This window comes from Suncus etruscus, chromosome 6 (genome assembly GCF_024139225.1).
Source record: "Suncus etruscus isolate mSunEtr1 chromosome 6, mSunEtr1.pri.cur, whole genome shotgun sequence".
NCBI lineage: Eukaryota > Metazoa > Chordata > Mammalia > Eulipotyphla > Soricidae > Suncus > Suncus etruscus.
Genome location: NC_064853.1, coordinates 37,365,809 through 37,509,987, shown reverse-complemented (window position 1 = coordinate 37,509,987; position 144,179 = coordinate 37,365,809). Strand labels below are relative to the sequence as shown.

General features: G+C 42.3%; 4 protein-coding genes and 1 non-coding gene across 5 annotated transcripts; 3 read left to right on the top strand and 2 right to left on the bottom strand.

The window, feature by feature from the left end:
* Positions 1-7,287: 7,287 nt before the first annotated feature.
* On the top strand, positions 7,288-7,878 carry LOC126011354 (D-dopachrome decarboxylase-like). Its single transcript, XM_049775121.1, has one exon. The coding sequence runs from the start codon at positions 7,317-7,319 to the stop codon at positions 7,671-7,673; it is 357 nt and encodes a 118-aa protein (XP_049631078.1). The 5' UTR covers positions 7,288-7,316; the 3' UTR covers positions 7,674-7,878.
* A 21,578-nt stretch (positions 7,879-29,456) lies between these two features.
* RLF (RLF zinc finger) lies at positions 29,457-113,720 on the top strand. Its single transcript, XM_049774611.1, has 8 exons — positions 29,457-29,696; positions 67,517-67,671; positions 70,169-70,250; positions 75,292-75,424; positions 84,287-84,489; positions 94,792-94,928; positions 101,249-101,390; positions 108,630-113,720. The coding sequence occupies exons 1-8, from the start codon at positions 29,457-29,459 to the stop codon at positions 113,256-113,258; spliced, it is 5,721 nt and encodes a 1,906-aa protein (XP_049630568.1). The 3' UTR covers positions 113,259-113,720.
* On the bottom strand, positions 48,515-48,621 carry LOC126012975 (U6 spliceosomal RNA). The gene has a single exon (XR_007497315.1). It is a non-coding gene; the product is annotated as a U6 spliceosomal RNA (small nuclear RNA).
* A 15,912-nt stretch (positions 113,721-129,632) lies between the features above and the next one.
* Positions 129,633-134,944, top strand: TMCO2 (transmembrane and coiled-coil domains 2). Its single transcript, XM_049775075.1, has 2 exons — positions 129,633-129,869; positions 134,539-134,944. The coding sequence occupies exons 1-2, from the start codon at positions 129,633-129,635 to the stop codon at positions 134,857-134,859; spliced, it is 558 nt and encodes a 185-aa protein (XP_049631032.1). The 3' UTR covers positions 134,860-134,944.
* An 8,140-nt stretch (positions 134,945-143,084) lies between these two features.
* On the bottom strand, positions 143,085-143,420 carry LOC126011378 (NADH dehydrogenase [ubiquinone] 1 beta subcomplex subunit 1). Its single transcript, XM_049775143.1, has one exon. The coding sequence runs from the start codon at positions 143,340-143,342 to the stop codon at positions 143,169-143,171; it is 174 nt and encodes a 57-aa protein (XP_049631100.1). The 5' UTR covers positions 143,343-143,420; the 3' UTR covers positions 143,085-143,168.
* Between the last annotated feature and the right edge of the window lie 759 nt (positions 143,421-144,179).

Genomic DNA, 144,179 nt, shown 5'->3' with positions numbered 1-144,179 from the left:
CTCTTCTTCCCTGTCATTTTCATTTCTGCAATCTAGGGCCAAGGAGTTGGCCACCTTTCCATTTCCATTTCCTTGGTATTTTATATATCACATTGGGTCGAAGGACGCTGACACTACTGGTGAGATAAGAGATGGAACACTGTGAGCTTGAAACTCTATTGTTAACAGCTTTGTAAATTATGGTGCCTGATTAAATAAGGTAATATTTTTGTTTGTTTGGGTTTTGAGGTCATAACTAGCTATACTCAGTACTTACCCTTGGCTCTGTGCTCAGGGATCACCCCTGGTGGCTTTGTGCGCCGAAGATCAAACCTAGATGAGCCGCAAGCAAGACAAGCACCTTACCCACTGTACTATCTCTCTGAACCCTCAAGAATATTTTTTTAAAGGACCAATCTTGGGGCTAGGGGAAGTTCAAATCTTAGTCACTATCAACAGTTAATCAACAGCAGCTTTAGGATTCAATGCAGTCTGTCTGGCTTAGAATTTCCCTTTATTGGATGACTTTCTTGACCATTTATTAGAGTAAAGGGCATAAAAGACAAAAAAACAAATACATGTATAGAAAGCCAGCATTCAATCTATGAAGTGAACTAAAGAGAATAAACAGTATGAAGAGGAAATATTCTTTGGGTAGAGTCTAAGTTAATGCAGAGTGCAGATTGAAAGGAGTTTGCTGATGATAGATGATAAATTCTCTGCATTATAATCTGTTCAATGGTTTGTTTATTCAGCAAAATTAGTACACAAAAATATGGCCTTGATTAAATATCACTTTACCTGGAAAAATTAGCATCAAGAGAAACATAAAAATAACTTTGTAATTCTCAAAGTAAAGTTAGTCTTTTAAAAGATGTTCTGCTCATTCAGATGAATGGAGCCCTTCATAGGAACACCCAGCAAATTTACTAATCTTTGAATTTATATCAGAATAGACACTCAAGGTCCAGCCTAGGAGTAAAAAAAAACTTTGAGATGTTAAAAGTTTGTCCTTAGTGGAACCGGAGAGATAGCATGGAGATAGATAGAAGGATGGTGGTTAGAGTCCCAGCATCCCATGTGGTCCCCCAAACCTTCCAAGAGCGATTTCTGAGCACAGAGCCAGAAGTGATCCCTGAGCGCTGCTGGTATAACCCCAAAACACCAAGAACAACAACAACAACAACAAAAAGTTTGTCCTTAGATACCAGAGAAGCCTCTGGTTCAACTCCCTCTGTCTTTTAATTGGAGTTTATCCAGATTTGTAACTCACATAAAGGCTTGTGAATTATTCGTTGTGAAGAAATTTATAGATCAAACAGTATGTACTGATAATGATAAATCTTTTTGTTAACAAAAAAGTACAATTTTTTTAACCTTGCAGGAAAGCAGATGTCGGCGGTCTCTCACACTTAAAATTCATGTTTAAATACATGCCATTCAATAAACACAATTATGATTCACCACAACAACTGAGTATGTCTGTGTCTTTCACCATACCCTGAACCCACTCTCCTAGGGACCCAGAAACTCCCCGAAGTGTCCGGACAAAAAGGCCATCAGAGCCGGAGCAGTGGCACTAGTGGTAAGGCGTTTGCCTTGCAAGTGCTAGCCTAGGACGGAACAAGGTTCCATCCCCTGTCATCCCATATGGTCCCCCCAAGCCAGGAGCGATTTCTAAGCACAAAGCCAGGAGTAACCCCTGAGCATCAACGGGAGTGGCCCAACACCCACCACCAATTGGGTCTGGATAGATGGCACAGAGGTAGGGCATTTGCCTTGCATGCAGAAGAATGGTGGTCTGAATCCCGGCATCCCATATGGTCCCCTGAGCCTGCCAGGAGCGATTTCTGAGCATGGAGCCAGGAGTAACCCCTGAGTGCTGCCGGGTGTGACCCAAAAACCAAAAAAAAAAAAAATAGAGGCCATCAGAGTTCATCCATGTTTGGTGAATGCAAGGCAAATGACCTACTGCTGTGCTATCACTCCGGCCCCTTAGGTCAGGGGTTTGATCCATGGCCGTACATGGTCCCCAGTGTAGGACAATGTCCACCACCATCACAAGCAGGTGTGACCACAAAACAAAACCATGCACAAAAATAAAATCAGGAACCCTATAGACAGTAAGTGGGTGGTGATATTTCTGGGGCTAGCAAGTAATTGTCTGCTCTTAGAAATAGCAGGTGAGGAATGGTTGTACTTAAAGCCAGGCCAAAAATTTCTATTCTGTTTGAAGCCAGAAAAAAATTTACATTTTTTAAGCAATGGATGTAAATTTAGGAAGAATAATTAGGATGTGAATGGGTTGACATAGAGACAAAGACATTTAATGAAACTCTCTTGCAATGGCCCAAGCAAGAAAACACCTCCAACTTCCAGAGAGGACTTGCCTAGCGATGGTGGTTACAATAAAAGAATCCCCTTTTCATTAAATCCAACCAACATTCAATCCTCAGTAAGTAAGAGCAAAGAATTTCCAGGGAGAATTTTTGGCAGAAGAGAGAAGACTGAAACAGTTTCTGTGGGGTTTTTTAGTTTTTGCTTCCTTTGGGTGTTCTTGCCTTTGGGCCCCCTTAACTTTCATCAAAATAGGGAAGTAGAGCTTTCTAGCAAGATACACTTAGCTCCTGTGAGTTCAAGAGAGAGGTTCTGGAAGAGACAATGGCAATCATGCAAGGTGGGGTGGAGATACCCCATGGGAGAATCTGAAGACTTAACACTACTCCCTCTGAGGAAATAGGGCAGGTGTAAGATTGGTAAAGGAAAATGTCCTGAAGATTAATGGATAGAACTAGAATATAGCCTGATTTGGAGGGAAAAAGAAAGTTAATAGAATATAATTATCAGAGATGCCTGGATGTTGGGATGAACGTGATTTAAAACCTTCCTGTTCCCTTTACACTATTCTGTCCTCCCTAAGCAACCATCAGAGGCTAATTTTGTTTCCCAAGTTGACTCTTCTATAGGGATACCATTATATTTCTTAGGGCGAATTAGTAAATTGGGCTCTTGTGACTTAATCATCTCAGTGAAAGGATAGAATAAAGTTCCTAAACTTGCAAATCAGAAATTCTAGCCTAATCAGGTGCTTTAATGAAGCACATTCTGGGTCTGGTCTCTAATCTTTTTCACTCACAAGATCACCTTGAAAATAGATTGTTTTCGAGTCATTCTGTATGGGGCTTACAGTAAGGGACATTGACTTTATTTTCTGAAGCTCATCCTCATATTAATTGTGTTTCTGGTGGTTCAGTAAAGTGAGGAGCAAGGGAAGCAGCATTGAGAAAAAGGGTTTCCACCTCTCTGCTCAACCAACCTTAACCCCCCCACTCAGGGATGTAACTTGACTTTATTGAATAAACGTATTTAGATGTGAAAGGAGAGAAAGAGAGGAAATACAGGTTCAAGAAGGAACATGGGCTTCTCCAGAGAAGAAAAAAAGCAAGCAGACATAGCAAGCAAGAGAAACCTGTTTAAAAAAAAAAATACATAAGCTGCTAGAGCAATAGCACATGGCTGACACTGGACATCAAACCCCGATATCCTATATGGTCCCCCGAGCCTGCCAGGAACAATTTCTGAGTGTAAAGCCAGGAGTAACCCCTGAGCTCCACCGGGTGTGCCACAAAAACAAAACAAAACAAACAAACAAAAGAGCATAAGCCTTGGGGCCGGAGAAATAGCATGGGAGTAAGGCATTTGCTTTTCATACAGAAGGATGGTGGTTCGAATCTCGGCATCCCATATGGTCCCCTGTGCCTGCCAGGGGCTATTTCTGAGCATAGAGCCAGGAGTAACCCCTGAGCAGTGCTGAGTGTGACCCAAACCCCTCCAAATTTCCCCCAAAAAAAACAAGAACATAAGCCTTAAAGAGCAAGCCCAGCATAGCTTTAGAGATGTTTTAAATAATCTCTTCAAATGTTTTTTTTTCCTGGAGTTCTCTGCATATATAGAAATTAATCTGGGTGTTGTCACAGGAAAGGCCTTTTTTCACTGTTGATGGCCTTCTCATAATCACATACCTCATACTGTTGATAGTTTTTTCATAACCTCATAAATTTATCCCTCACTTTTCATTTCTGAATAGAGCTTTCACTGGGTGGGGCCTTGAAGAATTTCTGCATCTAGGTGGTGCCTCAGTTTCACTTCTCCAAAGAGCTCTGGATTTGCATATCAAAAGAACATGGTCTTTTGTCTTGTTTTTGTTTTTCTATTTTGGGGTTACTCCTGGCTCTGCACTCAGAAGTTACTCCTGGCAGGCTCAGGGATGGAACTCGGGTCTGTCCCAGGTAGGCCACATACAAGCAAACACCCTACCTCTGTGCTAGTGCCCCGGTCATGAGGAATGTGATCTTAATGCTTTTGGATTACTTCTGGACTAAGCTATCTCTTCTAAAATTTTATTATTTCAGGCTGGAGAGATAGCACAGCGGTAGGGCTTTTGCCGTGCATGCAAAAGGACCGTGGTTCGAATCCTGGCATCCCATATTGTCCCCTGAGCCTGCCGGGGGGCAATTCCTGAGTGTAGAGCCAGGAGTAGTCCCGACCTCTGCCTGGTGTGACCCAAAAAACAAAAATAATTTTTTTTTTATTATTTCCCAAAAATGCATTACCAGGGCCTGCTCCTGCCAGGGCATACCTACGCTTTTAGGGGGGCTCAGCCCACCAGATGTATCCTCAGATTTTCCTGGTGGGTAGAACTAATTTAACCCCCATGGAGTTCCTCAAAAGGCCCGCTGTGGATGCCTTTTTCCCCTGCGTGGATGGTTGAGGAATTTCCAAAGAGACGCCTGGCATTACATTTTCAGCCGTATTTGACTGTCTCTCCTTTGTATATATCAGGCAAAATAATAGCCTCTATCAAATAATTTGGCTCAGAAATTCCAGCACCAAAGTTTATTTGAGAACCCCTTTTTCTGGATATAGTCAGCCCTAAAAGCAAAGACAATTTTTCTCTTTGCAACTGCAGTTTCTGGTAATCAAGGGCATAACCAGAATGCAGATCTTGACTATTGACTCTCCTTTAGAAATAGGGAAGCTCATTCTTGGGGATTTGGTTCCACCCTTCACTTAACATCTAAAACTATAGAGCCCAACCTAGAAAGATCAAGTTTCTAGATATTTCCTACTTCCTCCTAATTTTGATTTTGCATTTAAAGTAAGCTTGCAAGGAGTTACCTTGAGTTGTAACCTTCTCTCTTGTAACTTAGATTTTTTTTTTTTTACTTTTTTTGGGGCCACACCTGTTTGATGCTCAGGGGTTACTCCAAGCGCTCAGAAATTGCCCCTGGCTTGAGGGGACCATATGGGACGCCGGGGGATGGAACCGAGGTCCTTCCTTGGCTAGCACTTGCAAGGCAGACACCTTACCTCTAGCGCCACCTCTCCAGCCCCGTAACTTAGAATTTTTACAGTCACACCCATAGCTTAGGTATTGTTATTGTTGAACTAGGCTTTGCAATTACAATTATTCTTCACCTGTGGCTAATTTTACCCAGATAAATTCCCCTGCTCAAAAACGTGTTGACCCCACATTCTTTGTATGGTTTCATTTATTTCATATTTCATATATTACCTCTTTTCCTCTTGTGAAAGGACTATGACCCACGAGAATTGCTGAGACGCAAGACGCCTACAGCATGCTCCATATCTGCCTGCAGTAATTAGTTTCTTCCTAACCTATTCTGGATACTTTAGGACACATCACAATCAGAGCTACACGTTACATTAGTACCCAAATTCTATAGCTTCCTTCCTCTTGAAGTAAAAAGGTGCTTCTATCCGGCCAGAGAGATAACACAGCTGCTTTGCCTTGCAAGCAGCTGACCCAGAACCTAAGGTGGTTGGTTCGAATCCCCGTGTCCCATATGGTCCCCTGTGCCTGCCAGGAGCTAATTCTTAGCAGATAGCCAGGAGTAACCCCTGAGCATCACCGGTGTGACCCAAAAACCAAAAACCGAAGGAAAAAAAAAAAGGTGCCTCTAGTTCTGAGACTTTTCTTTTCAGGGGAGGGGGAAGGAAGGGCACATTGAGCAGTGCTTAGGGTTTACTCCTGACTCTATGTACAAGAATCATTCCTGGTGGGCTCTAGGGTCCATAATTCATGCTGGGGATTGAATCTGGGTCAGCTGCATGTAAGGTAAATGGCCTTCTCATTACCTTTCTGGCCTTGAGTCTTTTCTTGCACCTTTTCTTGCCTTCCCAAGGATCTTCTCTTACAGTTCCTCTGTGTGTGTGTGTGTGTGTGTGTGTGTGTGTGTGTGTGTGTGTGTGTGTGTGTGTGTGTGTGTTGGAGGATGCTTGGCCACAGCCAGTGTAATTCAGAAGCTAGTCTTTTTATTTTTTATTTATTTATTTTTGATTTTTGGGTCACACCTGGTAGCTTTCAGAGGTTACTCATGATTCTATGCTCAGCAATCACTCTTACCAGGCTCAGGGGACCATATGGGATGCTGGGATTCCAACCACCGACCTTCTGCATGCAAGGCAAATACCTTACCTCCATGCTATCTCTCTGACCCCAGAAGCTAGTCTTATCTCTTAGGAGTGACCTTAGCTTTTTTTTTTTTTTTGTGGTTTTTGGGTCACACCCGGCAGCGCTCAGGGGTTATTCCTGGCTCCATGTTCAGAAATTGCTCCTGGCAGGCACGGGGGACCATATGGGACACCGGGATTCGAACTGATGACCTCCTGCATGAAAGGCAAACACCTTACCTCCATGCTATCTCTCCGGGCCCTGACCTTAGCTTTTAGTGCTTAGGAGTGACCCCTAGATGTACTCAGGAATCTTATGTGGGGTGCCTGGGATTCAAACCAGGGTCTCAACCTCTTCCTGTGATATCTCTCCAGCCCCCTTCTGTGTTCTGCATCATAAAGTTTCTTGTTTTCCTGTAACATTTACATATGCATACAAAGAAAATTTCCATATATTTAGAATATTTTTCCAGGAGTCCAGAGTGATAACACAGTAGCCTTGCATGCCTACCTGGGACTGACCCAGGATTCAGTCCCCAGTGTCCCATATCCATATGGTCCCCAGAGCCTGCCAAGAGTGTTTTTTGAGTACAGAGCCAGGAGCACCCACCGCCATGGCTCCAACTCCCACACCCACCCCCAAATTATTTTTTCCCAAAATCTCACTTCCACTCAGCATAGCTCTGTTGTTAGGGCCTTCTTTAACAAATAAAGTTCTCAAAGGGTGAACTAAACCTTCCTCCTTCTATTCCCCCTCACTTTGCAATATTTCTTCTCCCCAAACAGGTTTACATTAAAATGTCCCTTGTCGATTCTTGGGCTGCAGCAGCTTCGCGCCAGCTCCCTGCACACAACAACTCAAGATGCCATTTGTAGAGCTGGACACGAACTTGCCCGCCGACCGTGTGCCCACGGGCCTGGAGAAGCAGCTCTGCACGGCCACCGCCTCCATCCTGGGCAAACCCGCGGAACGGGTGAACGTGACGGTGCGGCCGGGCCTAGCTATGGCGGTGAACGGCACGTCGGACCCCTGTGCTCAGCTGCTCGTGTCCTCCATCGATGTGGTAGGCACTGCGGAGGAGAATCGCAACCACAGCGCGCGTTTCTTTGAGGTTCTCACCAAGGAACTGAATCTGGGCCAGGAATGGATAATCATTCGCTTTTATCCGGTGGAGCCTTGGCAGATTGGCAAGATGGGGACCGTGATGACTTTTTTATGATTGGCACAGAAATGATTCGAGGGCATCTGTGAGTGAGCCACCCCTTCCTGAGAGGTTTGCTGGCAGAGTAAGGATGTGGTGGATACCAGCTTCTGACACCCCTTGATGCAGACATGTCTGGGCCCCACAGTCCCCTTATTCTGGTACACATACAAAATAAAGGAGTGTTTGACTTTCAAACAAAATAAAATAAAATAAAATAAAATGTCCCTTGTCAAAATGATAAATAATTCGAGGCTGGGGGCTGGAGAGATAGCACAGCAGTAGGGTGTTTGCCTTGCATGCTGCCGACCCAGGACAGACTAGAGTTCAATCCCGGCATTTCATATGGTCCCCTGAGCCTGTCAGGAGCGATTTCTGAGTGCGGAGTCAGGAGAAACCCCTGAGCACTACTGGGTGTGACCCAAAAACCTAAAAATAATAATAATGATAATGATAATTTGAGGCTGGAGCAATTGTACAAAGAGGAGGGCATTTGCCTTACAAATGATCAACTTGGGTTAGATTCCCAGCATCCCATAGAGTTCCCTAAGCCTGCCAGGAGTAATTTCTGAGTTCAGAGCCAGGAGTAACCACTGGACACCAATGAGTGTGGCTCCAAACAAAAAATATCAAAAATTACCACCTTCCCCACATAAAATAAATAAAGAATAAGAAGAAAGAGACCGGGCCGGTGTGGTGATGCTAGAGGTAAGGTGCCTGCCTTGCCTGCGCTAGCCTAGGACGGACCGCGGTTAGATCCCATATGGTCCCCCAAGGCAGGAGCGACTTCTGAGCACATAGCCAGGAGTAACCCCTGAGCGTCAACGGGTGTGCCCCCCCCCAAAAAAAAAGAAAGGGACCTGATAGTATAGAGGGTAAGGCACTTTCCTTGCATGTTGGAATCATTGGTTTGATTCCCCCCCATAACACATAATTTTTGGGTTTCTATTTTGTTTGTTTGTTTGTTTGTTTTGTTTTTTGGGTTACACCCGGCAGCGCTCAGGGGTTACTCCTGGCTCCACTACTAATCACTCCGGGGACCGTATGGGATGCCGGGAATCGAACCAATGACCTTCTGCATGAAAGGCAAACACCTTACCTCCATGCTATCTCTCCGGCCTCATAATTTTTATACACTACTAAGACACAAAAACTTTTTTTTGTGTGATCCTTAAGACAAAAACTACTTGGGGGCCTGGAGAGATAGCACAGCAGTGTTTGCCTTGCAAGCAGCCGATCCAGGACCAAAGGTGGTTGGTTCGAATCCCGATGTCCCATATGGTCCCCCGTGCCTGCCAGGAGCTATTTCTCAGCAGATAGCCAGGAGTAACCCCTGAGCATCTCCGGGTGTGGCCCAAAAACAAAAACAAAAAACAAAACAAAACAAAACAAAACAAAAAACTACTTGGTTGGACCAGGGATGTTGGACCAGGTCAGTGGTGGATACTTGCTTTGTGTGTGTGAGATCCTGACTTTAATCACTAGCACTGTCTCTTGAGCAACACCAGAAGTCAGCACCACCAGATAACACCCGAGCAAAGAGTTCAGAATCAGGAGTAGCTACTCAGCAGCACCAGGTATGGACCAAACCTCATTCTTTATAAAGAAATTACTCCTGGCAGTAAAACAAAGCAAAGCAAAACAAAACAGTGAGATCACATAATCACTCTCTGACCAAACTTAACCCACATAACTATTAACAGTTTACACAACTTAAACCCCAACTCAGAGCTGGGAATAACCCCTAAGCACTATGCCAGGTATAGACACACCTCCCTCATCCACCCCCCAAAAAAAAACAACTTTCTCAGCTCTCTTTCTTTAGGAACTCTCACTTTTGGTTTGTTTTCTATTTCCTTACTGACTCCTTTGTTTGTTTTTTGTTTATTTGGCTTTTAAGTCATACTAGGCAGTGTTCAGGGATTACTCCTGGCTCTACGCTCAGAAATCGCTCCTGGCAGGCTCAGAGGACCACATGGGATGCCGGGATTTGAACCACCGTCCTTCTGCATGCAAGGCAAACTCCCTACCTCCATGTTATTTCTCCGGCCCCTCTTCCTCTTTTCAAAATGTTTGCTGGCTGGCTTCTACTTCTCTAATACTGATATTAGACGTGACACATGTCATGTTGAAACAATGCTAGACTTCCTTATTTTTTTCTATTTGACTTCATAAACTTTGTAAAATGAGTTGGCTCATCATCCCAACATAATTCACAGGTAGGTATTATTAAATGGAATGCAATTGTATATTACTGTTTTTTTTTTGTTTGTTTGTTTGCTTTTTTGACCACATCCTATGCTCAAGGTTTACTCTTTTTTTTTTTTTTTTTTTGTATTTTTGGGTCACACCTGGCAGTGCACAAGGTTTACTCCTGGCTCTACGCTCAGAACTCACCCCCAGCAGGCTTGGGGGACTATATGGAATGCCGGGATTCGAACCACCATCCTTCTGCATGCAAGGCAAACACCTTACCGCTGTGCTATCTCTCCTGCCCCAGGGTTTACTCTTTCTGACTCTGTGCTCAGGGATCACTCCTGGTGGTGCTCAGAGATGCCAAAGATTGAACCCAGGTTGGCTGTTGCTTATGTCATTCTCACAGAATAGTACTTTGCTGGAGCTGAATACAAGCTGCCTAGGCCATTTCTTAACCAGCTCATTATTTTAAAATTTCTGATATCTAGCCTGCTTTACTCATTTAAATCACTTGCCTGAGAAATAGAGAAATATAAGTTTGTGATCCCTAATTTTTTTTATTTTTATTTTATTATTATTAATATATTTCTTTTGGTTTTTGGGTCACACCTGGCAGTGCTCAGGGGTCACTCCTGGCTCCATGCTCAGAAATCGCTCCTGGCGGGGCTGGAGAGATAGTACAGAGGTATTTGCCTTGCAATCAGCCGACCCAGGACCTAAGGTGTTTGGTTCGAATCCCGGTGTCCCATATGGTCCCTCGTGCCTGCCAGGAGCTATTTCTGAGCAGACAGCCAGGAGTAACCCCTGAGCACCGCCGGGTGTGGCCCAAAAACCAAAGAAACAAACAAAAAAAAAGAAATCACTCCTGGCAGGCTCGAGGGACCATGTGGGATACCGGGATTCGAACCACCGACCTTCTGCATGCAAGGCAAGCGCCCTACCTCCATACTATCTTTCCGGCCGTTTCTTTCTTTTTTTTGGGGGGTGATCCCTAATTTATACATCCTCCAGGTAATCTCATCCAATTGCATTTAAATACTATAAACCTCAAATTTTTTTTATTTTGGTTTTTGGGTCACATCCAGCACTGCTCAGGGGTTCCTCCTGGCTCTACGCTCAGAAATCGCTCCTGGCAGGCTCGGGGGACCATATGGGATGCCAGGATTCAAACCACCATCCTTCTGCATGCAAGGCAAACGCCCTACCTCCATGCTATCTCTCCAGTCCCAAACCTCAAAAAATTTTTAACAGATATTGACTTTCCAATATAGATAGTGACTTTCCAACACTCAACTACAGTGCCAAACTGTAACGATCCACCCATAAGCATACAAGTTTCCCTATTTTCAAAGAAGTTAACTTATAACAAGATAAAACACACAAATTAGTGATAATAGAAAGCCAATTAATGTGAAACAATGAAAAGAGAGCAAGAAGATAGACTATTTTTATATAGGTCATGAGGGAATGCCTTTCTGAAGGTGATACTTGAACTGGGGTGAAATTATAGAAGAAAAGATTCCTCAGGGAGCAGGAACCTTAGCTGCTAATATTATGGAGATTATTTGACTTGTTTAAGAATACCAAGGCAAATGTTGCTGAAACTCAGGGAGAAATAGGGGTGGGAAGTGCATTTGAAGAGCCAGAAGACCACTATATCAAGGACTTGGTAAATTCTGAATCAGATGATGGGAAGTCACTGGAAATGTTGTTTGTTTTAACTGGAAATTTTGATCAGGGAGAGCCATTTTACCTGGATTGTGTTTTAAAAGGTTTAATTTTATTGTTTTCATTGTTTTTTATGTTTTCATTGTTTTATTGTTTATTGTGTGGAAAATTGACTTGAGGAGGGGAAATAAAAAAATATAATTGTCTAGGCTGGGGATATAACAATAGTACAGCACTTGCCTTGTATGTGTGAAGCCCTAGGTTCCATCCTCAGCACCACAAAACAAACAAGTAAGATACAAATAGAAATAATTAGCCCACTGAAAAGGCTATTACTGAAGTGTAAGTGAGAGGTGTTAGTTGAGTCTAAGGTGATATAGTGTAGACCAGTGGTCCTCAAACTATGGCCCGAGGGCCACATATTGTATTTGTATCTGTTTTGTTTCTTCATTGCAAAATAAGAATAAGAATTCGTTCATAAGTTTTGTTTTTACTATAGTCAGGCCCTCCAATGGTCTGAGGGACAGTGAACTGGCCCCCTGTTTAAAAAGTTTGAGGACCCCTGGTGTAGACTATTCTTCAAATTATTCTATGTTATTAGTTCTGTGCTTGTCGTCCCACCTGGATCTTCCAGGTGGGGGCGATTGAGTGAGAAATAAAAGAGCTTGTGGGGGAGGCTATTGAGGCTTTTTTGCCAGAGCTGATGGCTGGGTTGGATGGCTGATTGAGCTGTCGTCAGACTGTCAAGAAACTCTTTGCCAAACGTTTGGTCCCCTAACTTCTTTTTCTGAAGTGAATTATTTGTGGTGGATATGTTGTCGGGGTCTCCTCCAGGAGGAGGACGGAAGAATGAGGTTTAATCTTTCTCTCTGGGAGTTACTTTTGGACTCGCAGACCACAAGCAAGGGGTTCAACCTCCCCCCACAGTATAGGACCAGAGGCTGTGAGAAAAGGTCAAATTTGAGATTCTAGTTTCACTTAGAGATAGGAGTTAAAGAAATAATAGAAGGGCGGGAGAGATAGCACAGTGGTGTTTGCCTTGCAAGCAGCCGATCCAGGACCTAATGTGGTTGGTTCAAATCCCGGCGTCCCATAAGGTCCCCCGTGCCTGCCAGGAGCTATTTCTGAGCAGATAGCCAGGAGTAACCTCTGAGCACCACCGGGTGTGCCCCCCCCAAAAAAAAAGCAAACAAACAAAAGAAATAATAGAATTGAGCATAACTCCAATGGGTTAAACAACTGAGTCAGGAAATTGTAATTTATGAAGAACATTGTAGTTTTGGATAAGTTTTTATGTGAGATGACTACTCAATATTCAATGGAAAGAAGAGAGTGGATTTTAGGGTAGTGAGGACCATTAATTTTATTTGTAGGACCTGAAAACTTGAGTACAAATGGAGGCCCGAGACTATCTGTGACACCACTTGTAAGTTATAACCAACTGAACAACACACTGCTCCATAAAACATACTCTAGCCTTCAGCCTTATAAATACACCTTTATTTTAATTTTTATATTCTTCTCATTTTTTGTTTATTTTTAGACCACACCTAGTGGTGTTTAGGAGTTAATCCTGTCTCTGCTCAGGTAACTACATGAGATGCTGAGAGCCAAACCAACTTGGCAGCATGCAAGACAAGCATCCTATCCACTGTACTATCTCTCTGTACCTCTGCTATAACATCTTCCTAAATTAAAATTCTGGGGACCAGGGAGTACAGGGGTAAAGGGGCTTTACCAAATTGAAACTCTTGTTCTTATTAAACACTAACTTATCATCCCCCACACAGACACTTACAACCAACACTCTACTTTCAATGATTTTGACTATTTTTGGCTCTTCTGTTCTATTATGGTTTTAATTTTATGACTATGACAATTCATCTTTGCCCAGCTCCTAGAATGAGTTACTCAGAGGGCCTGCATCTACTTTCCTACTTCCGGATCTAAATATTTTATTGTACTCCCTCCCATTAGGCTTTGCATACAATTCATTTGCAAGTCTAATCACACGTGTCTCGAAGTGGGTGGTACTGATAAACTAGGAGCTGCAGACTAATCTTTTAGAGAAGATGAACAATGATGAACTTCTGTGCACAATTAATTAAGGATGAACTCTATTATCAGAAGGCACTAGCCTGACTGTGATGGGTCCCAGGAGTGGAGTGAGACATGGGGGCCATGACAGGATCTAGTTCCATAGCCAGGCCTCACTAGCTTCATGCTTCTTAGCTAGATATCTAGTCCTTTCATTTTTATTTATTTATTTTTATTTTATTTTTACTCTTTATTTTGGAGGGGGCGCCACACCATGATGATGCTCAGGGGTTACTCCTGGCTATGCGCTCAGAAATTGCTCCTGACTCAGGGACCATATGAGATGCTGGGGATCGAACCCAGGTTCGTCCTAGGTCAGCCACCTGCAAAGCAAATGCCCTACCACTGTGCTATTGCTCCAGCCCCATATTTTCACTTTTTTATCACTTTATCTTTTTTTATTACTTTATCTAAAGCAATATAGTCTACACCACATTTCACCAATGCACTTTTCCTGCCACCAATGCCCCAGTTTCCATCCACCCATCCACCTACCAACTGCCTCTGAGGCAAGGCAGGCATTTATTTTTAATTTATTTTTATAAATTACTCCTGGCTCTACCCTCAGAAACCACTCCTGACAGGCTTGGGGGACCATATCTGGAAAGCTGTGATTCGAACCACTGTCCTGCATGCAAGGCAAACGCCCTACCTCCATGCTATCTCTCTGACCCCAGGGCAGGCACATTTTATCTGTCTCTCTGTCTCTGTCTCTGTCTCTCTCTCCCCCATCCTGAAATTGCTCCTGGCAGGCTCAGGGGACCATATGAGATGACAACAATGAGAAAAAAAGAGAGAGAGAGAGATGCCAGTGATCTAACACATGTTGGTCGCATGCAAGGCAAAAGCTCTACCTGCTGCACTATTGCTCCAATCCCTCTCTCTCCTTTTTGACATTGTGCTTTGCACTATTGTTAATGAAGAGGTACCATTCATATCACTTTATTCCCTTTTCTTTTCTTTTTTTTTATTTTTTTATTTTTTTGGTTTTTCGGACCACAGCCGTTTGATGCTCACGGGTTACTCCTGGCTAAGCACTCAGAAATTGCCCTGGTCTTGGGGGGACCATATGGCACGCCGGGGGATCGAACCATGGTCCTTCCTTGGCTAGCACTTGCAAAGCAGACACCTTACCTCTAGCGCCACCTCGCCAGCCCCACTTTATTCCCTTTTCATATCAGTTCTTGTCCAGAGCTATCAGTTCCAACTATCATCATAGTAGACTCTTTTCTACCCTAACTGCAATCACCACTCTTTGTGGCAAGCTTCCTATGATGGACTGGTTCTGCTGGCCCCTATCTCTATTATCTGGATATTATTCCCATACTGTCTTTTATTTTTTTTTGGGGGGGGGAAGGGTTTACACTGGGTGACACTCAGGGGCTACTCCGGGCTATGCACTCAAAAATTGCCCCTGGCTTGGGGGACCATATGGGATGCCGGGATTGAACTGCGGTCCATCCTAAGCTAATTGGGCAAGGCAGACTCCTTACACTTGCCCCACCATTCCGGCCCTGTCTTTTATTCTTTTTTTTGGGGGGGGTGGTCACACCCAGCAGCACTCAGGATTTACTCCTGGCTCTATGCTCAGAAATCGCTCCTGGCAGCCTCAGAGGACCATTGGGATTCCGGGATTTGAACCATCATCCTTCTGCTTGCAAGGCAAACGCCTTACCTCCATGCTATCTCTCCGACCCCGGGCCCATCTTTTATTCGTATATTCCACAAAATGAGTGAGATTATTCTATGTCTATTCCTCTCTTTCTGACTCATTTCAGTCAGCATAATAATCCCCATATATATCCATCCAGCAAATTTCAAGTCTACGGCCATACCATCCTGATCATGCCTGATATCATCTAATCCTTTCTTTCAACTGGCTCAAAGTGTCCATCACTATGCTTGACTTGTTTGTTTAGTAGCAACAGTCCTTGTTTAAAAAGACACAGGTTCTTCTCTGCTGTGCAATTAGAAGGTTCAGGACCTGGGGCCGGGCGGAGGCGCTAGAGGTAAGGTGCCTGCCTTGCCTGCGCTAGCCTTGGACGGACCGCGATTCGATCCCCCAGTGTCCCATATGGTCCCCCAAGCCAGGAGCGACTTCTGAGCGCATAGCCAGGAGTAACCCCTGAGCGTCACTGGGTGTGGCCCAAAAACAAAACAAACAAAAAAAGCATGATCAGGACCTGTCGTTTTTTTTTTGTTTTTTTTTTTTTTTGCCACACCCGTTGACACTCAGGGGTTTCTCCTGGCCTCCTGGCTATGTGCTCAGAAATCGCTCCTGATTTGGGGGACCATATGGGACACCGGGGATCAGCCACGTGCAAGACAAGTGCCCTACTGCTTCCGCTACCGCTCTGGTCCCACCTGTCAGTTTTCAACAACTGTGACTAAGAAGTTAATTTGGTCTGTAAAGTGTCCATGGTATTTGAATGTCCATGGTATTTTAGGCCTTCATCTACCTGGTAGCCAGCTGAGTGCCCACTCCCATTGCAATATCTTCCAGACCAATCCCAGTGGTGCATGTTGAGGTGAAATAATGTATTCATGGGGCCAGAGCAATGGCGCAGCGGTAGGGTGTTTGCCTTGCATGCGGCTGACCCAGGATGGACCGACAACGGTTCGATATGGCGTCCCATATGGTCCCCTCAAGCCAGGAGCGATTTCTGAGCGCATAGCCAGGAGTAACTCCTGTGCGTCACCGGGTATGTCCCCCCCAAATAAATGTATTGATCTGGACTGCTTGCAGAAATGATCAGACCACAATCAGAAGTCAAAGTACCTCCTCAGTTGGGTCCTACTATACAGGTTGCATTCTCAGTTACACCATGCTTTACAGAGTTAAGGGTCAAACATAAACCAAGCTTTAATTATTAACCGGATCTTTACTTACTGATAACATATTGCAGATTTCCAACACCCGTTACCTGCTTGGCTGGCACCACCACACCTGCACAACCAGAATTGACTTTTACAGTCTCTGGCAGTCCACTGTGAAGTTATGCCAGCTCAGTGAGCCATAAAGCAGAGTCCCAGAGGTGTCTCAGAACCTCCCTTTCCCCCAAAATTATTATTGTTGTCACTTTATGCAGCAAGTGGATCATATATCTCATCTAAATATGAGCACTGATGCCTTTTCAGCAAATTCATACATGCCTTGGGGTTGGAGACTTTACATCGACCTGCTGTGCCCCATGCTCTTCCTCATGAACTAGGCTGCTACAGTAAATCAAGTCTGCTAGAATACACGTGTTCTAAAGTTTTTTTTTTTCAGCCACACCCGTTTGATGCTCAGAAATTGCCCCTGGCTTGGGGGGGGACCATATGGGATGCCGGGGAATCGAACCTCGGTCCTTCCTTGGCTAGCGCCACCTCGCCGGCCCCACATGTTCTAAAATTTTACTGAAAGACAAGTTGCTGAAAAACTGCCTCCTGTGTTCTTTCCTCTTTACACCACATCATTACAGCAATGGGTTAAGTTTACTTCTGTCAAACATTATCAGTCATTTTGCAGACACACAGTAAGAAAAATATAGATTTCTTTTATATATAACTTTAGTTGAACTTAAATGGCTTCTCTGGGGCTCAAGGGTAAAAGGTCTGAGTAGGATGGATCTTCCTAGGAATATCTCTTCTCATCATAGTCCCCCAAACTACAGGCTTCAGGGCAGTTTGTTTTAGCTTTTCCTGGCTTTATAATTCCTAGTTTGTTGCTTATTTTGTTTTGTTTTGTTTTTGTTTTTGGGATATACCCAGTGACTCTAAGAGGTTACTCCTAGCTCTGCACTCAGAAGTCACTCCTGGCAGGCTAAGGGGACTAGATAGGATGCTGAGAATTGAACCCGGATCTGTCCCTGGTTGACTGTGTGCAAGGCAAATGGCCTACCCCTGTGCTATCACTCCAGCCCCTTATTTTTTCCTTTTGGTCAGAGCCATTTCTATGACTATCTTATTTACCAGTTATTTTTCTTTTTTTTTGTTTTTGTTTTTGTTTTTGGGCCACACCCGGCGTTGCTCAGGGGTGACTCCTGGCTATCCGCTCAGAAATAGCTCCTGGCAGGGACACCGGGATTTGAACCAACCACCTTTGGTCCTGGATCGGCTGCTTGCAAGGCAAACGCTGCTGTGCTATCTCTCCGGGCCCACCAGTTATTTTTCTTATCAGCCTATAGACCTCCCATGTCGAAACCAGGGTAGTATGGTGTAATGTCCATCCAAGACCCTTGGCAGGATCCACCTTTTGGGATATTAAAATTAAAGCCAATCTTAGGGCTGCTGGAGCTGTGGCGCAAGCAGTTGGGTGTTTGCCTTGCATGCAGCTAACCTAGGTCAGACCTCGCTTCAATCCCCCTGCCATCCCATATGGTCCCCTAAGCCATTTTGAGCAATTTCTGAGCACATAGCCAGGAGTAACCCCTGAACATCACCAGGTGTGACCCCCCCAAAAAAAAGCAAAAAAAAAAAAGTTATTGTGATGAATGCCCATGTCCTTTTACCAGGATCCACCTGTAACGCTAGCATCATTAGAAAGGCAAACATTGTCTGTCTTTCTGTGTCTATGCAAACAAGACAAGCAAATAACATGAAAAAGGCATAAAAGAGAGAAAAGCAAATATTTCACTGGCAGGTACAGTTTGGTTAATGATCTCTTTGTCTCTCCAAGATTTCCCAACCTGAAATTCCCAGTATTGTCACTGGGCCACATGTAAGATTCAAAGGAGACACACAATGTATATTGGGAATCTTTTTGTTGTTGTTGTTGTTTTGGGTCACATCCGGCACACCCACTTCCATGCTATATCTCTGGCACAGCATATTGGGAATCTTAAAATCAACACAATTGATTAGTAATACCCCTAATCACATCTATGCAGATCAACACCATTGTCAATTTTGCAGTCTCCCCTGAATTGTGGGGAATTAATCTGCAAATAAGTTCACAGATAACAAAAAGCTTCTTTTATACACAGACTAACTGGCTTCAGGATGAACAGGTATGTCATTTTAACTGAATATGAAGCAAGTCCTCTGAGCCTCCTGACACTTTCCTCTAGGGTTCCTCTGTCATCTTAGCACATATGTGGTAAATCTAGGACATTTGACCTCTTTTTGCTTTTGTTTTTATTTTCTGGCTTTTTTATTTGTTAGTTTTGGTTTTTAGGCCACACCTGGCAGCACTCAGGAGTTACTCCTGGCTCTGAGCTCAGAAATCACTCCTGGCTTGGGGGACAATATGGGATGCCAGGGATCGAATCCAGGTCTTAAACTCTTGGGTCCAGATTAACAGGGTTTTCCTCCCTAGATTTTCCCAATCAAATTACTACAAGGTGAATAATGTTCATTTCTGCACTGACCAGGCACAAGACCTAGACAGGTGGGTAGCCCTCTCCGCCTCATTTCTTGAGCAACAGGATGCTACAAAATAAGGCACCAATATTCTAGTCTTGAGAAAGTTCTCTCTAGATACCCTTATTTCTAGCTGAGTCTCATGGGACATTGGGTACTGTCACTGGCTCACAGGTCTGACTCCTGGCCTGAGTTCAATCTCCAGAGGAATATGAGTGGGTGGTAGGAGTAATAGGTTTGACTATATTTCCCTCAGCCCAAGCTTCAGGGAGTTTGTTTTGGAATTTGCCTGAGTTTTATTGCCCCCAGGGCATTGTGATTATTGTGTTGGGGAGGGACAAATGTCAGGGTGGAAATTTATGAGAGCTTCTAAATTCCCTAGGATGTCTCAGAGCAGTAGCAATGTTGCATAGTCAGGGAAGTAGATAAACTTGTCTTTCATTTGCTATCCTAGCATTTGCTGAGATGATGGGTTTTTGGGAGCCCAGCAAAGGCCTTCATTGGGCTCTACCTCATATTTCAGCCCTCCTCTTAGGGACCCATTCCTCTCCTGGAGGATTGCCAGATGGTCCAGCCTTCAGGTGTGTGAAAGTCTGACACTATTCATCCAATCTGTGGTGGCATGGTCAGCAGGTGATCATTTATGAGTCTCTGTAAGGGGATCTTATCCAGATGCTGGTACTGTCTTTCAGACTGCCCTGGTGGTTCTGATGTCAGTTGTCCCATCTGGTGGCTATCCAACATTAAATGTCAGTCACTCAAGTTTACAAAAGATTCCTAACTTTCCTTGAGTCTTAATCCTTATTGAAACCTTCTGAAAGCTCTTTTAACATAACAACCAGTACATTTTTTTTACATAGCATCTAGAATTTTCAGAAAGTTCTTTAACATAACATCTAAGAGGTTTTACCCATTTCTCAGTTTTTCCCAAGTAGCAGTGTCAGAAATCACTCCTGGGGACCAGAGAGAGAGCACAGAGGTAGGGTGTTTGCCTTGTATGCGGCCAACCCAGGATGTACCCAGGTTCAATTCCCAGCATTCTATATGGTCCCCCTAGCCACCACGAGCAATTTTTGAGTACAGAGCCAGGAGTAACCCCTGAGTGCTGCTGGATGTGACCCAACAAAACAAAGCAAGCAAACAAACAAGCAAAAACCCAAGAACAACCAGTGTTGGTATAGACGTGGGAAGAAAGGGAGTCTTACTCACTCACTGCTGGTGGTAATGTGGACTGGTCCAATCTTTTTGGAAAACAAAATTCATATCCTCAAAAAACTAGAAATTGAGCTTTCATCTGATCTAAAAATACCACTTCTAAGGATATACCCTATGAACTCAAAAACACAATACAAAAAAAATCCCTCTGCATTCCTATGTTAACTGAAGAATTACTATGTTCATTCCCCAGAACAGATGAATGGATAAAGAAACAGTGGCGGGGCCGGGCGGTGGCGCTGGAGGTAAGGTGCCTGCCTTGCCTGCGCTAGCCTAGGACGGACCGCGGTTCGATCCCCCGGCGTCCCATATGGTCCCCCAAGAAGCCAGGAGCAACTTCTGAGCGCATAGCCAGGAGTAACCCCTGAGCGTCACAGGGTGTGGCCCAAAAACCAAAAAAAAAAAAAAAAAAAAAAAAGAAACAGTGGCACAACTATATAGCTGTTAGAAAAAAGTGAAGTCATGAAATTTGATTATACATGGATGAATAATGGGAATATTATGCTGAGCAAAATGAGTTAGGAAAAGAGGGATAGACATAGAATGATCACACTCACTTATGGGATATAAAAAAATTAAGATAGTATGGTAATGCTATTCAGAGACAATAGAGATGAGGGTCAGGAGAACCAGTCCATGCTAGGAAGCTTGTCACAAATAGCAGGGTAGTGCAGTCAGGGCAGAGAAGGGACCACTACGACAATGGTAGCTGGAAAGGATTACTCTGAACAAGAATTGGGTGCTGAAAGAAGATTAAATGATATGCATGATACCACTTTTGTAACAATATTGCATACCACAGTATCTAAAAGGAAAAAAAGAAAGGAAGAGAGAGACAGAGAAAGAAGAAAAATGTCTGCCCCAGAGGCAGGGTGAGAGGGAAACTGGGGACATTGGTGGCAGGTACTAGTGAAGGGTGTTGTACACTGTATGACTGAAACTCAATCATGAACAGCTTCTTTTGGAGGAGGATTTTTGGATCACATCTGACTGTGCTCAGGGATTACTCCTGGCTTTGCACTCAGAAATTGTTCCTGTCAGGCTTCGGGACCCTATGGGATGCTGGGAATAAAGCCGGGGGTCCATTTGGGGTTGTCTGTGTGCAAGGCAAATGCCCTACCACTGTGCTATCCCTTCGGTCCCCCATGGACAACTTCGAAACTGTTAAAAATAAAACCATTTGGGTCGGGCGGTGGCGCTAAAGGTAAGGTGTCTGCCTTGCCAGCACTAGCCTAGGAGGGACCGCGGTTCGATCCCCCGGTGTCCCATATGGTCCCCCAATCCAGGAGCGACTTCTGAGCGCATAGCCAGGAGTAACCCCTGAGCGTCAAATGGGTGTGGCCCAAAAACCAAAAAATAAAAAAAAATAAAAAAAATAAAACCATTTGTGAGCCGGAGAAATATTATGGAGGTAGGGTGTTTGTCTTGCATGCAGAAGAATGGTGGTTCGAATCCTGGCATCCCATATGGTCCCCCGTGCCTGCCAAGAGTGATTTCTGCACATAGAGCCAGGTGTAACTCCTGAAAGCTGCTGGGTGTGAACCAAAAACCAAACCAAACCAAAACAATTGTATAATAAACAACCTTTTAACCATGATGTTTAGGGGCCGGGCGGTGGCGCTAAAGGTAAGGTGCCTGCCTTGCCTGCGCTAGCCTTGGACGGACCGAGGTTCGATCCCCCGGTGTCCCATATGGTCCCCCAAGCCAGGAGCAACTTCTGAGCACATAGCCAGGAGTAACCCCTGAGCGTTACTGGGTGTGGCCCAACCCCCCCCCCAAAAACAAACAAACAAAAAACATGATGTTTAAAGTAATTAATTAAAAAAAAGAGTGTTCATTCATGGAACCAGAGTCTATTTCTGTCTCTGTCTCTCTCTCTGTCTCACTCTCTCTCTGTCTCTGTCTCTGTCTCTCTCTCTCTCTCTCTCTCTCTCTCACACACACACACACACACACACACACACACACACCACCACCACCACCACCACCACCACCACCACCACACATCAGAGATTAGACTTCCACTCCCAGTTACACAGTCTCCTGGGGGGAAATAACTGACACTGAGTTTAAGCAATAGATTCCTATGACAAAAGATCTTTCTTCAAGATCATGAAAAATAAGATCAAGGAGACCTGAGGGATATTCAGGCCCTCCTCTTGTCCATCCTATGGGTTCTATTCTATGATGAGATATTGGGGCATCCCTACTTTATGCAGAAGTCCAGGCTTTAAGCTGGTCCATCTGTATCTGTAAGTTTGGGCTACAAGATCAGTATCGGGACAGTGTGGAGTCACCTCCTCAGTACCTCCTCATGTGCCTGTCTGTCGTCTTTGCCATCCTATATATCTCCAAACCGGTGGCAGAAGGGCTTGGTCAGTTTCCTGGCCAGGGAACAAAAACTGTTACAAAAATCTGACAGAGAATCAGATGCAGGCACTTGGGAGTTTAGAGGAAGAATCATTTTATTTTTGCATAGGGGTGGACTCGACTTGGCTAATGCCCAAATGGGTCGAGTTCTGAAATCAGTTCATATAATGTTTATAAAGGCTAGATACAGAATAACAGATTCTTTGGAAGCAATTTTTTCATCTAGCACACACAATGACTGCGAATCTACACAATACTTGGTAAATCAATGATTAATACATTTTTTTAAGTTCTATATAGACATTTACTAATTTTTTCTGTTCAGTTTCTGCTCAAGCAACTCAGTTGGTCTGAGTACTCTGCTCTGCTCTATATGATTTATAGTTCATTTGTCCAGCTTCTAGGATGGGGTCACTCAGAAGTCCTGCCTTTGCTTTCCCATTTCTGTTTCTAAACTTTCCCACAAAAATCCAGAATTTGTCTCTTTGTCACTCACTTTTCTTTTCTTTTTTTTTCTATTTTTTGTTTGTTTGTTTGTTTTTGGACCACACCTGGTGACGCTCAGGGGTTACTCCTGGCTACGTGCTCAGAAATCGCTCCTGACTTGGACTATATGGAACGCTGAGGGATTGAACCATGGTCCATCCTAGATTAGCATGTGCAAGGCAGATTGCCTTACACCCTTTGGCACCGCTCCGACCCTTCCTTTTATTTTTAAAATAAAATAGTTTATTTATTTTATATTTAAACAGTTGCTCATAATACAACTTAATGTTCCAAACCGATCCCCTACCAGTGTGACCATCCCTCCACCAATGTCTCTAGTTTTGAAGTAAAATAGTTTTATTTCGAGAAGAGTGAGGAGAGAGATAGGGGAGAAGGGGAGGAAGAAGAGAGAAAGGAGAGGAGAGAAGCGAGAGAGGAGTGAGAGAGAAGAGAGGGAGAGAAGAGAGAGAGAACTTGTACTTCTACAAAGAAGAAAAAGTCTGAATTTTCCTTTTAAAGGCTGAATATTATTCCATTGTAAGTAGATGTCGCCTCTTGTTAATCCATTCATTGGGAAATGGGCACTTGGGATGGTGGTTCTCTATCTGTGGACTTTTTTTTTTTTGGTTTTGGGGCCACACCTAGTGATGCTCAGGGGTTACTCCTGGTTCTGCACTCACAAATTGCTCTTGGCCGGCGAGGTGGCACTAGAGGTAAGGTGTCTGCCTTGCAAGCGCTAGCCAAGGAAGGACCATGGTTCGATCCCCCAGCGTCCCATATGGTCTTCCCAAGCCAGGGGCAATTTCTGAGCCCTTAGCCAGGAGTAACCCCTGAGCATCAAACGGGTGTGACCCGAAAAACCAAAAAAAAAAAAAAAAAAAAAGATATTGCTCCTGGCTTGGAGAACCATTTGGGACACCGAGGGATCAAACTCTGGTCCATCCTAGGTCAGTCACGTGCAAGGCAAATTGCCTTGCCTCCATATATTTTTAGGGGAAATTCAGCCCACCAGATGTATCCTTAGATTTTCCTGGTGGGGTAAACCGAAATATCCCCCATGGGATTCCTCAAAAGGCCCGCTGTGGACACCTTTTTCCCCTGCGTGGATGGTTGAGGAATTTCATTAGAGATGCTTGGCATTGCCTTTTTAGTTATTTGACTATCTCTCCTTTATAAATCTTAATGGAAAAATGTGGTCTCTATTAAATAATTGGCTAAAGAAATTCCAGCACCAAAGATTACAATAAAACCCCTTTTTGGACCTTATAAGTTTTTTCTTTCTTGCAGCTGAAGTTCTGGGGCAAATTGAAGTTAAATTGATAAAAACTGTTTGTTTCGTTACAATAATTAATATCTTTAACACCTGTGACTGGCTTACCCTTATAAACACCTTTGTCTCGAGAATAAAGTCGTCAGCACTCTTGCTAGTAGATGCGTTGACCCCACATACTCTGTGTGTGTGGTTATTATTATTTCAATATTATCCTGTTCATCCGCCCGTGCTCCCACTTTTCTTCTAGTAAGGACTTCACCCCCACTAGAGCTGCTGAGACGCAGGACGCCTGCAGCAGCAAATGCCCTACCACTTCTCCACTGATCGGGCCTCTCATCTGTGAAATATTAAAAACAAAACAACAACCCCATACAAGAGAATACCGAAAGACAATAGAAACATTAGGTAGGAAGTACAGTTAAGACAGAGAAGAGGGGCCAGAGTGATAGCACAGCAGTGGGGCATTTGCCTGGCACGAGGCCAACACCGGATGAACCCGGGTTCGACCCCAACATCTCATATAGTTCCCCAAACCTGCCAGGAGTAATTTCTGAGCACAGAGCCAGGAGTAACCCCTGAGCACCCCTGGGGTGTGACTCCCCCCCCCCCAAAAAAAAGACAAAGAAGAGACAAATGATGATAATAGTTGAAAATGATCACTTGAGACAAGAACTGGGAGTTGAAAAGAGGCAAAGTGATTTGATATATATGGTACCCTTTCATTAAGAGTATTGCAAGGGGCCGGAGAGATAGCATGAAGATAAGGTGTTTGCCTTTCACGCAGAAGGACGGTGGTTCGAATCCGGCATCCCATATGATCCCCTGTGCTTGCCAGGGGTGATTTCTGAGCATAGAGCCAGGAATAACCCTGAGCGCTGCCAGGTGTGACCCAAAAACAAACAAACAAACAAAAAAAAAGTATTGCAAAAACACAGTACCTAAAAGGAAAAGAGAAAGAGAAGGTGGAGGGATGAAAAGTGTCTGCTATAGAGGCAGGTTAAGTGTGGGAGTGGGGATTGGGAGGATAATCGGACTGGGTGTGGCCCAAAAGCAAGCAAACAAACATACAAAGAAAAAAAAAAAAAAAGGGCCCGGAGAGATAGCACAGCGGCGTTTGCCTTGCAAGCAGCCGATCCAGGACCAAAAGTGGTTGGTTCGAATCCCAGTGTCCCATATGGTCCCCCCGTGCCTGCCAGGAGCTATTTCTGAGCAGAGAGCCAGGAGTAACCCCTGAGCACCGCTGTGTGTGACCCAAATACTAAAAAAAAAAAAAAAAAAAAGAGGCCAAAAGAGTGGGACATAAATTAGAAGATGATTTGGTGAAGTCAATGAAAGATACTTTTTAGTCCTAAGAGGGGACTTAAATGGTTCTGTATCCCTAGTCTTGCCTTCCCCAAAATGCCACAATTGATTATCCAAGTCTATCTCTATGTGAAATCTCTATTTGGATGTCTCAACTTCACCTGTCCCAAACAGAATTCTGAACTCTTCCTTTGTCTTTCCCCAAGCTCCTCTTCCCTAGTCTTCACTTTTTCTAAGAGTTATTGCTAATCACAACTAAAAGCCTTGTGGCCATTCCAGGTTCTTTTCTTTCCATCACTTCTCTCAACGAACTTATAAGTCTACAATCTTACTTCCAAAATACATCCTTGGTCTCTTCACTTTCATCATGTGCATTGCTCAATAGCTTCTCTGTTTTCATTCATCTCTCCCATTAAAGGCAACAGTAGTGTAGATCAGATGATGTCATATCACTTAATGCTTCCCTAGGGTTATCTGTCACATTTTCTACCCTTGCTGTGCTGTGTGCCTTGGACTACAAGGTCCTGTCTATTCAGGTATAACGTTAACGCCCTACCACTGTGCTATCACTCCCGTCCCATTTTCTCCTTTTCTAACCTCATCTCAGTCACTTTTCTCTCCTGGATCCTATCAAAGTTACACTTTCTTTTTTTTGGGGGGGGAGGGGTTTGGGCCACACCCAGCGGTGCTCAGGGGTTACTCCTGGCTGGCTACTCAGAAATGGCTCCTGGCAGGCACGGGGGACCATATGGGACACCGGGATTCGAACCAACCACCTTTGGTCCTGGATCGGCTGCTTCCAAGGCAAACGCCGTTGTGCTATCTCTCCGGGCCCTCAAAGTTACACTTTCATTTTTGAAATCTATTCATGTTGTAAAGCCCCCACCTCCAAATGCACAGAATATTACAAACTTGTGCCCACTACCTAAATCTAATTAACACATTTTGAGTCAATTTCTTCACTGAAATGGTAACTGTCGGTTCGCCTTTGAATGTCCCTAGAAAAGTGTCTGTCATTAAGCACCTGTTACGACTATTTTCTCAGATTAAAGAAACAAACAGAATGCATGTAATGAATAACAGTCACATTTTCCTTGGATTCTCTTTCCCCAGGAAAAAGCTATTATAATATATATATGAGCTTGTTTTTGGGCCACACCTGGTGATGCTCAGGGGTCACTCCTGGCTGCTATGTGCTCAGAAATCGCCCCTGGCTTGGGGGACCATATGGGACGCTGGGGGATAGAACCGCGGTCCATCCTAGGTTAGCGCGTGCAAGGTAAACACTCTACTACCTGCGTAATCACTCCGGCCCCCTACTCAGGTATTTCTTTTTCTTTTTCTTCCTTTTTTTTTTTTTTTTTTTGGACACATCTGGCTCTGTGTTTTGAGGGTTTAGTCCTGCCTTCTGTTCAGGATTTACTCCTGGTGCTTGGGGGATCATATTAGGTACTCTGGACCCAGCTAAGTTGGTTATATGCAAAGCAAACACCCTGCCAGCTGCACTACTGTCTCTTTCACATGTTTTTTTTTTTTTTTTTTTGGTTTTATTTTATTTTATTTTGGTTTTTGGGTCACACCCGGCAGCGCTCAGGGGCTATTCCTGGCTCTATGCTCAGAAATCGCTCCTGGCAGGCGCAGGGGACCATATGGGATGCCAGGATTCGAACCACCTGCCTTCTGCATCTAAGGCAAATGCCTTACTACTGTGCTATCTCTCCGGCCCCTGTTTGTTTTTGATAGCAATAGAAACAATCTTTTTTTTTTTTTTTGGAGGGGGTCACACCCGGCAGTGCTCAGGGGTTACTCCTGGCTTTATGCTCAGAAATCGCTCCTGGCAGGCACAGGGGACCATATGGGATGCCAGGATTCGAACCACGAACCTTCTGCATGAAAGGCAAACGCCTTACCTCCATGCTATCTCTCCAGCCCCAGAAACAATCTTTTTATATATTTTATTAACTCCACTATTATAGTTTACCTGTTACTGCTATTTTTGTTTGGGGGCCACATTTGGTGGCACTCAGTAGTCATTCCTGCCTCTGCACTCATGAATCACTCCTGGCAAGCTTGGGGAGGGATGCTTGATAATGGATGCTGAGGATCAAACCCTGTAAAATCATCCCAGGTACCATATTTCTGACCCCAGTTGAACGAGTCTGAAGCAGGGTCATGCCTGAAATAATCTAAACCAGGGTGAGAGTGAAACATATGTAGTCTGGCAACAATCTTCTATCTTGTATGGAGAGCAAATGCCTGCCCAAACTGTCATTATTTTATGGAATACAGAGACTACTCCCAGGAGAGGGAGTAAGAACAAAGTAAAGGCAGATAACTCAGGCTATCCTGAGCCTGTCTCACCCAGGTTTGCATATAAGACAATCTTTGTTTTGGGTGAAACCAAGTTGTAAACAGATATAAAGAAACCAGGGATGATCTTTGTTTTGGGACAAAACCAAACCCAACCCAGGTCTGCTATGTGTTTTGGCCTCTGTTTACCTTTTTTCTTTTTACTTACAATTTTGGAAATCTTTCTGAATAATCAATCTTTAATAATTGTATATATTCATAATATGAATATAATCTTGTCTGTGTATCATCTTTTTTTAAAACTTATTACAGAATTCAAAATCTTAATACCATCCAATCTAACAATATTTTTCCTGTGGTTTGTACTTTAAAGATCTTAAGAAATTCTTTATTATTAAAAAGAAAGAAATTCTTCTTTATCTTAAAGCAATTTATATTTCCTGGGGAAAAACATTTTTATTTTTGTGGGGGGAGGGAAGAGGAGGGTTCCCAAGAGTATTTTGGTGTCCTGGGAAGCACTCACTCTATGGGGGTTCAATTCTAGGGTTCAGAATGCGCTACTTCTGGGGCCCTGGGACGACAGGGACCATCAGAGCCACCTGAGTGATGTACCAGGCACTTCCAGAGCTACATCCACCGGTTCTCTAGGGGCCACGTCTGTGGTGGAAGGAAGGAGGGGACATCAAACCGCTGGTGTGTCCAGATCATGGAGCTATTGCCCACTCCCTACCTGAAAAATGGTTCTAAAGTTCTCCATAGAAATAAAGTTTATTTACTATTTATTGATTGATCGATTGGTTTTGGGGCCACACCTGGCTCTGCACTCAGAAATCACCCCTGGCAGGCTGTGGGGGGGACGACCATATGGGATGCTGGGGGAATTGAACCGGTCTTTATAACTAGATTACATCTACAGGTAGGTCGGGCTTCTTTTTATTTATTTGTCTATTTTTTAATAGTTGGCATAATTTTATTTATTACAAAAATATCTCATCTTTTTTTATATCTTTTTTTTAATGTGTACCACATAAAAGATACCCATATCGTTTGCCAGAATTCAGATCATGAATGACTGATAGCATCTTTTTGTTGTTTATCTATTTAGATTTTTGGGCCACAAGCTCAGGGGTTCCTCCTGGCTGGCTCTGCGCTCAGAGATCGCTCCTGGTTTGGGGGGCCTGAGGATCGAACCGCGGTCCGTCCTGAGATAGCTCAGGCAAGGTAGACGCCTTACCGCTGGCGCCACCGCTCCGACCTCCAGGTCGGGCTAGTTGAGCCTACTAACCCTTCCAACGTCTCTCCAAGGGCCTAAGAAAAGCAGGGGGAGGGGAGAATCCGGCTGGCGCCGGCCGTTGCCAAGCCGTTGCTAGGGCGGCTGACGCAGCGCCCACCGAAAGGGGCGTGGCCTCGCCTTTTGCAGTGACGCAATCCGGCGGGCGCCGGCGTCGCCCGCGAGTGCGTCATCACGCGCGGGCGTCCGGGGGCGGGGCCAGGCCGGATCACGTGGCTCGGTTGCCTACGCGCTGCTGGGCCGTGGGAAGATGGCGGACGGAAAGGGAGAAGCCGCCGGGGCCGGGGCCGGGGCTGAGGCTGCGGCTTCGGCGGGCGCCGGAGCCGGAGACGCAGCGGAGACCGAGTCGAGGGCCCGGGGTCATCGCCCCGCGTCTCCGGGGCCGGGGGCTTCGGGGCTTCGGCCGTGCCTGTGGCAGCTGGAGACGGAGCTGAGGGAGCAGGAGGTGTCGGAGGGCTCGTCCCTCAGCTACTGCCGGAGCTTCTGCCAGGTGAGCGGGGCCGGGCGAGGCCTGCGGGGCCGGGAGGCTGGGCCAGAGGCCGCCCCGCTCTGCTGCCGCAGCTGTGGCTGGACGGGCAGGCGCCACCCGGGTGTCTCGCCGCGCCCCCGGAGCCGGGAAGGCCCAGCTCGGGCCACTCGACTGCCGGAGCACTTTGCGCTGAGCCCCACGGAGTCCCCAGGACGCCCTGGCTCCTGCGAGGGCCTTCCTCTGCTCTTGTGTCCCCTGTCCTGGCCCCTGGAGGCATCGACGGCTCATTTCTGTCCGCAGATGAGTGCAGATCCTTCCCCACCCCCCCAGCTGGAATTACCCAGGTTTTGGGGGTATTCGTATTGGGACTTATTTGTCCCCCACCCCAAGTCTGGTGTGGCCCCTGTCTTGTGTTGGTCCCTGGAGGGATTGGTGGCTGATTTTTGTTCTCAGATGAGTGCAGATTTCCCCCCTACCCCCCAAGCTGGAATTACCCAGGTTTTGGGGGGTATTTGTATTGGGACTTATTTGCCCCCCACCCCCAGGTCTTGTGTGGCCCCTGTCTTGTGTTGGCCCCTGGAGGCATTGATGGCTGATTTCTGTCCGCAGATGAGTGCAGATCCTCCCACACACCCCAAACTGGAATTACCCAGGTTTTGGGGGGTATTCGTATTGGGACTTATTTGCCCACCCACCCCCAGTTAACGTCTTCTGGGCCCCTTATCTAGGTATGACAGTTGGCTTTGGAAGGCGTCAAGAGCTTTCTGATAGGGATTGTTTTGTTTTGTTTATTAATTTGTTGCCTCCTTGCCCCCCCCCCCCCCCCCCCCCCCCGTTGATGTCTAAGCTGTGCTTGATCCTCTGATGTGTTCGTTTGTGGATGATGAAGCCCGGGAGCCTTGCAGTGGTCGTCCTCCTGGGGTGTGGAGTGTGGGTCTCGGCGACACTTGTTTCTGGGCCAGAGTTGGGGCCACCCCGACGACTGCAGATGTAATTGGTAGGGTTAGTTTCGTCTCCACCGTGAGCGCCCCTCGAAATCTCGACATGTTTCCGAGCCCTTGATGAATACAGTTATTTGCCATTATCAAGACTTTTTCGTTATTCGTGTTGTGTCAGATTTAGGGCCAACTCCCGGGCTCACCTGGTGTGTCGTTTGTGAACGCAGAATAATCGCAGTTGGTTGGTATTTGCGCTCTTAATGGGCAGTGATCGAGCGGAAATAATGGAGTTGTTTCAGAAATATATTTTGGGGGGGGGACAGTTTGCTCTGTGGCAGATTGAAAAATGAACTTGCTTGATTGTTTTCTGCCCTCACCCTCCGAGAGCTCGAAGTACCTCAAGTCTTTGATGGAATTCTGCACTTGTAATCTGTTCCATACTGTGTATCATTTTGGTTTTCATGTTGAGAACCTGTAGCATATTCCCGCCTATGAACTAAGGGCTCGTTGTTCTTTGCTTCTTAATAATAAGGGGCTGCAGCAATAAGTACGGCGTGTTGTGCGCTTGCTGTGTACCCAGCCAACCTGGGCTCTACACCTGATCCCTACTATCCCAGTTGAACACCAGCAAAAATAATCCCCTAAGCTCAGAGCTAAGCTAGGTAGGAGTAACCCCTGAACATCTCCGGGAGTGTTTCTCTCCCAGAAAAGGATTCTTCCGAAAGACATTTTGTTCTGCAAACTTGCACTGACTTAACAGAATGGGGCTGGGCATTTTACGAGTGTGAACGATAAGTGATTATGCCAGCACTCAGCCCTTGAGTTCACAGTTGGAAAGAGGGGCAGAATCAACAGTACTTCCAATGCAATTTGGTTGGTTGGTTTTGTTTTGGGTCACACCTTGCGGCACTCGGGTTTCTCCTGTCTCTGCGCTCAGAAATCGCTCCTGGCAGGCTGAGGGGTTCATATGGGATGCCGGGAATCGAACCTGGGTCCATTCCCCGGGTCCACTCAGGGTCGGCCGCTTGCAAGGCAAATGCCCTCCAGCTGTTCTATCCTTCTATCCTATCTGCCCTCCCAATGCAATTTGATAATGATGGAAAAGGTGTTGTCAGGATAGCAGTGAGGGGAGAGCTCTCTTGGGACATCCTAATGAGAATGACTGTTAACTAGTCATAAAAGGTTAGCAATAGGTTTTAATGTGGGCTTAAAAGATGTAACTATACAGAGGTCACTTTAATGAGTGATCAGGGAAAGGCTCTGTGACTGAAATTTTGTGTGACTCTAGTGAATGTCTTGATTAGGGTTTAGGAGTGAGCATTTCCATTTCAAAAATTTAATATGTGAAGGGACACAATGCTTGAGAGATGGCCTTCCAAACCTGAGTTACTTTCCAAGAAAGATGACATGAATAAGTAACTAAAAGTGAAGCTTTTATATTTTGAGCCATATCTAGTATGTTACTTGGATGTCACTCCTAGGATTTGTGTGCAGTGTGTACTCGTTCCTCTCCCAAGGGTGCCATATTTATATTTTGATTTATATTTAGTTCACGTAGCTCTGATTTTATTTTAACTGAATCTTGGTAACACGTGGAGATGTGAGGGCACAGAATTACTGTAAAATGGAAGTACTTTTGTAGTTTTCTTTTCTGTGAATATTACTTTTTTTTTTTTTTTTGGTTTTTGGGTCACGCCCAGCGGTGCTCAGGGGTTACTCCTGGCTATCTGCTCAGAAATAGCTCCTGGCAGGCACAAGGGACCATATGGGATGCCGGGATTCGAACCAACCACCTTAGATCCTGGGTTGGCTGCTTGCAAGGCAAATGCAGCTGTGCTATCTCTCCGGCCTCAAATATTACTTTTTTTTTTTTTTTTTTGGTTTTTGGGCCACACCCGTTTGACGCTCAAGGGTTACTCCTGGCTATGTGCTCAGAAATCGCCCCTGGCTTGTGGGGACCATATGGGACGCCGGGGGATTGAACCGTGGTCCGTTCCTTGGTAGCGCTTACAAGGCAGACACCACCTTCCCGGCCCCAAATATTACTTTTTTGACTAAAAGTACCCAACATGTTTTTTTTGACTACTGAAATATGGTGTTTCAGTGGTATGTTGTAATAGAGGCACATTGGTTTAGGACTTAGTCTGGTCCTAATTGTGCTGCTACAGTTTATTACATAATAATCTTGGTCAAACTATGACTATATTTTGTTTACTGACCTTTGTCTCCTTGTAAAGCTTTATGCAAACAGTTTAACAAAACATTTCTATACAGTTCTTAATAGCATTTGTCTCTAATTTGTATCACATTATTTTCTAGAAGACTAGATGAAATCAACTTAGTGTGTTCCTGCTCACCAGATATAGGGAAAAAATTAAATTCATAAAGAAATAGGAAAATTTTTACCATTCAAATTTATTTGAATAGTTCTTGGTTTTCATTCGAAAGTCACAGAATAAAAATTTTTTTTGGTTTTTTTTTTTTGGGCCACACCCGGTGGTGCTCAGGGGTTTCTCCTGGCTGTCTGCTCAGAAATAGCTCCTGGCAGGCATGGGGGACCATATGGGACACCGGGATTCGAACCAGCCACCTTTGGTCCTGGATTGGCTGCTTGCAAGGCAAACACCGCTGTGCTATCTCTCCGGGCCCCACAGAATGAAATTTATTAATCCATTTAGGGAATGGAAATCTGACCATATAGTACTTTGTACTGGAGATGGCTTTCTTCCTTCAAGGAGCACATTAAGGGTAAGGTAATATAGCATTACAGGGGCCTGTCCTGCATTCTTTGGGATGCATAATTTCTGCAGAAGTATTTTTATCAGGTAGTTAGTTTAGATTTGCTCTAGAAATTCTGACTTTACCAAGTAGATCATATTGCCTAGGCTAAGATTATGGTCTCTATCTTTTTTTGTTTTGTTTTGTTTTTTGGGTCACACCCGGCAGCGCTCAGGGGTTATACTGCTGGCTCTATGCTCAGAAATTGCTCCTGGCAGGCTTGGGGGACCATATGGGATGCTAGGATTCAAACCACGGTCCTTCTGCGTCTAAGGCAAATACCCTACCGCTGTGCTATCTCTCCGGCCCCTGGTCTCTATCTTTTGTAGCACTAACTGGCTCTAATTTTGGGTTTGTACCAAGTTAATAAAGTAATATATGAAAGGATGAGGATTTTTGTCTCATTCTGAACATGTTTTCAATTTACAGAAGTTTGAAACGGCTGGAAATGCTGGAAAGTTTGAAACACTATTTACACAGCGGTAGGGCGTTTTCCTTGCATTCGGCCGACCCAGAAAGGACCCGGTTCAATTCCCAGCATCCCATGTGGTCCTCCAGCCTGCCAGCATTGATTTCTGAGTGCAGAGCTAGGAGTAACACATGAACCCTGCTGGGTGTGGCCCAAAAACCAGTCAATAAATAAATTTTAAAATAAAAAAAAAAGTTAGAAAACAATGTCAGAAGTAGTAGTTACTAAGATGATCATCCTTAGATCAAGTTGTAGTCTGTGAAAATTTGTCTTATGGCGTATGGTGGTTATTTTATTTTATTTTTTTTGGTTTTTGGGCCACACCCGGCGGTGCTCAGGGGTTACTCCTGGCACCATGCTCAGAAATCACTCCTGGCAGGCACGGGGGACCATATGGGACACCGGGATTCGAACCAACCACCTTTGGTCCTGGATCGGCTGCTTGCAAGGCAAACGTGGTGGTTATTTTTTCTTCCTTTCTGTTGGTTCATTTTATGAAAAAATTGTTTAGACAGTGTGATAAGATTACTCCATAAAAGCTCCAGAACAGTCTCTTTTTCTTTTGTAGAAAGTTTGATGTTAATAAACAAACAACAAAAAATAAACAAACAAAAAAAAAGAAAGTTTGATGTTATCCTTTCAAGGTTTTTGCTGTTTTGGGAACCAAGATTTTTTAAGTTTATGATTAATGGCTCTATTTTTTTTTAGTTTTATTTTTATTTAAACACTATGTTTACAAGGTTGTTCATACTACAGGTTTTTTTCCCCCCCACAGATAAAGTTGTTCATGATTGAGTTACAGTAATACAGTGTACAACAAACTTTGTGTACATTTCTCTGTCACTGATGTCAACAGTTTCCCTCTCAACCTCCCTGATGAATGGCACTATTTCTAGCACATATTTTGAAGGACTTTAGATTTCATTAACAAACTTAAAATGGTCAATGACTTTATTTTGAGAATACCAGGCAAAGTAATTTTAAGGGTGAACCTTGTTTATTTGAGATACTTTTAGGTTCTAGGTTAATAATGACCCTAGATTTTTTTTTTTTTTTGCCTTTTTTTTTTTTAGTTGTTTTTTGGGCCATACCCTCTGATGCTCAAGGATTACTTCTAGCTATGCACTCAGAAATTCCTCCTGGCAGGTAAGGCATTTGCCTTGCATGCAGAAGGTAGGTGGTTCGAATCCCGGCATCCCATATGGTCCCCTGAGCCTTCCAGGAGTGATTTCTGAGTATAGAGCCAGGAGTAACCCCTGAGCGCTCCCAGGTGAGACCCAAAATTCAGAAAAAGAAAAAAAGAAAAGAAATCCCTCCTGGCTCTGGGGACCATATGGGACGGCTGGGATCAAACCAAGGTCTGTCCCAGATTGGCTGCATGCAAGGCAAACCGCCCTACCACTCTGCTATCGCTCTGGCCTCAACCCTAGATTTTTAGTGGCTAAAATGAGTTTTGTGAGATTGGAGTGATAGTACAGCTGGTAAGCACTTTGCTTGCATGTGTCTGAACTGGGTTCAATCCATGGCACCCCATATTAATCCCCAAATACTTCCTGGAATGATTTTTGAGCACAGCTAGGAATAAGCTCTGAGCATCACAAAGCAGCCCAAAAAGTAAAAAAAAAATTTTTTTTGCATATATTTCAAGTTTGTTTGTTTATTTTGGTTTTTGGGCCACACCCAGCAGTGCTCAGGGGTTACTCCTGGCTATCTGCTCAGGAATAGCTCCTGACAGGCACGAGGGACCATATGGGACACTGGGCTTGGAACCAACCACCTTAGGTCCTGGGTTGGCTGCCTGCAAGGCAAACACCGCTGTGCTATCTCTCTAGCCCCAATCAGGCTTATATTTTAAAGTGTGTCAGATAGGGCATAACTGCTTGAATTGGTTGTGTGATCTTGAACATGTCCTTTTCTTTCCCTTTCCCTTTCCCTTTCCCTTTCCCTTTCCCTTTCCCTTTCCCTTTCCCTTTCCCTTTCCCTTTTCCCTTTTCCCATTTCCCTTTTCCCTTTTCCCTTCCCTTCCCTTCCCTTCCCTTCCCTTCCCTTCCCTTCCCTTCCCTTCCCTTCCCTTCCCCTTCCCCTTCCCCTTCCCCTTCCCCTTCCCTCCCTTCCCCTTCCCTCCCTTCCCTCCCCTCCCCTCCCCTCCCCTCACACCCGGCAGCGCTCAAGGGTTACTTCTGGCAGTTACTTTTGGGGACCATATGGGATGTTGGGATTCGAACCACAGTCCTTCTGCATTCTGCCTTACCGCTGTGCTATCTCTCGAGCCCTTCCCTTCCCTCCCCTCCCCTCCCCTCCCCTTTTCGGGCCACATCCGTTGAAGCTCAGGTTTACTCCTGGCCATGTGCTCAGAAATCGCTCCTGACTCGGGGGCCATCTGGGATGCTGGGGGAATCGAAAAATGGTTTGTCCTAGGTTAGCGCATGCAAGGCAGACTCCCTACCACTTGCGCTACTGCTCCAGCCCTGAACATGTTATTTTCTTAACTTTTTCATTTACAAATGGAGTAACAACAGTATTTTTTGTCCTATGTAAATATATTATATATGGGCTTAAAATAGTACAACAGTAAACAACAATAATGCCCCCTGGGTAGCAGATTTCCTAGTCTTGGCATAAAGTCTCCACAATGGGGAGAGTTGGGGCAGTTTTTTTCCTTAGCCAGTTTCATAATCCCAGTTTTCTCTTATTCAAGGATACTGGTGATCATGGTACAATGTGAAATTTGCCTTTGACTTTTCACTTCATTATTACTTTGAGAATGGTCATCATAGTTTTAATTTGTTTCGTCAAGATCCATAACACTCTCAAATCAAGGCTTTCAATAAATACTAAGCACCTGACTGATCTTTATAATGATACACTTGTTTTAACAAGATTTCGTAAAGTATCTTAAGTCTTTCCCTCTTGTGTTTTTTTCTTTCCCTTCGCTTATTTCCTGCATGGCAAATTTGCCTTCCTTAGGGCAAATGCTACCTTCTTTGTGACACTTTCTCTGATTTCATTAGATAGAGCTCCTTTTGGTTCTTTGTGTTCTATTGACACTTTGTACCATATCATAATTCTAACTTTCACTATCTTAGTTCTGCTTCATAATGTTCTTTTGCTGTAACCTCTTGGTTTCTGATTATTGATCTTATCTAAATCTAATTTGATGCTCTTTTTTAATGCTCTATTTTATTAATTTTATTATTAATTTTTGCACTGTCAGACTATGAACTCAGAGTCTGACAAATACAAAAAGCAAGTGCTTCACCAACAAGCCGTATTTCCAAACCTAGTGTTCTTTTTTGAATCATAGATATGATCTACATTTCATTCTTTCACATTCTTCAATGATATCTGGCCCCAAAGACAAGATAAAATTGATATCATTGGCCTGCTTTTTTCCAGCTCCCTCTCCAGTCTCTTTTTGTTTGTTTGTTTGTTTGGTTGGTTGGTTGGTTTTTGGGCCACACCCAGCGGTGCTCAGGGGTTACTCCTGGCTGTCTGCTCAGAAATAGCTCCTGGCAGGCACGGGGGACCATATGGGACACCGGGATTCGAACCAACCACCTTTGGCCCTGAATTGGCTGCTTGCAAGGCAAACGCCGCTGTGCTATCTCTCCAGGCCCCTCCAGTCTCTTTTTGAGGATGAGGCTGAGGGGTTGCCACCTTCGTTAGTGGTCATTTCTTCTCTTTGTGCCTGATTAAGTCCCTTTTCCTTATCTGCCTGTTTATTTAGCCTTTAGATCTTTCAATTAGGACTCTCCACTAGCATCTTGTACATAAATTGGTGCCTGAATATTTGTTTCCATTTTTGTCTCAAATTGTTTAAAAACAGTACGTTTATTCTTTTTTGTATGTTTGGTGCCTAGCAATAGTCCAATGCTTAGCTCAGAAAACTAATTTGTCATAAAACAAATGGCATTGGAAGTCCTTGATGTTGTACCCAAGATAAGGGACATGTGGTAGATCTAATATGTTAAACGGCACTCTTTTTTTTTTTTTTTGTTTATTTTTGGACCACACCTGGTGACACTCAGGGATTACTCCTGGCTATGTGTCAGAAATCACTCCTTGCTTGGGGGACCATATGGGACATCGGGGGATTGAACCATAGCCTGTCTTAGGTTAGCCGTGCAAGGCAAACCTTAACTTGCGCCACCACTCTGGTCCTAAACAGCACTTTATTTTTTTAAAAACAGCACTTTAATTTAATTTAATTTTAGTAGTACCAAGGGTTACTCTTGGCTCCTGGCTCAGAAATCGCTCCTGGTTGGCATAGGGGACCATATGGGATGCCGGGATTTGAACCACCATCTGTCCTGGATCTGCTGTGTGCAAGGCAAATTCCCTTTTGCTATCTCTCCGGCCCTAAATAGCACTTTAAAAGTATGACCGTTTTGTATTCTGGAGACTGGTGCTTAGATTTATTTTCTGGCATTAGATGGTTCCCTGAGCATCACCTGGAGTGACCTCTGAAGCACCACCACATGTTGCTCTAAAACCAAAAAATGAAAGATGGAAATTACTGTAAAATAGTACATTTTGTTCATTCTTAGAGACATTACTTAGCAATTTAGCCTACATTCTTCTAATTGTACATTTATGTGTGTGTTGAGGGGTAGTATTAATGGAGAGAAAAGAATGTTCTCAAATTTTTGTATTGAAGAAGAGTGTTTGGAGATGCTGAGGTAATGAAGTATCTTCCAAAATCTTTGTGTGTGTGTGTGTGTGTGTGTGTGTGTGTGTGTGCGTGTGTGTGTGTGCGCCGAGGTAATGAAGGTACTTCTTCCAAAATCTTTGGGTGTGTGTGCGTGTCGAGCTAATGAAGATACTTCTTCCAAAATCTCTGTGTGTGTGTATGTATATTTGTGTGTGTGTTTGTGTGTGTGTGTGTGTGTGTGTGAGTGATACTCAGCAATTCAGCAATTCTCTTGGTGGTGTTCGGGGAACTCGGGATGCTGGGGATAGAAGTCAGGCCCTATTTGTGCAAGGCACAGGCTCAACAGGTCTCCCTGTACCTCTAACTTCTTGAGATTTGTGACCTTGAAGGTGTTTTGTGTGTGTGTGTGGTATGTATATGTACATGTTGGTATGTGTCTGTGTCTAGCCTTGGTTCCCTCACCAGAGAGCTGGGATAAGGTGTCCACCCTCACCTCTTTTTGGATCACTAATTCGGAGGGATTAGTGGTAACAGGACTACTTGGGATAGGGGAGTGGTGAAAATAGAGGTGAAATAATGAAAGTGTTCTGGAACCAGATGGTAGTAGTGGTACAACATTGCCAACCTAGGAATGTTACCGATGGGCACGTTTATGTTTTGTGTATTTTCTTTTTTTATATATTTTATTTAAACACCTTGATTACATACATGATTGTGTTTGGGTTTCAGTCATGTAAAGAACACCACCCATCACCAGTGCAACATTCCCATCACCCATGTCCCAAATCTCCCTCCTCCCCACCCGACCCCCGCCTGTACTCTAGACAGGCTTTCCATTTCCCTCATACATTCTCATTATTAGGACAGTTCAAAATGTAGTTATTTCTCTAACTAAACTCATCACTCTTTGTGGTGAGCTTCCTGAGGTGAGCTGGAACTTCCAGCTCTTTTCTCTTTTGTGTCTGAAAATTATTATTGCAAGAATGTCTTTCATTTTTCTTAAAACCCATAGATGAGTGAGACCATTCTGCATTTTTCTCTCTCTCTGACTTATTCCACTCAGCAAAATAGATTCCGTGTACATCCATGTATAGGAAAATTTCATGACTTCATCTCTCCTGACAGCTGCATAATATTTCATTGTGTATATGTACCACAGTTTCTTTAGCCATTCGTCTGTTGAAGAATATGTTGGTTGTTTCCAGAGTCTTGCTATGGTAAATAGTGCTGCAATGAATATAGGTGTAAGGAAGGGGTTTTTGTATTGTATTTTTGTGTTCCTAGGGTATATTCCTAGGAGTGGTATAGCTGGATCATATGGGAGCTCGATTTCCAGTTTTTGGAGGAATCTCCATATCGCTTTCCATAAAGGTTGAACTAGACGGCATTCTCACCAGCAGTGGATAAGAGTTCCTTTCTCTTGGTGATGGGAATGTTGCACTGGTGATGGGTGGTGTTCTTTACATGACTGAAACTCAAACACAATCATATATGTAATTAAGGTGTTTAAATAAATTAAAAAAAAAAAAGAGTTCCTTTCTCTCCACATCCCCGCCAGCACTGTTTATTCTCATTCTTTGTGATGTGTGCCATTCTCTGTGGTGTGAGGTGGTATCTCATCATTGTTTTGATTTGCATCTCCCTGATGATTAGTGATGTGGAGCATTTTTTCATGTGTCTTTTGGCCATTTGTATTTCTTCTTTGTCAAAGTGTCTGTTCATTTCTTCTCCCCATTTTTTGATGGAATTAGATGTTTTTTTCTTGTAAAGTTCTGTCAGTGCCTTGTATATTTTGGAGATTAGCCCCTTATCTGATGGGTATTGGGTGAATAGTTTCTCCCACTCAGTGGGTGGCTCTTGTATCCTGTGCACTATTTCCTTTGAGGTGCAGAAGCTTCTCATCTTAATATATTCCCATCTGTTAATCTCTGCTTTCACTTGCTTGGAGAGTGCAGTTTCCTCCTTGAAGATGCCTGTAGTCTCAATGTCCTGGAGTGTTTTGCCTATGTGTTGTTCTATATATTTTATGGTTTTGGGTCTGATATTGAGGTCTTTAATCCATTTGGATTTTACCTTCGTACATGATGTTAGCTGGGGGTCTAAGTTCAATTTTTTGCAAGTGGCTATCCAGTTGTGCCAACACCACTTGTTGAAGAGGCTTTCCCTGCTCCATTTAGGATTTTCTGCTCCTTTATCAAAAACTAGGTGATTGTATGTCTGGGGAACATTTTATGAGTATTCAAGTCTATTCCACTGATCTGAGGTCCTGTCCTTATTCCAATACCATGCTGTTTTGATAACTATTGCTTTGTAGTAAAGTTTAAAGTTGGGGAAAGTAATTCCTCCCATATTCTTTTTCCCAATGATTGTTTTAGCTATTCTCGGGTGTTTATTGTTCCAAACGAATTTCAAAAGTGCCTGATCCACTTCTTTGAAGAATGTCATGGGTATCTTTAGAGGGATCGCATTAAATCTGTATAATGCTTTGGGGAGTATTGCCATTTTGATGATGTTAATTCTGCCAATCCATGAGCAGGGTATGTGTTTCCATTTCCGCGTGTCCTCTCTTATTTCTTGGAGCAGAGTTTTATAGTTTTTGTTTTTTTTTTGTATAGGTCCTTCACAGTTCTAGTCAAGTTGATTCCAAGATATTTGAGTTTGTGTGGCACTATGGTGAATGGGGTTGTTTTCTTAATGTCTATTTCTTCCTTATTACTATTGGTGTATAGAAAGGCCATTGATTTTTGTGTGTTAATTTTGTAGCCTGCTACCTTGCTATGTGAGTCTATTGTTTCAAGAAGCTTTTTGGTAGAGTCTTTAGGGTTTTCTAAGTAGAGTATCATGTCATCTGCAAACAGTGAGAGCTTGACTTCTTCCTTTCCTGTCTGGATTCCCTTGATATCTTTTTCTTGCCTAATCGCTATAGCGAGTACTTCCAGTGCTATGTTGAATAGGAGTTGTGAGAGAGGACAGCCTTGTCTTGTGCCAGAATTTAGAGGGAAGGCTTTCAGTTTATCTCCATTGAGGATAATATTTGCCACTGGCTTGTGGTAGATGGCCTTAACTATATTGAGAAAGGTTCCTTCCATTCCCATCTTGCTGAGAGTTTTGATCAAGAATGGGTGTTGGACCTTATCAAATGCTTTCTCTGCATCTATTGATATGATCATGTGGTTTTTATTTTTCTTGTTGTTGATGTTGTGTATTATGTTGATTTACGGATGTTAAACCATCCTTGCATTCTGGGATGAAACCTACTTGATCATAGTGGATGATCTTCTTAATGAGGTATTGAATCCTATTTGCCAGGATTTTGTTGAGGATCTTTGCATCTGCATTCATCAGCGACATTGGTCTGTAATTTTCTTTTTTCATAGCATCTCTGTCTGATTTAGGTATCAAGGTGATGTTGGCTTCATAAAAGCTATTTGGAAGTGTTTCTGTTTGTTCAATTTCATGAAAGAGTCTTGCCAGGATTGGTAGTAGTTCCTCTTGGAAAGTTTGAAAGAATTCATTGGTGAATCCATCTGGGCCTGGGCTTTTGTTTGTGGGCAGACCTTTGGTTACCGTTTTAATTTCATCAATGGTGATGGGGGTGTTTAGATATGCTACATCCTCTTCCTTCAACTGTGGAAGATTATAAGAGTCTAAGAATTTATCCATTTCTTCTAGGTTCTCATTTTTAGTGGTGTAGAGTTTCTCAAAGTAGTTTCTGATTACCCTTTGAATCTCTGTCATATCAGTAGTGATCTCTCCTTTTTCATTCCTAATACGAGTTATCAAGTTTCTCTCTCTCTTTCTTTGTTAGTTTTGCCAGTGGTCTATCAATCTTGTTTATTTTTTCAAAGAACCAACTTCTATCGGATTGTTTTTTGGGTCTCCACTTCGTTGATTTCTGCTCTCAGCTTTGTTATTTCCTTCTGTCTCCCTATTTTTGGGTCCTTTTGTTGAGCACTTTCTAGTTCTATTAGCTGTGTCATTAAGCTACTCAGGTAAGCTCCTTTTTCCTTCCTGATGTGTGCTTGCAAAGCTATAAATTTTCCTCTCAGTACTGCTTTTGCTGTGTCCCATAAGTTCTGATAGTTTGTGTCTTTATTGTCATTTGTTTCCAGGAACCTTTTGATTTCTCCTTGATTTCATCTCGGACCCACTGGTTATTCAGTGAGGCTGTTTAACTTCCAGGTGTTAGTTTTTCTTCTGAGTCCCTTTGGAATTCACAAATAATTTCAGAGCCTTGTGGTCAGCGAAGGTAGTCTGCAAAATTTCTATCCGCTTGATATTATGGAGGTATGTTTTATGTGGCAGCATGTAGTCTATCCTGGAGAATGTCCCATGTACATTGGAGAAGGATGTGTATCTAGGTTTCTGGGGATGGAGTGTCCTATATATATATAGGCCATTTCTCTACTCAGGTGTATTATATTCTTGTTGGGTTTCAGTCTGGTTGACCTATCCAGTGTTGACAAAGCCATGTTGAGGTCCCCCACAATTATTGTGTTGTTATTGATATTATTTTTCAGATTTGTCAACAGTTGTATTAAATATTTTGCTGGCCCCTCATTCGGTGCATATATGTTTAGGAGAGTTATTTCTTCCTGCTCTGCATACCCCTTGATTAATATAAAATGTCCATCTTTGTCCCTTACAACCTTCCTGAGTATAAAGTTTGCATTATCTGATATTAGTATGGTCACTCCAGCTTTTTTATGGGTGTTGTTTGCTTGGATAATTTTTCTCCAGCCTTTTATTTTGAGTCTATGTTTGTTCTGACTATTTAGTTGCGTTTCTTGTAGGCAGCAGAAGGTTGGATTGAGTTTTTTGATCCATTTAGCCACTCTGTGTCTCTTTTTTTTTTTTTTTTTTTTGGTTTTTGGGCCACACCCGGTGACGCTCAGGGGTTACTCCTGGCTATGCGCTCAGAAGTCGCTCCTGGCTTGGGGGAACATATGGGACGCCGGGGGATCGAACCGCGGTCCGTCTCCTAGGCTAGCGCAGGTAAGGCAGGCACCTTACCTCGAGCGCCACTGCCCGGCCCCCACTCTGTGTCTCTTAACTGGTGCATTTAGTCCATTGATGTTGAGAGAAAGAATTGTCCTGGGATTTAATGCCATCTTTATATTGAAATTTGGTGTGTCTTTTGGTTAGTCTTGTCTTAAATTAGGTCTTTCAGTTTTTCTCTTAAGACTGGTTTTGTGTCTGTAAAGTTTCTGAGCTGTTTTTTTGTCTGTGAAACCATGGATTCTTCCGTCAAACCGGAAAGTGAGTTTTGCTGGGTACAGTATTCTGGGTGAAGCATTCATTTCATTCAGTCTTGTCACAGTATCCCACCACTGTTTTCTGGCATTGAGTGTTTCTGGTGACAGGTCTGCTGTAAATCTCAAGGATGCGGGCCCGGAGAGATAGCACAGCGGTGTTTGCCTTGCAAGCAGCTGATCCAGGACCAAAGGTGGTTGGTTCGAATCCCGGTGTCCCATATGGTCCCCCGTGTCTGCCAGGAGCTATTTCTGAGCAGACAGCCAGGAGTAACCCCTGAGCATCTCCGGGTGTGGCCCAAAAACAAAAAAAAAAATCTCAAGGATGCTTGCTTGAACGTAATTTCCCCTTTTGATCTTGCTGTTTTCAGAATTCTGTCTCTATCTGTGGGATTCGTCATTGTGACTAGGATGTGTCTTGGGGTAGTTTTTCTGGGGTCTCTTTTGGTTGGTACTCTTCAAGCATGCAGGATTTGATCACATATATTCTTTAGCTCTGGAAGTTTCTCTTTAATGATGTTCTTTTTTTTTTTTTTTTTTTGGTTTTTGGGTCACACCGGCGGTGCTCAGGGGTTACTCCTGGCTGTCTGCTCAGAAATAGCTCCTGGCAGGCACGGGGGACCATATGGGACACCAGGATTTGAACCAACCACCTTTGGTCCTGGATCGGCTGCTTGCAAGGCAAACTCTGCTGTGCTATCTATCCAGGCCCTTTAATGATGTTTTTGACCGTTGATTCGTCCTGGAAATTTTCTTCCTGGGTTTCTGGGACTCCAATGATTCTTAAGTTGTTTCTGTTGATCTTATCATAGACTTCTATTTTCATCTGTTCCCATTCTTTGACTAATTTTTCCATTGTCTGTTCATTTGCTTTAAGTTTTTTTTTCCAATCTCTCCTGCTGTATGGAATTGTTATGTATCTCATCTTCCACAGCACCAAGTCTATTCTCAGCTTCTGATACCCTGTCCCAGAGCTTATCCATTTTGTCATTCACTTCGTTTACTGAGTTTTTCAGGCCTGTTAGTTGGCATGTTATTTCAGTTTGGAGTTTTGTGATTTCTGTCTTCATATTTTCTTGGTTCTTATTAGTGTTCTGTTCAACTCGATCCATGGTTTCTTTGAGTTCGTTGAGCATCTTCCATATTGCTAAAGTCCTTATCTGAGAGGTTGATTAATTGGTTGGTCATTATCTGGTCATCAGAATTGTCCCCTTCATTCTCTATGTCTGATGCTGGCCTGCGTTGTTTCCCCATTGTCACACTTGTATTGTGGGTTTTTCTACTGTTGTGGTGGTATTCATTGGCTAAATGATGCAGGCAGCACACTCCTCTGGTTCCACCCTTTCTGAATGGGTTGACTTGCCTCCAAGGTAGGGGAGTCCTCCGTGGATGAAGCCTCACACAGGATCAAACCTTAGGCCCAAGCATGCAGCAGAGAAGACAGTCTGGAAAGAAATGCTGGGCTTCAGTGATCCAGCAGAATTCTTAATGTGATCTTTTCTTCTTGTTGCGATGGTGTTCTTTTCTTAGAAAGAGCGCACGGCCGCTTACTCCCAAGAGGTTCATGCAACAGAATAGTAGACAGACACACACAGGCAGCACTCACAATTTTTCACAGTCGGGCCCCACTGGGCAGGAGTAGTTTCGTGGATTTTCCCAGCCTGACGGCACAAACAGGGGACCTGCAAAGCATAGCCGGTTTTCACGTTATGGAGCAGTTCCTTGGCGTTCCGCCCTAGAATTGGCCTCTGGGAGAGCGAGTTTTCTGGAGCCTCTTTTCGGCCCACTCCCAAGAGGTTCACGCAACAAGATAGTAGACAGACACACACAGGCAGCACTCGAAGGTGTTTTTTTTTAAGGAACTAAGACTCTTGAGCTTTGCTTCCCTGTTTATCTTTTTTGTTTTTGTTTTTGGTTTTGGTTTTTGGGTCACATCTGGCAGTGCTCAGGGGTTCCTCCTGACTCTATGCTCAGAAATTGCCCCTGGCAGGCTCTGGGGACCATATGGGATGCAGGGATTCGAACCACAAACCTTCTGCCTGCAAGGCAAATGCCTTACCTCCATGCTATCTCTCCGGCCCCCCTTTTTATCTTAAAAGGATTTTTTTGGGGGGGTTTGGGCCACACCCAGTAACGCTCAGGGGTTACTCCTGGCTATGTGCTCAGAAGTTGCTCCTGGCTTGGGGGACCATATGGGACACCGGGGGATTGAACCACGGTCCGTCCAAGGCTAGCGCAGGCAAGGCAGCACCTTACCTTCAGCGCCACCGCCCGGCCCCTTAAAAGGATTTTTAATACTCTTGCTTTTCTTTCTATGCATCTTGAGAGAGATCTAAATAGAAACTAGTTTTCTTTTTCTTAAAAATGATTTTCAAATTATTACTGTTTACTTTTTAACTAGGGGCCCTATCCAACAGTGCCCAAAGGCCTTATGGTGCTAAGAAATTGAACTTGGTCTCATGCATACAGAGCATTTCCTAGCATTTGAGCCACATCCCTGTCCCTTTATTTTAATGTTTTCTAAAGCATTTTATGTTCCCCATAATTGCTTATAAGACTGCCCTCAAGATTTGCTTAGCCAGATTTGTTTATGTTTGATACAGTACTGAAAAACCTGGGCATAGAAAGGGTTTGAGCAAGATGGCTGAAAAAATAGATTCCTGGAATTTAGAGAGTTGACATAAAACTAGTGTAAACACTGTATCAAAAAATTAAAGTGATTTTTGGGGGGGACTACCAATCTGTTTCTTTTCGTGTCTTTATTGTTCTTTGGAGGTGGGGGTTCTTCTATCTTTATTGTGCTGACAGGCAGTGTATAGTGATTTTACTCCCAAGGTGATAAGCCGGAGTGTCATAGCGTAAGCACAATAAGGCCCTATTATTATGGACACTTAAATATTACTGATATGATAGAGGGTTTGGCCTAGTTCGAAAAGTGTATTTTTATTATATTTGTATAAAATTGCTGTATATATTTGGTGGTGGTGCGGTGGGGACCTTGGGGAGCACAGAGTGACATTATGTGACATTATGTGATGTTCGGGATCAAACATGTGCAAGGCAAGCAGCACCATAACACTATATTGCTACTATATTAGCACTATATTGCAATATTATACTATTGCTCTAGCTCCCAAATAGAGATATATTTCTTCATGGTCTTATTTAATTTTTTTCTCACAAATGTATATATGTATGTGCGTGTACATTTAAAAATACGAGGCATCTTTAGGGGAACTAAATTTATACGCACATCTATACATATATGTATGCATCTGATTGTATAACATATTTCCCCCTTCCCTTCCTTCTCTTTATGCTGTTGCAGTGATCAGGTTGCACATGAGCTTGACGTGGTATTTGCAGTACTCTGGGGTTTGGAGGTCTCCCCTTAAGGTTTTGGTGCCTTTGTACTAAGCCACAGTGCTTGTGAGGAACCACACACTTTAGTTAAGATGATGGTGCAAAGTGTGACCATAGTGCCCATCAGGGTGCTTTCCTTGTGGCAGTGCTGGTGTATCTTTTTAGTAGTGGGGCTCACTGGGGTCACTGTCTTTATGTATGTATGAATGTATGCATGTATGTATGTTTGTTTGGTTGGTTTTGGCCCACACCCGGCGGCACACAGGTTACTTCTGGCTCTGCGCTCAGAAATCGCTCCTGGCAGCAGGCTTGGGGGAATCTTATGGAATGCCAGGAATTGAACCTGGGTCTGTTCTGGGTTGGCAACATGCACAGCAAATGCCTACCGCTGTGCTATCACCCCAGCCCAGGGTCACTGTCTTTTATTGTTAGGCTCATATATATCTGAATGTGGTGTGACTGGGAAATCACAGAAAGCTGAGCTGCCAGGATTGAAATCCCTTGTAGCACTGTGACTCAAACTCATGCCTCCTGCTTGTAAGGAGGTGCTTTACTTACTGAGTTTTCTGGCCTTTGTACTTGTGGAAGGGCAATAGTGATGTCAGACCATATTGTGCCAGAACTTAAATTTAGGATTTCTGCATGTGCTGGAGACATTTTGTTTGTTTTTGTTTTTTTGGGCCACAACTGGTGACACTTAGGGGTTTCTCCTGGCTATGTGCTCAGAAATTCCTCCTGGCTCAGGGGACCATATGGGATGCTGGGGATTGAACCACGGTCCATCCTAGGTTAGCGCATGCAAGGCAAACGCCCTACACTTTGTATTTCTCCAACTCAATAATTTCTTTCTTTCTTTCTTTCTTTCTTTCTTTCTTTCTTTCTTTCTTTCTTTCTTTTTGGGTCACACCCGTTTGATGCTCAGGGGTTACTTCTGGCTAAGCGCTTCAGAAATTGCCCCTGGCTTGGGGGGACCATATGGGACACCGGGATTCAAACCAACCACCTTTGGTCCTGGATCGGCTGCTTGCAAAGCAAACGCAGTTGTGCTATCTCTCCGGGCCCTCTTTTTTTTTTTTTTTTTAACTTCTTTTGTCCTCTCCTTTGAGACACTGGTTTGCAATATTGTTACTGAGGAAGTATCATGCTTATCACTTTATCTTCTTTCACCACCCAATTCTTGTCTAGAGTTATTTCCAAATATCATTGGAACTATTTAGTTGTTTCTTTTCTGCCCTTATTGCATTCCTCAGCTGTTTGTGTACTATATGTGTGCTATATTGTGCACTATTTGTGCAATGTGCTATATAACTGCATTCCTACCATTGATCTTCCTGGCCTTCGACTCTATTGTTTCTGATATTTTTTAGCATACTACGTTATTTTTTTTTTTTAATATGGAACGCTTCACGAATTTGTGTGTCATCCTTGCACAGGGGCCATGCTAATCTTCTCTGTATTGTTCCAATTTTAGTATATGTGCTGCCGAAGTGAGCACTATGTTATTTTTTTTATCCAACAAATGAGTGAGATTATTCTTTCCCTTTTTCTCTTACTCATTTCACTCAACATAATACTCTCGTTATTTATCCGAGTATAAGGCAATTTTTTCTTGTGGTTTTGGGTCACACCCGGCAGTGCTCAGGGGTTATTCCTGGCTCCATGCTCAGAAATTGCTCCTGGCAGGCACAGGGGACCATTTGGGGCGCCGGGATTCGAACTGATGACCTTCTGCATGAAAGGCAAACGCCTTACATCCATGCTATCTCTCCAGCCCAATTTCTTTTTTTTTTAAATAAAAAGAAAAAGGGTTAAAAAATACAGTAATAGGGGCCAGGCGGTGGCGCAAGAGGTAAGGTGCCTGCCTTGCCTGCGCTAGCCTTGGACGGACCGCGGTTCGACGGTTCGATCCCCCGGTGTCCCATATGGTCCCCCAAGCCAGGAGCAACTTTTGAGCGCATAGCCAGGAGTAACCCCTGAGCGTCAACGGGTGTGGCCCAAAAACCAAAAAAAAAAAAAAATACAGTAATAATGGGTGAGAGGGGCAATTGTTGTTTGCAGGAATTACTCTTGAATGAGGAGGGAACCATATGGGATGCCAGGCATCGAACCCATATCAGCAGTCTGCTAGGCAAGCATCCTACCCACTGTGTTATTTCTTTGGCCCGAGTGTTTACTTTAAATATTGGTGGATATTGGTACACAAAATGTTAAATAGGGATATCCTACACTATTCCCACTGTTAGCATGGACATTTTTATTTCACTGTATTCTTTGGAGGGTAGGGGAATAGTTGGGCCCAGCCTGGTGGTACTCTGGGGACCATATTTAGTGATGGGAGATCAACTGGGGTTGGCCGTGTGTATGTAGGGCAAGTACCTTACCTGTATGCTATCTTTCACTATATTCTTGCTAAAAACCTGCCGTAATCCCCGCCCTACATGCATGGTGGCTGAATGTGGCAATAAACCCTGGTGTTACTAATTTTTTTTCAGTATTTGCCACTGTGATAGTAAAAAATCATTACATAAGTAGACTAATTTGCATTTTACCTTCATTTGTTTATTTTCTGTTTTAGAATTTTTTCCTCTGAGACTATTTTTTTTGTATTTGCTATGTTTTAAAATGTTAGTTTAAAACTCATTAAAATTGATTTCTATTTAGTATGGACTTTGATCTTAACATCCATGCTGCTTTGAAACTCAAAAAGCAGAACATACCGAACTGTTGGGATATTATGATACAATTTAGTGTTTGAGTATGACTGAGAAACTTGTAAGTATACTCTTTTCCCACAAACATTAATCTTTTATAGAGGAATGCTGCCAGATTCTGGGATGTCTATTCACAGCTGAGTAACTGTAAAGATCTTAGTACTTCTCAGTAGCTAATATTTTTATTAGATGGGTATGTGAACGTGGGCCAAATCTGTTTGCCAGCTGAGTTTCAAATTACTGCTTAAATGAGATGATCTTTAAAGTTTGATTCTCCTAGAATTATGATTCTTCTTTTTTTCTTTGGTTTTTGGGTCATACCCCTGCAGCACTCAGGGGTTACTCCTGGCTCTATGCTCAGAAATTGCTCTTGGCAGGCTCAGGGGACCATATGGGATGCCGGGATTTGAACCACCAACCTTCTGCATGCAAGGCAAATGCATTACCTCCGTGCTATCTCTCCGGCCCAATTGGTTTGTTCTTAGGTAATAGAACTATAAGTAAAACAATTGCCAATTCTACATTATTGCATTATATAATAATTTCATAACTATTAAATGATTTTGAGTAAACAACAATATAAATGGTTGTGAATAAGCAACATTTTTCTTTTTTGGGGGGTACTATTTTTATAAAGAAATAAAATATGGGGGCCCGGAGAGATAGCACAGCGGGTGTTTGCCTTGCAAGCAGCCAATCCAGGACCAAAGGTGTTTGGTTCGAATCCCGGTGTCCCATATGGTCCCCCGTGCCTGCCAGGAGCTATTTCTGAGCAGACAGCCAGGAGTAAACCCTGAGCACCGCCGGGTGTGGCCCAAAAACCAAAAAAAAAAAAAAAAAAAGTAAACCCTGAGCACTTCTGGGTGTGGCCAAAAAAAAACAAAAAGAATTTTTTGGGGCCGGGCGGTGGCGCTGGAGGTAAGGTGCCTGCCTTGCCTGCGCTAGCCTAGGACGGACCGCGGTTCGATCCCCCGGCATCCCATATGGTCCCCCAAGAAGCCAGGAGCAACTTCTGAGCGCATAGCCAGGAGTAACCCCTGAGCGTCACAGGGTGTGGCCCAAAAACAAAAACAAAAACAAACAAAAAAAAGAAATAAAATATATTTTCATGGTACTCTTAAAATATCCACTTCATTGATATTGATTTGTCAGATTAAAAATTGGAAGCAAGTATATGATTAAAATGAAAGGACAGTAATGCCATGGATTTCTCTTGCACTATATGAGAGTTTTCATAGGATATTTCTAATTTTGGAAATGCAAAAAAAAAAGAAGAAGCAAAAAAAAAAAAAACCAAAAAAAAACATTGGATCTTCTGAAGCCAGAAAACTGTTGAGCCCAATAGATTTTTACAAGAACTAGGAAACTTTGTTTCATGTATATGCATAAAAGACAGGGATCAGGGCCCAGAGAGATAGCACAGCAGCGTTTGCCTTTCAAGCAGCCGATCCAGGACCAAAGGTGGTTGGTTCGAATCCCGGTGTCCCATATAGTCCCCTGTGCCTGCCAGGAGCTATTTCTGAGCGGACAGCTAGGAGTAACCCCTGAGCACCGCTGGGTGTGGTCCAAAAAAAAAAACAAAAAACAAACAAAAAGACAGGGATCAAATTGTAACTTTTTGATTATAGAGGTGGAAGTAACATGAAACAAGGTGTACTCTTTCAGTGTTATTACTACCAGTTTCATAGTGTCAGGATTATTTGTGAAGTTTACTTTGAATTTCAGTACTCTCCTCTCCTCTCCTCCTTTTTTTTTTTTTTTTTTTTTTTTTGGTTTTAGGGTCACATCCTGCAGGGTTCAGGGATTTTTCCTGGTTCCATGTTCAGAAATCGCTCCTGGCTGGCTCGGGGGACCATATGAGATGCTGGGATTCGAACCTATGTCTAACCTGAGTGGGCCACTTGCAAGGCAAACGCCCTACCGCTGTGCTATCTTCTCTTGTCCCAAGATTTTAGTGTTTTTTTTTTGGGGGGGGGCACACCCTGTGACGCTCAGGGGTTACTCCTGGCTATGCACTCAGAAGTTGCTCCTGGCTTGGGGGACTCTATGGGATGCCAGTGGATCAGACCTTCCGTCCTAGGCTAGCGCTGGCAGAAATTGCTCCTGGCTTTGTGTGTGTGTGTGTGTGTGTGTGTGTGTGTGTGTGTGTGTGTGTGTGTGTGTGTGTGTGTGTGTGTGTGTGTGTGTGTGTGTGTGTGACCATATGGGACACAGGGATCAAACCACAGTCTGTCCTAGGCTAGCGCTTGCAAGGCAGATGTCTTACCTCTAGCGCCACCTCTCTGGACCCATGTGTTTTATTGTTATTATTTTATTGTTTTATTGTTATTTTAAGAAATCACCCTAAATCTAAGACCACAAAACTTTTCTCATTATCTTTTGGATATTTTATTGCTTTGCATTTCATGTTTAAATCTGATTCATTTGGAATTTTATATATTGTGTGAGGAAGGATGAGTTTTTATTTTTGCTTTTTTTGGGGACCACAAATTTTGTTTGTAATTTAGGGTTCTTGAGATGTTTTATCAAATGTTTTTGTTTGTTTTGGGGTCACTCCTGGTAGTGCTCTGGGGTTACTCTAGAATCATACCTGGTGGGCTTGGGAGACCATATGGAATGCCAGGATTGAATCCTGGTCAGCTACATGCAAGGCAAGTGCCTTACCCATTGTGTTATCACTCCCACCCCTTTATCAATTTTGGTTTGTATTTTTCTACTTCTGCAAAATTAGGGTGATCGAAATTTTGATAAGGATTGTATTTTGATTCCATAGATGGCTTGGTGTAGTACAGACATTTCATCAATGTCTCCTAATTGATACAAATGTCTATATCATGGTTTTCCATTTGTGTTTCTTCTTTAGTAAAATTTTATAGTTTCAGTATGAAAGATTTTTGTTTCACTCATTGTTTATACCTAACTATATATATTGGGTCACACTGGCTGTGCTCAAGGGTTACTGCTGGCTCTGCCCTCAGAAGTCACTCCTGGCAGGCTCAGGGGACCATATGGGTAGGGGGCCTGGATTCGAACTGGGGTCTGTTCTGTGTTGGCCGCATGCAAGGCAAACACCTTACCGCTGTTCTCTGCCCCCTAACAATATTTTTAATTTATATATATGTGTTTGGTATTTTATCTTTTTAGTTTTTGGGCCACACCCGGCATGCTCAGGGGTTACTCCTGGCTCTATGCTCAGAAATCGCCCCTGGCAGGCATGGGGGACCATATGGGATACCGGGATTCGAACCACTATCCTTCTGCATGGAAGGCAAACGCCTTACCTCCTTGCTATCTCGCCGGCCCAGGCATTTGCCTTTCATGCAGAAGGGCAGTGGTTTGAATCCCGGTATCCCATATGGTCCCCTGTGCCTGCCAGAGGTGATTTCTGAGCATGGAGTAACCCCTGAGCCATGCTGGGTGTGACCCAAAAACCAAAAAAAAATTTTTTTTTGAACTCCCATACAACTCAGCAATTCCAAATCTTGGCATATACAGCAAGACCAAAAATATATTCTGTGAAGACATTTGCTCTTCTTTGTTTATTGCTGCACCATTCACAATAGTCAAGGACTGGAACAGTGCAAGTGTTCAAGAACAGATGACCAGATAAAGAAACTAGGGCATTCATACATGGCAGAATACTACTTGGTTATTAAAAAAGAACATGAGATGTGGTTTGATGTATGTGGATAGAACTGAAGAGTGAAATGAGTCAGGAGAAAAAAACATACAGAATGTGCTCATGTGTGGGATATAAAGAAACTTAGTGAAGGAACAGTAAATGGCCCAAGGCAACAGAAAATGAGAATTGCCTATAGAACTGAACTTTCTATGGCGGGGCTGGGGGGCCCAAGGGACATCGAGGTGTGGTAGAGGGGATAATGGTGGAGGGCAGTGATTACTTTGGTCAAGGATGTGATGGAACATCATATGTATGAAATCCTCTTGTTAATACTGTAAATTACAATGTTTAAATTTAAAAAGAAAATATGGTGGGGCGGAGAGATAATACAGAGATAGGGCATTTATTTGTCTTGCATACAGAAGGACAATGGTTCGAATCCCGGCATCCCATATGTTCCCCGAGCCTGCCGGGGGTGATTTCTGAGCATAGAACTGGGAGTAGCCCCTGAATGCTGCTGGGTGTGACCCAAAAACCAAAAAAAGAAAAGAAAAAAAAAAGAAAATTTGGGGAAGGCTGGAGAGATAGTACAGTGAGCAGGGCACTTGTCTTGCATGCAGGTGGCCCAGGTTCGATTCCTGGAATCCTATATGATTCCCAGAGCACTGGGTGATTACTGCATGCAGGTGGCCCAGGTTCGACTCCTGGAATCCTATATGATTCCCTGAGCACTGGGTGATTACTGTATGCAGAGCTGTGTGTAGCCTCCGAGCATCACTGAGTGTGAACTCTTCCACAAAAATTGTCACAGATACATGGAAAAAATAGTGAGAATGATATTGTCAGTGGTATGTGTAATAAAGCAAAGGTAGAAATCATAATGTCCAGAAAGACATTTGTGAGTAAGTTAAGGCACAGATGCGAGACTATGCAGCTATACAATACTGCTAGAACTGGGAAATAGCCAAAGTGCTTAGTATGTGTCAGACCAAGAAATAGCCCTGGTACCACATAATCTCTGGTGCCAGCAGGTGTGGCCCTAGTGGTACTAAAGCACTGAATCATTTGTGTTCTGCCGAAGTGACTGAGTTCCCTAGCACTACAGGTATAGCTCCTATTAAAAAGAAACACTGATGTTGAAGAAAACATTTTTTTTGGGGGAGGGTTTGGGGTCACACCCGGCTCTCAGAGGTTACTCCAGTCTGTGTTCTCAGAAATCACTCCTGGAAGGCTTGGGGACCATTTGGGATGCCGGGATTTGAACCGGGGTCCGTCCTGTGTTGGCCGCGTGCAAGGCAAATGCCTTATCATTGTGCTACAGCTCTGGCCCCTGAAGAAAACATTTTTAAAATTAAGTCACCATGAAATAGAGTTAAAAAGTTGCTCATCGGGGCCGGAGAGAAAGCATGGAGGTAAGGCATTTGCCTTTCATGCAGAAGCTCATCGGTTCGAATCCTGGCATCCCATATGGTCCCCCGTGCCTGCCAGGAGTAACCCCTGAGCACTGCCGGGTGTGACCCAAAAACCGCAAAAAAAAAAAAAAAAACAAAAACCAAAAAACGAAAAACAAAAAGTTGCTCATCGTTGAGGTTTGATCATACAATGTTCCAACGCTCACCCCTTCACTGTTCATTTCCTGTCACCAATTTCTCTAGTTACCATTACATCCCACTCTACATTTGTTGCTTTGGGACCACTTAGTGGTGCTTAGGGATCTTTGCTCAGGGATGACTGGTGGTGCACATCTGCTGTGTGAGGATCAGACTGGGGTCAGCTGTGCTCTGTGCTGTGTGTGTGTGTCTGTGTGTCTGTGTGTGTCTGTGTGTGTGTCTGTGTGTCTGTGTGTGTGTCTGTGTGTGAGATTTGCTGAATGAAATTTACTTAGGAAAGGTGAAAGGAGAGAAAGCAATACATATTCAAGAGAAAGCACAAGCTTCTCCAGAGTTGGGGAGAAAAATAACAGAATGGCTTTTGGGAGAAGGTTATATATAGGTTCACTATATCTCCAGCTTTTTCTTTTTTTTTTTTTTTTTTTTTTGGTTTTTGGGTCACACCTGGCAGTGCTCAGGGGTTATTCCTGGCTCCAGGCTCAGAAATTGCTCCTGGCAGGCACAGGGGACCATATGGGGCGCCGGGATTCGAACCGATGACCTCCTGCATGAAAGGCAAACGCCTTACCTCCATGCTATCTCTCCGGCCCTATCTCCAGCTTTTTCAAAGAAAATTTCACCCAACAATGTATAAAGTGATCCCATTAAAATTATTCTAGTTAGGGGCTGGAGAGAGAGCATGGAGGTTGGGCGCTTGCCTTGCATGCAGAGGACAGTAGTTCGAATCTTGGCTTTAGGCATTAAAACTCCCCATAGTTGATATTATATGTTGTCTATTTGTGGGTGATGGTAGTATATACATTTTGAAGTTTTTCTCTCTCTCTTTTTTTTTTTTGTCCTCTGTGAAAAGTCAGCTGTCACAGTTGATATGGGGATGCACTCAGGAGCTTTTGGTAGGTTGAGTTTATTTTCTCTTCACCATCATAAGCCACACAGGATGACATTGGCTCTGTAGATATTAGCTTATTTCTGTAGATTGTGTACTAGATGCTGCCAAGGGATTCCTGGGTATTTCCTTTGATAATAGCTGTCTTTATTGGGTCTTAGGCTTTCACCAGATAATTCTTTGCTTTATGTCCACCACTCCACATCTTGTGGGGGATTATTCTTTTGTAGCTTTGTGAGCCTTGAAATACTGGGTTGTTGTAGAATCTCTCTCTTCTCTCTCCTTCCTCCTCCCCCCTTTCTCCCCTTCTATCCCCCTCTCCCTCTCATCTGCTTCCCCTTTCCCTCCCTCCATTGCTCCTTCCTCAGTGGTGCTATGGCTACTTTCATCACATTCAGTGGTGGTGGTGGGCTACAGGGCTACACTCACTGCTGCTCAGTGAACATGTAATGCTCAAGATCAAACTACCTACATGTTAGGGCTGCACCTTAACCTTCTCTACTATCACTCTAGATCACCTTTCCCCCAAACACACTGCACTATTACTTAGGGGTTACACATCTGCTTGACTGTGGCACTCACATATTTTTACTTTTGATGTTCTCCAGGACTCACATCTGATTATAGTGCTTGTATACTTAGCAGTGGTGCTATTCAAAATGTTCAAATCTTTTTTTTTTTAATATTCAAATCTTTAATTATGGTGAGTACTTTTAGTCTTGGGTCTTTGCATTTTTAGTCATGAGAGTTTTGTCCTTTTCTGTGGTGCTGGGACAGGGCTGCTAGAATCACACTATGAATATGGTACACTGGGGATTTGAATTCAAGACCATGATGTGCGCGCAGGTGCTCTAAGCTATTGTAGGATTCCTCCAGCCCTACTTGTTCTGTTTGACGAGAACATTCTAACAGTTCTGCACAGCCACCCACTGCAGGTGTGGGTGTGGTGTCTACTTCTTAAACAGTAACTGATAATGCTTTAAAAAAAAAAAGCAACAGACTTAAATAATATTAAAAGGAAACTGCTAAGAATTACAGTTAAATTCCATGACAAAATATTTATTGTAAAATAATGTTGGTAGACCGAAACGAAGGACTGAATTCAGTGAACTTTAATCAGAACTGAGTGAATTGGTAGCTATATTTCTGTGTTTTGGTTTTTTTTTTTTGTTGTTTGTTTGTTTGTTTGTTTTTTTGTTTTTTTTTGGCTTTTGGTTTTGGACCACACTCGGTGACGCTAAAGGGTTACTTCTGGCTATGCACTCAGAAATCACTCGTGGCTTGGGGGACCATATGGGACACCGAGGATCGAACCGCAATAGGTCTGTCCTAGGTTAGCTCAGATGCCTTACCATTTGCGCCATCGCTCCGGCACTCAATTTCCGGGTTTATTTTTCTTTGTTGTTGTTCAGTTTTGTACCATACATGAAAATGCTTAGGTTTACTCCTGGAGGTCTTGGCAGACTGTGTTGTTAGCTCCAAAGTCAAGATCCGACGCACAGACCTGGGAGATGGAAGTAATGCAAAAACAAGGGAGTTTATTAGATACCAGTATGCTGGGGCCACACCTCTCCCAGGTGGGCTGCTGGGGCTTCAAGCTAGGGGTAGAACTATAGGTTTTTATTACATGTTTTGTCAGCCAGGTTTAAACTGGTTGTCTGAAGTAGCAGAGGAGGGGCTCAGGTGCCCGCAACCTTGATGTACAGTCACCTTTTTCTAACATATTTTTAATTAATTTATTTGGGGGGCACTCCTGGTGATGCTCCAGAAATGAAAATTGGCATGTTGGAGGATTATATGGGATGCTGGGGATCAAACTTAGGTTGGCCACCTGCATGCAAACACCCACATGCATGCTGTACTATTACTCTGGTCCCAATACCAGTATTTTAAAGTATAGCATGCCAATTAAGTGTACTATGTTCCACAGGAGCAATGATATTTAGCATATGATCTCACATATGAAAGTGGCTTAACACAAATTTTAGTGGGTTAAATGGAAATCAGATGTAAACATTTAGGAAGGGATGCCAGGACTGGAGAGAAAAGGCATTTGCCTTTCCTATGTTGACCTGGGTTTGATCCCAGCACCACGTGTAACCGGTTCCTGGAACCCTTCCAGGAGAGGTCCCTGAGCACTGCAGTGTGTGTTCTCAGAACAAGAAGAACAAAAAGAAGGAGGTCAAATGATGACCCTCTTGTTGCAAGATATTAAAAACAATGGTCTTGGGCCTGGAGTGGGTACATGGGTAGTGCACTTGCTGCTGATCTGGGTTTGATCCTTGGCATACCGTATGTTCCCTCAAGCACTGCAACCCTGAGCATCTTCAAGTGTGGTCCCTCCCCCTAAAAAAACAACAACAACAAATAAGATAAAATAAAAATCATGTTCTTAGGCTGGGTCAGCAGATAGAAGTGCACACACAAAATAGATTTATGCATTCTGAAAAGACATAAAGCAAAGTAATTAAGTGTGAGATTTGGAATCAGATGATCCTACTTCAGATCCTTGGGTCAGACCTATTGTCTCTCAAAGATATTTAATAGATTTATTCACAAAATTAATTTCAAAAGTATCTGCAACAGGTCTAAGCATTTAGCTTAGAACTTGAGCTAAGTTATACATTTGCTCAATTTTTGGTGCTATAAAAATAAATTTAGTTAGGGCCCAAGTGGTGGCACAGCGGTAGGACTTTTGCCTTGCATATGCTAACCTAAAACCACTGCTTCTCAATTATTTTCTCTCATGACCCCTAGGAAGAAGAAAACACTTTTTGCGCCCCCCCCCACGAGACTGTAAATAGTATCTTTATTAAAAAAAACTTTAACCTGCAAAACAAAAATACATAAAGTAATTTGAGCTGATTTTTTAATGAGTTGTTGTCTGGATTAATGGCTACAATGATCATGTTTTGCAATGCATAGCTATTCGAAGTGGGGTTTGAAGCAGGACACAGCAACTCAGCTCCAGAGATACACAGAGACATAAACATGGGGCTTAGCTTGTTATGATAGTGTTTGCCGAGGTCAAATGCACCCCTCTTTACTGAGCGTCGTGCCCCCCCCCTTCCGAGAGGGCGAGCCCCACTACTTGAGAACCACTGCCTAAGTAAGATGGACCGTGATTCAATTCCCTGGCATCTTATACGGTTCCCTAAGCCAAGAGTGATTTCTGAGTGCATAGCCAGGAGTAACCCCTAAGCATCATCGGGTGTGGCCCAAAAACAAACCAACCAAAAACCATTTAGTTAAATTAAAAAAAAAAAAAAGAACCTATTGAGTAATTTTTGGCAAATTCTATCTATTTTTCATTGATGAGATTTTTTTTTTTTTTTTTGGTTTTTGGGTCACACCAGGCAGTGCTCAGAAATAGCTCCTGGCAGGTGCAGGGGACCATATGGGACACCGGGATTCGAACCAACCACCTTTGGTCCTAGATCGGCTGCTTGCAAGGCAAACACCTCTGTGCTATCTCTCCGGGCCCATGATGAGATTTTTTATTGAAGTAACCTTGACTTACATTATATAGGCATGTATGCTAAATGTGTTCACCACTAAAAGTTTAATTCCTTTTAGAAAGATAATCAGAAGGACTGGAGTACGTGTTTTGCATGTGGGAATCTCAGGGGTTTTTTTGGATGGGGGTAGGAGGAGGCTTGATTGGACTTATGCTTAAAGGATTTGGGACAACTACTGGTGACACTTGATCAGTGAACTGGGGGATTCAGTGCTAGGACCCAAGGATGTGATGTTGACTCAGCCCTGCTTTTATCCCTAGATTATCTCCCAGCTTCTACATTCTTCCCTTTGTCCCTTTCCTCTACTAATTTTCTCTCCTCGAATAAAAATAAAGTTCTTTCAGATGTAGTTAACTCCTAACCTGAAACAGTACTTCTCTTTGGTAAACAGAGGAGAATTTGGTCTTACAGTCTAAAAATTTACTGTAATTGTGGTTTTATGGTCTAAAAATTTTAGTTTTCTTTAAGTCATTTTCTTATTTGATTTTTTTTGTTTGTTTGTTTTTGGATCACACTGGCAGGCTCGGGAGACCATATGGGATGCCGGGATTCGAACCAATGACCTTCTGCATGAAAGGCAAATGCCTTACCTCCATGCTATCTCTTCGGCCTCCTCTTATTTGATTTTTTAAAACATACCACATATGAATAGAATCACACAGTGTGTGTTTGTTTCACCTGATGTAATTCACTAAGCATAACATCCATTCATATTGTTGCGAATGGCAGGAGGCTTATTTTATAGTTGAGTAGTAATCTGTTGTTATAGCCTACATATTCTATATCCATAGGCTATTATTAGTTCTCTATGAACATGTGCATATATTATTTAATCAAATTAGAGTTTTTTTTTTTTAATGTTTCTTGGGTAAGTACCTAGACTTGGAATAACTGGATCATATGGAATTTTTATTTTTAATATTTGGAGTTTCCTTATTTTTGCCGTGGGCTGATGATAAATCACTGAATGTAAGGTTAAGCTAGATGAGCTGTTAGTGGCATATAAAGCTTATAAAAAAAAAAGACTATTTTGGTCTTTTGGACCACACTAGTGGTGCTCGGGTTATTCCTGACTGTGCTCAGAAATTACTCCTGGGATGCCGGGCTGTAACCCCAGGTTGACTGTGTGCAAGGCAAGTGCCCTACCCACTGTACTATTGCCCCAAGCCATAAACTATAATTTTTATCTTAAACCTACTTGAGGTTTTTTGTTTTATTTTTATTTTGCGGTCATACCCAGCAGTAGGTCTCAGAGGACCCTCTGTGGGTCTATGCCCAAGGCAGGGACCCTGCTGTTCCTGTGCACCCCCCACACTTGAGGTTTAGATTGGAATGCTTCCTTTCACATAAATGATCTCTCCTTGATAGTTTTATAGTATAATCGGGATACTACTATGTTGGTATAATAATATACAAAGTTGGGGGATATTAACATTGAGATGTAAATTATTGTAGCAATTCAGATAAGGAGTGTTGGGGCCTTGGTCTAGGTCATTGCCCAGAAATAAAGCAAGGGGCTGAAGACAGATTTTTGTTGTTTTTTTTTTTTTTTTCCTTATTAGGAAATCAGTAATCAATTTTTTTTTTTTTTTTTTTTTGCCTTTTGGGTCACACCCGGTAGTGCTCAGGGGGTTACTCCTGGCTGTTCAGAAATCGCTCCTGGCAGGCTCGGGAGACCTTACCTCCATGCTATCTCTCCGGACCTGGTTGCTTTTAAGTCACTGAGCCATCTCCTAGGCCTTTTCTTGCTTTCAGGATCTCCTGACTTTGAACTTGTTGCTTTGTGCTTATCAAACATATTAAAGCTACTTGACCTTCCTCCAGCTTCTTTTCTTTGTGTGTGTGTGGTTTTTGGGTCACACCCGGTCACACCCGGCAGTTCTCAGGGGTTATTCCTGGCTCCAGGCTCAGAAATTGCTCCTGGCAGGCTCGGGGGGACCATATGGGATGCCAGGATTCGAACTGATGACCTCCTGCTATCTCTCTGGCCCCTCAGCTTCTTTTCAATAGGGATCACTAATAGCAGGACTTTCCTGATCTCCATAGTGCACTTGGAGGTACTGTGCTTGACCTCATTACCTGGTATATGCCAGGTAAAGGCTTCTGCCACTGAGTCATCCTCTGGGCCAAAGATAATTTCTGGTGTGTGTGTGTGTGTGTGTGTGTGTGTGTGTGTGTGTGTGTGTGTGTGTGTGTGTGGTCTTACTCCTGGTGTGTGTGTGTGTGTGTGTGTGTGTGTGTGTGTGTGTGTGTGTGTGTGTGAGGTCTTACTCCTGGGGTGTGTGTGTGTGTGTTTCAGGTCTTACTCCTGGCATCCTCTGGGCCAAAGATAATTTCTGGTGTGTGTGTGTGTGTGTGTGTGTGTGTGTGTGTGTGTGTGTGTGTGTGTGTCTCAGGTCTTACTCCTGGTGTGTGTGTGTGTGTGTGTGTGTGTGTGAGGTCTTACTCCTGGGGTGTGTGTGTGTGTGTGTGTGTGTGTGTGTTTCAGGTCTTACTCCTGGCTCTGCTCAGTAGTGTGTGTGGTGTGTGTGTGTGTGTGTGTGTGTGTGTGTGTGTGTGTGTGTGAGGTCTTACTCCTGGGGTGTGTGTGTGTGTGTGTGTGTTTCAGGTCTTACTCCTGGCATCCTCTGGGCCAAAGATAATTTCTGGTGTGTGTGTGTGTGTGTGTGTCTCAGGTCTTACTCCTGGGGTGTGTGTGTGTGTGTGTGTGTGTGTCTCAGGTCTTACTCCTGGGGTGTGTGTGTGTGTGTGTGTGTGTGTGTGTGTGAGGTCTTACTCCTGGTGTGTGTGTGTGTGTGTGTGTGTGTGAGAGAGGTCTTACTCCTGGGGTGTGTGTGTGTGTGTGTGTGTGTGTGTGTGTGTTTCAGGTCTTACTCCTGGCTCTGCTCAGTAGACCTTTTGTTTTGTTTTGTTTTGTTTTGTTTTGTTTTGTTTTGGTTTTGGTTTTTGGGCCACACCTGGCGGTACTCAGGGGTTACCATATGAGACACCAGGATTCAGGATTCGAACCAACCACCTTTGGTCCTGGATCGTCTGCTTGCAAGGCAAACGCCGCTGTGCTATCTCTCCGGGCCCTCAGTAGACCAAACTGGTTGGCTGCACACAAGACAAGCGCCTTAATCTCTGTTCTATTTTTCTTGCCTCAAAGAACTTTTTGTAATTATTTGGTATCATGATTTTAAACATTGTCTTTTAACTCTGGCTCCTGAAAAGGAGTCAGATGGGATATAGGAGATACAACATATTTGTGGGGGAAGATATTTAGTCATGTGGAGTTTGAGATTTGAATAGGACATCCTGTTTTCTATCCAGGTGGAAGAAATGTCTAATAAGCGGTGGAAGAATACAACAAGAATGAGAGCACCCCAGTAAGCCTGTTAAAATAGTCAAAGACTTCACCCTACTCCCCAAAATTAAAAGACAAATATGCTTTTTCTCAGTGTACATAGAATATTTGCTTCAGTAGACTGCACGCTGAAACACAAGTTATGAAAATACAAGTCTTACCCAGTGTCTTTTTTTCAGATCAAAAGGTTATTAAGGAGAAAAAAGGTTATCAAGGTAGAAGTTTATCATAAAAAGAAAGATGGGGAAAACAAGTGATAGCACAGCGGTAGGGCATTTGCCTTGCACGCAGCTGATCCAGGATTCGACTGATCCAGGATCAACCTGGGTTCGATCCCAGCATCCCATATCGTTCCCCAAGCTAGGAGCGATTTCTGATTGTAGAGCCAGGAATAACTCCTTATTTTGGCCCAAAAACCAAAAACCAAAAAAAAAAAAAAAATCAAATAGAAACTAAAGAACATGCTATTGTGGCTGAATAGAAGAAAATATTATCATGGCCTATATCTGCCAGAGCACTAGTGTCAAAGATAGATGAAGCACTTACAAAACTCTACAACTATCTTTTCAAAACAGTGTGAAATTGAGCAATACTTTCACAGAGACAGACAACATATGAAATGTGTTCATCATCACTGACCATTGGGGAAATGCAAACCAAAGAAATGTGCTATCACCCGTAAGAATGGCCTATATCAGTAATCCTGGAAACAATCTGGGTTGGTAGGAATACTGTGAAATGGAACAACCTTCATTTTATTGTTGGGAATACATCTGGTTTAGCTTCAATAGAAAACAATGTTGAGACTTGTAAAAAAATTAAAAATATAAGTTTCTTATGATTTAGCTGTTCCACTTCCTGGCATCTCTCCCAAGAACACAAGAACATTAATTTGAAAAGATAGGTTATTGTTCATTGCTGTGTTGTTACTTTACAATAAATAACCAAGATATGGAAACATTCTAGATGCTTAACAATAGATTAATACTACTTAACTAAAAGAAAAGGAAATAATCCTACTTTTTACTTTAATTTGAATGGAGCTAGAGGGTATCATGTTAAATGAAATAAATCAGGAAGGAAGAAGAATGCAGGATATTCTCACTTATGTATATATAATGAGACAAAGTAAGGGAATAGGTTGTACCCTGTGAAAATCAATACTGTAAAATACTGAAAATCAACAGCTGAGGCTACCAAGGGCGAGGGATAAGGGAATTAGGGATAGGGTGGGATAGGACATACATATGAATAGAAACAGTGGGTGATGGTGGTGGATTTTGAGCATATTGTTGGGCATGGATCCCTCAGAGGGGCCTTGAGCATGCAAAGTATATACTACATATATGGGGTCATTTATATATGAATGATCTTTCTATCTGAGCTGGTTCTTTAAAGAACATGAATAGTATCCATCCCAGTACCCAACATAGTATTACTACATGGTGCAAATCTTATGAAGAAAGGAGGAAAATATAGCCATTAATTGAATTTAAGAATGTCAGTAAACTTGAGAATCGTTAGAAAATAATTTATTTCCTTTACTCTTTCAGTTTTGTTGTTTAGAAATGTAAATTTCTATATTTGGTATTTTTTGTTTTTTGCCCTTTTTTTTTTTGGGCCGTTTGATGCTCAGGGGTTACTCCTGGCTAAGGGCTCAGAAATTGCCCCTGGCTTGGGGGGACCATATGGGACGCCGGGGGATCGAACCATGGTCCTTCCTTGACTAGCACTTGGAAGGCAGATACCTTACCTCTAGTGCCACCTCACTGGCCCCAGAAATGTAAATTTTTTTTTTTTGGTTTTTGGGCCACACCCGGTAATGCTCAGGGGTTACTCCTGGCTATGCGCTCAGAAGTTGCTCCTGGCTTGGGGGACCATATGGGACACTGGGGGATCGAACCGCGGTCCGTCCAAGGCTAGCGCTGGCAAGGCAGGCACCTTACCTTTAGCGCCACCGCCCGGCCCCTGAAATGTAAATTTCTAAAGAAAGATGAGACCACTGTTGTTCTCTTCTGGTTTGATAGAATTTTATTTATTTGACATACTTAAAATGACATTATCGTTCGTTTGTTTTGTTTTTGGGTCACACCCGGCAGTGCTCAGGGGTTACTCCTGGCTCTATGCTGAGAAATCGCTCCTGGTAGGCTTGGGGGATCATATGGGTTGCTGGAATTCGAACCACTGTCCTTCTGCATGCAAGGCAAATGCCCGACCTCTATGCTATCTCTCTGGCCCCCTTAAAATGACATTTGGATGTCTTATTCATTTAACTAAATCTTTTTAGCATTAGTGTTTTTAGTATTAGTATTAGTTCTAGGGCCACACCAGCTGGTGTTCAGTGTTAACTCCTGGCTCTGCCCTCAGGAATTACTCCTGGTGGGCTTGAGGATCAAACTTGGATCAATCACAACCAAGGCAAGTTCCATACTGCAGTACTATCTCTCCAGCCCCTAAAGCTTGCCATTTCAAAGCTCTGAAGGCTTTTAAGATAAGTAGATGTAACTTAACAGCTGAACACTTTTCTTCCCCCATAACTTTTGGGGTTCAATCTCCAGCACTGCAAAAAAAGGCATTATGGTTCAGTGGTAAAGCTTTTGTCTTCCAGTGTTTATTCCCCAAGAACAACAAAACACTGATCTTACTATTATTCCAGTGTTATTTCAGATGCCCAGATCATGTTTATAATTAAAAAAACATAGTAATTTAATTGAAGCAACACATGAGAGGAAAAAGATTAAGGGCCAATTTAACACAAATGCTTCGATATATATGAATTTGAAATTACTTAACTTGTGGGAGACATTTGGAATATCTGATAGTAGATCAATGCGACAGAATCATTCTAGGCAGAAAAGACCCTCATCACCTGCATGTACTCTGGTATTCTCTTTATGTCAAACAACGGGTTTGGTTAATTTTGCATAATGGTTTTAACTATGAAGTTGTGCTGACTTGTTCTAAAAACTCCTTGAGGCTAGGCCCCATGTCTTTTACCCCACTATCTTGCTCTATGTAGAGGTCTATCAGTAAATATTTGTCAGGTGCATGAAGTGGTGAATGTGTTGTCTACCTTTTAGTGAGATTTGAGAATGTCCAAAAGAGTGTTAGATCTGTTAAGACTGATAAAATGTAGCATATGACTTTCAGGGGTGTAAAATCTGGTACTAAATATAATGTGTAAACCTTTCTGAATTTTATATGAACCAATAACAGACCAGTAAGTAGAATTTTGTTCTCATATAAATGTTAATGAAATGTGGATGATCGTACAGAGCATGTAAATAATATTGTTTGGTGTTTTGGGGGTCATAACCAATGGTGGTCAGGGTTTATTCCTGGCTCTGCACACAGGGATCACTCCTGGCAGGCCCAGGGGGCCATATGGGGTTCTGGGGATTGAACCTAGATTGGCCACATGCAAGGCAAACACCTTATCTGCTGTGCTATTCTCTAGCCCAGGAGTCTCAAACTCTCGGCCTGCAGCTGCAAACATTTTGTGACCCTGCCCTAGAGGAATCTTTTTTTGTTATGTTTTGTTTTAGTTGTTTGAGACCCCTGTTGTAAACTAAACATGATCAGTTTTGTGTGTGCAGAGAAATGTAGGTGAAGTTGGATCCCAGGCAAGTAGAGAAGTTATAGATTCAAAAGCCATCCACAAGTCACTTGAGGGGAATAACTCTCAACAATCCTTTATTTAGGTGGAGAAGGGATATTTATAATGTCTCAGCTGCTCAGGTTAGGAGGAAAATAGGAAAGGGAGAAAAACAGGATAAGTGCTCTGTTTAACGGAAAAGTAGAACATGAGCTCTTTTGGGGAGAATAACATGATGTATGTTTTGTCTAGGGAGAAAAACAGGATGGATGTATGCTCTTTTAGCTCTGAGTGTTTAGCTACAGGGAAAGAATTTTATGGAGCTATATATGTGTGAGCCATATTTAGAAATAAGTCTCCAGTAGGAGTGGGATTATAGTCTTGTTCTTGGACACCCAGTGCTTGGTACATGGTTTGGGGCTCAAGTGAGAACAAATATGGGCATTTATAAGTCTACTCTTAGATTTATTGTCTTGTCAAAAAGAGCATTATTATCTCTATAACTCAACAAGACATTACATGATAAAAATACAGTTCTCTAAACCAGAATCTTAACTGGAGCCTTATGGTCCCTGTTGACCCCCAGGATATTCCAAGGGGGTATCAGGTGAAAATTGTACAATGGGGGGGGGGGGCAGCACAATGGGAGGACCAAAGAGTAGAATGGAGGGTCATGGGAAAGAAACAAGGTTGAAAGGGGTCATGGGAGAGAAAAGCTATGAAAAATATTTCTCTAAACTTGAGTTCTTCAGCCTTTTTACACCTGTTGGCTCATGGCTCTGTTCTAAACAAACCAGAATCAAAGATAATGAGGGACTACAGAAATCTGGTAAGGTGCTTGACTTGCACATGGCAGATCTAGGTTTGATCCCCGGCATCACATTTGGACCCTTGAGCTTGACAGAACTGATCCCTGAGCATAGAGCCCTACAGGAGTAAGCCCTGAACACACTTGGGTTTGACCCAAAATCAAAAACCCAAAGGCTAATAATAAAATGGGTATGCACTGTTAGAAATAAAGGAGAAGGGCAATACATTTGAGAAGAAAGATGTGTTCATATCATTTTTAAAATTATTAAATAATTAAAACTTAATTTTTTAGACCCTATTACAGTATGCAAGCAACAAGAATGCATCGGAACATATTGTTTATCTTCTGGAGGTATATAGACTTGCCATCCAAAGCTTTGCCAGCGCACGGCCATTTTTAACTACTGAATGTGAAGATGTCCTCTTGGTACTTGGCAGATTAGTACTGTAAGTAAGAATTAAAATTTAGTGCTTTTGATTATAATGTTTGTCTGATTTTTATTTATTATGGCATTATATTATTTAGTGCTTTATTAGACTTATACCTTTGAATGAAATTTTTTGGGGAGGGGGTCACACCTGGCAGTGCTCAGTGGCTTCTCCTGGCTCTATGCTCAGAAATCGCTCCTGGCAGACTCAGGGAACCATATGGGATGCCGGGATTCGAAACACCGTCCTTCTGCATGAAAGGCAAATGCCTCACCTCCATCTATCTCTCCGGCCCCTGAATGAATTTTTTCATTGCTCTTAGATTTCATACTCAGATTTCCAGGAGACAAAGTATAAATGAAGCTACACCCAAGCAATTAATAATACTTAATTGCCTTTAGAGTCTCTTTACCTACACAGGCTAAGATTGCAAGAATGATCTATTTTCTTTCTGTCCTTCGGTAAAGATTAGTTCAAGTGATAGAGTATCTAGAAATTTTGGTAGTCATATATACTATGAGGAACACTGTATATATTTTTTAGGAAAATGGAAACCCTGCAATTTAGTTACATTATTCATAGTTATAAATGATTTGATTAACAGAAAATATCAAAATACACTGTAAAAGTCATGATAATGTAATTTTTGTTTGTTTTTTGGGGCTCACACCCGACAGTGCTCAGGGATTACTCCTGGCTCTACGCTTAGAAATCGCTCCTGGCAGGCTCAGGGGATCATATGGGATGCCGAGATTCAAACCACTGTCCTTCTGCATCTAAGGCAAACGCCTTACCGCTGTGCGATCTGTGCTATCTCTACGGGCCCGATAATGTAACTTTTAAAAAAAATTTTGATACCTTATTCACAAACTTTTTTTTATTCACAAACTTTTACTGTAATCTTCATCTACAAATGAAACAAAATAGCTAGTTTTTCTCTGTTCTCAACTGTTTTCCAAAGTCCCAAACCTCTTATACCATACCTTTATGAAATATAAACATTCCTGGTTTTGGGGCCGGAGAGATAGCATGGAGGTAAGGCATTTGCCTTGCATGCAGAAGGTCGGTGGTTCGAATCCTGGCATCCCATGTGGTCCCCTGAGCCTGCCAGGAGCAATTTCTGAGCATAGAGCCAGGAGTAACCTCTGAGCGCTGTCAGGTGTGACCCAAAAAAACCAAAACCAAAACCAAACCAAACAAAACAAAACACAAAGAAACATTCCTGGTTTTTTTTCTTCCTACCAAAACCCACTTTTTACATTAACTGTGATAATCCTTAGAAGTGATTAATATTCTGTGAGAATTTAGGACAGGTTGGTTAGTCAAATTAATGTTTATTTAAATTGTTATGCATTATCTTTATAAAAATTTATCTAGATAATGGGCCGGAGATATAGCACAGCAGTAGGGCATTTGCCTTGTACGCAGCCAATTCAGGACAGATGGTGGTTCGAATCCCGGCATCCTATATGGTCCCCTGAGCCTGCCAGGAGCAACTTCTTTGTTTGCTTTTTGTTTTTTTGGTCAGACCTGGCAGCACTCAAGGGTTACTCCTGGCTCTATGCTCAGAAATTGCTCCTGGCAGACTCAGGGGACCATAATGGGATGCCGGGATTTGAACCACAGATCTTCTGCATGAAAGGCAAACACCTTACCTCCATGCTATCTCTCCGGCCCCATTTTTTGTTTTGTTTGTTTGTTTGTTTTTGTTTGTTTTGTTGTTTTGGTCACACCCGGCAGCGCTCAGGGGATACTCCTGGCTCTACGCTTAGAAATTGCTCCTGGCAGGCTCGGGGGACCATATGGGTTGCCGGGATTCGAACCACCAACCTTCTGCATGCAAGGCAAACGCCTTACCTCCATGCTATCTCTCCGGCTCCAAGGAACGATTTCTGAGCGAAGAGCCAGGAGTAACCCCTGAGCACTGCCAGGTGATGGTTTTTCCATTCTATTTCCTCTGCAAGTGATAAGAACCTATAGAGATGGCCATTATATATTTATCACTTTATCTAACAAACTGACAAAGATCAAAACTCCTCTGTCTTCTGGAGTAGTCAGAATATTTACTATAGAGTTTGCCTTCCTATGCCCTAATAAATGAAACTGGGAGATGATTGTTAAAACCCTCATATTCTTACTAAATATGATATGTTAAAACAATTTGAATATATATATCTTTTTTTTTAAGTTAAATAACCAATGTAAGTAAAATTGAAGAAAAATAAGAAGAATGAAATGTAAATGCAAATAGGGGGCAGAGTGGTGGCACAAGCGCACTAGTCTTGGACTGACTGCAATTTGATCCCTGGGTATCTTATATTGTCCCCCAAGCCAGGAGCTATTTTTGAGCGTACAGCCAGGAGTAACCCCTGAACGTCACCGGATGTGTCTGAAAAAAAAAAAAAAAGTAAATGTAAATAATCTAAATAAATGTAAAATATGTGTTCAGTGTTTCATGTTGTACTTTATGATTAAAATCTACATTAATTACTGACTTACATTATATGTTTTGTAGGAGTTGTTTTGAATTACTGCTCTCGGTGTCTGAAAGTGAACTGCCACGTGAAGTCTGGGTACATTTCCTTCAGTCTCTGCAGGTATGTTGATATGGGCTCAGAAGAGCTCATTAAATTATTGTATTTGCTGGCGTATAAGACGACCCTCTAATTTTGCAGTTAAAACATAGGTTTAGGCCTATATTCGCTGTATCAGACAGAACGTTCCTGTGCTACAACTGTATGTACCACAGTGAGCCAATCACAACAAGCAAAGGTTCAAAGGTTCTACTGTAATAGACTTCCTCTCTGACTCTGGCCAATCTGAGCAGGCTTTTGACAGTGTAGATTCGGTACAGAACATTATCTAATTTGCATGCATAAAAAGCCTGCTTGGATTGGCTGCGTTAGCGAGGCTGTCCAAGCAGCCTTGCAGTGATTGGTGCAGGATCGAGTTGGAAAATTCGTTTTGTGGCAGTATTCAGATAATTTTCGTTTAGCAGCATATTGAAACATTTTTCGGGATATACTCGGCGTATAAGACGACCCCAATTTTTGGTTGACTTTTTTTTTGTTTCAAAAGTCGTCTTATATGCCGGAAAATACGATACTTTTAAGAAAAGAGGAGACCTCCAAAAGAGGGATAAGTGTTAAATATTGGGTTTTCTTTTCCACTCTCTCCCCCTTTTTAAAGCTGTTACATAACCTAGAAGTCAAAGCTTTGACTATTTTAATTATTTAAATTTTTTTATTATTTTTTTATTCTTATTATTCCCCCCTTCTTATTATTTAAAGGCATTTTTAGTAGAGTACAGCGAAAGTAGTTTAGGACGATGGGTGTTAGGATAGTTTATATTATACTAGTAATTTCTATATTATATCTAGTATATATATATTATGCTATAATATTATATCTAGCAATTTCCTTCAGGATTTTTATCAAGCTTAAATAACCATGTTAGTCATAATAAATTCTATCTATTAATTTTACATACTAGATAAGTAATTTGATATGCAGATAAGTTTATCAACTTTTTAAGTAAGTAACTGAACAAATCAGAAAGTAGCAAATTGGGAAGGGAAGTGAGGGTTGTAGGAAGAGCAAACATCGCAGTGATAGGAAGTAAATTTGCCTGTTACTACTAGAATAAGCAAAGTTATTTAACAAAAAGAGAAGGGGACAGGGAGATAGCTCAAAGGGGCTGGAATGAATGTTTGGCATGCACAGGGGCCTTGGTTTGATGCCTAACACTGTATGACCTCCCAGGCACTGTCTGGTGTAGCACTGGTAATCCCTAGTACTGGTACTACTGGGAGGTCCAGTAAGTAGTAGCTATTATTTATTATCATTAACTATATTCCTAATACTGCTCTATATTACATTTTATGTTTTGTGTTTCCTTTTACCTCTGGCTTATGGATCTCACATGGCCGTGCTTAGTTTACTTCAGGCTCTGAGTTTGGGGGACCAAATATGGTATTGGGGATGGAACCCAGGTCTATTGCCTGCAAGGCAAGCACCCTACCCACCTTGTGCTAGTATTTTTACACATTTCAAAATGGTTAGCTTTAAGCTATTTCTCTTTTTTTTTTTTGGTTTTTGGGCCACACCCGTTTGACGCTCAGGGGTTACTCCTGGCTATGTGCTCAGAAATCGCCCCTGGCTTGGGGGGACCATATGGGACGCCGGGGGATCGAACCGCGGTCCGTTCCTTGGCTAGCGCTTGTAAGGCAGACACCTTACCTCTAGCGCCACCTTCCCAGCCCCTAAGCTATTTCTCAAGCCCCTTTACTTAAAGATCAAATTGAAACATTTAATTTAAATATTAAATGTTTACTTATAAACACCTGGGTCCAGAGAAACAATAAAGCGATTAAGGTCCTTGACTGACTCAAGGTTGATTCCCCAGCGCATGTGTAGTTTTCTGAGTACTGCCACAAGAAACCTAACTAAACTAGTTGGAAATGGCCCAAACATCTATGTTTTAAAATTATTTTTTAAAATATCACCATGGAGTACTTTGTTTGTTTTTGTTTTTTGTTTGTTTGTTTGTTTGGTCTTTGGATCACACCTGCTGGCCCTCAGGAGTTACTCCTGGGGCTCTGCACTCAGAAATCACTCCTGGCAGGCATGGGGCACCTTATGGGATGCCAAGATTCAAACCACCATTCGTCCTGGATTGGCTGCATGCAAGGCAAACGTCCTACTGCTGTGCTTCTCTCCACTTTCAGCATGTTTTTAACTTCGTTTGGGGACCACACCTAGTGCTATTCAGGGTTTAACTCTAGCTTTGCACTCAGGGTTCACTCCTAGCAGTGCTTAGGAGATCATATGCAGTGCTAGAGATCAAACCTGGGTCTGCTATATGCAAGTCAAGCATCTTAATTAAATCTCTCTCCAAATATTACTTTCTTTTAAATTAACTTAGCTATCATGAACATTCTGTTGATAATAAGATCACAAACATATTTTTTAGTACATATTATAATTTGATCTTTAACAAATGAAAAATTGAAGACCATGGGTCAAACCCAGCAGCAGTCACTCCGGGCGGGCTCTGTGCTCAGAAATCGCACCTGGCAGGCTCAGGGGACCATATGGGGTGCTGGAAATCAAACTTAGGTCTGTCCCAAGTTGGTCGTGTGCAAGGCAAACACTCTGCCATTGTGCTATCTCTCCAGCTCCAGAAGACTATTATTAACCCAGACAATTACCTTTTAAATTGTTCTGTATTGTGTTGATGGCATTCTTCTAATTTGTATTGGTAGAGCTCTTCTAGTTGTTGCTAATGTGGTAACCAAACAAAAAGTTTTGAACTTTTCATAGATTGTCTATTTCACTCCAAAGCAAACACCTTATGACTTTTTTTTTTTTTTTTTTTTAGTTTTTGGGTCACACCCAGCGGTGCTCAGGGGTTACTCCTGGCTGCTCAGAAATAGCTCCTGGCAGGCACGGGGGACCATATGGGACACTGGGATTCGAACCAACCACCTTTGGTCCTGGATCGGCTGCTTGCAAGGCAAACGCCGCTGTGCTATCTCTCCGGGCCCTTTTTTTAAACCTTTTTAAAGAGAAAGATGTCTGAAAGAATCAGGAACTTGATTGTGATAGAGGGCTTAGCTTGCATATGTGAGGTCTTAGATTTGATTCTACGTACCACATGGTCCCTTGAGACCATGCCAGGCTTATGCCTCAAATATATCTGGGTGTGGTTCACAAAGAAAAAGCCTGAAGGAAGATAAGTCAAGACGTAAAATAAAATTGCAATAATTAGGGGCCGGGCGGTGGCGCTAAAGGTAAGGTGCCTGCCTTGCTTGCGCTAGCCTTGGACGGACCGCGGTTCGATCCCCAGGTGTCCCATATGGTCCCCCAAGCCAGGAGCAACTTCTGAGCACATAGCCAGGAGTAACCCCTGAGCGTTACCGGGTGTGGCCCAAAAACCAAAAAAAAAGAAAAAAAATTGCAATAATTAGTTAATATTGCCATTAATGAGGCCTTGAAATTGATTCCCAGCACTGATAATACGTTTTTTTTTTTTTTTGGCCACATCCGTTTGATGCTCAGGGGTTACTCCTGGCTAAGTGCTCAGAAATTGCCCCTGGCTTGTGGGGACCGTATGGGACGCCAGGGGATAGAAGTGAGGTTCCTTGGCTAGCGCTTGCAAGGCAGACACCTTACCTCTAGCGCCACCTCGCCGGCCCCGAGAATACATTTATATTTGTTTGCTTTGGGGACATTTTGTTTGTTGGGTTTGGGGCAATACTTGTCAAAGCTCTGATATTATTCATGGCTCTGAGCTCAGGAATAACTCTTGGGGTTTGGGTACCAAATGGGATGCCAGGGACTGAACCTCGACAGGACTTGTGCAAGGCAAATGCCCTTCCCCCTATATTACTGATTCAACCTCTCAACTTTTTTTATTAATGACCATTTTGCTGTAAAAATTAAGGGGAGAAAGTGATGTGGAGGGCCCGGAGAGATAGCACAGCGGCGTTTGCCTTGCAAGCAGCCAATCCAGGACCAAAGGTGGTTGGTTTGAATCCCGGTGTCCCATATGGTCCCCTGTGCCTGCCAGGAGCTATTTCTGAGCAGACAGCCAGGAGTAACCCCTGAGCACCACCGGGTGTGGACCAAAAAACCAAAAAAAAAAAAAAAAAAGAAAAAAGAAAAAAAAAAAGAAAAAAGAAAGTGATGTGGAATTCCCCCCCCCCCCTTGTTCTTTTGGGCCACACCCAGTGGTGGTCAGGGTTTATTCCTGGCTCTGTACTCAGGAATTAGTCCTGGAAGAACAGGGGAACCATTTGGGATGCTGTGGATCAAACCTGTCTTACCCTTGTACTATTGCTCCTGTTCAATAAATACACTTTTAAAAGTATCCTTTGGTGAGTGGAAATTCTCTAGTTTGAGAAACACAAATAACACTTATGGAATTTTGTAAAGCATCTGAGAATAGGATGATAAATTCAGATATACCAAACAAGGTTAAAAGCTGGGGCAGGGGCCGGGAAGGTGGCGCTAGAGGTAAGGTGTCTGCCTTGCAAGCGCTAGCATAGGATGGACTGCGGTTTGATCCCCTGGTGTCCCATATGGTCGCCCCAAGCCAGGGGCGATTTCTGAGCGCATAGATAGAAGTAGTAACCCCTGAGCATCAAATGGGTGTGGCCCAAAAACCAAAAAAAAAAAAAAAAAAAAAAGCTGGGGCCATGGGGCTGGAGAGATGGCATGAAGATAGGGCGCGTTTGCTTGCACGCAGAAGGATGGTGGTTCAAATCCCGGCATTCCATTTGGTCCCCCGAGCTTGCCAGGAGCGATTTCTCAGCTTAGAGCTAGGAATAACCCCTGAGCGCTGCCGGGTGTGACTCAAAAACCAAAACCAAAAACAAACAAAAAAACCTGGGGCCAGAGGGCTGGAGAGATAGCACAGCGGAGGCCAAAGCAGTGGCTGACCCAGGATGTACCTGGGTTCGATGCTTGACGACCCATATGGTCCCCCCAAGCCAGAAGCAATTTCTGAGTGCATAGCCAGCGTTAACCCGAGTGTCACCGGGTGTGCCCCCCCCCCAAAAAAAAAGAAGTAAAGGTAAAAACTACATTTTATATTACTTACAATTCTGTTTTCTGGACTTGGCTGTTTTGCTTTAGGAATCACATGATGCATTATTGGAATTTGGAAATAATAACCTACAAATTTTAGTTCATGTTACCAAAGAAGGGGTATGGAAAAATCCAGTTCTTCTTAAAATTCTGTCTCAACAACCAGTAGAAACAGAAGAAGGTAAGCCTTTACATTACTATTTAGAAGGAGTGATTTCATTTCCTTTTGTTGAAATTTCTTTTTAAGAATCCTATATTATTATGAATGAAAATGAGTGTTTAACTTATTATGTACCTGCTGTTTGGGATTTTCTGTATAATATAAAGATAGGCCTTAATGATAATTTGCTTTTTCTCTAGGTCCCTTCCTCTGATAATCTTACTGTTATTTAGTTACAGTTACTAGTAGGAAGGTAGGAGATAATAAAAAAGCTAATAAATACCAAAGAGATTGATATTTAGAGGCTAGAGAGATACAGGGGGTATGCCACTTGCTTTGTACATGGCCAACTCCATTTCAATTCCTGGCACTACATGAAATTCCTTGAATACTACTAGGTGTGATCCCTAAGCACTGAGCCCAGAGTAAGTCTTGAAAACATCTAGGTTCAACCCAATCCCCCTAATACCCATGCAGATTCCTCCCCAAAACAAGGTCAATATTTTTTGTTTGAGGTTCTCTATATATAGCATCTCATATAGGTAGAAGCTAAAATAATATTTTCATTAATAAAAATTGGTAAGGGACAGCCAAATACTACCAAAAAAAATTTTAGGATTAGAATTCCAGTCCAGATAAGGTTAGTCAAAGGTGAAAAACACAAGGTTCACTACAGGCAAATCTAAACCCAAGAGGAAAAAGAGAAAATGCATTAATAACTCCCATCTAACTTCCTCAGGTGTATTAATCAAATAAATCACCCCACCCATCAGTTATATTTGCATAGAAATAAATGGAAAGAAGTATTTTACCTAACATACAATAGAATCCTAGCTCTTAACAAAGATTAATCAGTTGCCTCATCTATAAACTGATCTCATTGTTTTCTGTTCAGTAACAGAATTAGAAGCTTGAGAGGATACTTGATTTTTAACCTCCAAGAATCTCTTGAGTGCGTTTTCTTGTCAGGGTTTTGGGATGGAGGTTGTGATGGGAGTGTGCCTCCCCAGCTGTGTTCAGGACCCGGGATTTCTTTTTTTTTTTTTGGTTTTTGGGCCACACCCAGTAACGCTCAGGGGTTACTCCTGGCTATGTGCTCAGAAGTTGCTCCTGGCTTGGGGGACCATATGGGACACCGGGGGATCGAACCGCGGTCCGTCCAAGGTCCGTCCAAGGTTAGCGCAGGCAAGGCAGGCACCTTACCTTTAGCGCCACCGCCCGGCCCCAGGACCCGGGATTTCTGAATGAATGTTAGACACTACTCTTGCCTAAGAAATATGCTGGTATGTCCAGCAGTGCTAGGAGCCACCAGAACCACATCTTGTGCTGCCAGGGACCATCAGAACTATAATGGATGTGCCAGAGAGGTTGAATTCTTGAACTAAGTGGCAGGCACTCAGGTGCACCACCCTTGAAGCCATGAAATTGATTGGGGAGGGGGATTTGGGCCAGACCCAGTGTCACTCAGAGGTTACTCCTTACTCTGTGCTCAGAAGTCACTCCTGGCAGGCTTTGGGGACCTTATAGGATGCTGGGGGATCAAACCTAGGTCCATCCTGAGTTGCTCAAGGCATACATCCTACCACTCTGGCCTTTTTTACAATACAAAATAAGTGTAAGGTTTCCTATTCTTTTACCCTCCTAACCACTCCCCCCTACTTCACATACCTCAGTTTATTATTGAAGTTTACAGAAAAGTACCAGTAGTTAACACTTCTGCCCGAACTGATCAGTAGAAAGATAAAGGTTTTCAAACCTTTTCAGAGATTTGAAGGAAGAGGTCTATCCCTGACTCATAGCTCCCTCCTCTAAATTAAGCCCAGCTATTAGATCCATCTCTTGTTTTTGGTTGGTTTGGTTTGGCCTTGCTGTGAATGGAGCAGGTATGAGGCATGTACTCTATCTTTGAGTCACAACTTTGGCTTCATATAGTTTTTGTTGTTCCCCCACCTCCACCCCAGTTCATTCTTTGTATTTTCTTTTCTTTCTTTGGGGGGGGGGGGTCACACCCGGCAGCGCTCAGAGGCTACTCCTGGCTCTACACTCAGAAATCACCCCCAGCAGGCCTGGGGAACCATATGGGATGACGGGATCCATCTGCGTGCAAGGCAAACGCCTTACCACTGTGCTATCTCTCCGGCCCCACTCTTTGCTTTTTTTTTTTTTTTTTTTTTTTGCTTTTTGGGTCACACCCGGCGGTGCTCAGGGGTGACTCCTGGCTGTCTGCTCAGAAATAGCTCCTGGCAGGCACGGGGGACCATATGGGACATCGAGATTCGAACCAACCACCTTTGGTCCTAGATCGGCTGCTTGCAAGGCAAACGCCGCTGTGCTATCTCTCCGGGCCCACTCTGCATTTTTTATACTCCCTCTCTCTGAAGTCATTTTTTTTTATAATTTTTATTGTGACCAAAGTGCATTACAAATCTTTCACTGCATCATTTATGGTACATAGTGACAATGAATGAGGGGCATTCCCACCACCAGTGCTGTCCTCCCTCCATCCCTGTCCCAGCATGTATCCCATATCTCCTTCCTTTACCCCCCAGAATGCTAGTGCAACTGGTCTCCATTTTACAGCTTGTTGTAGATTGAGCATCCATTCCACTGTCATTGGAGATAAAAAGGATAAGAAAAAAGGGAGAAAAAAATTTGGTAACAACTACCAATAAAAGAAGAGAGAAAAAAGAAAGAAAAATGGAAGGAAAAAAGGAAAAAAATTGCACTCGGCAAATAAAAATAAAAATAGGGGCTAGCGAGGTGGCGCTAGAGGTAAGGTGTCAGCTTTACAAGCTCTAGACAAGGAAGGACCGCGGTTCAATCCCCCAGGGTCCCATATGGTCCCCCCAAGCCAGGAGCAATTTCTGAGCCCTTAGCCAGGTATAATCCCTGAGCATCAAGCGGTGTGGCCCCCAAAAAAACCAAAATAAAATAAAATTAAATTAAAAAATAAAGAAAAATAAATCACCAAATAAGAACCACAAGAGTCAAAAAGAAAGAGAGAAGTGGAAGAAAAAAAGAGAAGGAAAATAAAGTAAAAAACTAACAAATCAAAACAAAACAAGAAAAAGAAGAGGTGCTGGAGTGGTAGGGTTTGGCGGTCCCCCCACATTTTTTTTTGCATAGGCACAGTAAGCATTGGGGAAGAAAGGGAATTCCCGTGACCTAAGAGATTCAGGGTTTCTCCATCCTCGAAGCATATATGAAGTCATTTTTGTTAACTGTCCTGTGCCAGATAATTAATTCAGTAAAAACAAAACAAAGCAAAATTATTTTTTGCAGTGCCAAGGCAAAACTCAGGGCATCTCACATTCAAGTCAAGGACTCTGCTACATCCCTGACTAAAAATTAATTTTTAAAAATGATCTTTAGGGCTGGAATGATAGGATGGAGGAAGGGCATTTGCCTTGCATGCAGAAGGATGTTGGTTCAAATCCCGGTATCCCATATGGTCCCTCAAGCCTGCCAGAAGTAACCCCTGAGCACTGCTGGATGTGACCCAAAAACCAAAAACCAAAAAAAAAAAAAAAAAGGATCTTTAACAGGAGCAATAGCACAGTGAGTAGGCATTTGCCTTGCATGCAGCTGACCCAGTTTGATTCCCAAGTGTACTGGGAGTGATATCTGAACGAAGGGCCTGGAATAACCCCTGAGCACCACCGGGTGTGGCCCTAAAGCAAAAAAAAAAAAAAATTATGATTTAGCCTGATTGGTAATCCCAAAATTTGAGACCTTAACCTTTGAGCACAATAATTCTTCATTACTGAAAAGAGAAGTATGGTAAAAGAATAAAATGCAACAGGGATTTAAAAGGGAATAGAATATAATGCCTCTTCTAGAATTTCTGAAAATGCTTACAAATTATAGGACAAATTAACAGCATTATCTGATATTAGGCAGAATAGGGCGGCAGATTTAAGAAGAATTAGATTTCCCTTTGTGGGGGGCTGGTTGGGCCACACCTCATGGTGTTCAAGGGCTTCTCAGCTCTGCTTCGTTCACGCCCAGCAGTTTTCATGGGACCATATGCTTCTAGAAATTGAACCTGGGCTTCCCATGCAAGGTAATGCTCAGCCCTTTGAATTGTATCCTGCTCTAAGTGGATCTCTCTCTCTCTCTCTCTCTCTCTCTCTCCCCCCTCTCTCTCTCTCTCTCCCCCCCCCCTCTCTCTCTCCCTTCTCTCTCCCCTCTCTCTCCTCTCTCCCCTCTCTCTCCTCCTCTCTCTCTCTTTGGTTATTTGGGTCACACTCTAGCGCTCAGGGGTTACTCCTGGCTGTATGCTCAGAAATTGCTCCTGGAAGGGTCGGGTGACCATATGGGATGCCAGAATTCTAACCACTGTTCTTCTGCATGCAAGGCAAATGCCCTACCTCCATGCTATCTCTCTGACCCCCCCCAGTTAATTTCTTTAGGCAAGGAGTTTGCCAACAAGGATGATGTCAAACTTACCTTCATATGATATTGTTACTGAAGGTAGAAGATTATCAGTATTAGTTATTAGGATTAATAAAAAAAAGTCCAAATGAAAGTGATCTGCTTTTTGTTAATATATCTTTTTTTTTTTTTTTTTTGGGCCGGGCGGTGGCGCTGGAGGTAAGGTGCCTGCCTTGCCTGCGCTAGCCTAGGACGGACTGCGGTTCGATCCCCCGGCGTCCCATATGGTCCCCCAAAAAGCCAGGAGCAACTTCTGAGCGCATAGCCAGGAGTAACCCCTGAGCATCACAGGGTGTGGCCCAAAAACCAAAAAATAAAAAAAATAAAATATATATATATCTTTTTTTTTTTTTTTTTTTTTTTTTGGTTTTTGGGTCACACCTGGCAGTGCTCAGGAGTTACTCCTGGCTGTCTGCTCAGAAATAGCTCCTGGCAGGCACGGGGGACCATATGGGACACCGGGATTCGAACCAACCACCTTTGGTCTTGGATCGGCTGCTTGCAAGGCAAACGCCGCTGTGCTAGCCCTTGTTAATATATCTAAACCATGATTATCTATAAGAGTATCTGGAATGTGAAACAAATATACTCTTTATCTTGCTTTCCTTCTGGCTTTCACTTTCACTTGCTCCAGGAAAAATGATAGGATTGGTGTGGTAGTTCATGTCTGTCATGCTTTGGTCCTCAGATTAGTTCAATAGTTCAAAATACAAATAAAAAGATATTCCATTTCTTGGGGCTGGAGAGATAGCATGGAGGTAAGGCATTTGCCTTGCATGCAGAAGGTCAGTATTTCGAATCCCGGCGTCCCATATGGTCCCCTGAGCCTGCCAGGAGCAATTTCTGAGCATAGAGCCAGGAGTAACCGTTGAGCGCTGCCAGGTGTGACCCAAAAACTAAAAACCAAAAAATATAAAAAGATATTCTATTTCCAATATGACCTAGTGTCTTGTTTTTGTTTTTGTTTTTTGTTTATTTGTTTTTGGGTCACACCTGTTGACACTTGGGTTACTCCTGGCTTGGGGGACCACATGGGATGCTGGAGATCAAACTGCTGTCTGTCCTAGGTCAGTGTGCAAGGCAAATGCCCCACTGTTTGTGCCACTACTGTGGCCCCACAACCTAGTGTCTTTTTTGGGGGTGGCTACACCCGGCGGTGCTCAGGAGTTACTCCTGGCTATCTTCTCAGAAATAGCTCCTGGGCAGGCACAGGGGACCATATGGGACTCCGGGATTCGAACCAACCGCCTTAGGTCCTAGGTTGGCTGTTTGCAAGGCAAACACCACTGTGCTATCTCTCCGGTCCCATAACCTAGTGTCTTAAGCACAGAACTAGAAGTAGCTTCCAGCACAATTCAAGAATCCTCCCCCTGTTCTATAAAAATGAGAGGGGACATAGGTGTTGAGAACATAAATGGAATATAAATTGTTGAAGATCTATAGGAATTAATGTAACTACTTACAAACGAACAAAAAAAGCCTTTCATTAGTTCTACTCAGAATTATTTTATAGATGCAGTTACATTATTATGTTATATTGCATATATATTATCTAGTCTTGCCAACAATTAGAAACAAATTACAACTGTATCAGCCAGGGTTGACTTAAAGTATATGCAATAGAAAGCATTAGAATACTAGAATGCAATAGAATATTTTCATTTAAAAATGGTTCTGATGGGGCTGGAGCAGGTGCAAGCAGTAGGACATTTGCCTTGCTCCGTGCTAACCTAGGATAGACCACGGTTTGATCCCCATCCCTTATGGTCCCCCAAGCCAGGAGCAATTTCTGAGCGCTTAACCAGGAGTAACCTCTGAGCGTCACCAGGTGTGGCCCAAAAACAAAAAAAATAAAGTTGTGATAGTGGCCTGAGCTATATTACAGGGAAATAGTGGTCCCTTGTGCACTGCCAGTAGTAATTCCTGAGTGCAGAACTATGAGTAACCCCTGAGCATTGCCAGATGTGACTCCAAACAAACAAACAAACAAACAAAAACAGGTATTGCAGCAGTTGGGGATATAGCTCAGTGGTAGAACACTTGTAGTAATTGTATGAGACCTGAGTTCAATCCCTAGTAATCTCCCCATCCTTCAAAAAAAAAATAGTTTAGAAGCTCTAAATGTACACAGTGATGATTATAAAAGAAATGTTTTCTATACTTCAGTTGTTTCTATGAAGATAAATAGGAAACTGAAAGTGGTGTTTGCTTCTTGGGGAGGGACACCAGGCATTTGATTAAAAGTATTAAAAAGGGGCTGGAAGATAGCATGAAGGTAAGGCATTTGCCTTTCATGCAGGACGGTGGTTCGAATCCCAACATCTCATATGGTCCCCTGTGCCTGCCAGGGGCCATTTGTGAGCATGGAGCCAGGAGTAACTCCTGAGCGCTGCTGGGTGTGACCAAAAAAAAAAAAGTGTAAAAATGAAGGCAGTTTTAACTACACATCTTTTTGTGTACCTTTTGAATTTTGTGTTAGAGACAGTATTAGCTTTTTTTTGGCAGGGGGGAGAGGCGCACACCCAGTGACGCTCAGGGGTTACTCCTGGCTATGCGCTCAGAAATCGCTTCTGGCTCTAGGGACCATAAGGGACACTGGAGATTGGACCCAGGTCTGTCTTGTATCAGCCGCATGCAAGGCAAATGCCCTATTGCTGTGCTATCGGTATTAGTTTTTTTTTTAAAAAAAAAAGTGCGGTTAAGAGTGGTCACGAGGGGCCGGGTAGGTGGCGCTGGAGGTAAGGTGTCTGCCTTGCAAGCGCTAGCCAAGGAAGGACCGCGGTTCGATCCCCCGGTGTCCCATATGGTCCCCCCAAGCCAGGGGCGATTTCTGAGCACATAGCCAGGAGTAACCCCTGAGCATCAAACGGGTGTGGCCCAAAAACCAAAAAAAAAAAAAAAAAAAAAAAAAAGAGTGGTCACGAGAGATAGCTTGGACGTAGGGTGTTTGCCTTGCATGCAGAAGAACGGTGGTTCGAATCCCGGCATCCCATATGGTCCCCCAGCCTGCCAGGAGCGACTTATGAGCATAAAGCTAGGAGTAACCCCTGCGTACTGCCAATTATGACCCAAAAACCAAAATAAAGAGTGGCCAATTAAAATTTAAAAAGGCCACCATTTCTGCCTTACTATGTTCTGAAGGCCTAATATGAATATTAACTGACTTATTAGAAAAGCAAAATTTTGAATCCAGCCAGACTTATTGAATTAAGGTCTTCATTTTAAGAAAATTAAATGATGACTCAGAAGAGGCTTTAAAGTTTGAGAAACACTATTTTGGACTAACCACCTAGAACACTTTATTCACTCGTGCTTATTTTAAAATACAACATTTCTCCTTCTAATCATTAAATAATACTATGTAATGACACCACACACTTGTCCAGTAACTGCTATTAGTAAATTGAGGGCATTTCGAGAGCACCATACAAATTAAGTGTTCTTAACATTTTACTACCTAGAGCAGCATTTTCCAAAGTGTGTACTGAACCAGGAACATTATATTTTACTTCTTGCTAATAATATGTGTAAAAGGGTTCTCTGGTCAAATCAGTTTGGGAAACATTGGGTCAACTATATATGAACAGCTTTCTTTATTGCAGGACTGTTCAGAGATTTGACCAAGGAATCCTTTTTTTTTCTAGGACTATCTCTCAGGTCTTTTGGTCGGTGGAACACACTTTGAGAAATGCCTGGTTTAGAGGAAAGAACACCACTGACTTTGGAATCCTTGGCAAGTTACCTAATTTCTCTGAATATTAACTTTCCTAACTTTAAGCTGGGGATAGTAATACTTGCCTTGGTGGTGGTGTGAAGGAGAAATGAGAAGTATATTAAAAACCAGCTTAAAGCTTGCATCAGAAGTGTTCAAGAGGTGGTAGTTAAAATTATATAGGTTCTTTTTGTACATTTACTCTTTTTTTTTTTTTTTTTTGGTTTTTGGGCCACACCCGTTTGACGCTCAGGGGTTACTCCTGGCTATGTGCTCAGAAATCGCCCCTGGCTTGGGTGGACCATATGGGACGCCGGGGGATCGAACCGAGGTCCTTCCTTGGCTAGCGCTTGCAAGGCAGACACCTTACCTCCAGCGCCACCTACCCGGCCCCCACATTTACTCTTATAGTTAATTTTAATATTCCTTACTAGATCCTTATCAGAAAGCAAGGGAGGAGGTGATCAAATAATTTGTAGTAGTTTTACTAAAACATTTGGAATTCAGATACAGCTACTAAATGTGAAAATCAACAAAATTTAATTTGCCCTTTGTTATAGTGATGATTACTAATAGGGAGCAGGATAAACTTTTAAGTTAATCTCACCGGAATTTTTATTTTCCACAAACAAACCAGCTACAGAAGATACCAAATGTCCATTTTAATGACTATGAGCATGTTATTTGACATATTAAATGGTTATTTTTTTTCCTTTACTTTCTTTTCTATTTTTTAGTCAATAAACTGATTGCACAAGAAGGATCATCCTTTCTGCAAATGCGTATAAAACATCTGTTGAAATCTAACCTCATCCCTCAGGCTACAGCTTTGTCAAAACTATGTGCAGAATCTAAAGAAATTTCAAATGTGTCATCTTTTCAGCAAGCCTATATCACATGCTTATGTTCCATTCTCCCTAATGAAGAGGCAATTAAGGAGGTGAGTAAAATAGATCACTACTTAGTGGTATATGGCAAAATCAAAACCAAGACTCCTTTTTATTTCAGGCTACTGAGATAAGCTTGCATTCTAATTTTACATTTAACTATTTAATAAACTGAATGTGACCTAAACTGAATATAGGTGGATTTGGAAAGCAAGCAAAGAGTATCTAGATGGATATTCAAGTATTTGGGTAATGGTTTGCTCTGGAATCTTTAAATGTAAAGTTTTCTCTCCTTAAAGTAAATGATTTCTCTATATTTGGGAAATAAAAGAATAATATTGAATCAAGGGATTAAACTGAAAAGAATGGAACTTGACCTTTAGCTTTTAATTTACATACATATTTATTTATTTTTATTTTGGACTTGCATCCAGTAGATGTCGGGCTATTCTTAACTCTGCACTCAGAGAGTAATCATTTCTGTCGTTGCTCAGGGAACCATATGTGGTGCTGGGGAATCTGAGGTTGGCTGCATACTAGGCAAACAACTTAACTTCTGTACACAGGACTTAAAATAGCCATAAATATATTTTGAATAATGATTACATTGACTAATTGGAGACCATAGAAAATAATGAAACAATTGAGTTTTGTTTTTGTTTTTGGGTCACACTTGGCAACACTCAGGCTACTCCTGGTGGCAGGCTCGGGGGGACCATATGGGATGCCAGGATTTGAACCATCATCCTTTTGCATGCAAGGCAAACGCTCTACCTCCATGCTATCTCTCCGGTCCCAACAATTGAGAATTTAAAATATTTTTTCAGTCTGAGTGCATCCTTTATAAAATTCAGTGTACTTTTTCTTTTTCTGGTTTTTGGTTTTTGGGCCATACCCGGCGATGCTCAGGGGTTACTCCTGGCTGTCTTCTCAGAAATAGCTCCTGGCAGGCACCAGGGGGACCATATGGGACACCGGGATTCGAACCAACCACCTTAGGTCCTGGATCAGCTGCTTGGGGTTGGCTTTCCTCTAAAAGTTTCTAATGTTATATAGCGGCAAATGAGAATCCCTTGGTTATATTCCATTGTCTACCTGCCTTTAAGATCTGACATGTGATTGTCGGTTTACCTCTGCATTGAAATTACTTATTAATGGAACCGGAGCGGTGGCGCAAGCCATAAGGCATCTGCCTTGGGCACACCAGCCTAGGACAGACCGTGGTATGATTCCCCCAGTGTCTGATATGGTCCCCCAAGCCAGGAGTGATTTCTGAGCGCATAGCCAGGAGTGACCCCTGAGCATCACCAGGCTTGAAAAAATTAAATTTTGGGGCCGGGAAGGTGGCGCTAGAGTTAAGGTGTCTGCCTTGCAAGCGCTAGCGTAGGATGGACCGCGGTTCGATCCCCCGGCGTCCCATATGGTCCCCCAAGCCAGGAGCGATTTCTGAGCGCATAGCCAGGAGTAACCCCTGAGCGTCAAATGGGTGTGGCCCAAAAACCAAAAAAAAAAAAAAAGAAAAAAGAAAAAATTAAATTTTTTTCTTGGGGAGGGGGGGTTCCCACACCCGGCAGCACTCAGGGGTTACTCCTGGCTCTATGCTCAGAAATCGCTCCTGGCAAGCTCGAGGGACCATATGGGATGCCCAGATTTGAACCACCATCCTTCTGCATGCAAGGCAAGTGCCCTACCTCTATGCTATCTCTCCACCCAAGAAATTACTTATTAAATGTAGAATTTTAAATATCTGATTCTGTATATACCAATTCTCAATTTACTCTGCAAATGTAGGTTTTTAAAATTTTATTACCTTTAATATAAAACTTTTGCTACCAATAATCATTTGATCCTGTCTTTTTCATTCTCCTTAATACCTCCTGTGCATTCTCCCTTCTCATAGTTAATCATTGTCTTCCTTCTATGCAGTCTAAGTTCCTTTGCAGATCTCTCCCTTAATTGCCCCAATTTCACTAACCAGAATCTGGATTATCCTTAAATCTCTTTTTAATCTTTATCTTTACTTCAATTGGGAGAGAGGGAAGACAAACTTGAGTAGTGAAAAATTTGCCTGCTGGTTTTACTTTAGATCAGTAACACTGTATTTCTGTAGAGTAGTCACTCTCTTATTCTTGTAGATTAGAATACCTTCTACTGGGCCCGGAGAGATAGCACAGTGGTGTTTGCCTTGCAAGCAGCCGATTCAGGACCAAAGGTGGTTGGTTCGAATCCCGGTGTCCCATATGGTCCCCCGTGCCTGCCAGGAGCTATTTCTGAACACACAGCCAGGAGTAACCCCTGAGCACTGCCGGGTGTGACCCAAAAACCAAAAAAAAAAAAAAAAAAAGAATACCTTCTATCCCATTTCACTCTTTGTTGGTGAATTTTTCTGAGGAAATTGAGGCATTTGGAAGAGAATTTTCTTTTCTTTTCTTTTTTTTTTTTTTTTTTTTTTGGTTTTGGGCCACACCTGGCATTGCTCAGGGGTTACTCCTGGCTGTCTGTGATCAATAACCTTGATCACACTCTCTCTTGGTTCCTTAACTGAAATACTACGTACAGCATTTCTGTTCCTACTGCATCATCATTCTCCCCATAGCTATAATCATCTCATTAGCATTTATGTTATTATTTCTTGTTTTTTTTTTTTTTTTTTTTTTTTTTGGTTTTTGGGCCACACCCTGTGACGCTCAGGGGTTACTCCTGGCTATGCGCTCAGAAGTTGCTCCTGGCTTCTTGGGGGACCATATGGGACACCGGGGGATCGAACCGCAGTCCGTCCTAGGCTAGCGCAGGCAAGGCAGGCACCTTACCTCCAGCGCCACCGCCCGGCCCCTATTTCTTGTTTTTTTAAAAAAAATTTTAGGGCCCGAGTAGTGGTACAAGCGGTAGATGTTTGTTTTGCATGCAATGACCTAGGATGGACCGTGGTTCAATCCCCCAATGTCTCGTATGGTCCGTCAAAGCCAGGAGCAATTTCTGAGCCACATGGCCAGGAGTAATCCTTGTCATCGGTTGTGGCCCAAACTACCCCCCCCCCCAAAAAAAAAAACTACCACTCTTTTTAAGGTTTTAGGAGTCAGAGTAATAACACAGCAGGTAGAGCATTTGCCTTGCAGGCAGCAGATCCAGGTTTGACTCCAGCACCCCATATGGTCCCCCGAGCCTTCCAGGAGTAATCCTAGTGTCACTGGTGTGGCACAAAAAATAATAAAGGGAGTGGGGGGACCGGAGCCGTGGCACAGTGGTAATGTGCTAGCCTAGGACGGACCACGGTTAGATTTCCTGGAGCCCCATATGGTCCCCAAGCCACCAAGCCAGGAGCGATTTCTGAACGCATAACCAAGAGTAACCCCCCCCCCAGCATCACCAGGTGTGGCCCAAAAGCCCCCCCCCAAAAAAAAAGATAACAGGTAAGGCATTTGTTTGCCTTGCATGCTGCCGGCCGGGGAGGGACCTGATTTGATTCTCGATACTCCTATGGTCCCCCAGCCTGCCAGGGGCGATATTTTTTTTTTTGTTTTTTGTTTTGTTTTGTTTTTTGGGCCACACCCAGCATTGCTCAGGGGTTACTCCTGGCTGTCTGCTCAGAAATAGATCCTGGCAGGCACCGGGATTCGAACCAACCACCTTTGGTCCTGGATTGGCTGCTTGCAAAGCAAACACTGCTGTGCTATCTCTCCGGGCCCCAGGGGCGATTTTTGAGTGCAGTAATTCCTGAATACTGCCGGGTATAACCCAAAAATCAATAAAAGTTTTTAGAAAATAAAATAATAATTAATAAATTGGGTTTTATTACCCTTTTCAGCTATCACCTCATTTCTTTCCTGGCTTTTCAGCAAAAATTTTAAGAGGATTTGGATTACCTGTATCAAAGCAAAAATAAGTGACACAAACTTATTTTAAAAAGGAACACATGATCTCTCTCTCTCTTCCCTCTCTCCCTCTTCCCTCTCTCCCTCCCTCTATCTCCCTCCTTCCCACTGACTCTCCCTCTATCTCTTTCTCTCTCCCTCCCTTCCTCTCTCTCTCAATCTCTTCCCCTCTTTTAAAAAAGAGGAAGAAGAGAATAAAAAAAATCAATAAAAGGAACACTTAGGCGGGCCCGGAGAGATAGCACAGCGGCGTTTGCCTTGCAAGCAGCCGATCCAGGACCAAAGGTGGTTGGTTCGAATCCCGGTGTCCCATATGGTCCCCTGTGCCTGCCAGGAGCTATTTCTGAGCAGACAGCCAGGAGTAAGCCCTGAGCACCGCCGGGTGTGACCCAAAAACCAAAAAAAAAAAAAAAAAAAAAAGGAACACTTAGGCTGGGAATGTAATTCAGTGTAAGAGCTCTCTTCCTTTGCATGATTCCCAGGCAATGATGATTATAAAAGCAGAATACAGGTACATTATGGTGGCACTAGAGGTAAGGTGTCTGCCTTGCCCACGCTAGCCGAGGATGGACCTCGGTTCGATCCCCTGGCGTCCCATATGATCCCCCAAGCCAGAAGCGACTTCTGAGTGTAGAGCCAGGAGTAACCCCTGAGCGTTACCGGGTGTGGCCCAAAAACCAAAAAAAAAAAAAAAAAAGAATACAGGTACATTATAATTAATTTCCTGTTAGTGATGCTTTCTTTTGCATGTGACAGCAGTATTAAAGAGAATTTTTAGTTTGCTTTGGAAAATTACTTATAGATCACTACTATTTATTAATTGGGAGTTTAAAATAAGTGTAGAAAAGTTATACATTACTGTCTACTTCAGCTGAGCTCGAGTCAAATTAACTTGAGTAACAGCTGGGAATAAAAGTACCTGTATCTTGGCACCTGTGGGTATCCCAATAATGGGTTTGTGTAATGGGAAACCTCTGGGGGAAAAATACAGCCAGATTCATACAATTAAGTTTAATTTACAGGTTCAGCTTGAAAGCCAAAACTTCAAACCTCAAACTCAGAACTTCACAGAATGCTGGGATTCCAGTTTATAGACCTGTTATTTAGAACTGATAAAGAAGACACTGCTATTAGTTTTACCTTTGCCCATATTTTAAAGAAAGTTATTTTTGGTTTTGTTTTGTGGCCACACCGAGTGATGCTCAGGGGTGTTATTCCAGATTCTGCACTCAGGAACTACTGCCAGCAGTGTTCAGGGGATCATATGGGATGCCAAGGACCAAACCCAGGTCAATTACATTCAGGGCAAGCACCCTTCCCTCTGTGCTACCACTCTAACCTTTTTTTTTTTTTTTTTGTTTGTTTGTTTTTGGGCCACACCCTGTGACGCTCAGGGGTTACTCCTGGCTATGCGCTCAGAAGTTGCTCCTGGCTTCTTGGGGGACCATATGGGACGCCGGGGGATCGAACCTCGGTCCGTTCTAGGCTAGCGCAGGCAAGGCAGGCACCTTACCTCCAGCGCCACCGCCCGGCCCCTACCACTCTAACCTTAATGAAAGTTTAGAATGTAGCATAAACTATTGTTCAAAGTGGATGTTTCCATTACTAAAAGAGGAAATTTTCACTGAGGTCATGTTTTCCGCATACAGTATTAAGAAACAATATTTCAAAGTATTGCTTTTATTATTTTGAAAAGCAAAAGATTTGTTCTCAGAATCATTTCAGTCTTGCTCAGTGAATGAACTACATCTTCTGTATCTGTTGTGTTTACTAGAGATGGTGGCCTGAGATGCTTCTCTTGATTGGGAAAAAAAAGACAAACAGTACCTAATTTCCTCACCAGTCTAAGACTATTGGGAATTGACAGTCACCAGGTATAAATGATAAACAGAGCAAATACATGACCCTCTGGGAATTTAATTTGGGAATAGAAGGAAAAGTAAACAGTAACATAGAAATTCTAGATTGGTTTAAATACAAATCAAAGATTAAGATAACATACAAGGCCTGATTATAAAACTAAATTTAAAGTTAAAATTTGAGTGATTTTATTCATTTTATCATAAGAGAATGTGATACATACTAAAATCTATATCCTAGAGTTAGAAAAAAAAGCATTAAAAAATTTGAGGACTTGGGGGCCAGAGAGATAGTACAGTGGTAGGGCGTTTGTCTTAGATGCAGAAGGACAGTGGTTCAAATCCTGGCATCCCATATGGTCCCCCAAGCCTGCCAGAAACGATTTCTGAGCATAGAGCCAGAGTAACCCCTGAGCACAGCCAGGTGTGACCCCCCCCCATAAAAATTGAGGACTTGCATTTTTAAATATTTTTACCTTCCAGGCTGGATAACAGTGGGGGGGGGCACTTGCTTGCATGTGATCCATCTGTTTGTTTGGTTTTCTTTTTTGTTTGTTTGGTTTTGGTTTTTTGGCCATATCTGGTGACTCTTAGGGATTGCTCCTGGCTATGCACCTCAGAAGTCGCTCCTCGCTTGGGGGACCATATAGGACACCAGGGAAATCGAACCTTGGTTAGTGCTTGCAAGGCCCCATCAACCTGGTTTTAATCCCCTGCATCCCATGTTGTCCCCCTAAGCACCGCCAGAGTAATTCCTGCAGAGTACAGAGCCAGGAGTAACCCCCTGAACATCATGGATTGTCCAAAAACAATGAAAAAAAAAAGATAAATTTCTACCTTCTAAAACTGTTATTTTAAATATCTTTGAAGATTTTCCTAGAACTTACTTATGTATTTGGATTTTTTAGTCTCACTTTTGTAGTTTATTTGTAGGTATTTTGGTTTATACTGGTAGGTTCAATAAATAAGACTCATTCTTTAAAACAATTCAGTAAAATACTTCAGGGTTCTTTTAGCTACATACACAATCACAAGATTTAAATAGAAGCATCAATGACCATTTAAGAAACGTACAAGTAACCACTTGATAACACAGTGCTAATTTGTAGTATTATTGAAGTTTAAAGGAAGTTTAAAGTTTTTATTTGTTTTGATTTTTGGGTCACACCTGGCAGCACTCAGGAGTTACTCCTGGCTCTGCACTCAGATATTTTTTCTGGCAGGCTCTGGGGGACTTTATGGGATGCCAGGGATCATACTCAAGTCAGTCCTGTACAAGTCAAAACACCCTATCATCTGTGCTATTGCTCCAGCCCCAGAAGTGTTTTTTTTAATAGCCATACCGCCTCTCCTTTAAAAAAAAATCTATTTATTTTTGCCACACTTGGTAATGCTCAGGTGCTACTCCTAGCATTGATGAGGGGATGGTCAATTCTGGCACTGCTCAGGTAGTCTTATATAGTGCTAGGGATTGAACTTGGGCCTTTTACATGCAAAATATGCATTCCAAATTATTGAGATAACTCTCTAGCACCCTCCCAATTTTCTTTGTGTGTGGGGAGGGCAATGGAGGAGGTGGGAGGAGTGGCAAAACAGCCCTTTGTTGTTTGCTTTGAATCTAATAGGGATGATTGTTCCAGAGATAAACCCAAGGTTATGTGAAATGTAAACTTACCAAAGTAACTCCCAGGTTCCTTTTTTTCAGTAATGCAAGGAAGAATCTTATACAAATAACCTTAAATCCACTTTAATTTCCTTTTGAAAAAAAAATGAAATATACACTGATTTTTAAGAATTTATTAGAACAAGACTGGAGAGATTTGTCTGCAGATAGGGAGCTTTCCTTGTACATGGTAGACCCAGGTTTGAATCATGGAACCCCGTATGGTTTCCAGAGCCCTGCTAGGAGTAAGCCCTGAGTACAGCTGTGTGTCACCCCCCAAAAAAAATATTACCGTATTTTCCGGCTTATAAGACGACTTTTGAGATAAAAAAAAAAAAGTCAACCGAAAATCGGGGGTCGTCTTATACGCCGAGTATATCCCGAAAAATGTTTCAGTATGCCCCTAAACGAAAATTGTCTGAATATTGCCACAAAGCGAATTTTCCAACTCGATCCTGCACCAACCACTGTAAGGCTGCTCAGACTGCCTCTCTAACTCAGCCAATCCAAGCAGGCTTTTGATGTATGCAAATTAGACAATGTTCTGTACCGAATCTATAGTGTAAAAAGCCTGCTCAGATTGGCCATAGTCAGAGAGGAAGTCAATTACAGTAGAACCTTTGAACCTTTGCTTGTTGTGATTGGCTCACTGTGGTACATGAGCACAGGAACGTTCTGTCTGATACAGCGAATATAGGCCTAAACCTATGTTTTAACTGCAAAATTAGGGGGTTGTCTTATACGCCGGCAAATACAGTAGTGGGAACAAATTATTTACTATGTTACTCATATATTACTATGTATCTTAAACCTAATCAGGAATTGAATTGAAAGCCACTATTCTATAGAAAGCTAATTTATTCTTGACTTTCTCTCTCTCCCTCTCTTCCTCTCTTTCTCTCTCCTCTCTCTCCTTCTCTCTCTGTCTCTCTCTCTCTCTCTCTCTCTCTCTCTCTCTCTCTCTCTCTCTCTCTCTCTCACACACACACACACACACACACACACACACACACACAGCTTAGTTAAAACCAAATGTATATAGCTTAAAATAACCAAGTTAAAATCGGTTTACTAGGAGCTAGAATGACAGTATAGTGGGTAGGACTTGCACACAACTGACCCAAGCATCCCATATGGTTTCTCGACCTTTCTGGAATAGTTTCTGAGTGCAGAGCCAGGAGTAAGTCCTTAGTAGGAATCCATGCATGCATTCTACATGGATTTGATCTTGGGCCCCATATGATCCTGTGAACCCAACAGGATTGAGTGCAGAGCCAGAAATAAGCTCTAAACACAGCATGGTATAGCTCAAAAACAAAACAAAAGGGACCAATACAATAATAGATATTTGAAAAGAGTAAGAATTAGTCTTGAAATGCAAGTTTTGTGTTATATGTGTGATTGAGAAGTCCTTATGTTATTTCTCAACTTGGAGATGGTCCACTGCTAAAATTGAATTTTAGAATTCTTGGCTTTTGTTGTTGGTGGGTGTGTGTGTGTGTGTGTGTGTGTGTGTGTGTGTGTGTGTGTGTGTGTGTGTGTGTGTGTTGTAGTTTGATTTTGTTTTGGGCTCTGCATTTAGAAATTGTGTGTGTGTGTGTGTGTGTGTGTGTGTGTGTGTTGTAGTTTGATTTTGTTTTGGGCTCTGCATTTAGAAATTGACCCTGGCAGGCTCAGGGACTATGAATGATATATGGGATCGAACTTGGGTCAACCATGTAAACACCTGACCCACTGTGCATACAGCTCCAGCACCCTTTTGCCCAGTCTTGTTTCCTGAGAGTGCTATTCATATTAAATTACGGAACGGGAAAGATGTCTTCCTAAAAGTGTTTTTGAAAAATGCTATGCAAACATTTTTTCTTAATTATATGACTAAGTTATGTCATAATTTTATATTTAAGAGTTTCTCAATTGGTCTTCAGCCATTAAGTTTTTCAACTGGTAGTAAGGTCAATCCATTAATTTTTTTTCTAACTAGAATGACAGGATAAAATGTAAGAAGAAAGATGGGGGAGGGAAAGATGAGACTATTTCAGGCAAAAACATTCTGAAGTATTTTGTTTGCATTTCGTTCTGGTTATTTGGGTTATTCCCAGTGGTGCTTGAACTACTCCTGTCTCTGTGCTTAGGGCTCACTTCCAGCAGCCTCAGGGGACCCATTGCTGAAGATCAAACCTGAACCTTCCATTTGCAAAGCATAAATTTCAGCTTGTTATCTCCCAAGTCCACAATCTGAAGGTTTTTTCCCTCATAACTCATTTATATGGTCACAATGTTCATGAGTGTGTTTGTGTGTGTGTGTGTGTGTGTGTGTGTGTGTGTGTGTGTTTTGTGACACACAGCAATTCTCAGGGGTTACTCCTGGCTCTGCTCAGAAATCGCTCCTGGCAGGCCAGGAATTGAACCCAGGTCATTCTGGTCAACCGCATGCAAAGTAAATGCCCTACCGTTCTGTTATCACTGGTCCCCGAGTTCATGATTAGTTTTTTAAAAAATATATAAAAATTTAGTTTTTTTAAATAATAAAAGTGCGATAGAACTTCCTGTGCTACCTATCCTCTCCTGTGTTTAACTGAATTAATATTCCAGAAGTCATAGCCTTTAGTTAATAGCAAAAAATTATGTTCTCTAAATCTTGTCTTAAGTAGTTATCAGAAACAGAAAATGCGGGGGCCAGAGTGATAGCACAGTGGTAGGGCGTTTGCCTTGCACGCGGCCAACCCCGGATGGACTCTGGTTTGATTCCCGGCATCCCTTGTGGTCCCCCGAGCCTGCCAGGAGTAATTTCTGAGCTCAGAGCCAGGAGTAACCCTGAGCGACACCAGGTGTGACTCAAAACAGAAAAAAGAAAAAAAAAAAAAAAAGAAAGAAAAAAGGCATAAAATGTTATAAATAGTAATATATAACAACGTTTACAAGAAAGTTTCGTTGTGATTTAGTCATATCATTTTTTTATAGATTGCAATGGTCGACTGCAAGGAAGTACTAGACATCATCTGTAATCTGGAATCTGAGGGTCAGGATAACACAGCATTTGTTCTTTGTACGACTTACCTGACCCAGCAGCTACAAACTGCAAGTGTGTATTATTCTTGGTAAGTGTGTTTAGTCATTGCCTTTATTAGAACATAGTGTAGAATTTAGTTTATGTAAACAATAAATCTGTTTCTAATTTAAAGTTTAAGCAAAAAGTTTCAACAGATAAGTTACGTAAAAACATAAAACTTGTTTACACGCTAAACCATTTGATTAAATTTTTTTTTTCTTTACAAGAAGGATCACAAATAAAGGATAGAAAGTTTAGGGGCTGAACAGTAGCACAGCAGGTAGGCCGATTGCCTTGTATGAGGCTGATCCAAATTCACTCCCAGACATATCATATCGTATCCTAAGCCTTCCAGGAGTGATTTCTGAGCACAGAGCCAGGACTAAAACCCTGAATGCCACTGGTGCCTCAAAGCCTTAAAAAAAAGTTTAAACTCCTAGTTTCCTATAGAGATTATCTATTAACTTGATATGTGTATTCATCTTTTAAGATAAAATATAGTAATACGAAATAAATTGCCATTAAATTTTTCTTTATCTTTATTATGTCTTTGGCAGACACTTTCCCCTCTTACTTAAAAACACACCTATGAAATGTATCAAAATACCTAGCTAACTTTCTAGGTCGGACTTGTACTAGAGGAGGAAATACACCTGAATTTCTTTTGCTTGTTATTATATAATAGAATTGCATTATTTTATTTTGGTTTTGTTTGGGGCTTCCTCCTGATTCTGTGCTTAGGGAATTATTTGGGGTGCCAGGGATCAAACTGGGTTTGGGTGCTTGCCCGTTACATTATACTATTGCTTTGACCCCAATTTCAGTTTTCAGTTTCATTTATATTTATTTTGTTTGACTGCAGAGTACCAGTTGATACAAAAGAAAATTTGTAATCCATAATTCTTTTCATGTTAACTGCATTGAATTTATTTAGGCCTTTGGAACAAATCTGATATACAGAAAAGTGTAAGTACCAGGTTGGTGATATGGATTATGCTATAGGAGATTAGGGAAAAGTACTCAGTGTTTAAAAGGGTTTCAGAGAATGGGTAATGCTTGGAATTTCTTTTAAGCTTTAATTCAATGAATAGCTTAATCAGGAGTCTCAAACTCAATTTACCTGGGGGCCGCAGGAGGCAAAGTCGGGATGATCCTTGAGTGCAAAGTTGGTAGTAAGCCTTGAACTTTGGGGGGTGTGACCCAATCAACTAAAACAAAACAAAACAAAAAAAGATTCTTCTAGGGCAGGGCCACAAAATGTTGTATGGAGGACGGCCCACAGGCTTCGAGTTTGAGATCCCTGGTTTAAGTAATCTTGATTAGAGGAGCCCTTAGTACTTTAGAATTAGATTATAGATGGAAGTTGGAAATGAGCATTATGTTCATTAGAGAATCCTTGTAAAGCCTTTTATGTACTTTTACTTCACCCTTCAGGTGGACACACTCTATCCAGAGCATCTATTTATGTGCACACATATTTAAAGGGGCCTTCTCAGAAGGGCTACTTAGCCTGATGCACTGCATACCTGGTATGTGCCAAGAGCCACCAGGGTATATCTAGTGCTGCAGAAGACATTCAGTGCTAGAAATTGAACTAAAGAACTTGGGGTTCTTATTTTATATATATATATTCTATTTCTTTTGTTTCTCTGTCACAACAGTCATATTTTATAGATATTTGCTTTTTATTTTTAATTTTGGCCATATCTGGTGACGCTCAGGGGTTACTCCTGGTTTTGTGCTCAGAAATCGCTTCTGGCTTGGGGGATGCTGGGGGATCCAACCACGATCTGTCCTAGTTAGCGTGTGCAAGGCAGACGTCCTACCACTTGCACCACCGCTCTGGCTATTAGCATTTTTATATTAATTTTTTTGCTTTTCGTCTTATATAACAAATTTTGTGTGATATATATGACATACCAAATCTTTATAATAGTCTGTACATATGAATCAGTGGAAGATCAGAAAGTTTGGACTATCCAGTGACAGATTGAGGTTTGTTTTTTTTTTTTTAATTCCTAAATCCAGTTTAATCTTTCGTTCCACCAATTTTGATACACCAAAATTTAGCTTGAAGTTTTCTAAGTCCAAATCTGTTTTGCCAGAGTTTTATCTCTGAGAAAGAAGATGGTGAGATAGGGACTTACTTAAATATATTCTGTGATTACTGTGAACATTTTGCAAAACAAATGGAAACAAAAAGTGATAGCAGTAAAGCTTTTGATCACTTAATCAAATACAGGAAGTTTTTATGTTCTTTTTGTTTTGTTTTGTTTTTGGGTCATACCCAACAATGCTCAGGGGTTACTCCTGGCAGGCTCAGGGGTCATCTGGGATGCTAGGATTCGAACCACCATCCTTCTGCATGCCCTACCTCTATGTAATCTCTTCGGCCCCTGTATTAATTTTTTATCCTCAGTAAAACAAATGTCTTTTGGAGGAAACAAATCACAGTTTTTCTTGTTGTAGATTTTTGTTTTGTTTTTGTTTTGCAAAACTACCCAGTAGTGCTCAGGAATTATTACTCCTAGATCAGCACTCAGGAGTTACTCTTTGTGGTGCTCAGGGGACCAGACTGTATGAGATACCAAAGGATCAAGTTCATACCAACCACATGCAAGGCAAGCACTCTTTTCAACTATACTATCTCTCCAACCCTTTTTTTTTTTTTTCCCAACCCTTTTTTATTATAGTTTATTCTTTACCTTGTAGATAGGTTTTTTTGTTTGTTTGTTTTTGTTTTTTTGGGTCACACCCAGTGGTGCTCAGGGGTTACTCCTGGCTGTCTGCTCAGAAATAGCGCCTGGCAGGCATGGGGGACCATATGGGACACCGGGATTCGAACCAACCACCTTTGGTCCTGGATCGGCTGCTTGCCAGGCAAACGCCACTGTGCTATCTCTCTGGGCCCATATAGATAGGTTTTGAATGCAAATTATAAATTTAATTCTTTGGACTGAACAAGACCACATCTGATAGTCTCAGATTCACAATTGAGCTGCCAGACCAATTTGATAAAAATTACCTGGAGAACACCCCAGGTATCCTGAGCATTCCTTAGAACCCCGCCCCTCTCAAATCTACAGTATAGTAGAGCATGAATAGTAGATTATATTTGAAACTAGTAAAAATTTATTTTTGTATTATTGATGCAGCTTTCCTTTTACAGTGACCTTTATTCTCCCAACCATCATTAGTTCTTCCAATGATGTTCTTGGCTCTGGGATTAATATTGTTCTCTGTAGCAGGAAAGGATTACCAGAGATTTCCTGTAAATTGATCTTCTAGAAGTTATATGAGTAAAGGAAAGAAAATCTTGTAACTTTACTCTTGTGAAAAGTAAGCTTCTTCCAGGTGGTTCATAGAATGATATTTAGAACCTAAAACATATACAATTTGGGGGAATTTTTTTTGTCCTTAGCTGTTTATAGTGATCCTCCCAAGCAGAGGAATATTGAAGTTAGACAAACATAATAAAAAATAATTAATTACTAAGGACGATCAATTTTAGGAATGCAGCTAAAATAAGATAATCTGTAGTGCTAGAAATTTTCTGTATTGAATATGAATATAGTGGAGCACTTGTCTAGAAAAGAAAATTGTATTGTAAATTATTTTTGATAAGAGATACAAGATTTTGGGGGGTGGGTTTGGGCCACATCCGGTGTCACTCAGGGGATACTCCTGGCTATCTGCTCAGAAATAGCTCCTGGCAGGCACAGGGGACCATATGGGATGCCAGGATTCAAACCAACCACCTTAAGTCCTGAATCAGCTGCTTGCAAGGCAAACGCCACTGTGCTATCTCTCCGGCCCCGAGATACAAGATTTTTAAAAAGCTGTTTTTAGAATCTGATAATAAATGCAGTTCTTTTATTTGAAATTAATATATTAGTTCCTTTATTCTTCCACTAAATCTATTGACAAGTACCTACTAATGTCTCAGATGCACTTTAAAGAATTTACTTATTGAAGTGTAATTCTTGAATATGGTCAATATGGAAAGTAATACGTGGAATGTAAACAATATAGCTTATTACCCAAAACATTTTTTTATCTTTTAGAAATGCCCTGTAGAGGGTCCAAAGCAATGGCATAGCTGTATGACCTTTGCCTTGCACGTGGCTGCCTAGAATGGACCTGGGTTTGATCCCCGGAATCCCATATGGTAGTACCCCCAGCCAGGAGCTATTTCTGAGTGCACAGCCAGGAGTGACCCCTGAACGTCTCTGGGTGTGGCCAAAAAAAAAAAAAGAACCAAAAAACGAAAGACATAACCAGTGGTTATATGTGACAATAAAATATCAGTGCTTTAGCAGTAAGAAAGAAGTCTTTCAGAAACTGGAATATTTACAGTAACTACTACCATATTTATCTTAAAAAGTACATTTATTTATTGTATTTATTAACCTGGGTCCCAAGAGTTTTTCTTTTATTTTATTTTATTGATATCATTGTGATTTCCAAAGTCCTTCATCATTGGGTTTCAGACATACAATGAATCAGGGCCAATACCACCACCTTTGTCACCCTCCCTCTACCCTCCTCTCAGTGTATATCCCATACCACCTCCCCCTGACCAACCTGCCAGTATAACAGGCCCATTTTAAGTTTGTATTGTTAAAAGTTAAGTTTGGATCTCTTGATTTCATTGTTGACTTTGGCTTGAATGTTTAGTTCTGTTCTTTTGTTTTTGTTTTATTTTGGGGGGGGGTTACACCCAGCAGCCCTCAGGGGTTACTCCTGGTTCTACGCTCAGAAATTGCTCCTGGCAAGCTCGGTATCCATATGGGATGCCGGGATTTGAACCACCTTCCTTCTGCATGAAAGGCAAAAACCTACCTCCATGCTATCTCTCTGCCCCCCCCCCCCTTTTTTAGATGTCCTTTTTTTAACACTGACGATGCACCTGAGACCACTGGGCCCCTGGCCCCCATCCTTTGATATTTGTGTTTCTTCTCCTCCACTCAATTTTTCTTCTTTATTAACCTGCAAAATAAATATATATATATAAAAATAATTTGAGTTAATTTTTTAATCAGAGGTGATATCTGGATTAATGGCTACAATGAGCACGTTTTGCAATGCATAGCTTTTCAAAGCAGGGTTTGAAGCAGGACACAGCAACTCATAACTCCAAAGACATATAGAGACATAAACACGGGGCTTAGCTTGTGATGACAGTGTATGCCGAGGTCAAACTTACCCGCCTTTACGGAGCCTCGGCGCCCTCCACCCCTGGGGAGCATGCCCCATTATTTGAGAAGCACTGCTCTAGCCCTAGCATTGAACCACACAGCATAATTGGCCAAGTATGTTCTGGGAGTGGCCCCTGGACCATTTGAGCACTGCTTTGGAGATTATCTCCAGAATAAAAAGAATGGAGGGCATACATATTTAACATGTAATTATCACTTGGTACCTTAAAATATAAAGTCATACATTTGGATTGGAAACCTTCATCCTAAACTCTCAATATTTGGTAGGTTGACCCTTGCTTTCTTTACATCTCTTATTATAAATCTTTTTTTGTTTATTTTTGGGTTTTTTGGATCACACCCAGCAGCGCTCAGAGATTACTCCTGTCTCTACACTCAGAAATCACCCCTGGCAGGCACGGGGGACCAAATGGGATGCCAGGATTCGAACCACCGTCCTTACGTATGCAAGGCAAATGCCTTAACTCCATGCTATCTTTCTGGCCCTCTTATTGTAAATCTTAATACGTTATACATTTATACATATACAAGGATCACTTCTATTCATTCCCAACTATTGTGATACTTATTTCTAGTGTGAGTATATCATCTAATTCAAACTTGTTTTCTAGCAGACCAGATGTCCATATTGTTTTATTTGGTAGGGGAGGGGAAATAGGTTGTGTAAATCAACTGCTATATTTGCAGTGCCTTCTTTAAGAGTTGGTCCTTTTATCCATCATTCTATATTTATCGTTGGTTCATTCCTCTCCATCCCCTTCTGTTTGGGGTCCAAAATTGAACCTGGGTTAGCTGCTTATAATTAATTAAATACCTTCTGTATTTAATCTCTTAGTGCCCACTATCACTTTAAAGTTCCTAAATTCTGGATCTCATTATGGCATGTTAAATAAGGGCTTAATGGGCTTAATGCTCTGAGCAGCCTTTTTTTTCTTCCCCCAAACACAAAAGAAAAATAGAATATTTAGGGAAATTTTTAAAATAATTTTACTGAATTGTGAGAAAGCAATAAAAAGCCAAATGTAATTTTTTCTTGGTTTTTATTTATTTTTACAAACCAAAACCTGTGTATTTTTACAGATAAATTAAAGAAATATCCACTGTGCTTTAAATGTTTTATCATAATTCTTTTCCGTTTCTTTTTTAATAGGGAATTGACTCTGTTTTGGAGCAAACTACAAAGAAGAATCGACCCTTCTTTAGAAACTTTTTTGGAACGTTGTCGTCAGTTCGGTGTTATCGCTAAAACACAGCAGCATTTATTTTGCCTGATTAGAGTCATACAAACTGAAGTAAGTAATGTGTGCTTTTTATGACAATTCAGTCACAACTAAACCACAACAGCATTCCTTTTGCCTGATTAGAGTTAAAAAATTAAAGAGGAGAAATTGAGATAACTTACAAGTGATTTCTTTAGGTAAGAGAAAATGAGAAATAATGGAAATTTCTAAAATTATACAGTTGTCTAGTTCTTTTTACAAATTAACTTACTAAGAATCCTTTTTTTTTTTTTGGTGGAAAATAGTAGTTTGAAGTGACCAACTACTTAAAAGTAAGAAGATAATTTTTTAGCTGTCACTTCAGTTATTTTGTAACTCACTTTTCCTAGAACAGTGTTTTATATATAGGCATGTTTTTTGGTTTGGTTTGGTTTTTGGGTCACACCCTGCAACTCTCAGGAGTTACTACTGGCTATTTGCCCAGAAATCGCTCCTGGCAGGCATGAGGGACCATATGGGATGTCGGGATTTGAACCACCATCCTTCTGCATGCGAAGCAAAGACCCTACCTCCATGCTATCTCTCAGGCCCTATATAGACATGTTTATAAATTATGATAATAATTTATGTGTAATTATGTTGATGGGTATAATTAGGGTCCCCAGGATTCTCTCCTGGCAATACATGGCCTGCAGGACAAATCTGTGCTCAGGCCAATTACGAATTACTGCCAGGCATGTGGTCCAGCCCTTTGAATATTCTCCCTGGCGCCTAATTGCATTTCTTAACTCATTGAGTAAGGAGTAACATTTTCTAGGTATAAGATACAATAGTTCCAACATCAATTTCACAAAAAGTTTCAACAAACTAGGAACAGTTTATATTTTTAGGAAGTTAATGATATTCTGGAATAAAATTCTTAGAATGAAATGAAACATCACATATTAAGTTATTTTTCAGTTGAGCCCTACAGATGTATGCTAAGAGTTATCAGCATTAGTTCTTTACATGACTGAAACCCAAACACAATCCTGTATGTAATCAAGGTGTTTAAGTTAAAAAAAAAAAGTTATCAGCATTAATATTTGGAATGAATTTTCTTTCTTTTTTTTTTTTTTTTGGTGGGGGGGCCACACCTGGCTATACTCAGGGGTTACTCCTGGCTATCTGCTCAGAAATAGTTCCTGGCAGGCACGGGGGACCATGTGGGATGCCGGGATTCGAACCAACCACCTTAGGTCCTGGATCGGCTTTTTGCAAGGCAAACACCGCTGTGCTATCTCTACGGCCCCCTGAAATGAATTTTCTGCTTTGCTGGTTTCGTTTTGTTTTTAGTTTTGACTCATGACTGAGCTCTCCATTTCCATAACTATAATGGTTTCTGGTTTTGTGTGATTTGGAGTTTTTGGGCTACTCTGGGCAGTTTTCAGGGTTTACTTCTTTCTCTATGCACACAGTACACGTATCAACCTTGTGTATTATCTCTTCAGTTCCTGGTTATTTTTGTTTCATTGTTTGTTTGTTTGGTCAAACCCAGTGATGATCAGGGGTTACTCCTGGCAGTGCTCAAGGGACCATATAAAATGCTGTGGATTAAACCCAGGTCAGCCATATATGCAAGGCAGGCAGGCACCCAACCAGCTGTACTATCTCTCTAGCCCCTCCTGATTGTTTTTATGGGTATTTGACAGTAAAATAAAGGCACCATTAAATCTTTAATGCTTTTAATTATTCTTAGTGGGTTGGTAGAAGGTGGGGTTTTTTTGTTTTGTTTTATTTTGTTTTGTGTTTTTTGGATTTTGGGTCACACCCGGCAGCGCTCAGGGTTATTCCTAGCTCTACGTTCAGAAATTGCTCCTGACAAGCCCAGGGGACCATATGGGATGCCGGGATTTGAACCCCATCCTTACCTTCTTGTTATCTCCTTACCTCCATGCTATCTTTGGCCCTGGAGTTTGATTTTTAATGAGGGTGGCCACACTTGGCTATGCTCAAGGGACCATGTGTAGTCTCATTTTTTAATTTAATGATCCAATTATATACTTTATTTGAAAATGTTAATATAGCCATTCCCAGTGATAATAGGAATAGGTAAAATAGTTATCTGCTAAATTAATTGATGATTTTTTTTTTTTTTTTTTTTTTTTTGGTTTTTGGGCCACACCCGTTTGACGCTCAGGGGTTACTCCTGGCTATGCGCTCAGAAATCGCCCCTGGCTTGGGGGGACCATATGGGACGCCGGGGGATCGAACCGCGGTCCTTCCTTGGCTAGCGCTTGCAAGGCAGACACCTTACCTCCAGCGCCACCTACCCGGCCCCTTGATGATTATTTTTAATCATAGTAAATTAAGTTTTTTTTTGTTTGTTTGGTTTGGTTTGGTTTTTGGGCTACACCCAGTGATGCTCAGGAGTTACTCCTGGCTATGCATTCAGAAACCACTCCTGACTTGGGGGACAATATGGGACTCTGGGGAAATCAAACCGTGGTTTGTCCTAGGCTAGCACGGTCAAGGCAGACGCCTTGCCCCTTGCGCCACCGTACCGGCCCTAAATCAAGTTTTATCTCCTCTCACAGAAAGAACATGTTCAATAATTAGTTAACTTGCCTTATTTGAAAATATAGTTATAGAACTGGCACTTTATAAAGCCTTTTATTTGTCCTAAGCTTAATCTAACCTTTTTTTAGCTCACAATTTTAGCAGAGATCCATCACATGGGCCAGAGCGATGGCACAGTGGGTAGGGTGCTTGCCTTGTATGTGGCCATCACTGGGTCAATCCTCAGCATCCCGTATGGTCCCCCCAGACTGCTAGGAATGATTTCTGAGTGCAGAGTCCAGGAGTAGCCCCTGAGTGCAGCTGGGTATTACCCAAAGTCCAAAAGGAAAATAGAAATCCAGCACAGTTTATTACAACTCCCTGACTAGAGTAGCATAGTGCTGAAATCTAGATGTCAGCCTGAATTCCTCTCTAGAGGAATTATGGGTAATCTATTTCTGTTCCCACTAATTGTTGACACAACCCCAGTTGTTTTTGGTTGTAGGACTAAGGTTCTTATATTCTTGTTGGCTGTCTTCCAAAGTCTGTTTTCTACTCTTAGAAGCTTTTCATATTTCAAGGCTTCATTTCTAAACTCACTGAGTCCAAAATGGGGTCTCATATTTGACTTTTGAACTTAGATTTAAGATGTTTGAGTAATTATTAGGTCAGATTCACCAAATATGGATTTTCATCAGATCAACTGACTTTACAGTTTTAGTCACATCTGCAAAGTATACCATTTTGGGGGGAAAGGCATTGGAAGGATACAGCTTATACCATATTTGGCAGTGTTCCAGGGCTATACCCAACTCTGTGCTCAGGTATATCTGCCTTTTCTCAAGAGACCATATGTGGTGCCGGAGATCTCCTGCAATCAAGGCGAGCACTCTATCTCCTGTACTGTCTCTCTAACATCTACAATGTACTTTTTGCATAATAATAGAGTTGACATCAGTATATCATAGAGATAATAACAGTATGTTTATAGGTTTCCACTTTTTATACTCAAAGAGATTAAACAAAAGTGAGTTACTGGAGGTAGTCTTAAAATTCTAACTGTTGTTGTACTTGCCTTGTATGAAGCAGGCCCAAGTTCAGGGTTCAGTCCTTGGACACTTGGACAATTCTCCAAGTCCCCACCAGGAATAATCTCTGAACACTGCAAGATGTGGCCATAAAATTAACAAATTTTATTTATTTTATTTTTGGGGGGGATTTTGGGTTACACCCGGCAGCCTCTAGGGGTTACTCCTGGCTCTACGCTCAGAAATCGCTCCTGGCAGTTCAGGGGACCATATAGAATTTGAATCACTGTCTTTCTCCATGCAAGGCAAATGCCCTACCTCTACGCTATCATTCTGGCTCCAACAACAAAAAATTTAACTGCTGTTAGGAACTGTAGAAAATGCATAATGTTGAAGGACTAAAAAAAGTGGATTTGTCACGCATTAAAGAATTTGCTGTCGATCTGTACAACTACTACCTGTTTCTTTTAACCCTGGTCTAAATTTATGTTCCACTATAACCTTTCTGGTCTGTGACTTAAAGGGTAAAAAGATAAGGCATGGTAAATAAGGGGAATTGAAAGCCTCTTTTAAATAGATTTACGTCTGGAGCCAGTGCAATGATATAGTGGGCAAACCACTTGCCTTGTACTTAGCCGACATGGTTTCTTTTATTTTTTGTGGTGGTGGTTCGGGTTGGGTTGGGTCACACCCGGCGGCACTCAGGGGGTTACATCTGGCTCTGCACTCAGAAACCACTCCTGACAGGCTCGGGGGACCATATGGGATGCCAGGATTTGAATCACCATCCATTTTGGGCCAGCTGCGTGCAAGGCAAATGCCCTACCACTGTGCTATCTCTCTGGCTCCAGCCAACATGCTTTCTGTCCCTAATACACACTGCTCCCCTAAGCCCACAAGGAATAATCCTTGAGTGTAGAACCAGGAGTAAGCCCTGAACACTGCTGAGTGTGGGGACCCCCCCTCAAAAAAATAGGGGCTGGAGCAATAGTACAGTAGGTAGAGCATTTATTTGCCTTGTATGTAACCACCCCAGCATTCCCATATGGCACCTCTAACCTTCCAAGAGTGATTCCTGTGTGCAGAACCAGGAGTAGGCCCTGAGAACTGTTGAATGTGGCCCAACAGCCTTCTCCCCATAGATTTTCTTTTTTTTATGAGATAGAGATTATCTCATCTATTTTTATTAGGATCTAGATCTGCTATGAATGATGTTATCTACCATAATAAAGATCTAAAGTGCTTCCTTTCTCATAAATATAGTTTGACAGATTAAGGTGATTAGTCTGTATATCTTAAGTGGCCTCAAGTATCTGTGTGTGTGTGTGTATGTGTGTGTGTGTGTGTTGTGTGTGTGTGTGTGTGTGTGTGTGTGTGTGTGTGTGTGTGTGTGTGTGTGTGTGTATTTTGGGTCAGGGAAAACTCCTGGCTCCATGCTCAGAAATTGCTCCTGGCAGGCACGGGGGACTATATGGGAAGCCGGATTTGAACTGATGACCTTCTGCATGAAAGGCAAATGCCTTACCTCCATGCTACTTCTCCGGCCCCTTGAATTTCTTTATATGCCATAACTATATATATTTTTTTCTTCTCATGTTACAGAGTTATTTCCTTTTCACTGTATCTCCATCTCAGAAAGCAAGAACATTGAGTTGTTTGACATACCTTTCTTCCACTGCCATACATAGCTGTAGGAATCTATAAATTTATTATTAAATAGGTTGATTTACGTGATCATATCATCAGATAAAATGTGGCCTGTTTTTTATTTTTGTTACTATTTTTTTTGTTTTTGTTTTGTTTTGTTTTGTTTTGTTTTTGTTTTTGTTTTTTTGGTTTTTTGTGTCACACCCGGCAGTGCTCAGGGGTTACTCCTGGCTGTCTGCTCAGAAATAGCTCCTGGCAGGCACGGGGGACCATATGGGACACTGGGATTCGAATCAACCACCTTTGGTCCTGGATCGGCTGCTTGCAAGGCAAACACCGCTATGCTATCTCTCCAGGCCCTATTTTTGTTACTTTTTTTTAAGGGTGTTCTGTTTTATAGAAGGAAATGGATCAACCAGTCACATAACCCCTTGAAGTAGTAGAAAGGAATAATGATACTGGAAAGTTGTGTGGCTTTTAGGTCTCTTGCAGAAGGCAGCATTTTATCTTAGGGAGGGCACTGTAGTGGTTTATCTTTATTTTTGGAGCTTTGGTTTCCTGTCGGTAACATAGACCATATCTTTATCTAAATATCCTTCAAGTTAAAATTTGTTCCTAAAACTTGAAAAAATCTTGGTGGAAGGGATACCTTTTAGTTTAGTTTTGCTTTGCTTTGCTTTTGGGTCACACCCAGCGACGCTCAGAAATCACCCATGGCAGGCTCAGGAGACTATATGGGATGCTGGGAATTGAACCACTGTTGGTCATAGGTCAAGCCGCATGCAAGGCAAATGCCCTACTGCTGTGCTATCTCTCTGGCCCCTGGATAACTTTAAATAATTCAGGGTGCCAGAGCAGTGGCGCAAGGGGTAAGGCATCTGCCTTGCCCGCGATAGTCCTGGAAGGACTGCGGTTCGATTCCCAAGCATCCCATATGATCCCCCAAGCCAGGAGCAATTTCTGAGCGTATAGCCAGGAGTAACCCCTGAGCGTCACCGGATGTGGCTCAAAAACCCAAAAAAAAAAAAAAATTCAGGATCCTTTAAGATTGAAATAGTCTCCAAAAAACAAAGATAAAAGAAAAAAAATGAAGAAGGGGCCAAGAGATAGCATGGAGGTAAGGTGTTTGCCTTGCATGCAGAAGGTCGGTGGTTCAAATCCCAGCATCTCATATGGTCCCCCGAGCCTACCAGGAGTGATTTCTGAGCACAGAGCCAGGACTGGAACCCCTGAGCACTGCCAGTGTGGCCCAAAAACCAAAAGGAAAAAAAAAGATTGAAATAGTCTGGGACCAAAGTGATAGCAACAGCAATAGGGCGTTTGCCTTGCAATTGGCCAACCCAGGGTGGACCTGGGTTTGATTCCTGGCATCCCATATGGTCCCTGAGCCTGCCAAGAGTGATTTCTGAGCATAGAGCCAAGAGTAATTCCTGAATTCCACTGGGTGTGGCCCAAAAACAAACTAAAAGAACTTAATGTCTTGAAAGGTTGAATATTCTATCAATATATAAATTGTTATTGTTCATGTTTCAGAGACTGTAGGATTTTTTTATTTTGGGATCAATCTTTTTTTTTTTTTTTTTTGGAGGGGTCATACCCAGCAGCGCTCAGGGGTTACTCCTGGCTCTACGCTCAGAAATCACTCCTGGCAGGCTGGGGGACCTTGTGGGATGCCGGGATTCGAACCACCGTCCTTCTGCATGAAAGACAAACACCCTGCCTCCGTGCTATCTCTCCAGCCCCTGGGATCAATCTTGTACAGTACTCAGGTTACTCCCAACTCTGTTTGGGGTTCCCAGGGATGCTCAGGGGACCATGTAGTGTCAGTCATCAAACTTCACTATCTTTTGCATACAAAGTACTCACACTCACAGTTGAACTATTCCTCCAACCCCTGTTTGTGTTTTTCATAATCTAGTCCAAGTCTTTGCATGTTGAGTTAAATACCTAAAAACTTGCATGAAGAAATAGTTAAGAAAAAAGTTAACTTTGAAAGTTTTGAGGCATATATATTTATCTGGAGATATGTAAAATGTATAACAGTGAAACTTATGTAATATATCTATAGTAAAAAGACTCTTTCTTTCCTTTTGAATAGGCACAAGATGCTGGTCTTGGGGTGTCCATTTTACTATGTGTCAGAGCTCTCCAACTCAGATCAAGTGAGGATGAAGAAATGAAAGCATCAGTTTGTAAAACAATTGCTTGTCTCCTACCAGAAGATTTAGAAGTTAGACGTGCCTGCCAGCTTACGGAATTCTTAATTGAGCCCAGTTTGGATGTATTTAATATGTTGGAAGAACTCTATTCACAACCAGATCAAAAATTTGACGAAGAAAATGCACCTGTTCCAAATTCTCTCCGATGCGAGCTCTTACTAGCTTTAAAAGCCCACTGGCCATTTGATCCTGAATTTTGGGACTGGAAAACTTTGAAACGACATTGCCACCAACTCCTAGGACAAGAAGCCTCAGATTCTGATGATGATCTAAGTGGCTATGAAATATCCATTAATGATACAGATGTTTTAGAGTCATTTCTCAGTGACTATGAAGAAGGTAAGGAAGATAAGCAATATAGAAGAAGAGATTTGAACGACCAGCATAAGGAGAAAAGGGACAAAAAACCCATTGGATCTTCTGAAAGATACCAGAGGTGGCTTCAGTATAAATTTTTCTGTTTGTTATGTAAACGGGAATGTATAGAGGCCAGGATTCTTCATCATTCGAAGATGCATATGGAAGATGGTATTTATACCTGTCCAGTTTGTATTAAAAAATTCAAGAGGAAAGAAATATTTGTTCCTCATGTGATGGAACATGTTAAAATGCCACCAAGAAGGAACCACTCTAGAAAGAGGTTGTTGTTAAAAAGTTCTCAAAAGGGACTGTATCCCAGGAGCCCCTCTGCTCTGGACCAAAATCAGTTATTAGATGAACAAACCAAAGGAGAGTCTCACGATTATGTCACATTCAGTAAATTAGAAGATTGCCATCTTCAAGACAGAGATTTGTACCCATGTCCGGGCACAGACTGTTCCCGTGTATTTAAACAATTTAAATACTTAAGTGTGCATCTTAAAGCTGAACACCAAAATAATGATGAAAATGCCAAGCACTACTTGGATATGAAAAATAGAAGAGAGAAGTGTACTTATTGTCGACGACATTTTATGTCTGCTTTTCACCTGCGGGAACATGAACAAATTCATTGTGGCCCTCAACCTTATATGTGTGTGTCTATTGATTGCTATGCTAGGTTCGGATCAGTGAATGAATTACTTCACCATAAACAGAAACATGATGATCTGCGCTATAAATGTGAACTAAATGGATGCAATATTGTTTTCAGTGACTTGGGACAGCTTTACCACCATGAAGCACAACACTTTAGAGATGCATCCTACACTTGCAACTTTGTTGGCTGTAAAAAGTTCTATTATTCAAAAATTGAATACCAGAATCACCTCTCAATGCATAATGTTGAAAATTCAAATGGAGATGTGAAGAAAGTAAAACTTGAAGAGGCTCTGGTAGGTGAAAAGCAAGGATGTATTGATCAGTCCCAAATACTTGATCAGACTGATGGATCACATTTACCTGAGGATCTTTTCTGTGCAGGATCAGCTAGTTCTCAAATAGAAACTGCAGAAAATCTGAAAGAAAACAGTGACAGTAATTCTAGTGATCAGTTAAGTCATAGCTCTTCACCTTCCATGAATGAAGAGTTAATAGACAGTCTAGATCACTCAGAAACCATGCAAGACATGTTACTATCTCATGAGAAAGTCTTTGTGCCCTCCAATATCAAAGAAAAATGTTCCAGTGTGGCAGTGTGTTTTGATGGGACTAAGTTTACCTGTGGGTTTGATGGCTGTGGGTCCACATACAAAAATGCAAAAGGTATGCAGAAGCATTTACGGAAGGTTCATCCATACCACTTAAAACCCAAAAAGGTAAAGACAGAAGAGCCTTTTCCCTGTTTGGGTAATGGACATATTCAGGCAATTGAAAATTTTGATGCAGAGCCTAAACCCAGCTCAGATACAAATAGTGACTCCCCAGATGAAGGTTTGGATCACAGTACCCAAACTAAATGTAAACGAGAACATCAAGGCTATTCCTCGGAAGCCTCCATTTGTGCTTCTAAAAGGTCTTGTACAGAGGATACCATGTTGGAACTTCTGCTACGCTTGAAACATTTAAGCTTGAAAAATTCAATAACCCATGGATCTTTCTCAGGGTCATTGCCGAGGTACCAGTCCAGTGGTGCTAAGTCTCTTCAGACCGCTTCACCTATCTCAGATCTTAATTTTCAGAATCAAGATGAAAATATGCCGAGCCAGTACCTTGCACAGTTGGCAGCTAAGCCTTTTTTCTGTGAGCTTCAAGGATGCAAATACGAATTTGTGACTAGAGAAGCACTCTTAATGCATTATGTTAGAAAACATAATTACTCAAAAGAAAAAGTCCTTCAGTTAACCATGTTTCAGCACCGCTATTCCCCATTCCAGTGTCATATTTGCCAAAGGTCATTTACCAGAAAAACACACCTTAGAATTCATTATAAAAATAAACATCAAATTGGCAGTGACAGAGTGACTAACAAACTGTTAGATAGTGAAAAATGTGATCATGAAGGCCCATGCTCAGAGGACAGGTTGCAAGATGATTTTCCTGCAGAACTGGGAGGTGATCCCAGCAGTAACACCCAGAAGCCCCACTGTCATTCCAAGAAAGATGAATGCAGTTCAGAAACAGATTTGGAGTCATCTTGTGAAGAAAACGAAAGTAAAACATCTGATATTTCATCACCACTAGGTAGCCATAGAGAAGGAGAAGAAGAAAAAGAGGGGAGAGGTAGTAGGAGAACTGTTGCTAAAGGAAATCTATGCTATATTTTGAATAAATACCACAAACCATTCCATTGTATCCATAAGACTTGCAATTCCTCATTCACTAATCTAAAAGGTTTGATTCGCCATTACAGAACTGTACACCAATACAACAAAGAACAATTATGTCTAGAGAAAGACAAAGCGAGAACCAAAAGAGAACTTGTCAAATGCAAAAAGATTTTTGCTTGCAAATATAAAGAATGTAACAAGCGCTTCCTATGTTCCAAAGCTCTTGCTAAGCACTGTAGTGACTCTCATAACTTAGACCATATTGAAGAGCCTAAAGTGCTTTCCGAAGCCGTGTCTGCGCCAAAATTTTCCTGTACCCAGCCTCAGTGCCCTGCTGTTTTTTATACATTCAGCAAATTGAAGCATCACCTGGTGGAACAGCATCATATTGAAGGAGAAATCCACTCAGATTATGAAATTCACTGCGATCTTAATGGTTGTGGCCAGATTTTCACCCACCGCAGTAATTATTCTCAACATGTATATTACCGGCATAAGGACTACTATGATGATCTGTTTAGTAGCCAGAAAGTAGCAAACGAAAGGCTGCTAAGGAGTGAAAAGGTGTGTCCAGCAGCTGATACTCAGGGCCATGAACACCAGACTACTAGGAGGTCATTTAATGCTAAGGCCAAAAAATGTGGCTTAGGTAAAGACAAGAAAGCTCCAATTACTTTCAAAACAAGAGCTGAAGCCCTTGATATGTGTGTGGAGCATTCTGAGCACACACAATATCCCTGTATGGTTCAAGGATGCTTATCTGTTGTGAAGTTGGAGAGCAGCATCGTGAGGCATTACAAGCGTACCCATCAGATGAGCAGTGCATATCTGGAGCAGCAGATGGAAAATCTTGTTGTTTGTGTGAAGTATGGTACCAAAATCAAGGAGGAGTCCCCCTCTGAAGCAGAGCCTTGTATAAAGAAAGAAAATGAAAGCTGTGAATCAGAGGACACTAAGCACAGCCATTCTCTCAGTGATGGTAGCAGACCAGTTCAGAACACGGATTCCCTTCATCCAAGTGAAAGCGACGATCAGAAAAGATGTACAGAAAGCAGCTCATTATTTGATGCTGATACTCTACTCTACAGAGGAACTTTGAAATGTAATCATAATTCAGAAACCACGTTAGAACAATGTAACATAGTTCAGTCTCCTCCATGTAAAATAGAGAACTCAGTACCTAATCCTGATGGGACTGAAAATGGGACTTACTTTACGAGTTTTCAGCTGCCTTTACCAAGAATCAAAGAGTCAGAAACTGGGCAGCAAGGTTCAGGGCAAGAAAATACTGTAAAAGATTCAAACCATGTCCCTAAAGAGAATTTTCGGAAGCATCCACAGCCCAGATCATTTGACTTGAAGACTTACAAACCTATGGGATTTGAATCTTCATTTCTTAAATTTATTCAGGAAAGTGAAGAGAAGGAAGACGATTTTGATGAATGGGAGCCTTCAGAGCACTTAACATTAAGTCATTCTTCACAACCCAGTAATGACTTAACAGGGAGTATTCTGGCAAATCATATAGTAAATGAAAGCGACCCTGAAGTTGACATACCTCATTCTTCCAGTGACTCTGCAATTCATGAGAACCTGACTGCAATCCCACCTTTAATAGTAGCTGAGACAACAGCAGTTCCTTCCTTGGAAAACCTAAGGGTGGTTTTGGACAAAGCATTAACAGACTGTGGAGAGCTTGCCTTAAAACAGCTTCATTATCTTCGGCCAGTGGTTGTCCTGGAAAGATCTAAGTTTTCCACACCCATTTTAGACTTGTTTCCAACGAAAAAGACAGATGAGCTTTGTGTAGGAAGTTCCTAAATTGCAATTTTTTAGAGACAGACTGGCTCCAGCACAGCAACATGGGACAATTGCCAATTCGAACAAAGGCTGAAAACCGGCCACACCAACGTTTAGGGTAGAGTAGGCTGTGTATTTACATGAATGTATAATATCTACGTCAGCAGTATTGGCTGAGTTCATTAGCTCTCCAGCTGGTTTATTGATTGGGTTTTTGTTTATTAAAAAGCAAATGAACTGTATTCTTGTTTGGTGCTAATTAATACATCAAAATATACTGGGGCTTCCTTTTTCAAATTAAGTGCATGATTGTATATGGAAAAAAAAAATGCTAAGATCCCAGGGTGGGAGGGCTAGGGAAAGGGATATGGAGTTCATACTTGACTTGAATGTGCACCTGAGGGTGCTTTGTGTAATATATTGTACACTACAGCATCTTATATTTTTTGAGTTGAGTTTCAATAAATTACAATTTTTCACCCATTCTTGTTTACTCATAATGAGCTTTCATGCCACATGTAAACTGGAATTGCATTTGTATATTCTGGAATGTGAGTGCTCATATTTTACCTTAGGTTTTTTTCTTATCAACCAAACCATTTCAAATAAGCTGCCTTTTCACTGACTTTTTAAGAATTGTGGAAAGAAAAAAATGACATTAAATAATTAATTCTGGGCATCAAAAGAGGCTGCCCAGGAATTAGAATGCATGCCAAGCAGAGCATGAGTGACATAAAATGTTCAAAGTTAGGAGGTCTTGTTCATAGGCAGCTACAAATAATTTTATGTATTGACAGTGAAAGAAGAACACTGGGATAGATGATTGTAATTGTAGCGAGAGGCAAGAACAAAACTATCAACTCTCTAGAGATTAGTTGTGTCTTTACAACAGGATAGCCTGAAGGTTGTGTGTGTGTGTATGTGTATTGTAGGCCATACCTGCCAGTGCTGGTTCTCTGCTATGGGATCACTCCTGGCAGGGCTCAGGGAAATATGGGTTTCCAGGGATTGAAACTAGGTTGGCTGCATCTAAGGCAGTCACCCTATGAATTGTATTATCTCAATACAGATAATTGAGACTTTGAAAATTTTTTAAATAATAATTTCTTGTCACTTAACACCAACTTTTTGAGGGACTAAGAGTAGAAGCAATAAATAAAAAGGCAATTGAATGAAGGGACAAATGAGGCAAATTTGGTATATGACACTGGCTGAAGAAAGTGTAAACAAAATAGTTAAAGATTGATGAAAAAATTAAAAGAAAAATAAATAAATAAGGAGATTGGGGGCTGGAGAGATAGCATGGAGGGTAAGGCGTTTGCCTTTCATGCAGAAGGTCATTGGTTCGAATCCCAGCGTCCCATATGGTCCCCCGAGCCTGCCAGGAGCGATTTCTGAGCATGAAGCCAGGAGTAACCCCTGGGCGCTGCCGGGTGTGACCCAAAAACCAAAAAAAATAAATAAGGAGATTGGTGGATATGAAAAGTTGAAAGAGGAAAACTGAGTTTTGATGCAGCCCAGTCACAGATTTAAAAGAAATGGGTCTGCAGAAGACAATGGAAAACCAATCCTTTTGGTATTGAGATGTTTGATCTTTAAGTGAGTTTGATCCTAAGACATGTTGATTTCAGCAAAATATCTATGTCCAATGACAGACATATTTTTAGTAATATAGCAGCTTTCTTCCCTTGTGAAGTAGTTTGGGTTCTATTTGGTGTGTGTGGGTATTTGGTTTGGTTTTTGCATCACATTTAGTGGTACTCAGCTTACTCATGGTTTTGCGCAGGCATCATTCCTTTTGGTGCTCTGAAGAACATATATGTCCTGGTCAAATCAGTTGCATGCAAAGTGAATTTCTTACTATCTTGTACTATCTCTCTGTCCCAACCTAGATTTGGTTTACCAAATATTTTTCAATTCTTGAATGTTGCTTAAAATGAGAGAGTAGTGGGTGGAGTGGTGGTTCGGAGCTATAAGGCATTTGCCTTGCCAGCGCTAGCCTAGGATGGACCTCAGCTCGATCCCCCAGCGTCCAATATGGTCCCCCAAGCCAGGAGCGATTTCTGAGCGCATAGCCAGGAGTAACCCCTGAGCGTCACCATGTGTGGCCCCCCAAAAACAAAAAAATAAAAAGATAAGAGTGCCAGGCACTCTTGCTTTCATATAGAATTCTCCTCCTTTGGTATTTTCTCATGTTCACAGAGATAGTGTGAAAGAGAAGGAATAATAGTGTAGAAGTTTTCTTTTTACCTTCCTAGGAATTCCATCCAACCTGCCTGAGAAGTTGTAGTTACCTATTTCTGTGCTACATTGCTAAGACATAGTCATTAAAATACAATCTGTCAGTGACTAAATACTTAACCACAACTATATGTAAAAACAGTTGCAGGTGCTTTGGGACATTCTTATAGTAGGCCAGCAACAAGAGAATAACTTAGGAACATGCTAGAAGCTGAATCAGGCCCTACTTAAGAATTGATCTAATATTTGGGGGCTGGTGAGGTGGCGCTAGAGGTAAGATGTCTGCCTTGCAAACGCTAGCCAAGGAAGGACCTCGGTTCGATCCCATATGGTTCCCCCAAGCCAGGGGCAGTTTCTGAGCGCTTAGCCAGGAGTAACCCCGGAGCAATCAAACAGGTGTGGCCCGAAAAACAAAAAAAAAAAAAAAAAGATCTAATATTTGTCAGGAACAATAGCACAGTGTGTAGGGCCTTTGCCTTGATGTGGCCAACCTAGGTTTGGTCCCTTGGCATCCCATATGGTCCCCAGAGCCTGTCATGTGTAATTGAGCTTAAAGCCAAGAGTAGCCACAGTGCTGCCTGTATGACTCCCAAACATATTGGTCTAATAGCTGCATTTATGTAATAATTTTAGGTACCTCAAACAGCAAAGTTCTCAATCATGAAAGTATTATAAGAATTTAGGATATAGGGGCCAGATAGATAGTACAGCTGTAAGCCATTTGCCTTGCATGTCACCAACCCGGAACAGACTTGGTTCGATTCCTGTCATTTCATATGGCTTTCTAGGAAGCAATTTTGTTTTTGGGTCACATCTAGCAATGCTCCGGTTACTCCTGGCAGCATGGGGGACCATATGGAATGCCAGGATTTGAACCAGCGTCTGTCCTAGCTTGGCTGTGTGCAAGACAAACACCTTACCGCTGTGCTATCTCTCCGGCCCCAATAACAAGTTTTTTTCTTTCTGGAAGAAATTTCCAAAGGAAATGTTGCTCAATCTCTTCCCTACCTCCCACAGTTAACTATAAGATCTCCTAACTTTTTATAACTGGTTCTGAACAAAATCTCTTAGTGTGTAGAAGAGTGGTCCTCTCTCTCTGAGGGAGTAGAATTTCACACTTGTTCCAGAGGTCTGAATCACAAGGAACATGACCAGTATTAGAGATTATATAACTTGTCAACATATATGGCATAATTAGTCTGGAAAAGGAAAGGAAAAAAACACAGTAAAGTTATAGCCAAGTATTTACCACTGATTCCCAACTACTCCAAGTTGAATATAACATGGTAAATATCCTGCACTATGGAGATTAGAGTCCAATAGGAAAAGACTGGGAGCCAGAGAGATAGCATGGAGGTAGGCCATTTGCCTTGTGCAGAAGGACAGTATTTGAATCCTGGCATCCCATATGTTACCCAGAGCCTGCCAGGAGTGATTTCTGAGTGTAGAGCCAGGAATAACTCCTGAGTGTTGCCGGCTGTAATGCCCCCCCCCCCAAAAAAAAGACCATGCATGTTACTTGGGGCCGGAGTGATAGCACAGCGGTAAGGCGTTTGCCTTGCACGCTGCCAACAGGACTGACACTGGTTCGAATCCCAGCATCCCATATGGTCCCCCAAGCCTGCTAGGAATTCTGAGCGCAGAGACAGTAGTAACTTAATCATGAGCACTGCTGGGTATGAACCCCCCCCCCCAGTCTTAAATATCTCAGGGCTGGAGAGATAGCAGGGAGGTAGGACGTTTGCCTTGCATGCGGGATGGTGATTCGAATCCCAGCATCCCATATGGTCCCTTGAGCCTGCCAGGAGCGATTTCTGAGCGTAGAGCCAGGAGTAACCCCTGGGCACTGCCAGGTCTGACCCAAAAACCAAAACAAAACAGAAAGTTAGGAAATGCTTGAATTAAGGAAAACTTCTTGGGCCGGAGAGATAGGACAGCGATAGGGTGTTTGCCTTACACGCAGTCGATTCAGGACACACAGTGGTTTGAATCCCAGCATCCCATATGGTCCCCCTTGCTGCCAGGAGTGATTTCTGAGTGCAGAGCCAGGAGTAAACCTCTGAGCACCACTGGATATGACCCGAAAACCAAAAAGACAAGCAAAAAAATAAGGAAGAAAGAAAACTCCAAATTGAAGCCTAAAGAAATAGATGAAAGGATACTTAAATTGCAAAGAAAAGTAAATGGTGTGCTAGTGATATTGAAACATTGAGTAATGGGTTTGAAAGAATGAGAGAGAAGAAAAGACTGTATAGATGAATAAGAATCAGGTTTTTAAACCTGGGGGGGGGGGAGTAGCAGGATTTCTAATACTGTTAATCATACATTTTATAGGTAAATCTTTCCAGCACTGCATATATCCCATCTCAGAAAGCCAGCTTCCCTCTCTACCAGTGCACTAAAAAAAAAAAAAAAAAAAAAAAAAAAAACCTATTTATTTATTGATTGGTTGGTTTTTGGGCCACAGCTAGCAGTGCTCAGGGGTTACTCATAGCTCTGCACTCAGAAATTGCCCCTGGGAGGCTGGGGAACCACATGGGATGCCAGGAATTGAACCTGGTTCGTCCTGGATTGGCCACATGCAAGGCAAATGCCCTACCACTGTGCTCTCTGGTCCCGAAGATCCCATCTTACCCTATTTCTCCCAGGTAAATTCAGTCTTGTAGACAAGGCTTTAATTCTAATCATTTTAACCACTTGTTCCTTATGTTTGTCTTATATTTGGGATAGATTTTTTTTTCCCCAAATGTGGATGTGGTGACACCTAAACTTATCCAGGTGAATAAAACTTATCCAGAATTCCACAAAATTGTAAATCATTAACGTTATTCCAGAAACTAGCTTTCCAGATCTGTATATTTACTTATATGGACAATTCTGTGCTAATCAAGTTAAGGTGTTTTTTGTTTTGTTTTTTTGGGTCACACCCGGCAACACTCAGGGGTTTACTCCTGGCTCTATGCTCAGAAATCACACGACTCTATGGGATGCCGGGATTCGAACCACCATCCTGCATGCAAGGCAAACGCCCTATCTCTATGCCATCTCTCCGGCCCCTCAATTTAAGATTTATAAGAAATAGATGACCCCTGGGGCCGGCGAGGTGGTGCTAGAGGTGCAAACGCTAGCCAAGGAAGGACCACGGTTCGATCCCCAGCGTCCCATATGGTCCCCCCAAGCCAGGGGCAATTTCTGAGCGCTTAGCCAGGAGTAACCCCTGAGCATCAAACGGGTATGGCCCGGAAAAAAAAAAACAAATAGATGACTCCTACAAATTTTTTTTTCTTTTTTTGGTTTTTGGGTCACCCTGCAGTGCTCAGGGGTTACTCCTGGCTCTGCACTCAGAAATTACTCCTGGCAGGCTTGGGGAACCATATGGGATGCTGGGATTCGAACACTGTCTTGCATGCAAGGCAAATACCCTACCGCCGTGCTATCTCTCTGGTCCCTACAAATCTTACTAAGAATGAAGAGAGGGTGGGCCCGGAGAGATAGCACAGCGGCGTTTGCCTTGCAAGCAGCCGATCCAGGACCAAAGGTGGTTGGTTCGAATCCCAGTGTCCCATATGGTCCCCCGTGCCTGCCAGGAGCTATTTCTGAGCAGACAGCCAGGAGTAACCCCTGAGCACTGCTGGGTGTGGCCCAAAAACCAAAAAAAAAAAAAAAAAAGAATGAAGAGGGGGCCGGCAAGGTGGCGCTAGAGGTAAGGTGTCTGCCTTGCAAGCGCTAGCCAAGGAAAGACCGTGGTTCGATCCCCCAGTGTCCCATATGGTTCCCCCCAAGCCAGGGGCAATTTCTGAGCGCTTAGCCAGGAGTAACTCCTGAGCATCAAACGGGTGTGGCCCTCCCCCCCCCAAAAAAAAAAGAATGAAGAGTTAGGGATTGGGGAAGGGAAAGAGTGAAGTGTTAAGACAATCTGAAGCTAATAGAAGTTTAAATTTTTTTTCCTATGGATATATTGGCTTTATCTTAGACAGTATTACATTATGGATATTACTTAAGTGTCTGTACTAACAAGGAATGTTAACAAAAATCTCTGGGTGTAGAAAGAACAGAGACCAGATATATGGGATTCGGCATAAATTAAATGTTAATTCGTTATTGCAAATGTATAAAATCCCTCAGCAGGGTAGGATAAAGCAAACCTTAATCTAGTAGAGCCTAATTATAATGCCATCCTCATTGCTGAGTGCTGAATAGTTTTTCTTGATTTGTAAGAAGTTCTTTAATGCTTCTTGCTAGACAGGGGTCAAGACTTAAGACTTAATTCCCTAAACTGTCCCTGAAGCTCTGTACAAAGACCCAGATACTCTCATGACCTGTAGTCATGTTCTAGAATTTGGGTTTTGTTTGAGAAGCACTGGAGACCTTACTGAAGACTTTCAAGTAGGTTTTGTATAAATAGTTGCAGCTTATTATTAAAAAGTCATAATAAGGCATAACTAGGAATCCGGGGCTGGAGCAGTGGCACAAGTGGTAGGGCATTTCCTTTGCACATGCTAACCTAGGACTGCGGTTCTATCCCCTGGCATTCCATATGGGCCCCCACGCCGGGAACGATTTCTGAGCGCATACTCAGGAGTAATCCCTGAGTGTCACCGGGTGTGCCCACCCCCCCAAAAAAATCCTGGGAATTCTTTACTTGAAGTAGTCAAATACTAAGAATCACAAAATCTTCATTTTGCTAGATTTTTTTGTTTGTTTTTCGACCACACCCGGTGACATTCGGGTTACTCCTAGCTATGTGCTCAGAAATCGCTCCTAGCTTGGGGGACCAGATGGGACGCCGAGGGATTGAACCTCGGTCCGTCTTAAGCTAGCACACGCAACGCAGATGCCTTACCACTTGCGCCACCACTCCAGCCCCTTGATAGATTATTTTTGAGATACTTTATATAATTAAGGTTCCAGTACCTTAAATTTGATCATAAATGTCTTTTTTTAATAGCAACAGTTGCTCGTATCAGTGTGGAGCATATCCTTTTACACAAATTTCTAAAGATAGAAATTCCCACAGTACGAGGTTTGGAGTCTCAGGTTACATAATTTGCCCAAACAATGTTAAATACTTGGATCTAGAGGCCGGAGAGATATCATGAAGGTAAGGCGTTTGCCTTGCATCCAAAAGGATGGTGGTTTGAACCCCAGCATCCTATATGATCCCCCGAGCCTGCTGGGAGCGATTTCTGAGCTTAGAGCCCTGAGTGCTGCCAAGTGTGACCCCCCCAAAAAAAAAAAACACAAAAATAAACCTTGGATCTAAATTTGAACATGGACAGGTGTGTCACTTGCTGTAGAGAGCCATCAGTACCATAAAAAATTTTCTTTGGGGCCCGGAGAGATAGCACAGCGGTGTTTGCCTTGCAAGCAGCCAATCCAGGACCAAAGGTGGTTGGTTTGAATCCCGGTGTCCCATATGGTCCCCTGTGCCTGCCAGGAGCTATTTCTGAGCAGACAGCCAGGAGTAACCCCTGAGCACCGCCGGGTGTAACCCCCCAAAAAAAACAAACAAACAAACAAAAATAATTTTTGAACCCAGATCTATTATACAATTCTATTAAGCTAGTGTGCATGTGTTACACATGGGAGATTCACAGGTTCTGCCCCCAGCATCGCATGCTCCCTGAGCACCAGCAGGAGTGACCCGAGTACAGTGTTGCAAGGTGTGATCATAAAACCAAGCCAAAAAGTAGGTCCAGTTTACTCTTAAAAGCCTATCTTAACTGGTGCTCTATAAAGCCTCTATATACACAAGATATAATAGAGTTTTATTAGCAATTGAGACTATGCAGATGCCTTGCATATTCAAAAATATTTTAGGCTAAGAAGATGGTTCAAAGGGCCTGGCCTGTAGGAGCCCCAAGTTCATCACCAGCACTGCCTCATCCACTGAGCACTGCTAGCTATGACCAATATATATATATATATATATATATAGTTTTCAACATATATTGAGTGCCAAACACTAGGGATATAATGGTAAAAGTGATGGACATGGCTCCTGCCTTTCTTGACTTAGTGAGGGAAAACAATAAGCCCCAATTGCAACAACAACAAAAAAAACTGTACTTTATAATAACTGAAAATTAAGCATACAGTGTTATGAAACTGGCTCACCTAAAGGTATTACAATCCTTTCTTGAAGTTATTCCTGGTAGCGACTCTTTTGTTTGTTTTGTTTTTTTGGTTTTTGGGTCACACCCGGCAGCTCTCAGGTGTTACTCCTGGCTCTACGCTCAGAAATCGCTCCTAACAGGCTCCGGGGACCAAATGGATGCCGGAATTCAAACCACCGTTCTTCTGTATGGAAGGCAAACGCCTTACCTCCATGCTATCTCTCCGGCTCCGTGGTAACCACTCTTCAATGGTTTCTGATCCATGTTTAATCTATTATTAAACCCCAAGTGCCTAATCTGAGTAATTTACTCCTGAATAGGAAGGATTCTAGTTTTACCCAGCCACTATCTAACAATAGGTATAGGGCCCGAGATAGCACACATAGCAGTAGAGTGTTTGCCTTTAATGCGGTTGACCCAGGACAGACCTGGGTTCAATCCCCGGCATCTCATATGGTCCCCCAAACCAGGAGCGATTTCTGAGCACATAGCCAGGAGTAACCCCTGAGCATCACAGGGTGTGGGCCCCCCCCCAAAAAAAAACAACCTATAGGTATAATATCAATAGCAGTCTCTCCTAAATCAGATCATATCATTTCAAACTGATGTAATCATATTTATGGAATTTTTGTTGTTGTTTTTGGCTACATCCAGCGATGTTCAGTGATCACTCGTGCCTCTACACTCAGGACTTGCTCCTGCTTGAGGCACCATACAGTCTTGAGGACCATATAGGATGCCAGAGTCACATATAACCATAAACCAGGTCATCTGCATGCAAGGCAAGCAGCCTACTTGCTGTACTATCACTCCATCCACAGCAGAATTTTTTTAAATCTTTTTGTTTGTTTTTGTTTTTGTGCCACACCCAGCAGTGCTCGGGTTACTCCTGGCTATCTGCTCAGAAATAGCTCCTGGCAGGCACGGGATACCAGGATTCGAATCAACCACCTTAGGTCATGGATTGGCTGCTTGCAAGGCAAACACCTCTGTGCTATCTCTCCAGCCTCGAATTTTTTAAATCTTGTTGGGCCACACTGGCAGTCCTCAAGCCATGCTCAGGTGACAATGAAGGATGCCAGTGATCAAACCTGGATCAGCTGTGTGCAAATTCAAAATAATATTAGACTCCTTTTTTTGTTTTGTTTTGTTTTTGGGCCACACCCGGTGGCACTCGGGTTATTCCTGACTGTGCTCCTAGTTCGGGGGACCATATGGGATGCCAGGGATCGAACCAAGGTCTGTTCAGCCGCATTTCCTCTGCTATCGCTCTGGCCCTAGACTACATTTTTTTTTTTTTTTTGGTTTTTGGGCCACACCCGTTTGACGCTCAGGGGTTACTCCTGGCTATGTGCTCAGAAATCGCCCCTGGCTTGGGGGGACCATATGGGACGCCGGGGGATCGAACCGCGGTCCGTTCCTTGGCTAGCGCTTGTAAGGCAGACACCTTACCTCTAGCGCCACCTTCCCGGCCCTAGACTACATTTTCTAAATGTGCATCTGATACCTAAAGCAACTTGCCATCCCCCCCCCTTTTTTTTGGTTCTTGGTTTTTGGGCCACACCCGGTGGCTCGGGTTACTCCTGGGTTTGCGCTCAGAAATTGCTCCTGAACCGAGGTCTGTCTGTGCAAGGCAAACCTCTTACCACTTGTGCCACCGTTACAGCCCCAACTTGCCATCTCTTTCCTGAAAGAACTATATATACAAGTACTCCTACCATAGACTTTTTTTCATTCTTTCTGAAAGAAATTGAAATACAGCCAGGCAATTTTCTGAAATTTTGGTCATATTAACCTTTTTTTTTTCCTTATAGTGTTCCTCTTCTCTCTCTACAAAACCTCCTTTGTATTTATTCTTGCTGTTTTTGTAACTGATCTAAAAAAAAAATGCAGGGGGAGGGAGGCTGAGCCATACCTGATGGTGCTTAGGACTTACATCTGGCTTTGTGCTCAGGATTACTCCTAGTAGGACTTGGGGAAGATCATTTGTGGTACCAGGGATTAAACCCAGGTCAATTGCATGCAAGGCAAGTGCTCTACACCACTGCACCACTGTACTACCACTTTGGCCCTGAGCTCACAATTTAAGTAATACTGTTCTGTGGACTTTTCAGGTAGATTTTGGGGGTAGAAAACCACACACGTTCTAGTTTCATACCTACTTTCTGAGTACATAGACAATTGATTTGATAACCACAAATTATAATGCAGCATGACATTGTCAATGAAGTGCTTAAAAAATTAAACCATTTGTGTTATTATATTTTTGACTTGTAACTCCACTTTTTCTAATATGTTAAAATAAAAATGCATAAACAATAAAAAAAATTAAACCATTTGTTTAATAAAATTCTGTGGCAGAGCTAAAGATGTGACTCAGCTGCTGGAGCACATGTTTTGCACATACAAGTCCCTCGCTTTAATATTTCACACTACATAGACTCCCCACCTCCAGGTGTAGCCCTGGTGGCACCTGAGCATAGCTGAGGTTGCACATACACATCCCCTAAGCCCACTAAAATAAAGTAAGAATGGGGCCAGATCTATAGTACAGCACATAGGGAATTTGCCTTGCATGTGGATGACCCGAGTTTGATCCCCAGCATCATATAGTTCCCAGAGTCTGCCAGGAGTGAGTTCTGAGCACAAGGCCAGGAGTAACCCCTAAGCATTGCTGGATGTGTCCAAAAAAAAAAAAAGGTAAGATTCGTGGGACCAGAGTGATAGCACAGCAGGTAGGGTTTTTGCCTTGCATGTGGCTGACCTAGATTTAATTCCCTGGCATCCTACATGGTCCCCATACGGTCCAACCTAGGTTTTATAAGCACCATGATTACAAGCATGTTTGTAGTTGAGTTTCAAGTCATAAACAGAATAGCCCCCTTCACCCATGTAACATTCCCACCACTAATGCTCCCTACCTCCCCCACCCCTGCCTGTATTCATGACTGGCATTCTACTTCTCTCATTGTCATGCTAGTTGTTAGTGTATTTATTTCCCTAACACTCTTTGTGGTGAGTTTCAAATTGTGAGCTGGTCCTTCTGGCCCTTTCGGCCCTTAACTTTATTGTTTCTGGGCCTTATTACAGTAATGTCTTTAATTTTTATTAAAATCCATAGATAACTGAGACTTCTGTGTCTATTTCCCTCCCTCTGACTTATTTTACTCAACATAATAGATTTCATGTACATCCATGTATAGAAAAATTTCATGACTTCATCTCTCCTGACACCTGCATAATATTCCATTGTGTGTATGTACCACAGTTTCTTTAGCCATTCGTTTGTTGAAGGGCATCTTGGTTGTTTCCAAAGTCTGGCTATTGTAAATAGCACTGCAATGAATATAGGTGTGAGGAAGGAATTTTTGAATTGTGTTTTTGAGTTCGTAGGGTATATCCCTGGACCATGTGGGAGTTCAATTTCCAGGGTTTTGTTTTTTGTTTTTTGTTTTGTTTTGTTTTGTGTGTGTGTGTGTGTGTGTGTGTGTGTGTGTGTGTGTTTGGGCCACACCTGGCGGTGCTCAGGGGTTACTCCTAGCTGTCTGCTCAGAAATAGCTCCTGGCAGGCACGGGGGACCATATGGGACACTGGGATTCGAACCAACCACCTTTGGTCCTGGATCGGCTGCTTGTAAGGCAAACGCCGCTGTGCTATCTCTCCAGGCCCACAATTTCCAGTTTTTTTTTGTTTGTTTGTTTTTTTTTGAGGAATCACTATATTGTTTTCCATAAAGGCTGGACTAGACAGCAGTGAATAAGTATTAGAATAAGAGTTTCTTTCTGGGCTCGGAGAGATAGCACAGCGGCGTTTGCCTTGCAAGCAGCCGATCCAGGACCAAAGGTGGTTGGTTCGAATCTCGGTGTCCCATATGGTCCCCCGTGCCTGCCAGGAGCTATTTCTGAACAGACAGCCAGGAGTAACCCCTGACACTGCCGGGTGTGGCCCAAAAACCAAACCAAAAAAAAAAAAAAAAAAAAAAGAGTTTCTTTCTCTTCACATCCCCACCAGCACTGATTGTCTTGTTCTTTGTGATGTGTGCCAGTCTTTGTGGTGTGAGATGGTACCTCATTGTAGTTTTGATTTGCCTCTCCCTGATGATTAGTGATGTGAAGCATTTTTTCATGTGTCTTTTGGCCATTTGTATTTCTTCTTTGAGAAAGTGTCTGTTCATTTCTTCTCTCCATTTTTTGGTGGGGTTATATGTTTTTTTCTTATTACTGTATTTTCCAGCATATAAGACGACTTTTGAAACAAAAAAGTCAGCCGAAAATCGGGGGTCATCTTATATGCCGAGTATATCCAAAAAATGTTTCTTTATGCCACTAAACAAAAATTGTCTGAATATTGCCACAAAATGAATTTTCCAACTCGATCCTGCACCAATCACTGCAAGGCTGCTTGGACCACCTCTCTAACTCAGCCAATCCAAGCAGGCTTTTTATGCATGCGAATTAGACAATGTTCTGTACCCGAATCTACACTGTAAACAGCCTGCTCAGATTGGCCAGAGTCAGAGAGGAAGTATATTACAATTATAACCTTTGAACATTTGCTTGTGATTAGCTCACTGTGGTACATGAGCACAGGAACACATGCAGCACATGCAGCACAGGAACGTTCTGTCTGATACAGCGAATATAGGCCTAAACCTATGTTTTAACTGCAAAATTAGGGGGTCGTCTTATACGCCTGGTCGTCTTATACGCCGGCAAATACGGTAAGTTCTGTCAGTACCTTGTATATTTTCAATATTAGCCCCTTTTCAGATGGGTATTGGGTGAATAGTTTCTCCCATTCTGTGGGTGACTTTTGTATCTTTTTTTTGTTTGTTTTTGTTTTTGGGCCACACCCGGCATTGCTCAGGGGTTACTCCTGGCTGTCTGCTCAGAAATAGCTCCTGGGGCCGGGCGGTGGCGCAAGAGGTAAGGTGCCTGCCTTGCCTGCGCTAGCCTTGGACGGACCACAGTTCGATCCCCCGGCGTCCCATATGGTCCCCCAAGCCAGGAGCAACTTCTGAGCGCATAGCCACAGGAGTAACCCCTGAGCGTTACCGGGTGTGGCCCAAAAACCAAAAACCAAAAAAAAAAAAAAAAAAAAAAACAGAAATAGCTCCTGGCAGGCACGGGGGACCATATGGGACACCAGGATTCGAACCAACCACCTTTGGTCCTGGATCGGCTGCTTGCAAGGCAAACGCTGCTGTGCTTTCTCTCCGGGCCCTGGCTTTTGTATCTTAGGCACTATTTCCTTTGAGGTACAGAAGCATCTTAGCTTAATATAGTCCCATCTGTTTATTTCTGCTTCCACATGTTTTGAGAGTGCTGTTTCCTCCTTAAAGATGCCTTTAGTATCAATGTCATGGAGTGTTTTACCTACGTGTTGTTCTATATACCTTATGGTTTCAGGCCTGATATTAAGGTCTTTAATCAATTTGGATTTGATCTTTGTGCATGGTGTTATATGGAGGTCTGAGATAGCATTTTTTGCAAGTGGCTAACCAGTTGTGCCAACACCACTTGTTGAAGAGGCTTTCCTTGCTCCATTTTGGATTTCTTGCTCCTTTATCAAAGATTAGTTGATTATATGTCTGGGGAACATTCTCTGAATACTCAGTCTATTCCATTGATCTGAGGATCTGTCTTTATTCCAATACCATGTTGTTTTGATGACTATTTCTCTGTATACAGTTTAAAATTGGGGAAAGTAATGTCTCCCATATTCCTTTTCCCAAGGATTGCTTTAGCTATTCGTGTTTATTGTTCCAAATAAATTTCAGGAGTGTTTGATCCACTTCCTTGAAAATTCATGGGTATCTTTAGAGGGATTTCATTAAATCTGTACAACGCTTTGGGGAGTATTGCCGTTTTAATGATATTAATCCTGCCAGTCCATGAGCAGGGTATGTGTCTTCATTTCCTTGTGTCCTCTCTTATTTATTTATTTATTTGGTTTTTGGATCACACCCAGCAGTGCTCAGGGGCTACTCCTGGCCCTACACTCAGAAATAGCCCTTGGTAAGCTTGGGGGACCATATGGGATGCCAGGATTCAAATCTTCATCCTTCTGCATGCAAGGAAAATGCCTTACCTCCATGCTATCTCTCTGGCCCCCCTCTCTTATTTCTTTTTTTTTTTTTTTTTTTTTTTTGGTTTTTGGGCCACACCCGGTAACGCTCAGGGGTTACTCCTGGCTATGTGCTCAGAAGTTGCTCCTGGCTTGGGGGACCATATGGGACACCGGGGGATCGAACCGCGGTCCGTCCAAGGCAAGCGCAAGCAAGGCAGGCGCACCTTACCTTTAGCGCCACCGCCCGGCCCCCTCTCTTATTTCTTAAAGCAGGATTTTGTAGTTTTCTTTGCATAGGTCCTTCACCTCTTTAGTTAAGTTGACCCCAAAATATTTGAATTTGTGGGGCATTAATGTTAATCCCATTCACATTAATGGGATTTTTTAAGTCCATTTCTTCTCTATCATTATTAGTATATAAGAAGGCTGTTGACTCTTGCATATATATTTTGTAGCCTGCCACTTTGCTATATGAATATATTGTTTCTAGAAGCTTTTTAGCAGTCTTTAGGGTTTTCTAAATATATTATTATGTCACCTGCAAACAGTGAGAGCTTGACTTCTTCCTATCTGGATACCCTTGATATCTTTTTCTTGCCTAATCACTATGGCAAGTACTTCTAATACTATGTTTAATAAGAGTGGTGAGAGAGGGCAGATTTTACCTTTTATTATGTCTGCACAGCATTCTATTATTTATGTACCATATATACATATACTTCTTTATTCATTAATCTTTCATTGGACATTTGGTTAGAAATGCCCTCTTTAAATCATGTCTCTTAAGGGCCAGAGTAATAGTACAAGAGATAAGGTGCTTTGTTTGCTTGTGATTTACTCCAGTTTAACTCCTGGCACTGCATAAGGCACCCTGAGTACTGCCAGGAGTCGCTCCAGAGCGAAGAGCCAGGAATCACGCATGAGCACCACTAATCATAACCCCCAAGCCTCCCAAATAAATCCTGTCTCCTTAATTACACTAAGCCTGTTTTCTTATTTGTAATGGGAAAATAATTACTGTTGGTTTCATGGATTGTTGGTAGAGTTCTTCTGTACCTTATTTAATAGTGACCACTAAGTTACACATACCTAGTAAAATTTATTTAGAATTAAACAGGTATAAAATTCAAGTTCATCAGTCATACGATCCACATTTTCAGTGATTAGTGGTTATTATATTGACCAGAACAGATACAAAACATTTTTATAATTTAAAAAAGTGCTAGTTTTATAATTGAAAAAAATTACTGTCCTAAACCTAGGACTTACTGAAAATCAGTAATTTGTGACTGTACCGAACACCCAGGACAGTGCCTAGTAGGTTTTTTTTCTTTTTTTTTTAATTATGAGTCCAATGATGCAAAGAAAGAGGACAAGGTAAAGTTACAGTGGAAGGACAATCACCCATAAACAGAGTTCTCAGAAGAAATCCCCTTGCTGACGCCTAAATTTTGAACTTACAGTCAAAGAACATTAATAAAAATAAAACAGAACCCATGTAAAATTACTTTGTCCACAAGTCCCCAGATTGTAGTACATTATAACTTTTCTTAGCAGTACACAAAGCATTATAAAGCCGTGAAATTTATGTGACTCCTTAAACATTGAAGGCATAGTACTTTTTTTTACATTTTCATGCACATGAATATTAGTTTAAGTTACATTAAAAGTTTAAGTGGTTTTTTTTTTTTTAAGGTTTAGACTAGAGTCAAAGGAGCACAGTAAAAACGGTGTTAGAGTGGCAAATATTGTTTGCTTAGACTCACCAAAATATGGGAGACATGGAAGCCCAGTAGGTTTTAAGTGAGAAGTGTCAGTAATGTGTGGGAAGCTTACCTTTGGAAAAGTGACATCATAAAGTACAGCTCACAGTGGTTACAGAACATTTGGACTGCCAGGCCACTTTCCTCACTCCTCTACACATTGAAGCCTCTACACATGTAATTCCTGGAGTGCTATCCAAATAAGATGTCATCGCCTTCATCTTCTTTCATGAACAACATCTTGGATGCTTCTACTTTGAACTCAATATGGAATTGGCTACAATCAACATTACTGGGAGAGTTTAATGAGACTCAGTCAAAAAATGCAGGCCTGATAGATCATCTTGCTCCAATTGTGCAAGTTGTTTTGAAGGTTTGCTTTTTGGTTGTGTTGGTAATAGGAATATATGCCTTATGGAAAAGAAGCATGCAGTCACTTCAGGTTATACTCTTTTGTTATAGAGAAACTTAAATAGATATAAATTGAAATGTGTTTACTTCTATAGCTGTCAACCTTATTTTACGAATATGCAGAGTAATGAAGGATGAACCTTTACCTCTAAAATTGATTCGAGATATTTATAACAAAAATTTTTGTTATAAATGTATTTATAACAAGGCAAATTTATCCTCAAATTTATTTGATTTTTTTTTTTTCTTTTTGGGCTACACCTGGTGATGCTCAGGGGTTACTTTTGGCTATGCATTCAGAAATCCTTTCTGGCTTGGGGGGCCATATGGGATGCTGGGGGTTCGAACTGCAGTGCATCCTAGGTTAGCGTGTGCAGGGCAGACACCTTACCACTGTCTCCACCGCTCCGGCCCTATTTGATCACTTCTTGATCTTTGACTGTACTGTGTTCCTGAAACTGGGTTGCTTTATAGACCAGACATTGCAAGTAAAATTGTGAACTTGGTTTGGTTTTTTAATTCTCACTGTGCTTTTGCTCTGCAACAGAGAGAAAAAGGGAGAGACAGAGAGAGAGATGTACATTCATTCATAATATTTTCATCATTTCTGTGTTTTAACAAGACAAGTTTCCATAACTATACAGGGATTCTTTTTGAGCAGCAAAATACAATGGTCTAGGATTGTAAGAAACATGTAATTCTAATGTATTTATTTTTAATTGCTAATAGTTATGTTTAGTACACAGTCAAAATACTTTGAGAAATTCTAACAAGAACGTAAGTTAGGGGGCGGAGATATAGCACAGCGGTGTTTGCCCTGCAAGCAGCCGATGCAGGACCTAAGGTGATTGGTTTGAATCCCGTGTCCCATATGGTCCCCCGTACCTGCCAGGAGCTATTTCTGAGCAGATAGCCAGGAGTAACCCCTGAGCACAGCCGGGTGTGCCCCCCCCAAAAAAAACGTAAGTTAGATTTTCATATGACAAAGAAACTTTAGATGGTTTGAGGTCTCAATGTGAATTTAAAGAATAGAATTTAAATAGGACTGTCTTTTTGTTGTTGTTGTTGTTTTGGTTTTGGTTTTGGTTTTGGTTTTGGGTCACACCTGTCAGCACTCAGGGGTTACTCCTGGCTCTATGCTCAGAAATTGCTCCTGACAGGCTCAGGGGACTATATGGGATGCCGGGATTCGAACCACTGACCTTCTGCATACAAGGCAAACACCTTACCTTTATGCTATTTCTCCGGCCCCTAAATAGGACTGTCTTAAACAATGATCAGTTTATGTGAAAATGCTGAAAGAAATTAATTTCAGATTCTATCTAAAGTACTTGGGTTTTTTTGTTTGTTTGTTTGTTTTGTTTTGTTTTGTTTTTGGGCCACACCCGAAGGTGCTCAGGGATTACTCCTGGCTGTCTGCTCAGAAATAGCTCCTGGCAGGCACAGGGGACCATGTGGGACACTGGGATTCGAACCAACCACCTTTGGTCCTGGATCGGCTGCTTGCAAGGCAAACGCCACTGTGCTATCTCTCCAGGCCCTAAAGTACTTGTTTTTACTTGTCACTAATATTAAATAATTAGGGTCACATGCAATCTCTTAACATCTCAAAACCCTCTCCTCCACTTTTAGGTAAATATGGTAATCTTCCTAAATTGACATTCATTGAAAAAGTGAGAAATCTGAAATTCTAAGTGAACTTTTATGATTCTAAATTCAAGTCTTCAAAACTTTTTATATCAATAACTGACTTAAGTGTGTGTATACATACCATAGATGTACATTTGAATTAGCTAATAGAAGAATATAAATTTTATTCAGGAGCTGGAGCAATAACACAGGGGTAGGGCATTTGCCTTGCATATAGCTGACCTGGAATGGGCCTGGGTTTGAAATCCATTATACCATTTGGTCCCCTGAGTCGGCCAGGAGTGATTTCTGAGCCCAGAGCCGGGAGTAACCCCTGTATGCTGTTGGGTGTGGCTCCAAAACAATAAAAGGAATATGAATTTTATTCATATGGTTCATATTGATCTCAGTCAGAAAGATGAACTCATAATCTTCTCCTAAGGGTCCTAAACTTTGCTTCAAATGTGAATGACCTAGAGAGAGTTTAAAATTCTTCAAAAAATTTCATAAATTCCTAGTAATATGGATGAGAGCTAGACCACAACCATTGCAGTTAAATCAGAATAATCTCAGGGACGGAAAATCTAAGTAATTTTAAGTCTATCCAGGTGCTCCAATGTTCCTGTAGACATCTCAGCCAAGAAAGAGAGGTAGCGGGGCCGGAGAGATAGCATGGAGGTAAGGCGTTTGCCTTGCATGCAGAGGGACAGTGTTTCGAATCCTGGCATCCCAGATGGTCCCCCGAGCCTGCCGGGGGCTATTTCTGAGTGTAGAGCCAGGAGTAGCCCCAGAGTGTGGCTGAGTGTAGCCCAAAAACGAGAGAGAGAGAGAGAGAGAGAGAGAGAGAGAGAGAGAGAGAGAGAGAGAGAGAGAGAGAGAGAGAGGGAGAGAGGAGAGAGAGAGGAGAGGAGAGGAGAGGAGAGGAGAGGAGAGGAGAGGAGAGAGAGAGAGAGAGGAGAGGAGAGGAGAGGAGAGAGAGAGAGAGGAGAGAGAGAGAGGAGAGGTAACATGAATGGTTAGTAGTATGGATGCTGGAGTAGGAAAGCTGGGGTTTATATCTTTCTTTTTTCGGGGGGCCACACCTGTTTGATGCTCAGGGGTTACTCCTGGCTAAGTGCTCAGAAATCGCCCCTAGCTTGGGGGGACCATATGAGACACCGGGGGATCAAACCATGGTCCATTCCTTGGCTAGCGCTTGCAAGGCAGACACCTTACCTCAAGCGCCACCTCACCAGCCCCTTATTCTACCACTTGCAATATAACCTGAGTACAGTTATCCTCCTAATCTTAGATCCTTGCCCATGAAAAGGTGTTGCTAACAGTGTTGCCATCAGGATTGTTGTGAAGGAAGGATGGTGTATTGTGTATATAAAACATAATACACATTACTTAATAATCATTACTCATAGTAATGATAAAATATCAATTTTTCTCTTTATTTTGGTAGAAATCTATTCAGTACTTTAAATTTTTTTTTTTTTTTGGTTTTTGGGCCACACCCAGCGGTGCTCAGGGGTTACTCCTGGCTGTCTGCTCAGAAATAGCTCCTGGCAGGCACGGGGGACCATATGGGACACCGGGATTCGAACCAACCACCTTTGGTCCTGGATCGGCTGCTTGCAAGGCAAACGCCGCTGTGCTATCTCTCCGGGCCCAGTACTTTAAAAATTTTATTTTTGGTTTTTGGGTCACATCCAGCAGAGTGCAAATTTTACTTCTGACTCTTCACTCAGGGTTCACTCCTGGCATGGTTCAGGGGAACATATGTAGTGCTGGAGATTGAACCTCGGTTAGTAGCCTGCAAGGCAAATGCCTTACCAGCTATACTATCTCTCCAGCATTCATAAAATATTTTTTCTAGGGACCAGAGCAGTAGCACAGCAGATAGGGTTTTTTTTTTTTGTTTGTTTGTTTTTTTTTTGCCTCACACCCGGCAGCGCTCAGGGGTTGCTCCTGGCTCCTGGCTCTACGCTCAGAAATAGCTCCTAGCAGGCACAAGGGACCATATGGGATGCCTCAATTTGAACCACCAACCTTCTGCATGCAAGGCTTTACCTCCATGTTATCTCTTCAGCCCCCACATATAAGGCATTTGCTTTTCACATAGCGACCCAGGTTCAATCTCCAACATCCCATATGGTTCCCCTGGAGCCTTCCAGGAGTAATTTTTGTTTTGTTTTGTTTTGGGGCCACACCCAGTAGCACTCAGTGGTTACTCCTGGCTCTGTGCTCAGAAACCTCTCCTGTCAGGCTTGGGAGACCATATGGGATGCCGGGGATCGAAACTGGTCTGTCCCGGGTCAGCCGCATGCAAAGCAAACATCCTACCACTGTGCTATCGCTCTGGCCTGCCAGCAGTAATTTCTGTGCATAGAACTTTGAACACTGCTGGGTGTGGCACCAAAACAAAAATTTTTGTTTTTTCTTTGGGGGGGGTGTTTGGGCCACACCTGGTGACACTCAGGGGCTACTCCTAGCTATGTGCTCAGAAATCACTCTTGGCTTAGGGGGCCATATAGTATGCCAGGGATCGAAATGAGGTTCGTCCTGGGTTAGCTGTGTGCAAGGCAAATGCATTACCGCCGTGCCACAACTCCTGGCCCAAATTTGTTTTTTCATAACCTGAAAATCCAGTGTTTCATGTATCTGTGTTTTGAGAGTATGTATGGGAACCAAAACTTCTGGATTCCAGTTCTGGCTCTATCATTGCCATCCTTGGACAATGGTAGGTTTCAAACTAGAAAGTATCTTTACGAGTATTTACTCGTTTCTTTTTAAACACAAGTCAGTCATAAGCACAGAAACTCCAGGTAGAGTCCACCTTATGACATACTTCAGCAAGTGGTATTATTATAATTTTACTCATTAAATGAAAATAGTAATGCAAGGTCTGCCTACCACTTTATTTTGTAACCAAGATTAAAAGATTTTTTTAAAGATGTGAAGATGTTTCATTAAACAGAAGGCTATGAGAGATATAATTACTATTAAGTTTTTGTTTTGTTTTGCACATAGTACCCTGGTATTTCCTATAAACAAACAAGTAATATTTTATTTCTGTTTTGTTTTAGAATATATTGCTGTTCATAATCACACTCTACAAGCTTTATAAGAAGGGCTCAGAATTTTTTCAGGTTTTGCTGACCAACCCAGATGGGACTAATCTCCCACTTCAAGCCAATAGTAATCATTTGTTCCTGACCTTGGGCATGCAAGAAAAAATACTGAAAAAACTTAAGACAGTGGAAAACAAAATGAAGGACCTGGAGGGAATGATTATTTCTCAGAAACCTACCACGAAAAGGCATTGCTCGTCAGAGCCCTACTGCAGCTGCTCTGACTGCCAGAGCTCTTTAAATACCTCAGGGTTCACGTCTACATTGGAAACGTAATGAATGGACTCAGTTTCTCTCAGAAAATCCGTTTCCCTCATGTGTGGTGGTAGTGTACCAATAAAGATGAAGAATTATATTAAAACTATCCTTCAAGGAGTGAATCTCTATTGATTCAGCTTCTGTCAGGTGTGATAAGGTAATAGAGAAGGAAGTGATATCTTAAAATGTCACGAAGACTGTGTTGTCCACTCAGAACCCAAAGAAGTCATAAAGGCAAGTTTCACCACCTGGAATCCATGGGAGTGGGAAAATCAGACAGTAGCCAGAGATGTGATATTGAGCTCTATGTGGAAGAGATTGCATCACCTATCATAGAAATAGCAACAAAGTGCAGTTTGAAGATGATGTTCTGACTATTGTTCTGACACTGGCTCTTGTACAGGTTGTTTTTTCTTGTACAGTTTTTTTATCTTAAATATGTGACCCAGGGGGGCCGGGTGGTGGTGCAGGGCATAAAGTGTCTGCCTTGCCTGCACCAGCCTAGGACAGACCTCAGTTCGATCCCCCGGCATCCCATATGGTCCCCCAAGCCAGGAGCAATTTCTGAGGGCAGAGCCAGGAGTAACCCCTGAGCAGCACCGGGTGTGACCCAAAAACCCCCCCAAAAAATGTGACCCAGGATTCTCCTTATATGAATTAGTCAGAAGTGGAAAAAAATTGGAGATAAACATAAGAGATTTTTATAGGCCAGAGCTGTGGCACAAGCGGTAAAGTGTCTGCCTTGCGCATGCTAGCCTAGGATGGACTGCAGTTCAATCCCCCGGCATCCCATATGGTCCCCAAGCCAGGAGCAATTTCTGAGCACATAGCCAGGAGTAACCCCTGAGCATCCCGGGTGTGGCCCCAAAACAAAACAAACATAAGAGATTTTTATATTATCCAGTTTTTTTCAAAGACTATACAAAGTATTTTTGTTTTGTTTTGGGGAGCCATACCCAGTAGTGCTCAGTGCTTATTTCTGTGCTCAGTGGTCATTTCTGGTGGTGCTCAGGGACCTTATGTGGTGCCAGGGATTGAATTGGGATAATAACATAGAAGCAAACAACTTACTCCTTCTACTATCTCTTCAGCCCATGTATTAAATATTTTTTATAATCTCTATAAATATGGAGTGCTTCATCAGTGTTAGACTAAAGAGACAAGTGATGCCAGAATACACAGAGTTATACTAGAGTAGGATCATACCATTTAAACAGGTGAATTCGGGGCTAGAGAGATGGCATGGAGGTAGGGCATTTGCCTTGCATGCACAAGAACGGTGGTTCGAATCCCGGCATCCCATATGGTCCCCCAAGCCTGCCAGGAGCGATTTCTGAGCAGAGAGCCAGGAGTAACCCCTTAGTGCAGCCGGGTGTGACTCCCCCCCCAAAAAATAAACAGGTGAATTATCCTTATGTGAATTCTAGTTTTTCAGAGGTAAGGAGACACCAATGTTGATTGCATCCCCTGTGAAAATGCCCTACTGGCTAGATGGCAGTAGTAGTTTCCTCAGCAGTCTCACAATATGGCACAAGCATTGTGCTTTTCTTTTTCTTCTTTTTGGTTTTTGTGTCACACCCAGCAGCTCTCCGGGGTTACTCTTGGCTCTATGCTCAGAAATTGCTCCTGGCAGGCACGGAGGACCCTATAGGATGCTGGGAATCGAACCGGGGTTCCTTCTCTGTTGGCCACATGCAAGGCAAACACCCTACGACTGTGCATTCGCTCCAGCCCCCATTGTGCTTATTTTTGCCACAATAAATGAACGTCAAATTAGACTAAAATACTTTACATTTCAGCATCTAAATGAAATAATTTATAACTGGAGAAAAACTGACCATACTGTTCAACAGGAGAAAATATGGCTGGATCCCAAGAGGCTTCTTCCTAAGGAATTTCCCAGCTCTCAGCATTGTTTTCATCATACTTTTGGTACGGTGCAGCAAACTGGTATGAAAATGCAGCTCCTGTGAAATATGGCACTTCACAATATATGTGCTCAGTGCAAAAAAATAAACCACAAAAAACCGGGTATGGGTATATGGTAGAGAAGAAACAACTTTGCTGAGAAAATGATAATAACTGTCCTATAATGGAGAACACATAGGCAGATTCCCCAAAATGGGAAATACGCTTTTTTGGAGGGGTGTTGGATCATGCCCAGTAGTACTCTTGGCTCTTTGCTCAAGAGCCATTCCTAGCAGGGCTCAGGAGACCATATATGCTGAGTACTGAAGCTCAACTGGCCTTTTGTGACGCACCCAGCCCCTAGACTATCTCTCCAGGCACTAAAATGGAAAAAATATTCTTGCTGATAAAGCATCATAGAATTGTTAAACAAAATTAAGGGTTTCCTTGGGGAAATAATTTCTTCAGCATGGCTGAGGCACTGGCTATTTCCAAAAATACATTCAAGGATTTTCATTTATAGCAAGATAGGCTAACTTTATCTCAAAATCAACTTGAATTCATGTTGTGGCTAATAGACCAGTTAACAACATGTGTTATCAGATAATGTAGGTAAGAAATTAACTGTGTTGTTGAAGGAAACAAACAGTATCGCCAACATGTTTGAACTATCTAAATTTTAACAATTTTTGAGGTCAGAAAGATTGTACAGAAGATAAGGCAGTTGCCTTGTATGTAGTGAACCCAAGTTTGATCACATTCTCCCAAACCCCAACAGGCGTGATCCTTGAACACAAAACCAGGAATATCTTGAATATTGTTGGGTGTGGCCCAACCTGTATTCGAGTACATTTTAATCATTTCAGTCATTGGAGCAGAGAGATCATACAAGGAGTAGGGCTCTTGCCCAATTCTCATTTGGTCACCCCATCACTGCCAGGAATGTCCCCCTAAGCATAGAGCGAGGAGTAAATCTTGAGCTTCTCCAGTTGTGAGAAGCAGTCCCTCTGTTACTCCCATCCCCAATTTTCCAATCATCTTTTTTTTGGGGGGTGGGGGGTGGGTTGGCCACATCTGGTGGCACTGGGGTTACTCCTGGCTCTATGCAGGCAAATGCCCTATCAACTGTGCTATTGTTCTAGTCTCTTTTACAACCATCTTATCTTAGTTACTACTCTAGCATAAGTTCAGAAGGAGGACTTAATGATGAAAAAATTACATCCTATTGTTGGAAATGGACCATTGCATTTATTAAACAGAAACTTCAGATTTGGTTGTCAGTGTGCATGAAATAGAAAGATGTAGGTATAAAAAATAAAACAGACAGGTTGTTCCGGGGCCAGAGAGATAGCATGGAGGTAAGGAGGTTAAACTGCCTTTCATGCAAGAGGTCATCGGTTCAAATCCTGGTGTCCCATATAGTCCCCCGTGCCTGCCAGGAGCAATTTCTGAGCCTGGAGCCAGGAATAACCCCTGAGCACTGCCGGGTGTGACCCAAAAACCACACACACACACACACACACAAAAAAAAAAAAAAAACCAGACAGGTTGTTCCTATGTATGAGTGGAACAGTGGGGCAGAAAAAGGTAAATTCAACCTTGTTTCTGTTCTTAGTTTCCCAGAATATGTGTGTAATTCTTGCCAAAACCATAAAATACAGTCCAGTTGAAGCATTCATTCTCTTGAGATGAGACTCCTAATGCCCAAAGTGTCAATTAATGGAATCTACATACTTAGAGAATCAAGGCAAGATGGGGAAAGAGCATGAGAGTTTCTTCAAGATTAGATGGAATCAAGTAACTACCCTACACTAATGTCCACCACACCATAGAGAAGAGAAGCCTTACTCTCTAAACCAAGGGTCTCAGACTCAATTTACCTGGGGGCCGCAGGAGGCAAAGTCAGGGTGAGGCAGGGCCACATGAGGGATTTCACACACACAAAAAAAGTCCTCAAACGTCATTATTAACAGTTTTAATTAATTCTTCTGAACATGAATAGAACATTGAGTGAAGATCATGAACAGTTCTTCTGAACATGGCATCTTTTGCCTATTCCTTGCTGCCAGAGACTTGACAGCACTTCTTCTCACAAATCTGAACCACATTTGGCTTTAGAGAGGAAGCAGTTGAGACCCTCAGTAAGGCTTGAAGATGATCACCATTAAGTCTAGATCTGTACTTTGACTTATTGAAGTTCAATGTAGAGAATAACTTTTCACACAAATATGTGCTCCCAAAAAGGCACATGGTGCACTTGAACATTCGGGAAAGCTCAGGGAAGCTGGGGGGCAATTCTCTGAAAAATTGCCCATGCATGTCTGCTTTTCCACTAATCTCCCTGAACTTGGCTTTGAGATCAGAGTTTGCATTGCAGGTCAATGAGCTCCATTTGAAGCACAGGAGGGGCATCTTGCACATCAAAGGAAAAGGGGTCCATAAAAATCTGGAAAGTGGCTCTGTGCTTTTTGAAGTCTGCAAATCTGTGATCAAATTCCTTCTCTAGCTTAAAAATAGCATCAACATATTTCTCACCACTGAATGGTATGCCTGCATCCACAAGTTCCTTGCATGCTGGGAAATGGCAAAGATTTGTTTGAGAGAGCTGGGGTTTCCATAACACAAGTTTTGTGGAGAATGCTCTCACGTTGTCATAGGCAGCACTGATAAGCTGCCTCAGGCCTTATAACATCTTGTATAGTACATTCAGTTTATGTGTGATGTCAACAAGAAAAGCTAAGTCCATGAGCCATTTGTGATATCTCAACTCAGAAACAGCATTCCCAGCCTTCTCCATGAAGGCTTTCACTTCTCTCAACTCAAAAAATCTTTTCAGGACATTTTCCCTGCTGAGCCAACGTACCTCGGTGAAATAGAGCACATCTCCATATTCTGACTCCATTTCCTCTAAAAAAGCACGGAACCTCCTGTGCTTTAAGCCCCTGGATCTGATTTGGTTGATGCATTTCACAACAACAGACATCACATTGTCACATGACAGGCATTTACTGCAAAGGGCCTGCTGATGGATAATGCAGTGAAGAGCAATGGCCTTCTCTACACCCTCCTCTTCAAGTTTTTTTTTGAACAAGTGCCACCAGTTCATTTTTCCTCCCTGTCATCGATGATGCTCCATTGGTTATTATTCCAACAAACCTCTTCCAATGCAAACCTGCATTCTCAATGGCATCACACAGATTCCGAAATATCTCATTAGCAGTGGTCTGGACATGCATTGGAGTTATTGTGAGCAGCTCCTCTGTCAATTCAAAATTGCAATCAACACCACGGACATAAATTGTGAGCTGCGCAGTGTCTGTTATATCTGTGCCCTAGTCAAGAGCAACTGAGTATGCATCAAAACATTTGGCTTTCTCACACAGTTGATGATAAATGTCACTTGACATGTCAGAAATGTGCTCTGCCATAGTGTTGGCAGACAGGCTGATTTTGCTAAACTGACCTTTCTTTTCTGGACAGATAATACTTGCAGCCTGTAATATGCATTTTTTTAACAAACTCTCCTTTGTGAATGGTTTCCCTGCTTTAGCAATCATCTCACTAACCATGTAGCTAGCTTCGACTGATGCAACATTCTCTTTAGTTGCTTTTTTGAAGAAATCTTGTTGCCTCATTAGACATGCTTTAAGACTGGTAACCCGCTTGGCTCTCTCATTTCCTTTATATTTTGCACATTCCTCAGCATGTTTAGTTGAATAATGGCATTTCAAGTTGTATTCCTTGTGCACTGCAACTTTCTCTGAGCAAATAAGACATGTGGGGATGCCCCTGTGCTCAACAAAGAAATACTGTGTCTCCCACTTTTCCTGAAATTGTCTGTGCTCGTCATCAATCTTTCTCTTCACTCTAGGCTTTGATGAAGTCATGACGAAGGTACGACAAAATCTAATTCTGTAATAAACTTCTCTCCCTTCTTTCCCTTAGGCATCCAATAATTTAGGGACAGTGGGCAGGAGCTGCAGAAATGACGTATGCGCTAGGTGCAAAGTATTCACGATTATTCGCTTACCGAATATTCGCAATAAAAAATTGCATTAGTAAGAAAAAAATCGCAAAAAATCGCATTAAACATTTGCATACCCCAAACAGAACTGCTCGGGGTATGCGAATGTTTAATGCGATTTTTTTCTTACTAATGCGATTTTTATTGTGATTATTCGGTAAGCGAATAATCTCGAATACTGTGATATTTGAAGGCCGACCGCGGGCCACAAAATGTTGTATGGAGGGCCGCAAACGGCCCACGGGCATTGAGTTTGAGACCCCTGCCATATGGTTTCCCAAGTCTGCCAGAAGCTATTTCTGAGTGCAGAGCCAGAAGTAAACCCTAAGCAATACTGGGTGCAGTCAAAAACCAAACAAATAAAAAGAAATAAATTCTGGGCTGTGGTAAATTCCCACAAACTATAAATATTAATAATTTATTTATTTTGGGGTGGTCACACCCAGCAGTGCTCAGGGGTTCCTCCTGGCTCTAATCTCAGAAATCGCTCCTGGCAGGCTTGGGGACCATATGGGATGCCAGGATTCGAACCACCGCCCTTCAGCATGCAAGGCAAACACTTTACCTCCATGCTATCTCTTCAGTCCCAAATATTAACAACTTTAAGTAAAATCATTGAATTTTTTTTAAAAACGTGTACAACAAGATTTACACAAAATATACACAAAATTGAGTAAAAGGATGGGAGAATTGGTTCAAGTGATAAATCACATGCTTGACACTACATGACCCCTCTCCAACAGGTGTGGCTCCTATAAAAAGATTGAACAAAGACCCGCCCTTCCCTTTTTCCCCATCCCCCTGCCCCCACTCAGTCCCCTCCCCAGGCCCGGCTTCTCCCCGGCCTCCTCTCCACTGTCCCCACCCACCTCAAAGAAAATAAAAAAAAAAGATTGAACAAGGGTCAGAGAGAGAATTCAATGGGTAGGGTGCTTTCCTTGCTTGGGTTTGATCCCCATCACTGCATTTTGTCTCTGGCATCCCCTACTGTACCACAAACCCTACAGGAGTGGTCCCTGAGTATAAACCAGGCTTAAGTCCTGAGCACTAGTGGGTGTGGTCTCCCCAGATTAATAAAACCATTATCCACTTAAACTAGACAAAATGTGGCTGGAGATAGTACTGAGGATAGAATGTTCACATTCGGGCCTGGAGAGATAGCACAGCAGCGTTTGCCTTGCAAGCAGCCGATCCAGGACCAAAGGTGGTTGGTTCAAATCCCGGTGTCTCATATGGTTCCCCGTGCCTGCCAGGAGCTATTTCTTTTTTTTTTTTTTTTTTTTTTTTTTGGTTTTTGGGCCACACCCGTGACGCTCAGGGGTTACTCCTGGCTATGTGCTCAGAAGTCGCTCCTGGCTTGGGGGACCATATGGGACACCGGGGGATCGAACCGCGGTCCATCCAAGGCTAGTGCAGGCACCTTACCTCTAGCGCCACTGCCCGGCCAGGAGCTATTTCTGAGCAGACAACCAGGAGTAACCCCTGAGCACCGCCGGGTGTGACCCAAAAACCAAAAACCAAAAAAAAAAAAAAAAAAAAAAGAATGTTCTAATGTTCACATTCATGGGGGTTCAATCCCAGGCATCTCATATGATCCTTATGTGATCCCTCCCTCATATGATCCTCATATGATCCTTCATGAGTGCAGAGCCAGAGTAACCTCTGAGCACCACCAGTTGTGGCCCAAACGTCCTCACAAAATTGAACAAATGAGTTCTTTAACATTAGGTAATTCTACACTATTCTATCATTCCTAACATATTAATGTCCTTGTTCCACTTAAATGCCCAAATGTTATATTTTGTGTTTGAAACATTTTATCTGGGGGCAAGGGTGGGATTCTCAAGTGCTGATCTGGAATCCTTGGGACTTCCCCCTTATGATTCTTTGCTAACCAGGCTGAAGGTTCAATGAACCAACAAGATGACACTGTGGTGCTAGAGATTCCTAAGGCCATCTTCAAAGTGCTTGGGAATCCATGCATCAAAGATACTTGGGGGACCATGTGATGCTTCATGCAAGGCATTTGCTTCAACCCTTGTACTTCTAACCCCTAAAATTCTTTTACTGATCATTTATTCCAATATAATATGAATTCAGGTAAGATTTTTAAAATTCTCTGTAATTCTATAAGGATTATCATTGTTTGTTTGGGGGCCACACCCTGTGGTGCTTAGGGTTCACTCCTAGCTCTGAGCTCAGGAATCACTCCTGGCAGGCTTTCTGGGATGCCTGGAACAAAACCTGGGTTGGGTGCATGCAAGGCAAGTGCCCTACCGGCTGTATTATCTCTCTGGCCCCTTTATTAGAATTATTCTTTTTTTTTTTATAGTGAATGTGTTTTAATTTATCTCGGTGTTCTCATTGTGCACATACTGTAGTTCAGCTACAGCCTTTACTTCCAGGTATATTCTTCATTGGGCCTCAATTCCCTTCTATACAACATACTCTTGTTCCGGAAGGCGGTGTACTTCTCGTCATTCTTTCTGTCCAGATAGCAACCAAAGACAAATCCCGCAGGGACAAGTATGTGCACCCAGTGTTCCCGTACAAGCTGGAGTATGTTCATCGTGAAAGCTGCAGCCAAGGCGCCAACCACGACCCCAACCTGGACCAAGGGCAGCGACCAGCCCAGCCAGCAGTGCCGCCGGAAGCCTATTAGAATTATTCTGAGATGAGCAGTCACTATAATTATCTTCAGTAAAGCTCAAAATGACACAATGATATATTCTGATAACATATGAAAGGAACATTTTACTAGAAATGCATCCCTTGCTGATTAATTCATGTATGTAATAATTCTTTCTGCAAACTGTCAGGGTTTAATTTTTAATTTTTTCACAGAAAGAGTGCCTAGGAGCATTAGTCACATAGTTGGGAATATAGATAATTGTCATCTTATTATACGAATTACAATACTGTCATTTCCTTCTGAATTACATGCCAAAAACCAAATTATGTTCCTTCATCAGTGGACAGTTCAGTTTGAATCACTATAAATTTTATTTAAAGCAGAGGAAGGGAAAAGGCATTTAGCTAGCCAAAAAATTCATTAGTTAATTATTAGAGTCCTCTATTTTTTCAAGGAACTTCCCCTCTCCTTAAGGATTTTTTGTTTTGTTTTAGGGTCACACCTGGTGACTTTTAGGGGTTACTTCTGGCTCTGTGCTCAGAAATAGCTACGGGGGGGGGGGCGGAGAGATAGCACAGCGGTAAGGCGTTTGTTGGCCTTGCACACAGCCAAACCAGGATGGGCGGTGGTTCGAATTCTGGCATCCCATATGGTCCCCCGTGCCTGCCAGGAGAGATTTCTGAGCACAGAGCCAGGAGTAACCCATAAGCGCTGCCAGGTGTGACCCCCAAAATCTAAAGGAAAAAAAAAAGAAATTGTTCCTGGCTTGGGGGA

Bases quoted from the DNA above. Each gene is read 5' to 3' on its own strand.
- LOC126011378 (XM_049775143.1), bottom strand. From the start codon at position 143,342: ATGAACATACTCCAGCTTGTACGGGAACACTGGGTGCACATACTTGTC.
- RLF (XM_049774611.1), top strand. From the start codon at position 29,457: ATGGCGGACGGAAAGGGAGAAGCCGCCGGGGCCGGGGCCGGGGCTGAG. The intron at 70,251-75,291 runs GTATGTTGATAT...GTTTTGCTTTAG, and splicing joins ATTTCCTTCAGTCTCTGCAG to GAATCACATGATGCATTATT. The intron at 84,490-94,791 runs GTGAGTAAAATA...ATTTTTTTATAG, and splicing joins ATGAAGAGGCAATTAAGGAG to ATTGCAATGGTCGACTGCAA.
- LOC126011354 (XM_049775121.1), top strand. From the start codon at position 7,317: ATGCCATTTGTAGAGCTGGACACGAACTTGCCCGCCGACCGTGTGCCC.
- TMCO2 (XM_049775075.1), top strand. From the start codon at position 129,633: ATGTCATCGCCTTCATCTTCTTTCATGAACAACATCTTGGATGCTTCT. The intron at 129,870-134,538 runs GTTATACTCTTT...GTTTTGTTTTAG, and splicing joins GAAGCATGCAGTCACTTCAG to AATATATTGCTGTTCATAAT.